Here is a 131,647-nt window from a genome sequence, read left to right as displayed (position 1 = left end):
CTCCGCGCGGAGTTATGTCGTTTTGGAACGTCATATCTCCGCGGGGAGTTATGTCGTTTTGGAACGTCATATCTCCGCGCGGAGCTATTACCCGAGATTATTACATTATCTTTAGCGTTCCTATTCAGAAATGTATACAGTTATTGCTTTTTGATTTTTTCTTTCCCCAGGCACAATTGGCGCCTTGTACACAGTTGTTGCCCGTAACATCGCCAGGAAACATCGCACAAGTCACGAGCTTCACATGGGGAAATTCCATTTAACCGCATATTCGGCTGTAGATAAAGATAACTTACGGTTAAATTGGGACAATTTGACTGCGCAGGCGCAGAGCGAGAGATAGAGAGAGAGAGAGAGAGAGCGAGGCATTGGTATTTCCTCTCATTTATTTTATGGCACTCGGAAAGCTTTTCAGCTCATCTAAGGCAATTGCTCATTTATATCAAAACATTTCGGGTTGCGTTTTGCAATGTTTTGAAGCTGCCTTTCCCCTGCATGCCTCCATCCTCCACTCTATCACCCGCCGTATTGCCAAGCAGCCACGTCACATTCAATGTTGTTATTTGTTGGCATTCGTAGATTTCCATATACACGAACACGCGCACAATTTGATTGAATTGTTATTGTTATTTGACTGAAGTCGTAGTTGGCATTTTTTTTCTGCCAATATACGTTATTTTTGCGGCTACTACGTTGGCCATTTTGCCAAATGCACATTTAGGCCAAATAGTAGCAAATTTCTCCATGTGCGAGTGTGTGTGTGTAAGCTTGGGCCTGTTTGTGGGGCTATGTCAGTGTTCCATTGACTTGAATAAATAACGAGCTCTACGTGAGTTGATTTTCGAGGCTTGGACTTGTTTGTCTTCCGCACGTGGCTGCCAAAAAGATTTGTAAGTGTAGCGCACTTTATAATATCTGTGCATGTGTTCGAATTTGTATTGTGTGTGCCTTTCTATAGGTCAGCATAGGGTTCGCGTGTGGTTAGGCTAAGTGGCTGCATTGCGAGTGAGAACTGTAGCCTGCTTTCAGGCGGCCCTGACCTACTATATTCTATTATGCGCGCACGTGTGTGTGTGTGTGTGTAAGCACGTGCGTGTGTGTGTTGGTGTGTGTGTCAAAAGTCAGAAACAAACATCAAAGCTGTATTCTAATTGAATGTATTTGCATTTGATGCACAAATACACACACATGATTTGTGTGAATCAATTTCTTTTGTCGCAGCTCGTCAAACATTTGCCTGCAGCGCTTCGTTTCATCATTAACCGGCAACGTGCAACATGCAACACTCTCCTTGGACTACTTGAGAATTGTTGTTGCATTTTTGCCGTTCTTTGACATGCACCGAACTATGCAAAGTGTATACACTCCCTGTCACGCCCACTGCCCTTCACGCCCTTCCGCATGCATCGCAGTGCGAAACTTAACATAAAGTGGCAATTGCTGGCAAGTGTCAGGGAGAGCTCTGCAATTGACATAATTAGCTGACTTGCCTGGGGTCCATGTGAATGTATGTGTGTGTGTGTGTTTGATTATATGAGTGCATTTGTCTGTTGATGTGTTGATGCCCATTGAAGCACCTCAAGTGCTTTGTTTTGCCCTAGTCGCATGGCAAATAGACATTGAGTAGTCGGCAAATGAAGCAGCTACATTTTGTCGAAAGAAAGCGAAATGCAGAGAAATGAATCTTAGCCTGGAAAACAGCTTTTGCGTGTTGTGTAACAGCGCGCTTCAATCAATGATAACTTTCGGACTTGGTAAATAAGTTCAATCGCTCACTAATAATCCATAATCCTTCCTTAGTGCTCACTTTCAACTCAATAACGTCTTTGACTGCACATTGGTCAGCGCCAGGAGAAGCTCCTTTATAATGAGGTATTGTTCTGATTTTATTCAAATTGTGACATGTGAACTTGCATGAGATCGCAAGGCAACTAGTCGAGTGCTAATATTATGTTTAATAGTTCCTCTACGATGCATTTGCAAGGGCTTATCGATTGGACTTCGCAGCTGAGCCAGTTGAATTGCAGCTGGGTTAGTTTGAGTATGGCTCAAGCTTGAGCTGGTCAAGGGTCAGAAGTCACCACAATTTCTAACTGAAGCTACACACAACAAACTGCGGTTTTGACAGCGGCATGACTCAACTGGCGGTTGGGGGTGAACTCATGTAGCACTTTGTGCGTATTCTGCATAAACAACCACACGCCCACCCACACACACACACACACACACACACACACACACGAACACTTGTGCAAGGGGGCAGCGTAATTTGCATATAGATTAAGGGAACCTAATGCCATTGAAGACAAACAACGGCGGCGATGTCAGTCGGCCAAGCAATCTTACAGTGGGAGGCCTCCCACAGACTAGGTTAGCGGATGTTTTCTTGCAGTTTGCCGACTACGTTTTTTACTTCCGTTTCATTTTTTTTTATTTTTTTCTCAACAATGCAGCGCAAAAGGGGCGTGGCTGTTGATTGCAACGCGACAAGCTGCTGTTGTTTGTGCTTATAAATATGTTGTTGCATAATTTGCATTGCTCGCAGTTCATTTGCATTGTTTCGAGCTGTTTAATTGCAGTTTGCATTCCATTTTTTTTTGTCCTTAGCTGAATATTTCTTAGTTAAACTGCGGATTACACTACGTAGCCGGGCTGGCCGGGAGCTGAACGACTTGGCGGGGATGAGTAACAGCTGCAATAGCAATTAAATTGCGAAAGTGATATTTATGATGTAAATAAAAGCATGCTGTAATATTTGTATTGAGCAAAAAAGTGAAATTGTTGGAATTTAAGTACCCACTACAACATCAGTATGCGAGACAACAGCAACAATCTGTCGGGTATATGGGTGTGTTAGTGCGCTTGGCAACACTTACAAGTGCGCCCAAAAAAATGTGGTCCGTGTCTTTTATATTGTTGTTGTTGTTGTTGCTGATGTTGCTGTCGCTTGGGTGCTGCTTTCGCATTCGTGTCTCGGACATGAATTACGTTTACCGACAATTAATTTCAAGTGAAAATGTGCTAAAACTTTTAATTGGGCAACCAAGTGGCTGGCAGCGTCTGCAGCAAGTAGAATTTCGTAGCGGCAGCCATAAAAATGTCGACAACATGCCAGCAAAATTTCGCAGCCATTTTGCAGGCATTCCGCAGCAGGTGCAACGGGCTACAGCTACTCTCCGAAAAGGATCACCCCTACCCCTAACGCCAAACCTGCCAAACTAACTTTCAGCTAAGCACTCTGCAGCCGATTAGCAGGCAGCATGAAAACTGGCTCCAAAAGTAGCCGTACAATAACACGTTCCGTATACGACGCGTTGCACGATTCGCATTTAATGAAAGTAAAACATGCGAATATCATTTTATCCAAAATAACCTTTTGACATCCCAATGCCGTCACACGCTCTACTCCTGCTCGTGCACTGGCTGTGTGTGTTGACGCTGGGTAAATGCAAATTGGCATTGCGATTGGCCCTGAGGTGTTTTACCTTCTGTTTGCACTGCGTCGCTTTGTTAAATGCTGAACCATTTTAAAATATTTGCTTATCAAATGATGCACTGACTGTAAAATCGCAGCAGCCACGCCCGCTTCAAAGCCATCAAAGTCAAACAAAACAAAGGCCATGCGAATTATGGAACCGTACAAATCGCTGCAACCCGCCAAACGAAACTCCTCACTTCAAATTCTCGCCTCGACGCACAGTGTAAAATTTATTTCCATTTCCATTTCCAGTATTTGTGCTTCTGGCCCCAGCTTTTTCTGTTACGGCTTCATTTTAATTAAAACCTGAGCTGGATCACAGCGTCGATGACTGGGTTCGAGACGGTGACCGCTTCCAGCTGCAACTTACGTATATAATCACCCGCTGGAGTTCTCTAAGTAAAAGTAAAAATAAAGATTTGCTTTATGCATGAAGTGAAATTAAATCAACTTGCGAGTCAAACAATTTAGTTACTTATTTAAAACTAGCTAATCTTCTCTAAGAATGTGGTTAATTGAATGAAGATCGATTGTAACTGAATTGAATGGAATGAAGTTATAATTGGACCAGCCAAAACTCCCTAATGGACTAGAACACGATATGTTTAAATATTATTGCAGTGGTTGCTGAACATACATACATAGGAGTGAAAGTTGTGCTCAAGCTTCTGAAGCGAAGAGACATGCGTCCGATCTCGTTGATGATACTATATGATTGATATTAAACTAAAAGAAGAAAGTGTGGGTTTGAGTGCTTCCACTTTTCAAACTTTTCATGGGTTTAATGAATTAAACTTAAATCAAAATTAATTACGACTAGTTAAGCCTATAGGTGAGCATGATTAAATAGTTAGAGCTTAGCTGGCTATCCGCGCCGTAAGTTCCAACCCTTTGCTACTATTACTCTTGATTGTTGCAACTATTGATATACTAAAAATAAAACTATAGCAATTAAAATTTCTACTACGAATCCACCACCTTTGGGTGCAGCTATAGTTTGCTGTGTGGTGCAGGCCGCAGCAAATGTTCAGATCCTGGCAACTGACGTCATAAATTACACAGTTGCCATTAGCTAACACAAAACGAAATTTTTTAATTAAACTAAAGGCCATTTCAGATAGTGCCAATGTCATTAGCAGGCCACTAAGCGCAAACCAGACACAGTTCGAGTCCAGCTCTGGTGTTCGAATCGGCGCCCCTTCTACTCTTTGTCTCTTGCAGCACAGGTACGTGGCGGTGGCACATAAATTAAAATCGAAGCTTGCCAATTTTATGTGCATTTAATGTAAGTCGATGAACTCTATGGCCATGAACCGGGCTAGGTTTAAATGCAGCCTGCAATTTATAGGATACTCCAGTGATTTTGCGTTCATGGTAGGAGCGGAGGGCCTCCGCTAATTGACAATTGAAAATGTTGTACATTTGCAATGCGCGGCACCCCAGAAGCGACAATTGGACAGCCAGCCATAAAGTTAATAAGCAATTTGCATAACAAATTTTCTAAAACGTTGACAACATGTCGCTGTCACCGGTACACGGGGCGCATGCTTAATGCGTGCTGCGCCAAATTGCGTATACGCCATGTGGCCAGACAGGCGGGCATGCATTTAATTGTTTTGCAGGACCAGAGCGCCCCCAAACCAGCAATGGCCCCGGCCTATTTTTGACTGACAGCCCTGGCTGTTGCATTTCTGAAAGGATTGTTCGTAATTCACTCTTGGGCTGTTAATTAGCATTCCAACAGCATTCGAGACGCAATAAAATGGACTTGTTTCAATTGAGATACATTTTTAGCTTTAAATGTTGTTAATACTTGTCCGATTCTCTGTTTCGTGCTCTGTGCTTTCCTACGCATTAAACTTCGCTGAAACCCTGAATGGTTCAATTTAGCGGATTTTCCAGTGCAATTAGCCAGTGTCAATTGTTCATAAGCATAGGTATGAATGCGTGAATGACTCTGTTGAACATTAGTGGCATGTTTTGTTTTTCATGTTGCAAAGCAAACGCATAGAAACACAAACACACACACAGCCACATACAGGAATATACACACACACACACATTGCTAACTGCCCTTTGCATCTGTTTCTACTTCCGTTGGTTGGCCGCAAAGCGGAGAGCCTCTGTCAAGCGCCTTCTCCTCCTCTTCGTAATGCCCCGCTCCCTCGGGCCAGCCATCATTTGTAATTTGATGCCATGTGCACACAGAGGCGAGGCTGCAGCTGCCGTTAGAGCCGGCGAGCAAATGTGCCTCAAAGTATGCAACACAATTGCGGCCAGGGCCATCATAATTGCACACACACACACACGCGCACACAGGAGGGCACACACAGTTAGAGACATTGATACTCACACACACACACAAGTGCGCATTTGCAATTGTATTGGACATTATGCTTTATTATAATTAAATGATAATCAATTTGGTAAATATTTGTTATCGGAGACCAAGGAATGTAAGCTAATCAGGCGTGAATTCGGACCAGTGCACGGACAGCCGTAGGGCCAAATGCAAATACTCCAAAATAGAGGCGAATATTTGCTCTAGGAAAATCGATAAGCGTGCGGACTGCACTAGAGCATAGCTAGTTGCATGTGCATGAAAAACGCCAATAAATAACATTTCTTAGCAATTTACTTGAGAAATGGGTTTTTAGCGAAGACGTCGCCAGCAACAGCAGCAGCAGCCACAGGAGGAGGCGCATCAGGAGGCAAGCAGCACCACCGCCACCAGAAAATCAATTCCCCAGCTATTTCACAGCATGTAATTTCTCAATTTTCGGTTCGCCGTCCAAGGCAGTCTTCATTGTTTTATTTTTTTTTATATTTTTTGTTGGCTCGTGCTGCAAAATCCACTTAATTTTCAGCTATGGCAACATTGAGAATTCCTTGACGGCCAGCGAGCTACAATATGCTGGAACTCAGCTATTTCAGTATTTTAAGCTGGGGGCATATAGATACTTTGCCTCTATCCTTCTTTTGTTATACTTAACGGCCAATAATAGTGGCAATAAATTTGCTTGTTTTGGATTAAGACTGATTACATAAACAGAACATGTGCTTAGATGTCGGCATGAGCCTATACTTAGAATGCGTTAGTTCTTACATTGGTTGAGTTAATAAGCGAAACTATTTCTGATTCTGGGTTATAAGCAATTAATTAAAGACCATCTTCAATTCTATTCTCAAAACTTGTTGGTACAGCGGTATAGCGATTAAATTATTTAATCAGAATACAGGGGTTATTGACATAGTTACCAGGCTTTGCAGAAAGGTATGAGGATCGAACTTTCTGCATCCTAATCCTATTGGACATCTTTCCAGTGCATAAACATTCATTCTTCATAAGCATTCAATTCAGATTAGATGTATTTTATTGATAATGCTGGCTTAAACGGTCTCCAATTCAAGGCCGAGTGAATTCACTTTCTCATCGATCCAACTGCGTAGGTATGGTACGTTTGCGTAGACGGCTGGTACGTCTTCCTGGGCGCAGCTAACGCCATACGAAACAATGCCCACTAGTCGATAGCGATCGGTCTGTCCGGGTAGTGTGCAGAACAACGGTGAGCCGCCGTCGCCATTGCACGTATCCTTCCCCTTGACGCCGCCAGCGCAGATAAAGCTTGGTCGCAGTCGAAAACGCTTACCCAATTGTGTGAGTCTCAGATTACCCTGGCACTCGGCTTTGCTCACAATGGGTAAATCTATACGCTTTAGCTGTCGCTCATTCTTGTTGGTGTCCGGTAGTCGACTACCCCAACCTGTGGCATAGCACAGAGCTGTCCGTAACTCCGCCAGCAACTTGGGCGTTTCTGACGGAGGTAGGCAAAGCGGTTGAATGTGGGGCTGAAGGTCAACGGGCTCATCCAGCACCAGCAGTGCAATGTCATTGTAATGGGCACCGGGATCGAATTCCTCGTGGGCGATTATTTGCTTTATGCGGCGCGCCTGAAACTCGTATGGTTCTGCGACGCTGCTGAGATCCCAGTCACCCACTCGTACCACCAGCGTGTCCACTGTTTGGTTTCTTATATTGTGGGCACTCGTCAGAACCAGTTGTGGGTGAATCAATGTACCGCCACATAGGTAGATATTGCGTCCGGTATGCACCGCCACCATCCAGGGAAATTCACCGAAGAACGCAACATCCTCTTGGTATTTAAAATCATCGATGAGGCCCTTGGCATTGCTACGCCCACAGCCTTGGTACTTAAAGTTATTCAGATTGACAACGTACGAGCTCTCATTGGCGGCCACCTGCATTCAGGGTGCATAATATAGCAAACAGTCACACTTGCAAGAATCGAAGGTTAAGACCTACCCGCTGGTCCACAGCACAGCAGCGATGCAAGGGTTTTGTGCACGGCTGATCGCCAATGCGGGGATGCACAAGATAGCGACCATCGTCGATAATAATGTTGTCCCGACACAGGTTTCGTGGCACACATTCCATGTCTTTGCCGCAGCTCTCGTAGAAGGATTCCTCGGTGATTGTGGTTATGGGTGTGGTAGTGGCTTTATGTGCATCCGTCCTATTCTGTTCGGCGTCCCAGCTGTCGAGCTGCTCCTGGTCGCAGCACACAAGCCCTTCACCGCAGACGCGCGCCATCCTTGGCCTAATTGCACCGCGTCCCGAATCGTCCGACTCGATGCAGCGCTGTTCGGTGACGCAACTTTCCGTTAAGCCGCATGGTGACATCGATCCCTCGGATTGCTGGCCATTCGTCAGCTGATTCTGAGCCACAACAACCCAGGCCAGCAGCAGTGCGTGCCAGTATCGAGCGGCGTCCATCAGCTGCAATACAGAGAAAAATTAAAAGGGGTTCATTTGTAGTTGAGAGTCCAGCTGATATGATTATGCATCACACTTATCAGAGCAAGCGCACTTGCTGTGCGTAGGTTATCAATTGGGTTTAAAGGTTTCCATTTATCAAAAGTGTCAGCTGTTGGGAATGCCCAATTGGGGAATACCCAGTACCCAGAGCCAAGCTGCGTTCGCAAACATTCTAGTTCTTTGCTATTTGTAAATGCCAGGGATGGGATATTAATTTTTTATAAACTTCGATTTTCTTTCGGAAATTAGCAAGGCTTCAATAAACTTGGGTCGACGGAACCGGATTTCTTGAATGAAAAATGCATTTATCACAAATAATGCACGTTAATATCATTTTTATATCGGATGAGGCACAGTTACGTGTAGGCGGAACTGCATTCCCGATTGGTAGAAAACTTTTTGAAATTTATTTATTTATTATTTATAAATGTAAATAACATTTGATATGTTTTCTATTTCTCGTTTGCATTTGTAGACTTTCTGTATTTCTGCGCACTTTAGCTCACTTTCATAATAGCTTGTCTTTGTTTAGTATATGTACATACAAATCTGTGTGCACTTGTGTATACTGAGATTAAGTCAGAGTTCCGTTCGCGCTCAATATCAACTGAGCTGCTTGAAATAGAACTTGTGCATTTTATAGAACCGGCTTGAAAACAATCGTATAGCCAGTTGCTCAGCTGCTAGAGTCGCAATAATTACTAAATATTTATAAGAGAGAGAGAGATAACAATTATTAAGCTAGCCGCGAATATATCAAACTAACTTAAATATTTACTGTATTGACACATACCTCGAGATTTCCGAGAGCGCTGTCTCTTTATGTTTTAGGCGGTCGATTCAGCTTATAAAACAGATGAATGAGAGATTGGAAAACTTAGTTGAACAAGTTACTTCTGATTGAGTATAACAAAAGCGATTCGCGCTTCTCGTTGTTTTGGTGCTGATTTCTAGTGTAAATATGTAATATATATTTGTCTGGAGAACTGATCACCTAACATACTCATACAGTGCCATTAAAATGGGTATTTAATAAAACTTCTTATTAAACATTTATTTACCGCTTCTACATCATTCCGAGCATTGGAAAGTATTTAAATCCTAGCTAAGTTTATTAAAGTAGTGTCTTTAAAAATTTTACACTTTTAGAGTTGAATTTAAAATATTCTTGAAACTATTTGCGATCAGTACTAATTATCGGGCTGTTATAAGTTATTTGCTCAGCAAAGGTGCAAATGCTCAGAAGAAAGAATTCCCGACCTCAATGTAAATATTCGTGAACAAGGTGACGAGCTGAGCCGATCGATATGATTGCGCAAATCCCAGAGGCCAAAAGAGAGAATTGCAATTTCAAATATATGAATATTCTCTTATATTCGATAAATACAGGAAATAATGCAAAACTTCTTAAATCATATCAAAAATGTGCAACATTTTACATTTTTGATACCTCTCCCCGTTGTCATTTTTAATGCTGTACATGAGCGAAGCCTCGGGCGATGCATAGGTTATCAATTGGGTTCAAAGGTTTCAATTGATTAAGTAGGAGGCTATTGTTGGGAGCAGACGATGTCACGCACATATTAATTCTCTTCTATGCTTGCTTGGATAAGCTATTCAATTTTAATTATTAACTTTGATGTTCATAGATCCTGAGGAAGTTCGCAGGGCTTGAATTCCAAATATCGAAGCGCAACAGTATAGCTCTAACAAGTAAGAGGTTCTAGTTGGGAGCTTCCGACTAGGGGATACCCTGAACCCAACATCTTCTTTCAACATCAAATGCATATATATATTCTATTTTAGAAGCGCTATATGTCAAGTTTGAGGACTCTAGCTCTTATTATGTACCAAAATTGCCCAAAAAACAGGATATCGATATCGATTTTTAGGATTTCTAGGAGCACCTACATCTAAAATTTCAAGTCTATAGCTCTTATATGTTCTGAGATCGTTGCGTTCATACATACGGTCGGACAGACAGACGGACATGGCTAGATCGACTCGGCTATTGGTGCTGATCAAGAATTTATATACTTTATGGGGTCGAAGATGCTTCCTACTGCCTGTTACATATATTTGGATTTTGCACAAATACCCTTTATACCCATTTATAATGGGTTCAGGGTATAAAAATGAATCTTTCATAAGCTTCGATATGTTATAAAACATATGATACAAACAAACCCTTTCTCAAGTTTTGATCAATTTCGAGAGATTATTATATTATATATAGTTTGTAAATAGCAGATGTTTCTCTATATCCCCTGTGGATCTTTTTTTCTGAGCGCAAATAAGCAGCTTACATATCTTCGTGCATTTGTGTATTCATTATTATTTATTAATTAATATAAGCATTCACGATATGCTTAAGTTCAAAGGCCATAAAAATCACGTTTAGAACTGGTACTGACTGGAAACTAGTTGGTAGTATTCGATTGGAAGAGAAGCCAATACCAGGATAGAAATCCAGATTTTCCAATATACGAGAGCTTGTATGCTAAGCACAAAGCAGGAAAAATGATGTGTGGTATTATTGTTAATGGGATAGAGATGGCAGGTTACATCAGTTTTATTTTTATATCGTATAGAGTATAAAACACATAAACTTGAATTCAATTCCCTTGTTGTAAGTCAACTTCTTGCGCATATGTACTTATTATTTCAATTAATTTTTCTTACATATGTATTATTTTAAAATCATAATGTAAATATTTCAGCGGTTTCATCCTACAGCATTTATTTGCAAAATGGGTCATATTTTAGAGATTCTCTCGCTGCTTATTCTCGTGGGCACCTCCTCAGTTTTTAGCACATGTCAGAGCGACCAGGTCTGTATTATGGAACAACGATGCAATGAAACGGATGACTCCGGACGTGGAATACTTATTCCACGGATTTTGGGTCGCAGTTGCGGCTTCGGACTTGTTTGCTGCGATAAAGAACAGCTGGAGAGCTATGAGGCCGCCATGACTGGACAAAGATTGAGCGTCGAGCCAGAGAAACAAGCTTCTTCGACAACTCAGCCACCGCCCTTTGAATTGGACCTCATGGAGGACTACAAGAGCTGTGAACTAGATAAGTTATGCGTGCCCAGGCACCTTTGTCGAACAGGGAGTGTTAACGAGGACGGGCGATATATTATTAAGCCGCGAATCGACAACTCCAGCAATTCTGGATGTTTAACTTTCGAAAGTTGCTGCCCCATCGGTGACCAGGTGAGCAGTAAAATGGGAATCCAAATTATGAATATACAACACAAATATTAATTGGCCCTTTGTTTTTGTTACAGTTGGATGAGAGCGAGAATCCAGTGCGCAGCTCTCTAAAAGACTTCAAGTACAAGGGATGCGGCTATAGTAATCCTGTGGGTCTTTATTATGATATGGAAGGCTACAACGACCATGAGGCGGGGTACGCCGAGTATCCTTGGATGGTGGCAGTGATGGACATGCATGCCAATTACTTGTGTGGAGGAACATTGATACATCCCCAGGTGGTGCTCACTAGCGCCCACAATGTGGCCAATCACAGCTTGACCTCTCTGCTGGCCCGTGCCGGCGAATATGACTTGACCAGTCAGCGGGAGCCCCTTCCCTATCAAACCCGCCGCCTACGCAACCTTTGGCTACACGAGCACTTCAATGACCTGAATTTTCGTAACGACATTGCGATGATGGTGCTGGAGCAGCCCTTCGAGATGGCACCACACGTGCAGCCGCTTTGTCTGCCGCCTGTGGAGAATCCACGGTTACAGGAGGATCTGCTCAAGGCTAAGTGCTTTGCTACCGGCTGGGGCCATCGCACCATTGGCGCTGATTCTATGGAGCATATCCTAAAGCGCATAGAACTGCCGATTGTTGAGCATCAGCATTGCCAGAGTCTGCTGCGTCTCACAATTCTCGGCAGGCGATACAATTTCCACGAAAGCTTCATATGTGCTGGCGGAATTGAGGGCAAGGACACGTGTAAGGGCGACGGTGGATCACCCTTGTTTTGCAGCATAGCTGGAGAAACCAGCCGCTTCCAACTTGCAGGCATTGTCTCTTGGGGCATTGAGTGCGCTAAGAAGGGTATTCCGGCCGCATATACGAATGTGCCATATTTTAGAAGCTGGATTGATGAAAAAATGTCAAGCATTAATTTGAAGTAAAAGTGCCTATGATAATACATAATATGTATGCTGTGTATAAGTTTTAATAATTTCGGTGAGGGCATTAAACATCATTTTTTCAAGATGGCGATGACAGTCTAATCTATGTGAATTCAGTTCACGATTTTGATTTATTATGTCATAAATTGTATCATTCAATATTGGGTCGTCGAAATTTAAGCGTTCTACTATGGATATTGAATTGCAACAGTTGCAAGTTGCAACAGAATCGGGCGCAACCAACGGTGCGTATACGCAATCAGTCAACCAGTCACTGACTAGGTTAGCTGCTACATATCTGCATTTATGCTTCGTGTACTGTAAATTCCAGCAGTTGTCTATGTGCACACATTTTCACAGTTTTTCAACGAATCTTTTAAGGCACTGGAAAAAGAAAATGTATTAAAAACGACAATGGCTTAATATGAAAAGTATCCACTTCTGGTCCCACAGTCTGTAATGATTATTTAAGAAATTTCTACAAACGAACTGAAAAAGACATCCCAGAGGAGAATTGCAAAACTGGTTAGATATTTTTGGTTGAGCCTTAACGTATTAAAACATGATTATGAGATGCGTAACGCAAGTTTAATATCAACATCATCAGCCGAGTAGATATAGCTATGTCCATCTGTCCGTTCTGCCGTCAGTCTATTTGTCTCAGTCTGTAAAATATCGTCTTAAATCGGATCGGATCACTATATCGTTTTTTTTATTACATTATGCTCCTCATTTACTTTCAAAATTTAAACTACTTCGTACAATGGTTTTATATGGTTGCCATAGGAATTATCTGTCAATATCGCACCTCTTTATTGTAGGGAACAATAGGAAGAAAAGGTCGAACAAATAGGGTTTAATTGGTAAAAAGGGTATGAGGTTATTGTGAAGCATTTTCAATCGCATAGTGTATATGTACTTTTCGACAAGTCCGTAAGCAAACGAAGCAAAAAGACTAGCACATATTAGGTTTTTGCTCTGTAAATAAACAGTCGTGAAAACTGTCGCAAACAGACAAAACAATGGGAGCCATGCAAATGAGAATAGGGTCAAGTTAAAAACGCCTGATTGTTTCTGTTGGTTTTTATAGAGGCAAACTATAATCAGCAATGCAATTGAACCTAAAGCTGAGGAGTACATTTTAAATAAATCATGATTTTAAATTTTAAAATGCTAACTAAATCCGATTCATCCATGAAACAGTTATACTGAGTGGCTTGAGCAGTGCAACTTCAATAAATTTTACCCAGTTGCCCTAACTGCAGCTCGTGCAATGACAGTGAGTGCCACTGGATTTGAACCCACGAATGGAGCACGTGACAAGGCAGGGAAAAGGCAGAACTTTCACCTGCGCCGCCATAAATTTTCATGGTATTCATGCGTCGAGGCGCAGTCAATTGTGCTTAAATGTTCGACATCGACGACGATTCATCGATGTAGGTGGCGCTCCTTGCTGGGGGGAGGCAACAAAACCTACTCTTTTCAATAGTCCTCCATTTGCCAAACGTGTCCATCTTGTTTTCACGACAATTAAAAGTGTACCATACATTTTACAATGCTCAGGATGAAGGATTAAAAGAGACAACTAAAGGGGTTTTATCTTAGAATTAATATGCAAGACGAGATAAAAATAAAAGTCCGGTATATTAAATCACCTCTCGTGAGTAGATGTGTGTAATAAATAAGCTTCATACAAGATAAATTATTTGAATATCAACGTTGTTCGAGATATTGATTATTCATTATATTTACATGCAACGGCTATTAAAATATGTAATTCCAATTATCGACATGTATTTTTTCTAGATGTTATGGTATATGTCAGGGTATACACCTTTGTACGATTATAGAGAATGAGGAATTTTACTCTGAAAATGTATAAAAAGTATGGGAAACCGCCCGAGCAGGGACTTGAACCCTGGACCCTTGGATTAAAAGTCCAATGCTCTACCGACTGAGCTACCCGGGCGTGCATGTGTGATGTAATTACATACACACATGTGAGAATTTGCGTTAATTACTCATATTTGTACATACATGTAAAAAGATTTGAATCAATTAGTTTTCATTTAAATTTAGATGATGTGTAGCTTTTTTTGATTATAAATTGCTCAACTTAAAAAGATTTTATACGCTTGCAGACATTTCCCTTTTGCTCGAAAATGCTGAGTCCATTAAAATATCTTTGAAAAAAGAATATTTCATCAGATAAGATCCGACTAATATTACTATGTAGGGGGGCATAGTAAAGCCAACAGTGTGTTTATTTTGTCTTTGATGGAACAAGGAAAAGCAATCAACGTCAAAATATTAATTTTCTTAGAATTCAGCATTAAGCCGACTGGTTCTAACTGTACAATAATCCATTAAATTCTTTTATGACATCCAGCCAGGCTCTCACCAATTAGTTCAGGGATTCATCCATGTAAAATAAACAAAAAAATCGCCCGAGCAGGGACTTGAACCCTGGACCCTTGGATTAAAAGTCCAATGCTCTACCGACTGAGCTACCCAGGCTTACAGTTATTTGATGTTAAAAATTATGAAACAAGAAAAATTAGTAGCATAGGACATTTCTCCGATCGCATAAAGTGTATAATTTATATTTCAGCATTGTTTGTCGAGTTTCTATAGCCACGTCCGGCTGCAGTTTCTATGCGAAATCTTTAAGATTTCAAGCAATCATATGGTTCGATGGGCTCATCGCTCTCATCGGCATGATAAAATATCCATTTTCTAAAAATGAAAGCTAAGTCGTGGACAGGTACGGAACTGGGTCAGCACTCGGTTGCCGAAACGAGTCTCTCGATATAGTCATGAGAATTGCTTGATTATTTAAAATATATTTCGATCATTTTGCTAATAAGTTTTGCAATTAAAGTCTCACGCACTATTTCTTGTATGGAAAACCTCGGCATTAATTCATTTCACTTTATATATATATGCTAAATATTTAAAACATCGGACCACTATTTTATATAATACGTATCCTTAGAATTCAATTTGATTCCGAAGCGGCACCCTTCATCTTTGACCCCCATGCTCATCAAGGTGGGATGGTTTTTCCTATCAAATCAATTTAAAGAAAAATATTTTCAAATGAGCTTAAGGCCAATCGATTGGCGACAATCTTCCATATTACATTTTAGTTCATCCATTGTTGACTTTAAGCAAAGATTTTAACAAATTATGGAACTCTAATACGAAAATGTACAGATCCAAATTGAATATATATACCAGTGTACAAAAAAAAAAAACTGATAAATTTTGTGATCAACAGGAATTTAAATGCAATAGCATATTATATTAGCATTTATTGCTAACCCCAGAGACCCCGGGTGATTTTTAATGGCAATTTTGCAGATGTAACAATTGCGCCTACAAAATATTTGCATTAGATGTCAAGTATTGTTTTGTGCTGCGATTCCACGCCGGCTTAGAATAGATCTAACGTCCTTTGTAAACCGAAGGGCATCTAAGAAGGGCAGCAAATTAAGCAGCTCCTGGTCATTGGGGTCATAGATATAGCTTTTGATTGGTATTGCATTCTCCGGAAAATCGCGGTACGCACTGGGCGAGTTATCAATGATGAATATGCTGGTCAAATCTTGGTTAACCGCGTACAGATTTTTGGTCACAACAGTCGTGGATATGCAGTGCTGGCGATATAATCGACGCTGTAGTATCCCACGACCAGCATCTAACCTATCTATTACGTTCGAGGCATAGGCCTCTAAGCTGGCCGTATAGATGACCAGGTCATACCATCTGCCTACAAAGTTTAGAAACTCGTCAACATATGGGCGCTTGAATACCTGAAACTCAATGGGATGGAAATTTGCTAAAATCGGAATGTGCATCACATAGTCTGGCACGGCTGTTTCGGGTACAAAATTGCAGCCAACAACATCGTTTGTGTCCGGGTCCAGGTAACACGAATGCACTAGCGTTTCATCTAGATCTAGTACAAGCGTTTTGCGCGGTACGATTTCCAACTGGTTCTTACTTTCCGGCGACAGGGGCGGCTCTTCGTATACGAAGTATCCTGCCGGATTGAAGAACTCGCGGAATTTGGCCGCCAGATAGGCGATAATCTGTTTCACGTATTGGCCCAGTTCGCCTGTCCGATCGACTATCCGCGACACAGAGTCGGCCCAACGCCGTGACGCGTTGACACTCGAGTCCGAGTTGGATGCAATAAAACAACTTGTCCCTTGATATGGGCCTGGTGTTTCTTCGCTTGCTTGAGCCTTGGAGACGTTTACTTGATTAACTAGCGGCAACGATGAAGTGGGCTGCTCCGATAGCTCCGCCACCATTTTTCCACATCGAACAAATCGAAAAATTGAGGTATTGTTAATTAATTTAAATAGAATGTTACATTACGCAGAAATTTTTTACATGTATGTTTAAGTGCCAATTTCTCAATTTGTTGTTAAATTGGGTTTAACTGTTTTCATTTTATTGTCTGACAGTAATTTCAATATATTTTGACTCCAATAATTGAAATTGGCTATTGATGCCAACCAATAATATAAATACCTTAAGCAGAGGAAAACCTGCCGTGCCTACCGGAATTACCCAATCCTATGGGGTCGGAAATGCTTCCCTCTGCATATTACATACATATTTTTTCCATGTGCACTAGGTTCATGGCATAAATGTGTAACTAAGTTGTATTAATAACAAACAAAACTGGATAGTATAAGTTGATCCATTGCTTTCAACAGTAGAGCCAAACACTTGATTTGGCGAAACTCAGTTTACCGCAAATAACTCACTAGATTTCCGAAATATATATATGTATATAATGTTGGCAATTGGATTGATGATCTTTTTAGCATATACATAGGCCTGCTATTATTGTTTAAAACTTAACACCCGTAATCCTACTTAGCCAGTAATCTTTTCACACCTCTTGGTGAGAGGGCACTGGGGGACACAGAGCAAATTCAAGTGAAGTCAAGTGTAGTCTGAGCTAATTGGAGCCAAGCCACAGACAGTGCCCGTGCCCCTAATGCACCAACTGCAGATTCATTAGCCAACTGACTCGCACAGACACACAGAACGCAGGACACAGATGCTCACCCGGGCAAATGATATGCAAATCAAAAGAGGAGAGGAGACAAGCGGCCAGGCGAGACAGTGCAGTAAAATGGAGAACAACAATACTTCCATTCCCGCGCTGCGCTCCCATTAATTAAGGGCTGCATAATTTACATGTAGCTGTTTTCTGTAAATGTAGCTGGGACCTGCTTTCGGTGGCCAAAGTGGCGTATGCACAAAGTGCTATCAGCTAATTGAGTTATAATGCTAAGCGCCTATTTATTTGCCAGGTACTGAAGCCTAACCTAGTCGCCCGTGGATCGCATGCCTTGCATACTTTCTTGTTAAATAGGTTATTGGCAACTGACGGCTTAACTACTTCATTTGCTTGTTTAATAGGATATCTTACTGCCCGACAACTACCAAAAAACAAAAACCTTTCAGGAGCACTCCAGTGGAACATCATTGCCGAGCTGCTGTTGCAAACATAAAAGAAGAGAAGCTCATCAACGTTGATCATCTTGGCTCTAAGACTTTCGAAATCTGCAGAAAATTAATTATAGAATTGTCTTTATTTACACTGGCAACATTGTCATTTGGGTCCCAGGGCACAGGACATCCGGTACAAAAAATCACACCTAGAGTGTAGCCTCAATAATTAAAAGAATGGGTATTTTAGTTGATTGTTACAAGCCATAAACTATGACCTCTTCAGATACAATACATTCGGGACAAACATCTTGGGTATCAATATACAATTTTAAGCAGCTTGTTGCTCCGATGGGTTTTTAAGAGTATAACCAAAGGGTCTCACATAACATGCGAATTCGCTGCACTTGGGTATTAAATATTTAATGACTTGCACACCAAGCGAATTTGCATCCAACATTCAATTTGGGAAAGTTGACAGAATTCTACAAGGACAATATGCAAAACGGAAAAAATGCGTAGAAAAAATATAAAACAATTTGATAACAAGTAAAATGCATCAAAACTCAAGGAACATGGCCAGCTATAGACTGAATTTCGCTTTCCTTTTTATACCCTATACACATAAAATGGAATACATTGAGTAGATTAAAATTCAGGCTCAATTTTATTTAATGACACTCTTACAGTACTCCTCCTGTCTAGTTTGCATACAACCTATGCAGAGTCTATATGCTTGTATCAAGTTAGATTGCATATTTAATGTGCATTTTTAGCAACTGTTTTAGTCGGGACTATTGCAAAGCGCAGGAATGGAATGTACCAAAAAGGAAACCTATTTGCTAAGTTTGATGTGATATAATATAGAGAGACAGGAATGCTTCGTTACTTTTCGGTATTTGCCGAAAATGAAGCAGATATTGATAATTTTTATAAACTTCTTCTGCGTATCATTCTACATAGATTATAATTTTCATTATATGGGTTTTGCTGTTTCGGCGAACGACTCGTTAAACACTTGGAGAATTTGCATAGTCGAAGTCAACATACGGTTTCTAATTTTCAATGGATGTAAATATGTGACACCTCTATAAGGAGAATATCCTGGTTGAGCAAACTCTATCGACGCTTAGTTATTCTTGGCTCTGTGCAGCTGAGTTAGGGCCAGACTTGCGACTAGAGCCGGAGTATAGACGACAGAAAAACCAAAACTGTTGCAAAAACATGTCACATTAAGTGCACAGACAGCAGCAGGAAGTCTATGGGACTTGAGTGCTTTTACTGCTGCCGGAATTCTGCGGGCGTTCGCTTTGAAGTTGAAGCTCGCATTTGGCTTCCTCTATTTTTTCGTTGTTCCGTTTGCGGGAGGGGTTGCACTTGTTTATGTTTATGCGATTGCACTTAAATGTAATGGTAATGTTTCAGATGGCTTCGCATTTCGCGCTAGTTAAATGCAAGCACTGCAGCATTTGCATTCAACAATTCAATGAAACCGATGCTACGTAGAAATTGGCTTGGCTTTGGCGTCTTCAAAAGCATTTTTCTCTACATAAAGCATTTGCCTCAGTGTTCAGTTGTCTCAACCTTCCGTCCACATTTTTGAAGAGTTAACCCAATTAAGTATCTTTATACTGCCAACAATCGAATATATGCATTAAGGTTTAACTCACAGCTGAATCACAGCCAGAAATGCTAATTAACGGCAAGCTTTTGCTATTTTCAAGAGTTTTCTTTTTATTTATTTATTCATGTTATTTTATTTAAATAGAGCCAAGATAGACAGGCAGACACAGCTGAAACGCTTCACTGGTTTTCAATGGCGGAACGCTGAGAATTCAGACTCCGTCCGCTAGGACGGATGTCGACATCTAAGCTGAAGATTTCACTCAATGTTGGTACTTGACAGAACATTAATTATGATACTTTATTAACGTTATTAGCCTTGTCGGCATTCATAAAATTCAAATATCTTCACTGGCCTTAATTATGACTCTATCAATCTCAAATGCACTTACAATGTGTCACACATAAAGTATATGTATATATTCTTGATCAGTATCAACAGCCGAGTCAATATAACCATGTCCGTTTGTCAGTCTATTAAGTTATTGATTGAACAATTTGTTTTGTTTATCAAGAAATATTGACCAAACTCGGCATTTAGGGAATTCACTATGCTCCCCTCGAAAATGAGTTTAAAACCGATGTGTTGGTAAGCAGAACATTTTGATTGGATACATTTTTACATCGAAATGTATATTTTATTTATACCTCTCTTGGAGTTAAAAATTGTTCTGATCTCGAATTAATTCTAGTTAAAATTGTTCTAAATACGCGCAATTTGATACCGTTCACAAAATCGTCTTATTTGGGTTCAAAACTTAAATCATCTGCAAACTCATGTATCCAACCCCACTCCACGAGCACCGCATACAATATAAATATCAAATACAATGTAAATGCAAAAACTGCCGCCGAACGTCGAGCAAAGAAATTAAAAGTTATAGTCCACATCAGAGTTGTAAAAATAGTTAGCAAAAAGAAATAATAACAGTTCGCACCATGCTCCCCAAAGAGCCAATGTGCAGTGCCGTGATGCCGCGCATGTTGGAAAAACATGGGAACGCCCATGCAGATCGTAATGCCTGAAATTGTAATCTTTTCTATTAACAATTGATATTCGTTAAAGGGATAACTTACAGAAAAATGGTCCAGCCAAGGTCGCAGCAAATGCCATTCGGTCATAGCCCTGCATGGCGAGCTCCAGATTCATAATCATATCAGTAACTGCCGCTGAAAATGATCGAATGCTACTGGCAACAAAACTTTCCGACATATGAAAGACAACTCCAATAATACAACAGAGTACTTCCAGCTCGGTGGCACAAATTGCTATCATAAGCATCGAGCTGCTAGCGGTAAGTATAACAAAAAGCTGCAAATATTGCCAGAGTTGAAATCAAATGAATTTGATCGTATATCAGATGTTAAGGGACTTACTATATGATATGGTGGCGGCATATCCGTGCGTGTATGAATAAAGGCGACAACGGCAAGTGGCACAGTCACACACAATGACCATGACGCATAATTGTAGTCTATAGACAAATGCCAGTGGTCGTACTCATTGGTAATCATTGCTGAAGTAGTATAGTAGGAGGCTTGGAGTTTCGTCTAGAGCAATAAAGCAAGTTAACAAACCTTGTGTCAGGATAATAAACATAAATGGATTGGTAATAATTTGTGTACAATTAAGCAGCTTGCTCCATCCATGCTTCTTTCGCGAGTAGTCGACAACAGGTATAAAAATGCAACAAGGCAGAGCAATAGGTGAGAGTAGTATATCAACACTACGCCTCAACCAGCCTCTTTCATTCCATTTGTCTAAATCCACGGGTACCAGATCTTTGAAAAATTCGATGAACAAAGATTTATTCTTACGGTTACGTGGATGATACATAGAATTTCGCGTTTGTAATAGATTAACTGCTGGTGGCAGTTCACTATTTTTCCTTGTTGAGAACCCATTTAGAGATCGTGTTCGACTAAAACTGTGAGAGGAAGGCATTAGGTTTGCTTCATTATGTCGGTGGCGTACAATCAATATTTGGTCTAGCTCCAGCTCGCGCAATTTGGTAATTTTTGTTCTCAGTAACGTATCTCGTTCTACTGAAACAGATTCGTTCAATAGTAAATCGATCTCGTTGTGAAGTTCTGAAGAGTAATGATATATTTTTGGAATTGGTATACCTTATACTTGTAGTATGCGTTCGTCACTTACTTATTATAGTTCGACCTACCAACTTTCTATCCATAAGAACGACAATCAAGTTCACAATATATAACGATATAAGCGCTATAGGGCAAGACGAAAATAATGAAATGGAAAGAACTGTTGTTATATATAACTTACCGATTCCCTCGCCTGCTGTCGAACTGGGATCGTGTAACATAACAAAGATGAGCAACTCGCAAGCAAGTAGTACGAATAGTAGATCGCGTAGGGCACAGTGCCCATTTATTTTAAAGGATCTCGTGTAGCACACCATTCCGCCACTTATTAGAATAAGAGCTAAAGAATTGCTTATAGTTATGGTGAAAAGGGGTGCGTGCTTTCGAACTGGCATTAAATTGGCCATAAGATCTGGCGAAGTATTGCCAAAGGCCAGTAATGTTACTCCTGCCAGGTACTCATTCATGTTCAGCTTGACTGCAATAATTTTCAATGTTGGAGCAAAGCTGAAGTGGGATTTAAGAAGTTAGTTAGATGCGTGTCTTTTGCTTGATAAATCGACTTACTATTTATCCACCAAATATGCTGTAGTTATCATTAGTATGATCGCAATTAAGACGAACGTGATTATAACAGCCAACTCGGTAACCTGATTTTGAATTTCAATACCACAGTACAAAATTTCGTAATACTTAAAAAAATTCATAATGTGGCCGCAATGCTTCACAGACATAGCTAAGCTACAACGGTCTTTGAAGTCCGCCCCCATCACACTGAAGCAGCTCATCTGTTAAAATGGATACGTTAGTCTCCGGGCCAAACGGACTATCTAAGAACTCACCTTGCGATACACTTCTTGTAATGAAAATGTTTCATTCATTTTGAGAAGAGTTTTTTCTGTTTGCCTAAGGTATTTCTGGGTAATTGATTTAATTTTGAGCGCAATGCTTACTATGATTCAAATTTAAAAATTCTAATCTATAAATCTTTCAGATGAGCAATGAGGGTTGCTTGATTTTGTACTTGATTTTTTTTTTTACCAAATGTACAATATAAATTAGGTAATATTGACAATGGTTTTTAGTCAATAACAACCAACGACATATTGACGACAGACTCCTTGGCGAAAGCCAATTGATAATAGGAATCCGTATGAATTCAAAAGAGGTATCAGACGATATTTAACATTATACCAAAATAATTGCGGTAATAAAAAAAATTAAGCTGCATTAACATTCAATTAGTTACTCTGTAAATAATTTGGCATGTACTCGGAAACCACCAGAATTCACAGGAAGGAAGCTAATGGTAGATTGGTGAGAGGTTCAGGGATTCTCCTACTCGGGCAGTCCCGACAAGGCCATTCGAACTGATTCATCTCAGACTTATATTTATGTTTATATATTTAAGCATATTATGTAATACACGTTTTTAAAGTATATTGTTTGAGATGGTATTATAATTTTGTCATGCAATGTGTTACGAGCAGCGCCTTTCACTTTCAAAGCTATCGTCTTGAAACTTTCCATCCATCCGTTGCAGCTGTTGCAGGCAGTGCGATTTCGGAGCCCCCCGGGTCGGACCATTATGTCATTGACAGCGTGCGTGAGTATTCGAGTTTTCAGTACAGGGTATATATCTCCTAGTCGGGCGATCGCAACTAAGGCATTGCTTCTTGTTTAGACTGTGCATATTTATTTATTGGGGTTCGAAAATCCTATCATATGATAAGTCATGGACAAAGTCCCACTCAGCAAGCGCGGCATATAAAATAAACAGAATAAACATTATGAATGAAAAGATGCCCGCAGAACGTCTAGCGGAGAAATTAAATGTCAATGTCCATAACATTGTTGTGAAAATCATAAGCATAAAGAAAATGTAAGAATTTGTACCATGCCGTCCATAAATCCAGTACGACGAGCCCTTGAGCTGGGCAAATTTATTGAAATAGCATGGAATACCAATGCAGACCGTTATGCCTGCAAAAATCTGGTGTCTATAAGCAAACACTTGTTTTATATTAGCTAGTGACCACTTACTGAAGAGTGGTCCGGCCAGCACAGCAGCAAACGCCATTCTTTCATAGCCCTGAATGGCCACTTCCGCGTTCATAATTAAATCAGCAATAGCCGCGGCAGAGGATCGCACGCTGCTAGCAACGAAATTCTCGGTCAAATTTAAGACCAATCCAATAATACAGCAAAGTACCTCAAGCTCGATGGCACACGTTGTTACAATGAGCAGAGAGGTCACGGCAGTAAGTGTGAGAAAGAGCTGCGCCGATTGTTGCAGTTGAGATGGAGGAGTTTTATTTGACGAAGTCCGGTTCACGACTCACCAGATGATACCGTGGTGGCTGATCCGTGCGTGTCTGGAACAACATGATGATGGCCACTGGTACAGTAAGAAACATGGACCACGATGCATTCTTAATGCATAATGTCACATGCCAATCTCGCATGTTCATGGTAAACAATGCTAAAAGGTTACCAGGTCATTTTATTTACAGCACACTAGCTTTAAGTATTTTCATAACGAACCTTTCTTATTATTTACATTTTGAAAAACAAAATTATATTTCTCTTAATGCTTGACCTATGCAAAAGCGAATGAAAGAAAAATTGTAAAAGATCTGATGCTTATAATTTGCCGAAAAAAACATTTCCTCTATGCAATTTTGCATTTATTCTTGGATTATTTATGAAACTGACTTTGAGATACACTGAAAAAAATAATACAAAATAAAAGTTTGCAAGCCGTAGAAAGTCATCTATGATCTGACACAAGCTCCTTACTTCTGTCTTAACTCAATTTGCATGTGTTCAGTGTTTAATTCAAAAGCAAGTCGATTACTGTACTTATTATAATAACTTATTTGATGTTTAAGAAAATTGTATACTACTTTAGAAAATATACAACATGCCAAATTTAGCGACTCCAACCATTAAAACCTACGAAATTTGCACAAAAAAGAGGCTTTCGATATCGATTGTTTTTTTCTAAGCGGAGAACCTATGTTATCTAGGTCTTATAGGATCTAAGATTGCTTCTGCATAAGTCAAGCTATTTGACATAATTTCGCAAACAAAAATGTTCATCGAGTAAATACTTGTGACCGTATGCGATATATAAGTACAAACCTTCTGTCAAGGTGATCAGCAGAATGGGAGTAATAATAATTTGGATGCAATTTAGAAGCTTACTCCAACCATGCTTGGGCTGTTGGTAGTCAATGATAGGTATGAAAATGGTGCAAAATAGTACAATGGGTGATGTGAGAATGAGATAGAGGCGTTTGCACCAGCCGGCGATCTTCCAATCCTGCAAATCGATCGGTACTAGCGTTTCCCAAAACTCAGTGCATAAGAATAGATTTCTTGGATTACTTGGATTATGTAAAATGTTTCGAGTTTCCTCAATGTTAAGCACATGAGTTGATGGCTTAATTCTTGATGTACTATACATTTCCTTGCTTTGATCTTTCATCTTGAAATTCGACGCAGCTCTGCGCTGCATGTTGTATAATTCGGCAGTTACCGTTTGGCTGTGTATAAGCAATATATTGTCCTTTTCCAGTTTGAGCAACTGAAGTTGCTTCTCGTGTATTAGTCGAGTTCGATAAGGTGTCGATGTATTTTTTTGAAGCTCATTAATCTGTTTCTTGAGCGCTAAGGAATTATGTTACATTTTAGCAAGTGTATGGCTCTTTGCGCTCGACACTTACATTTGATGGTTAGACGTGTCAGCTTTAGATCCACAATAATAACAACAAAGTAAAAGATATACAATAAAATAAGCACTAAAAAATAATCCCAAACAATTATCTGTTGTGTAATGTGACCATTGGTTCGCTTACCTATGGCCTCTATTTGAGTTGTCCGTTTGCCTGTGATAACTATATAGGTCAGGACCTCGCAGGCTAACATCAGAAATAGAAGATCACGCATGGCAAAATGCCCATTTATTTTGAAAGGTCTAAGGAAACACACCATGCCCCCACTGAGCAGAATAACAGCTAGAGCATTGCTTATAGATATTGTAAATAATGGTGCCTCTTCACGAACCGGCATTAAATTGACCGCCAGATCCGGAATGGCATTGCCGAAGGACAATAGAGTAGCGCCTGCTACATATTCATTCATATGAAGCTTGACCGACATAATTTTCAGCACGGCTCCAAAACTGAGGTGCAATCGGCATTAAGTTTAGTTTAGATGCATGTCAGCGGAACTTACTATTTACTCAATATATGCACGAGTGTCAACATCAGAACAATTGCAATCATTATGAATATGCACACAATACCTATTTCTTTAGTTTTGGTTTGAACATTCATATTGCAATACATCAACCGGAAATAATCGAAAAAGTGAGTAATATGTTTGCAGTTAATAATTTTCTTAGATAAACGACAACGTTGCTTAAAGTCCACCTGCATCAAACTGTAGCAGCTCATCTTTATTTAGCCGCTAATTAGTGAGTTTCCGTCCCAATTTGCATTAGGTACTTACCTCGCCGTACACACGATCTAAGGAAAACGTATTGTTCATCGCGTGAATCGCATATACCGTACAAATCAAGAAATTACTTGTGTGCTTGAAATATTACAAATTTTGTAAGCTGTCAGCGGATTTTTTTTGAAATCAAGGCCGACTAGGTTGTAAATCCTTCAATTCGCTCTTAGCTCTTGAAAGTGCCGATATTTTCTCATCCGTCTCTAGTATAGCAAAGACATTTGGATCTTCATTTTATTCTCTCCTTCCTAATTTCACGTGCCGAAAAGATCAATTCTCAAATTTCAGACCTTCTAGGTGGAAAATGGTAATCGAAGGTCTTAGGGTTAATGTTCTAAGTTTCATTTTATCGACTTCAAACGTAGTTGCTCGTAGTTCTTGTATATAAATGTTTGGTATGAAAATGGATATTAAATGTTTGCACTTTCTGGCTGGCCAATCATTTCAAAGGTAAGGCTGAGTAATGCCCGCTAATAGGTAACATAATTTTGATCCTCGTTGTATTCGCTTCTCAACATCTTTTGGTTATTCTCTGTGTTGTTGCAGTTGGATTTCACAAAGAAATCTCATATCATGGGATTCAAAGATACTAGTTGCTTCTTGAAGTGATAAGGAATTCACAACCACTTTGCTATCAATCTAATCTTATATACCTATGAACCGAGACAAAAGTTATCCCAATACAAGTTGTATACACAAAATATATATACATACACTAAGTCGATAAGGCGACAGACGGCTGCCAACGTAAATCAATGCAAGCCTAGCAAATGTACTTCCCACAAGAGAGTCATTACCATAAATAATATTCGTTATAAATTATTGAGAGCAGTTTTAAGATGACTAGTTCGTTTTGAAGAGCTCGATAAGCCAAACTTGGTAGCAGAAAATCTCATATAAAAGCACAGCTGCAGAAATCAATTATCAAATTGAAAAGAGCTACAATGGTATCTAAAGCAGTTGCCGCTCTAGTTTTTGCCGTTCTGGTTTGCAGCCAGCACGCAGTCCAAGGGGTCAATGTGGTTTCCAAGGCGGAGTGGGGTGGTCGTGCTCCAAACTACCGTGTTGCCCTGGGCAACTACCTGAACTATGCCATTATTCACCACACGGCCGGCAACTATTGCGAGACGCGTGCCGCTTGCGCACAACAGCTACGCAACATCCAGAGCTACCACATGGACAGCCTGGGCTGGCCCGATATTGGCTATAACTTCCTGATCGGCGGTGATGGCGCTGTGTACGAGGGTCGTGGCTGGAATTCGATGGGCGCCCATGCTGCCGAATGGAATTCGGTGAGCATTGGCATTTCGTTCTTGGGCAACTTCAATTGGGACACATTGGAGCCGAATATGATCGCATCTGCCCAGGGCCTGCTCAATGATGCCGTCAATCGTGGCCAGTTAAGCTCGGGCTATGTCTTATACGGCCATCGTCAAGTAAGTGCCACGGAATGCCCTGGCACTCACATCTGGAACGAGATCCGTGGATGGTCTCACTGGAAAGCTTGATTTCGACCGAAATATCAATAAATGATCAATTAAATATCGTTCAAATTGATTTTATTTCTTATCTCAACAAACAGACAATCTGTTCTTGTCAGCCATAGCTGTTTATGTACTCAGGCCACGCTCTGAACTGAAACAAGAAGACTTGCTGTCTTAATTGGTTGATAGGATTGGCCTCCCATATTTTAAACCATTTTTAAAGGCTATCAAGGCTTAAGCCGATATCAACAAAATATTAAATGGCGAACCATCGCATCCATACGATTAAGTACCTAAATATTTCTTATCATTTGATCCGTCAGCAGGTAAAATATTGTACATAAAAGAATTATAGTATATTAACACATCCTAAATTTTTTTATGATTCTGGCCCAAATGAAAATTAAAAGTTTTAATTATTAAACGTAAGAAGTGTCTTTCAGCCTTTTTCAATATCCTACGCATATAGCTGGCGCAGATCTGTAGCCTTATTGATAACCACGTCCAAGCAAAGTTTGCTCAGCCCGATATGAAATCTCCCGTCGTCGGGTCAGGAATTTCCCATCACCACTTCTAGATATTCTTGCCTCTTTATCACTCTCTATATAATCTGTAGTAATATTATCTTCCATTGCTTCGCTTACTCTAGTTATATTATTTCCTTGTTATTTTGTTTAAACATTTTTCTCTTTCCCCGCATTTATCCAGTATTTTACTAACATTGTTATATGTTCATTAGATATGTTAATATATTACCATAACCTCATTGACCTTCTTTTGGCTATATTCTTTACTAACGTCATTGACAAAAGACCAGTCAAAAAATTCCAAGCTATTCATTCTAAGAGAAAGAAGATCCTCTCTCAGAGTACAGAGTTAAAAGGTGTAAGGCAGACATAAGCTTAACAGCTTAACTTACAAGAATTGTTTATTTTTAAAAATCGATGAGTATTTTTAACAAATTAATTAAATGCCACTTGCCAATTGATTAAAAACTCATTCGACCAACGCTGGGAATGGCACACGAGTATCAGAATTGTCTTAGATAGTCTTCGTATCAGATCGAAATTCCCCCAACCCTCTTATAAATATATTTGTGCGCAACAAGTGTCGTGAGTTTCGCGCTTCATTCGGCAGAGATAAGGCACTGCCCCGGGCTATATAAGCAGCGCCGCATCAGTCGGCCATTACACAAGTCTAAAAACCAATTCAGAGTCATGGCAAGTAAAGCTCTAATCGTTCTGGCCGTGCTCCTATGCGCACAGGCCGTCTTTGGTGTAACCATCATTACCAAGTCGCAGTGGGGCGGTCGCTCGGCCACTAGCAAGTCCACGCTGGCCAGCTCCCTGAGCTATGCTGTAATCCATCATACCGCTGGTAACTACTGCACCACACGAAGCGCTTGCGAGACGCAGTTGCGCAACATCCAGAGCTACCATATGGACAGCTTGGGCTGGGCTGATATTGGCTACAACTTCCTGATCGGTGGTGATGGCAACGTATACGAGGGTCGCGGCTGGAACGTTATGGGAGCTCATGCTACCAACTGGAACTCCAAGTCCATTGGCATCTCCTTCCTGGGCAACTACAACAGCGACAAAATAACTTCCGCTCAGATCACAGCTGCCAAGGGTTTGCTGTCTGATGCTGTTGCCCGTGGCCAAATCATTTCCGGCTACACTCTGTACGGCCATCGTCAGGTGGGCTCCACTGAATGCCCTGGCACCAATATCTGGAACGAGATCCGCACCTGGTCCAACTGGAAGGCTTAAGTGCTTAATATAATCTAGGCTCTTCAGGCTTCAAAAATATATATAAACTGCTGCAAAATAAAAACTTTTTATAATACAATACACTGTCATAATTATATACATATGTTAATAGCATTCATCGGGTGTTTTTCTGAGGGCCTTCCCCACAAAACAGAGCTTATTTACACTTTTGTTCAGTTCTTATACTTTGTACTCATTAAAAATGATTAATAAGGCTATAACAGTTTTGTGCCAACCTTATTTAGTTTACATATTCCTGATCAGTTTGTCTGTATGAAAGGGAGTGTGGGAATCTAGAGCGAGAGAGTATAAATTGAAATAGATATTCCCATATATCCAAACCAACATATGAGGCGTTTATTGTATTTTTATGAATTTTCATTTTGCAGCATTTGTAAATTTATTAAATTGGAATCCATTTCAGGGATTTATTATGCCCTCCAGTTGGACCAGGTGCGGATCTCGTTCCACAGGGTTGTGCCGGGGCATTCAGTGGCGCTCACCTGACGATGGCCATAGAGAATGTAGCCGGACACGATTTGGCCACGGGATACAGCATCAGCCAAAATACCCTTGGCAGCATTGATCATTGCCGAGGTGGCAGTGTTGTGGTTATAGTTGCCCAGGAAGGAGATGCCAATGGACTTGGAGTTCCAGTTGGTTGCATGTGCACCGACAACGTTCCAGCCACGGCCCTCATATACGGCGCCATCGCCACCGATCAGGAAGTTATAGCCAATATCGGGCCAGCCCAGACTGTCCATATGGTCGCTCTGGATGTTGCGCAGCTCCTGTGCACAGGCAGCCCTGGTGCTGCAGTAATTTCCTGCGGTGTGATGAATAACGGCGTAGCTTAAGTTGTTGCCCAAAGTGGTCTTGCTCCTGGGCGCGCGGCCGCCCCATGCCGATTTGGAGACGACAGCAACTCCAAAGACGGCCTGGGCGCAAAGGAGCACAGCCAGAAGGATAATAGCCTTGTTAGCCATAGTTGAATATCGGATGTGACTCGTCTATGCCAATTGCTAAAATGCTGGTGCTTATATACCCCAGCGGCATAAGGAGTTTTGCGATTTGCACTATGGTCTGATAAAAGACTATCAACATATGGTCCTGATACTAGTATCAAATCCATGATATTTTTAGCGCTGTTTAGAAAAATAAGGAGCATGCAACCAATAAATTTACAATGAAGATTGCGATTTTGTTAATTTATGACTGCTGGTAAGTGCAAACATTCGAAAAAACTTTCCGTCGCATTGCAGGGGCATCTTAGGTATATATTGTTGCAGTCCGCAATCTGTCCCTTGGTAATGCGGACTTCTGATTTGGAAAAATACCTAGGAGTGAACAAAGTCGAGGACATTATAAATAAACAGGCTGAACTATATTGCGCGGCTGAGAACCAATCCAAATCGTCTGGGCGCCTTCTAAAGAGGCGTAGAATTAGAGGAGTTCGAACGCGGAGCATTGTGGAATTCTTATCCAAGATCGGTTTATATAACCACCCTATTCTTGTACATTTTTATTTTAGACTTAACAATAGATTAAGAAGTTTAAAAAAATGTCTCGAAAAAAAATCTTCTTCGTCTCAGCCTCCAATGGCACATAGGCAAGACGGATAGCAGGCCTTAAAATGGTTCGCAGATTGGGCAATAAGCAACTAGTTACAACGAACAGTTGTTTACCAACTTGCTACAACCTTCGACCTTAATTTTCGGAAAGGAATCGTTTTTCACCAGCTTAGCATGCTTTTCTAAGCTAGTTAGGCACTAAGACAAGGTTCTATACATAGTATATTTGAGGGTTGATCATAATATATATTAATAAGATCTTGCTAAAATGTAATGAGTATGGCAGAACTAGTAAATGCCAAGCTTGGAAAGCAAACTATGAAAAGTGATAAAGCGAAACAGAAGGACAGACAGACATTGTTGTATCGTCCTAGTATAGGGTCAGAGGTGTATCTCTCTTTGCGTTACACATTTGATGATAGCCTTACAGTACATTCTACTAAGTCATAAAGGCATGTATTTGTCAAATAATTCATCCCGATGTAAATATATACTGCTTATATGTCGTCAGGTTCTTGATTTTGAGAGAGCGGCCGCCCTCTGATGATTTTAGAAACGACAGCAACTGCAAAGACGCAAAAGGAGCCAGAAGGACAATAGCCTTGTAAGTCATAATTCTAAATCGAATGTAAAACATCTTAGGTAGCTGATAAAATGCTAAAGCTTATAGGATAAGCTCGACAACGAACCATGGCCAGATGGGTCAGCTATCAAAATATGGTTTCGATACTATTATCAGTCACTGCAGAATTGTGAACGCAATTTACTAAAATAAAGTAAATCCAGTTAAAAATTTACAATGAAGATAGCAATTTGATTAATTTATGGCTCCTGGTTCATACACAAGCTATGTATACAATGAGCTGGCAAATTATCTTGACTCGTTCGAGAAGCATGCCAAAGTCTGAATCAAATTATTTTCATTAGTATTGTTGAATACGTATTGTAAAACTGATACAACTTTTATAGGTGTGTTTTCTTGCAAATAAACAATCTACAAATACCAACACAACAACTTTTTATACGAATTTGGGATTGGAAATCATCTCACTTTTTGTAGGGGTACTGTATTGATAAACAGAGGAGTTGTTATTCATATATGCATAGTTCATAATTCATAGGGAAGCTTTGCAAAATATAAAAACATTTTAAGCCTGGCTAAATTCAATTCAATTCAATTTACTTAACACAATCAAACATCTTTGTATTGTCGATGCCGTGTTGAACCTTGCATAAGAAATTTATAATCTTGTTCAAAGTTAACTCATATTGATTTCTTCACAGCCCTTCTACTCTTTTATAGGGTATGAAAATACAAAATCGTACGATGGGTAATTATAATTTCCAACCCAATACGAGACACGTGATGTTTTGATTTACTTCAGACTTCAGAATTCTTATCAAATTATAAAGTGCTTTTATAAATCACTAATAAGTCCAATCGATTAAAATACTTTGCTTGTGATGTAGATGTCAGACTCAAAATAAATTATAATGGCACGCGAACGTGTGGTCAGATTTTTAACACTACCCAATTAGTTTTTGAATCATTCCCTTATTTTCTTCATCTTTTTTTTCAATAATATCGCAAAAGAATAGAAAATATCAGGGAGAAAAATGATTAGCTAGTGGACCTGACAAGAGATGTAATAGTGCTCTGGCCAAGGGTATCTTACTTTGGATGTTCTTTGAATATGTATGTATGAAAGGAAGATAGGCGGGAGTGGGAGTTATGACACAGCATAACACGAACACGAAACTTAACTTTTCGAACACGCACAAAAACTTACGGGAAATTATCTCAAGGCACGACCAACACGGTCGACAACAGGCATACATTATTCATTCCTCTACAAAATTAATTAACAGGAGTGCTTAAATCTGCTTCATTACGTAACTTTTTCTTCACTGAATATCTTTGGCACTTCAATTCGGTATTAAAGCTCTTACATTTGAATTTACTGTCTCAAGCTCTAATAAAAATTATTTTTTTTTAAAAATAATCTATAGTTCTATTTTTTTAAACTAATATTTATTCGAATATCTTTGCATATTTAGTATATAGTATACATATAGATGTTGTACATACATAAATAATATTTTTCGGATGTCTGTGAAGTGTGGTACACGAAATTCATGCACACATTTAAATTAAAAAACTGACATGCCAGTAAATATGCATAAAGTCTTACAAGTTAGCTTAAAACATAAGAAGAACATGCTTTCGCATAAATATACTTCCCTTTAGATTCTTATAACATCCGTTCGACTCTCTTTTTGGTAACAACTACTTGCGCTTAACTAGGTAAAATTCACAGGATAACGAAATGAAAACCAAATGCCAAACGAAATTGACGCGGCCAAGTATACAACTTTATGGGGCTTTAGACGAGCATTTTGCCATATATATACGTTAATTTTTAGAGCAAAATTCAGAGAATATTTATATTTGGTTAGGTTTGATGCCTTTTACGATTAATAACAATACGCGACTGCTAGCGGAATAAATATGACAGAATTCTTTTCATTCTGTTTCACAAACATTTTTCAATACGATAATACATACAATATTAATATACGACGAAGTACACATTTTTGTGCAAACTAAACTGCATTGACAGAAATAATGTAATCGTATGTGGAATATATATGGAATATATGTGGCAACCAAACGAGAAAAGTTGTGCTAATATGGGGGCAAGAGAGGAAGCGTGTGGGCGAATGTTTTGCTCACAACACGATAATTCTGTAAAAACTTTAATGAAATCACAACTTAGGCCTGACTTTCGTTGCGTCCAGGTACCTGACCGGGTATATTAACCTGACGATCATGCGGCGAATGCAGTCCCACTTGCACATGAGGATCAGTAACGTCGTTGTATGACGGTGGCGGCACTACGCCTTCGATTACATCGACGCCACCATCAATAACCTCTAGGTCCTCTTCGTCGTCATCACCGTTAGAATCGTCTGAGACACTGGCGCTACCAGTATTCGCCTGTTCGCTACGTCGCATTGGTGGTGTGTTGGCATTCACATGAACCGTATTGTTGTTGTTGGGCATATCGTTGTTATTGTCCAGGTTGTCATTCGAGTTAGGAGCAGCATTGGCAGCGACCGCATCGAGTGCCACAAACAGTGGCGTGCTGCCACCACCGTCAGCAGCCGGAGCTTCACCCGTGGCACCTTCATCCTCATTTTGATAGTTGGACATAGCCACCTGATAGGATGGTGGTGGTGCCTGTTTCAAGTATTGAGCAATGGCTTCATCATAATTGGGCAGCAGTGTCGAATACGCCCGCTCCTCAGCACCAAAGCCACCGCCGCCCATGCCGCGGACTGCCATTTCGGGCAGGACGCAGGGTAGCAAGCTGCGCAGATGCTGTTGTCGTAGAGTCAAGTACTTGTAGCAGCGCCAGACAATGCCAATGCAATAGGCTTTAAGGAACACGATGCACACAAAAACCACAAGCACAACAACCACCAGCTCTTCGGGAGGCAGTTCCAGCAGCTTCTCGCGCCACGGAAGCCGATGGGACTCGGCAATGATACGATGAATGGCCTGTAGATAGCACAAGTAACCAGCGGCGGTCAAGCTACAAATGCGAAGCATGCAACAAGTTATTAAAAGTTAAACTATATCACATCAAATTTAACATTTACGTTGTGATTGCAAAGTCGAACAGCTGCAAGCAGAAGAAGGGCAACAGATGAGATGGCTTCCCTTTGATTGTTCCATAAATCATCATCAGCGTAATGGCTATCATGCATGTGCACACGAGACCGCCCATGTCAAAGTTCTCTACAAACGGGAGCAGTTAAATTAACAATGATTTCTTAGCGCAGCTCAGACCCGACTGCTTACGGTAACGCTTACGGTAGTTGAGGGAATGATCGCGATAGGCGTAGGGCGGATCCACCTTGCTCAGTGGCGTGGGCAAAGCGGGTGCATTCAGATCGACGGTAAAATCATGATTACCGCTTTCCAATTCATCCATCATTTCCGGATTGCGCCAAATGACAGCCAGGACGCTCAGTGCCAGTATATTCAAGAACTGCGAAAAATAAGAAAAAAAATAATTATCAGTTCCTTCGTCTTAACACGAATAACTCCTTTATCAACTACAGTGTAAACTCTCATAGCCAGACAACTACCGGCGCGGCGTTGTGGGAGCTTTCACTAAGGATTAGTAAAATATGTGCCTGCCATGACCGTCTGTCTTATTTTAAGCCAAATACTCCCTCAGTTTAAAGCTATTTACATGGGTCTATTTTAGGCTATACAGAACTCCTCTATTTGTCAAAAGAGGATTTCATTTGATTCTCTGCAAGAGGGCAAAAATTTTCTTAAAATGGCAAAAATATATTTCCACAGCTGGAAGAAAAAGTCTGTATAATAAAAATCTTTAAATATGAAAGGTCTCCTTCATTTCTTTGGCAGCTGTTTGGCAACAGAGACACACTTCAGAAACGTCCACCGGCTCTAGCGATTGCCAATAATCTCTATGTTGCGTTTGGAGCCAACTGAGATAGCCTATGAAGGCCTCGTATGGGAGTTCATCGGAGATCTGGCAGTGCAGTCGATGGTGGTAGCTGCACTCTCGATCGTAGATCCAATTGCGCTGCTCCGGCGGCTGCATTCCAGTGCGCTCCAAATGCAGCATAAACGCGTCTCGATCGGAACCATAGCAAAGCCGTGTCGTAGTGTAGCCAATGCCATCGTGTAACTGCTGCAGCACCTCTGGTTGCGAGATAATACGCTTTAGTTCAATGGATGTGGAGTGTCGGTCGTGCAGACGAATGAGCAACCAGGGAGGCACTAGGGCAAAGCGCACACATGAAATTAGCTGGGCTATGATGAGCCGCCTTTTAGGCCATTGGAAATTGAGCCAGCGCACGGCGGCCATGAAGACTTCCAGTTCTGTGTTGACTCCTATGCCGTTTGAACTCAGCAGTAGCCAAAGCGCATGCATCGGCAGTTGGAGGAACTCCTGCGAGGCGACTAGAGTCAGAAAAAAGCGACCGACGCGCTGCAGCAAAGGACGATGCACTCGTTCCATGCGCAACAGTCGCGCCTCTAGATACAACAGCACTGACGACTCCTCTGTGATGCCATGTGCCAGGCAGTGCTCGCACTGCCTCTCCAGCTGCGGTATCCTAAGAAAACTGGCGGCTCGCAACACCTCCAATAAGCCGAGCCGAGACAACAGCGGCGCATCCGCAATCATCCAATCGTAAATAAGCCGAAACGCACGGGGCGTTACCCACTCGGATGGCAACTCCACGTTCACAGTATCGTTGCCCAAATCACAAAACAGACCCGAAAAGCACTGCAGCACGATAAGATGCACTTGGAGACTGCTCTGTGCAATGGTTATCACAGCATTAGTCTTTCGATCTTTCTGCACAATCTCCGACAGCAGCTCGTAAAGATGTGGCTTGGCGACTGGCGCTTGGCGCTTCAGCTCCGGCCATTCATCAGGTGCTTTATACCCCAGTGACATAAGCGTGTGATCTGCCAAATTATTGTGGGGCGTATCAGACTGGCAAAAGATGGGCGTATAAGCAGAGGAATTAACAGCCCGTGGCTCAAACTTCTCTTGCCATCGATGCCTTGCCCCAAACTCAGACTCTTCGCTCAGTGGGTTGGAGGAGGCAATGGACTCAATAGATGTCGAATTACCCTCTTCGTCCTCGCATGTATCTTCATTATATTGGTGCATCGCATTGGAGTAGCAATTGGTATCGGAAACGGCGTAATCACGGTTGACTCCGATGACATTGGCAGTGGTACATTGGCCGCCAAATAGAGTCCCAAATACATTATACATTAAAATTTATTTTCAGCTAATAATAGAGTTCTTTGTAAAAATTGTCAACAATGTGAAGTAATAGAAATTGTGTCCACTTGACGAAGACAAATAAGTCAATTCAATTTTTCACCGAACTTATAAATTTATTGGTGAACTTATATAGGTTAGTCTCTGAAGGTTGCAGGAGCAAAAGCTTGTTTTCTAAAAGTGATTTGACCTTAAAGCTAAAATACTAGTAATTTCCATTAGACCGAATATGGAGATTATATAAAATAAATAAATCGTGATATCAGGAACCTGATATTTTTAGTCACCAAATTAAACATCCGCTCGCATAAAGAGAGATGATAGCATGATTAATCAAGTGAACTCTTAAAAATTCGGAAATGTCTGACATAGATAAGCAAATTTTGATGCACAAATAAGGCTAAGATAAAAACAAACAAGAAAAGCCGTCTACATTTGGCACACCGAAGATAACATACACTTGCTACACAGACTACGGATTTGAAGATATGTGGAGCGAATTATGAAGCCTTAATTGCTGAGTTTGCTATAGAATATAAATGTCCGATATTTGCTTATATGTATGGAGAAAGTGGAAGAACTCTAAATATAATATTGTTACACAATCAATGACAAGCCCACTATCCCATTTTTAAGGGTATGCTCAACTGCCGTACATGGGTTAAAATAAGGCAATGTCTCGTCACGTGGAAAACTTTCGATCCATATTTACTTTTGTACATTCATGGTCATTTTTGAGGGCTTTACTTAAATATTTATGGTTGAAAACAGCTATTTTTACTTAAATTAGCTGAACCTTACGCATGACCTTTCATGTGATTAAAATTGTTACGAAATGGCGCTGAAACTTGTCAAAATCACAGCCGGAAAGCTTTGTTTACTTGGTAAGTCAATTGTTTTGATAAAACATTTTAATTTTTGCAAGACTTGCAGTTTAAATCAATCCTAAATCTGAGATGATGAGTAAAGTCTAACGATTCAATACTGCAAAATACCTATAAATCAACTAGCATATGTCACGTCGTAATATAAATGGTTTGTTTAAATATTGCAAAATCGTGCAAGGCGCCGGGCGACTCGAAGTGGGTTGGCCTGCGGTTAGATTCATGCAAATAAAACTTGAGTCGCAGCGCAGCTCATTTGACGTCACAATTGCGCGAAATACGAGAAGCGAAAGTTGACAACCTTCTCAACAGTTTTTGCAACTTTCAAAGTCGCTGCCTTGGCAACAGTTTGAGAGTCACAGTGCAGCGACAATTGATTTTTCCCTTCGTGACACTGAACAGGGTCAACTTGTGTGCGTGTATGTGTTAGCTGCGCGGAAATAGCTGCAGTAATGCGTAGGTGTTCAGATGTGCGTAGATACTCTAATCAAGGCTTTTGCGTCGCAAATAGCTTACCAGGTGCCATAGGCCAATCATCAATGTAGCGGTATGCACATGCAGGCCAAAGCAGCAGGTCCACTCCTTGTTGACCCGGCCATGGTTGCTGTTCCCATTGTTGTTGTTATTTCGTTGCGGGCCCATTTTGACACGGATCCTGAACATTGCACGTCGCTCTGAGGCGACAGGTGTTGCTGTGTAGTGTCGCAGTGCACTAGAGACGGGGAAATGCGAGAGATCAGGCATTAATTATGTTGATGTGCATCGAAATTAGATCTACTTAATGCAGTAATGTATATATGTACGTGTGTATGCATGTATACACACACACGCACCCACTCGCCAATCTATGAAATAATGTGCATACATATGTATGTGTGTGTAGTATGTATTTAATATTGTGCCACTTTTTCACTTCAGATTGTGTCTCATTCGTACTCGATTTGAAGCACTATATGCTAAGTTTGTTCGATTTATTATATACGCATTTCACAATTCTACCTTGCAGATGTTGTTTTTTGTAGGTTTGACTAGTTAAAAATATCAATGTGTCGCACTTTATATGTTTTTACGTACAGAGCTCCGATTTGCTGCTAGCAAAAATCCAAGTAATCAGACAGTGTGTCCGTTCTCTGTTAAATAATCGGCTGCATATCGATATTCTCAAATGGAATTATTTGGTTGCGATAGTAGGCATGTACGCTGTTCCCAAGCAACTCTGCTGTAACAAAATTTTGCTCTGCAGTATTTTTTTAGAGATACTAAGGGAATAGTGTAAAATAAAATGGAATATTAATTTAATAAATTTGATTATCACTAATGAATATTTAGCTTCAAATTTTTTATAATATATACTGAATATTTTCATAAACAAAATAAACGCCCTATTTTAGGTAATAAGCCAGGCAATCGATAACACAATACACAATCGATAGCCCCATCGAGTTGCAGTAGAATATATTTTGTTGTTGATTCAGTTGCGTCTCGTCTCGTGTGCCGTTCTTTGCGTAACGTCAGATCCGTTGTAATATTATTTTTATTTTTGAATATAACTTGGCAACATGGTATTGATAAAGGAATATCGCGTTTGCATGCCGCTAACTGTGGAGGAGGTGAGTACACTTCGTATTTGCCGGTGCAAGCCAACTGTTAACAATTCAACATTTCGCAGTATAAAATTGGACAGCTGTATATGATTGCGCGCCACAGTCTGGAGCAGTTTGACGAAGGGGAAGGTGTCGAGGTGATGGATAACAAGCCCTGCGAAGATCCCGTTCACGGCAAGGGACAGTACACAGAGAAACGCATACACCTGTCCAGGTAATAACTGGCACTATCCCGTCAGGATATGTTCTCTCATCTAAGCATTATATTTCTTTCCAGTCGGCTTCCATACTGGATACAGGCCATTTGTCCGCGCGTTTTCTACGTGACGGAAAAGTCATGGAACTATTATCCCTACACGCTAACAGGTGAGTTTGCGACCATCTGCCGCGTATCTATTTATAGCTCAATGCCCCACAAATACGGCCAGCCCAGCCTGCAACCATACCTCTCGCGATTAATCCACTCCAGCTTTCCAGCTGACTGGTCATAATTATTTGTATCCAATTATTCGTTTAGTTGACATCAAAGTCACTTTGCCATATGGTTGCCCCCTCGTGCCCTCTCATCGATTTGGCGCCTTGGCCTGGCATGTCTACGATAAGCGTACATATATATTTATGTATACTCCTATGGATATTTGTGACCATATCGCTTTTGTCATGCCACCAAGACGTCACGGTCACAGCCGTTACCTTTCTGATAACGCTTACAGCAACAGTGTGAGCGTGGCGGTAGGGTCGCGAGTGTGTAATCTGTTAACAGGTGCTCCAATTCACATCGATCCCGGCTATTGCTAGTGACTGATTTGTTTGGGATCCTCGATTGTTGGTATTTGAGCAAACAATCCCGATAAGCCTTGGCAACGTGGCAGCTGTAACCAGTCTGCTTAGTGGGCTCTACAAATAAACAGATTGATATGACTTATACGCTAGTTTTTGGTCGTTTTAGATATTATCAAGTGGTAACTGATAACAAGGGTAACTAAAATAAATACAATATAATCCCTCCACCCAAGCTATTTGTTGTACAAATTAAATTAATTATACGGCCAATGCATTTACAATATCAAATCCACCGACGAATGCAAATATAAAATGGTATTTGGTTTTCGCTTCCATTATAATTCTTCAAATGTAATTAAGCAGAGAAACAAACAAACACACACGCAGATATTTTGGAACCTAATTGGCTTTCGATGTTTCTATTTTTAGTTATTTTTCGGTAAAGTTAAAATTATGTCATGTATTGATTTTTTCCCTTTATATTTTTATGTTCATGTTGATTCAAATGACTGACCACATGGCAGAATACACGGTAATTATCTAAATTGATTGGGCATGTCGACTCGCATATATATATATAAACATATATACTTTGCATATTACAGTGCTCCTTCATACCCAAATTAAATGTTTTAATCAAGACCAAATATGAGAACAACAATGGCAGCACCGAGAACGTAATTAGTATTTAAAAGAAATCTTAACTTGGAACCAGCTAATTATTGTTATTCTATACAGTGCTTAGATCTCAGCGAGGAAGAGTTGAAGGCGCGTTCAGTAGACCATGTGGACATTGCATTTGACGAGTTCAGTGGCAAACATTATAAACGCGAAGAGGATCCAAAGTTCTTTAAGTCAGAGAAGACAAGTTAGTCTAACAATGAAAGATCTTGAAGCATTTGTAACTGTTTTCGTTTGCAGATCGTGGTCCACTTATCGAGGGCTGGCGTGAAACTGATACTCCTATTATGTGTTCCTACAAGGTGGTGCTGGCCAGCTTCGAGGTTTGGGGTCTGCAGACCAAGGTGGAAGACTTCATACAGCGTGGCATTCGGGATATTTTGCTTCTCGGCCATCGCCAGGCCTTCGCTTGGGTGGATGAGTGGCATGGCATGACCCTGGAGGATGTACGCGCCTATGAGCGACAAAAGCAAGCGGAAACTAATGAGAAGGTTCAGTACAATGCGAATCCACAAGTAGCCAAGGATAATGACGCTGCCGCCAATGGTAGTACAACGCCCACGGATGGGGGCGACTCTTAGAATATTGTTTAAATGACAGCTAGTTGAATTTTTGTGAATGTTATACCAAATTATTGCCAACAGGGCCGGCAGACAGTTTTAACCTATAGCTCAATAAGATAATGTTATGGGACATTGCGAGCTTACAAATTTCTCAAGTCGTAGCCATAGAAAGTACACATATATACTACATATATAAATGGTCCAAATAAGCTCAAGATACTAAATCTGACTTGCAGATAGACATAGAAACAAATATGAGTACTACTCGTAACCAAAAAAGAAAAACATTATATTTATGATTTGCATACTGATATATTTATGTGGGCAACTATTTTAGGTTTGGTTTTTGTTAACTATTCTCTTTAGTTATTTGATATGTATCCTCGTACATAATACGCAGAAGCTGTAGATTTAAATGCGCTGATGACTTAAATGTACAAATACAAAATTAAAAATAAACGAACGTAATTTGTGTAAGTAGTAAACCTTTTGTTGCAACTTTATTGCTTAGATAAGATCATACACATGCCTCTATAGGTTTCTTAGCCACATTTAAAGTTTGATGGCTGAGGTGGTTTTATATATTCGCTGGGTACACATAAATGTTTAAAGACTAGCGTCGTTTCAGTTTTTATAGTGCCTTAAAAGAGAAGCCAAGCATTTGTTTTGGCAATAGAAAATAAAGCAATTAGTATGCGCTTGTCGCAGCTTTTATATACGGCACTCACAATTGGTAGTCTAACATTTTCTGACGGGCTTATCAATCAGCTGTTGATGCTGCACACATGCATAGCTACATATACATAAATCAATTGGCACTATTAACACAGATACGCGAGCACCCATGGAAAAATGAAAACAACAAAATTTCATAACAAACTCACTCTCACAGCTAACACACACAGCAGCAACAATATATAGGCTCACACGTATGTCTCGAACAGCTGATTTGGTTGAAGAGATCTCCGATGCCGCCAAAATATGTCAGCGTTTAGCATTTGCGCCTCATTTGAACTTCAAACGCGAGAAAAGTAGCACAGACCGGGCGAGAGATACGGATGCGAAGCGATTAAAAACTAAAGCTCGGCAACAAAAACATGACATTAAAATATGTAGCAAACGCAGCCGCATACATCTATGTGTAAATAGTTGCCGGTTTGGAGCGATTCTGGCATTATAAAACTGCAAAACAAAAATCATGTGCGAATCCAAAAATGTGAAAGACATTCGGAAATTGACGTATCCAAACTTACACGTGTTTTCAAAGAGATCGCAATAAATACGCATATAGATTGCCGTGCCAGTGAATAAGAATGAGAATGAGCCACCGAAGCACCTTTACTGATGGAAACTCATTTGCGATTAGTTTTTGTCTGTTGCTGGCTATTTTCGGCAGGTGCGCAAACTATTAATCAGACAATGCTGAAAGTGTTTTCGATAAGTGCCGTTTATATTGAGAGCCTTAACTGGTTGCGCATACGTCAAGTAGGCCTATTCATATATAATTTCCAATTGGTCTCTGATCCTCGTATCTTACTGTTGTATTAAATCTAATAGCTTCGTACCGGTCTGTGTCAATGTTAATATTTGGCTCTCTTTCATAAATCAATCTGCTCACTTTTTTTTTTTTTTATCAGCAATGGGTAAACCAGCGTCAAATGGGCTTATCGTAAAAGCTATTTACATGCGCCTAACTGCACCATGTTTATGTACCTGTTGTATAAGCCAACCTGAAGAGCACTGAAGTGTGTCTAAGCTTTTCGACTGAACTGGTTGATTTATTTAACAGGCTCTGATATTTTTTTTTTCGTATTAATTCATCTTTTTATCTTGTTTTTATCACAATTTAAAGAACTGGAATAACAATCGATTTGTCTATTCAAATTTTTGTGTCGAAAAGAACACATGAATTAATTGTTATCTATTTCAATTTAATCGGTCTTGTGACAAATATCTAGATATAAATTAATTGATTGTCTGAGGGGCATAAACACAAGATGAGGCTCACCACTCGACACTGCGGAATGTGGTTCATACTTTTGGGGAAATCCATTAAAAGGGTGGATATTGTTGGTCAGGTGTTTAAAAAAAAAACAAGTTTCAAGTATCTTCCGATCGATTTACTTAATAATTTGGCAAAGCTGCCAGATATTGAATTTTCAGCTGGCGACAAATGGGCGGATGAGTGATGTCTAAACTTAAAGAAACGAAATATATGAAAGTGGGCTATCCATTTGTATGACATATGTATTTAATTATCTTAATTTTGTTCAAATGTTTTGAATGGTAGATCAATACTTTCTATACAGACAGCTTTTGGAATCCTAGAATTAAATGGTGGTTTCTAAACATTTCACCGCAATCTAATAAAAAGCCCTGCTGGTAGGTGATTATATGGCAAGGGTATCATCATATGACTAACTAAATACCTCTGCCCGTTTACTATTATTTAAAGCAACTTGCTTATAAGTGACGCAAAGGCTCTTAGATTTATTGTTAGAATTGGAGGCACAATTAATCATGGAGCGTTCGATTTATATAGCGCTTCTTATCGTGTCTTTACCTTTGGCAAAAACAAAAATTTCCCTTGTATGCCTCTCTTCTCCACATATAACTATTCTAGAAAATATATTCATATTTAGGTCGGTTTTCGTATAACTGTTTGGGATTTTCAGTAAGTAGATAAGCTATCTAGCTTCTTGCTTCTGTCTTAGCTGTCATATCAGGTAATACGCGATTACCTGATGAATGTACTGTGTGAACTGCCTAAAATAGCTCGGCGTCTGGTCTATATTTGTTTTGTTTATAAGAATTTCATACAAAATCTTAAACACATGACAGATAAATATCATCTGATAAACTTACTTTACTAATTCGGGGCACTTGTATTCTGTCCCATTCTTTCTAAAATTTTATTTTAAAATTTTATTATTTGTATACTCTACTACAAAGGTACAAATGAGTATATGGGCTTTAAGGACGCCCAAAGTTCGAAATAACTCTGCTACGAGCAGTACACAGAGCCGAGCCCTGATTCGAATTGAAACCTTTATTTAACATGAGGGGGACCCCGTCTAAATGCATAAATAAATGTGTCCGCAACAACTTGAGGCCAATTTGTTTAAAATTAAAAACTAACTTTAAGTCGAAGCGTGACAAGCTCTTGAGTGGATTTATTTTTATTACCGAATTGATAAACTAGTTTCAAGTGGCTGCACCAAATCGAGAAAGATAAAGGTGTAGAAACATAATGTCTTATAGCACTTTATGAGATCAATGCAAACGTTTCTTATCAACTTTTTTTTGGAAAATACGTAAATTGGACATTAAGAAAACAATTTCATTTTCATATAATCATATTTGTGTGAAAAAAAACCGGAAGCCTGAAATCGCTTACTCGTTGGTAGATGGACCTAATCCAAGCTACGGGATGTTGATAAAGAACATAACAGTTCGCCTTCTAGTAGAGAAGAGAGCATATATCTAGGGTGAAGATTTGCATTGCTCTGTCTTTCTGTTTGTAGGCAGTGCATGTACCTAATATGCGCCTTACATACGAGTTCAAGCTTCCCAAGATCGGTCTATTAAATCATTAACCTTTATAAAAAGGAATAGCTCGAGTTGTTATATGGAAACAATTTTTGTGTTAAAGTAACTCAGCGATTACGAGCTTTACTATCGTTTTTACACATTTACAAGCCCGTAGCCACAATTCTAGCTCTTCTTCTTTTTACTTACTAGTTTGAATAAATAGTTAATTAATTAAATTAAATTGAATTTACATAGGTTTTGCCGGCTTAGACCTTGGCCATGCTGTTAATAATAAATTACAATTATTCAATATTTACTTCAATTTGTTTTGATTGGCTTAATAAATCGCAAGCGAATTGTCACAACCAAATGTCAGACAGCATGAAATACTTTTCAATTAAAATTGATTGCCAATTGGTTTTAGTAGGTTGCGCACTTGTCTATTTTGTTTGCATTAAGCTGAACAGACTACGTAGATATATCTCCAAAATTTGTCGGTCCTATGGAAGAACAAAAATATGGAATTATTTTGAGACTAATTTTCGTCTTAAATAAGGCTGGTAATTAAATTTGGTTACTAACCGAATTATCGCTGCAAATTAGTACGATTCTTGACTTTCTGTTAGTCTTTCAAATAACACACATACGCCATGTGCGCAAATATTTGTTCTTCACGATTTTGCCCAACAGTCAGTCAAGCTAATAACGTACAGCTACCATTTTGGTAAATTTCAAAACAAATATTTTCGTCGACTTTAATTATAGCCTGAACCCATTAAAAATGTATAAAGAGGGTATAATGTGCTTATGTGGGTTTATGTAACATGCAGAAAAAGCAAGATGCCAAGAACTATTTATATTCTTGATTCAGGACGACAAGCAGCGTTTTCATAATATAATATAATAATATAATAGGTCCATAAACTGGACTTAGAGACTTTTTTAAAGTATAACTGAACATATGCAAGTTTCTTACGCAAAACGAGTTTATCATTTAGCGACTTGGGTTTTCGAACATTAAACAAAAACTCTAATAATAATTGGAAATTGAACACAGTTTGCTTATTACATTATCTTAAGTTAGATATATATATATGTATATATATTTATATATACATCATGGATATATTGGTATGTTATTCATATATACATTTTTATACCCTGAGCCCATTAAAAATGGGTATAAGGGTATATTGTATTTGTGCAAAATCAAAATGTATGTAACAGGCAGAAGGAAGCATCTACGACCCCATAAAGTATATAAATTCTTGATCAGCATCAATACCCCTCCGCTACCACCCCATAGCTATAAATCAAGTTAATAACCCAACTTTTATTGCCAACCAATTGAAGCCAAAATTTAAATGCAATTGACTTTTTCAGTATACACAAATATTCCATGATACAATAAGATATACTGTAGAAAATTTCATAAAGATCGGTTAAAAAAAACCAAAGGTTATATGCAACTGCGAAATTGAATAGAGCAGCATATCCGCGCGGAGATATGACGTTCCAAAACGACAGAACTCCCCGCGGAGATATGACGTTCCAAAACGACATAACTCCGCGGAGATATAACGTTCCAAAACGACATAACACCCCGCGGAGATATGACGTTCCAAAACGACAAAGCTCCCCGCGGATATATGACGTTCCAAAACGGCATAACTCCGCGCGGAGATATGACGTTCCAAAACGACAGAACTCCCCGTGGAGATATGACGTTTCAAAACGACATAACACCCCGCGGAGATATGACGTTCCAAAACGACATAACACCCCGCGGAGATATGACGTTCAAAAACGACAGAACTCCCCGTGGAGATATGATGTTTCAAAACGACATAACACCCCGCGGAGATATGACGTTCCAAAACGACATAACTCCGCGCGGAGATATGACGTTCCAAAACGACAGAGCTCCCCGTGGAGATATGACGTTCCAAAACGACAGAACTCCCCGTGGAGATATGACGTTTCAAAACGACATAACACCCCGCGGAGATATGACGTTCCAAAACGACATAACACCCCGCCGAGATATGACGTTCAAAAACGACAGAACTCCCCGTGGAGATATGATGTTTCAAAACGACATAACACCCCGCGGAGATATGACGTTCCAAAACGACATAACTCCGCGCGGAGATATGACGTTCCAAAACGACAGAACTCCGCGCGGAGATATGACGTTCCAAAACGACAGAACTCCCCGTGGAGATATGACGTTTCAAAACGACATAACACCCCGCGGAGATATGACGTTCCAAAACGACATAATTCCGCGCGGAGATATGACGTTCCAAAGCGACATAACTCCGCGCGCAGGTCGAGGTCGGTGCAAAAATCGAAACTTTTTCGATGATTTTTTGATAATATCTCGGGTAAATTATGTCTGATTTTAAAATGTTATACCTTTTTGAATGCGTACGGATCCCAACCATCAATTGGCATTCAAACAAATTAATCATCGATGGGTTAAAAAATGTTGTTGACAAAATCCGATTCGTTCGTAAATTCAACCTTTTTGATGATTTTTTGGAATATTTCCGTCAAATAATGTCCGATTTTGCAATTGCATACAATTTTTGAATCGTAAGGATCAGTTCTATCGATTGGCATCAAAACAAAAGAAATCCAAAATGACGTTCCAAAACGATATAACTCCTCGCGGAGGTCGCTCGGAGGTCGAGGTCGGTTCGAAAATCGAAACTTTTTCGATGATTATACCCTGAACCCATTAAAAATGGGTATAAGGGTATATTGTATTTGTGCAAAATCCAAATGTATGTAACAGGCAGAAGGAAGCATCTCCGTCCCCATAAAGTATATATATTCTTGATCAGCATCAATACCACTCCGCTACCACCCCATAGCTATAAATCAAGTTAATAACCCAACTTTTATTGCCAACCAATTTAAGCCAAAATTTAAATGCAATTGACTTTTTCAGTATACACAAAAATTCCATGATACAATACAACTGTAGAAAATTTCATAAAGATCAGTTAAAAAAAACCAAAGTTATATGCAACTGCGCAATTGAATAGAGCAGCATATCCGCGCGGAGATATGACGTTCCAAAACGACAGAAGTCCCCGCGGAGATATGACGTTCCAAAACGACATAACTCCGCGGAGATATAACGTTCCAAAACGACATAACTCCGCGCGGAGATATGACGTTCCAAAACGACATAGCTCCGCGCGGACATATGACGTTCCAAAACGACAAAGCTCCCCGCGGAAATATGACGTTTCAAAACGACAGAACTCCCCGCGGAGATATGACATTCCTAAACGACATAACTCCGCGCGGAGGTTTGACGTTCCAAAGCGACATAACTCCGCGCGGAGATATGACGTTCCAAAACGACATAGCTCCGCGCGGACATATGACTTTCCAAAACGACAAGACTCCCCGCGGATATATGACGTTCCAAAACGGCATAACTCCGCGCGGAGATATGACGTTCCAAAACGACATAACTCCCCGCGGAAATATGACGTTTCAAAACGACATAACTCCCCGCGGAAATATGACGTTTCAAAACGACATAACTCCCCGCGAAGATATGACGTTCCAAAACGACATAGCCCCGCGCGGAGATATGACGTTCCAAAACGACATAACTCCGCACGGAGATATGACGTTCCAAGACGACATAGCTCCGCGCGGAGAAATGACGTTCCAAAACGACAGAATTCCCCGCGGAGATATGACGTTCCAAAACGACATAACTCCGCGGAGATATAACGTTCCAAAACGGCATACCTCCGCGCGGAGATATGACGTTCCAAAACGACAGAAGTCCCCGCGGAGATATGACGTTCCAAAACGACATAACTCCGCGGAGATATAACGTTCCAAAACGGCATAACTCCGCGTGGAGATATGACGTTCCAAAACGACATAACTCCCCGCGGAAATATGACGTTTCAAAACGACATAACTCCCCCCCGCGGAAATATGACATTTCAAAACGACAGAACTCCCCGCGAAGATATGACGTTCCAAAACGACATAACCCCGCGCGGAGGTTTGACGTTCCAAAACGACATAACTCCGCGTGGAGATATGACGTTCCAAAACGACAGAACTCCCCGCGGATGTATGACGTTCCAAAACGGCATAACTCCCCGCGGAAATATGACGTTTCAAAACGACATAACTCCCCATGGAGATATGACGTTTCAAAACGACATAACACCCCGCGGAGATATGACGTGCCAAAACGACAGAACTCCCCGCGAAGATATGACGTTCCAAAACGACATAACTCCGCGGAGATATGACGTTCCAAAACGACAAAGCTCCCCGCGGAGATATGACGTTCCAAAACGACAGAGCTCCCCGCGGATATATGACGTTCCAAAACGGCATAACTCTGCGCGGAGATATGACGTTCCAAAACGAAATAACTTTGCGCGGAGATATGACGTTCCAAAACGACATAACTCCCCGCGGAAATATGACGTTTCAAAACGACAGAACTCCCCGCGAAGATATGACGTTCCAAAACGACATAACTCCGCGCGGAGATATGACGTTCCAAAACGACATAACTCCGCGCGGAGATATGACGTTCCAAAACGATAGAACTCCCCGCGGATATATGACGTTCCAAAACGACATAACTCCCCGCGGAAATATGACGTTTCAAAACGACATAACTCCCCGCGGAAATATGACGTTTCAAAACGACATAACTCCGCGCGGAGATATGACGTTCCAAAACGACAGAACTCCCCGCGGAGATATGACGTTCCAAAACGGCATAACTCCGCGCGGAGATATGACGTTCCAAAACGACATAACTCCCCATGGAGATATGACGTTTCAAAGCGACATAACACCCCGCGGAGATATGACGTTCAAAAACGACATAACTCCGCGCGGAGATATGACGTTTCAAAACGACATAACTCCCCGCGGAAATATGACGTTTCAAAACGACATAACTCCCCGCGGAAATATGACGTTTCAAAACGACATAACTCCGCGCGGAGATATGACGTTTCAAAACGACATAACTCCCCATGGAGATATGACGTTTCAAAGCGACATAACACCCCGCGGAGATATGACGTTCCAAAAAGACAGAACTCCCCCGAAGATATGACGTTCCAAAACGACATAACTCCGCGGAGATATGACGTTCCAAAACGACAGAACTCCGCGCGGAGATATGACGTTCCAAAACGGCATAACTCCGCGCGGAGATGTGACGTTTCAAAACGACAGAACTCCCCGCGGAGATATGACGTTCCAAAACGACATAACTCCGCGCGGAGATGTGACGTTTCAAAACGACAGAACTCCCCGCGGAGATATGACGTTCCAAAACGACATAACTCCGCGCGGAGGTTTGACGTTCCAAAACGATATAACTCCTCGCGGAGGTCGCTCTGAGGTCGAGGTCGGTTCGAAAATCGAAACTTTTTCGATGATTATACCCTGAACCCATTAAAAATGGGTATAAGGGTATATTGTATTTGTGCAAAATCCAAATGTATGTAACAGGCAGAAGGAAGCATCTCCGTCCCCATAAAGTATATATATTCTTGATCAGCATCAATATAGCTTCTAAAATAGAATATATATGTGTAATTGATGTTGGAAGAAGAGGGTTCAGGGTATCCCCTAGTCGGGAGCTCCCAACTAGAACCTCTTACTTGTTTAGTATGTGTATCATCATTTTCGAATTCATATTTTGGTATATTTCCTTTTATATAATATGTATATATTTAATATGATATAAGTACAAGAGATTTTGTAGTCGAGCACACTCGACTACGACTTTTTGTTTTTATTTTGTATATTGTTAATTTTAACACTTGCGCAAAAAACATTGATAAACAATGCTAATTGCAACTAATCAAACTTCTAAACGCCACCAGCAAAATATCATTGAAATCATAAATACAAAATAGATATGTTTTCATATTAATTATATGCAATATGTGAGGTTTTGATATAACTGAAGTCCTAATCTGTACTAAAAAACTAAGTGCTTGTGTAATAAGTATGTGGAGATCTCTTTACCTCAGGTTAATTTATGTATTGGAAAACGTAGAATATTTACTAAATAATTTGATTTCTTACGGCTCACAGCATTGGCAATAATTGCTCAAATTGAACGTTGTTCAACTGTCAGCATTGTTTCTCTAATTTTGTGAGATCCGAACATATAAGTATGTCACAAACAGATCTACCGATGTGCTAAGTGACACCACCTTCATGTCAGCCAGAAAAAGCGTCGCATCCCGCGTTATATACAGAGCTAATTAGGGCCTCACAATGTTGGCTCTCATATTTAGTACTTGATCAGAGTGCTACCGATTAACTTGGCGCGGAACTCATGTACATGCACTCGTATAAACATGTGTATCTCTTACTTATGTATATTAAATATAACTTTGTATGTATGTGCATGTATGTACACAAGTTAAATAACCATAAACAACATTTGGGTTTAATTGGAAGTGCCAAAATCGACACGATGGGCAATTATTTGCTGGATACGCGTTAGTTGTCAAAAACTAGTAGGAATGTTCTCATCAAGGGGTCCGGACTAGAAAATACCCTATAGGCAAGATTTTAAGATTACAAATCTGCTTGAAACTTTTTATAATAATTAATATATTATTCAATTCAAAACTCCAAGATATTATTTACAAAATATAAGACAATTATTTCCAACTGCCGCAGGGCTTCAAATTTGATTAATATTTATCGCGTTCATCGTGAATATATTAAATTAAGCGAAAAAGTATAAAATGAAAAAGCATTTAGCCTATCAATAAATTCATGAACACTAAAATAATGATGGAAAATGACGATAAGATAGGGAAGGCCACAGAGACTCGTCTAGATCACATATTATTTGGGTTATAAAGCGTACACAGATTAAATCAAACAGATAAAATATATATATTTGTAAATGAACAACTCTATAAGCAAATAAAAATTGAATTGTGCTATCGATCTCTATTTATCACGGAGCTAGAGTGAACACAACCATAAAAGTTGAATAGCTCTTCGAATTGGCGTACGTTGATATGGTTTGAAGTTTTGGCATGCCAATAATTATCACCTAGCCCAACCCCATTTCCAGAAATAGATTTGATTGTACCCGCAATCAAATACGACTTCAATTGCGTACTATATTGTTTTAGCTTATTTATTAATGAATGTGCACAGGTATTGCGGCGCCACGTATGCTCCAGATGATTCCCCGACCCTGACAACTACGTCCACAACGGTGGCAGCTGAGATGCCGGCTCTGAACCCCGGCCACAGCTGCGTTAATTGGACGGCAGCGCCGGAGGCTGCAGACGGAAACTGCACCCGCCTAACGCGCCATGGATTGATCAGGTGCTATGGCGGCATGAATAACCTGGCATCGTTAAAGTAGGAGATTTAATGGCGGATCGGATGGCTTACTAATTCGTGACATTCTTACAGTTCCAAGCTGGGAAAACTCTTTCCGGCACAACAGATGCTGTTGTGCGGCTGGCCCAAGGAAGCCTTTAACCCGCTGGGCGAATTGCAAAAGTTTCCCCATCTGCGCTCCTTGACCATCGAATACAGCGGCTTCACAGAGTTCATATTCGACTTTCCGGATATGTTCCATCTGCAGGTGCTTATGGACACCAATTGGGTTTTGAGGTTGCCAATTTGTATGTGTTGTGCACTCATTGCAGGCAATTAACATATCCTGGACGAATCTCTCGTACATCTCTGCGCGCACCTTTAAGCGTGTGCATGCGTTGCAAATTTTGGATTTGCGCTGGAACCAGCTGATCCAGCTGGATGGACCGCTGATATTGCCACGCACCTTCCAGCAGCTGTACCTGGCGGGCAATCCGTGGAACTGTACTCGCAACTTCAAGTGGCTCTTGTTGCAGCCGGAGAAGGGTCGGCTGGTAGCCGATCGCGAGGAGCTTATCTGCACCGACCGCAAGTACAAGGAGCGACAAATGCTGCTTGTCATGCACTACAAGGTGGTAAGTATCCCGAAAGTGAAAGTAACTCTGGTCCATTTACTGATCCGCTTATAATTCCAGGTGCTGAGAAGAGAGTGCCAATCGCATGCGGATCTCCTGAACTGCACATGCGTAATGCATCACATAATTCCCAAGGCATACATTCCACTTTACACGGTCAACTGCTCGCATCTCCAGTTTCAAAGCTTGCCCGCGTATTTGCCAGAAAATACAACTACATTGTATATAAATGATAATCAGGTAAGAACGTCTAGCGTCTAGTGATATATAGTATTGTTATTTACGTTTCCGCTCACTAATCCATTTTAGATCAGCGACATTTATCCACTGAAAGATAATCCACACTATCGTCATGTGGTGGATGTGCAGCTGGAAAACAATCGGATCTCTAACATTGACCTTCTAGAGGACACATACTGGCTGCAAAACTTTCGCTTGCTCAATCTGCAGGGAAATCTGTTGCGAAAACTTCAGGTCTATGCGCTGGACAATGCCCTTAACGATAACGAGAATGCGAATCTCCTGCTGCTTAGCAAGAATCCCTGGCACTGCACATGCAAGTTTGGAATGCGACTGCGCGAATTGCTAACCAAGTACAAGGACATTGTTCGTGATGCGTGGAACGTCACCTGCACCTATATGCAGGGTGACGAGCTACGCCTGGCCAAGGTGCTGTCGCTGACGCGTCACGACATGTGCAACATAAGCCCTGACGATGGCATGCGAATCCATCCCATCGACTGGCTGAACTGCGTCCTGGCCAGTCTCATCATACTGATACTTGGCAAGCTCGCCTATGACTACTATTTCTATAAATATCACGGCCGGGTTCCTTGGATAGTCTTGAAGATGCCGTAGGAAAGCTCAGTTTTTAAATAGTTGGTTCAAAGTATTACAAATGTAAATAGTTGAGGGTGTTCGACTAGAGATACCTTTTAGCAAATTTTATTACAGAGTATAATAAAATAAATGCTTTTTGAGTTGCGCTATCAAATAAGTTCACATAGGGCAATTTTATCTTATTAAAATAAGAATTATTTAATTTGTACTTTTATATTATACAAAATTTACGAAAAGTGTAAATATATTTGTAACTGGAGCTTTTACGGAAGTATTTCTTAAGCGAAATAGTAATTATTGTATATTCAAGTATTTGTAATAGCTTTCTGTATTTTTCTGTATTTTAATAGCAAATTACTAAGTAAATATTTGCCTATTTTATTTATTGTTAAAATTTATTATTATAAAAGCAAAGATATCAACAATAATAAATTTGATTGGTTTGTCAATTACAACGATCCCTTTTTGTGTTGGGTAGTGTAGCGGTATTTTCGTCACCGAGAAGAACATTTTTTGATTCAAATACTTTTTTTCAACAAAGTTTAAAGGACATGCCAGGAATAAATCAAATGAAGGGGGGGAGTGGGGGAGGAGATATACTTTCAATGAATATAGAGTAAAAGAATAGCACTGAGCCAACTTCCTTCTTTCAATATAGCCCACTTTGGAAGACTCTTTGGACTCTCATCCTCGGCAAGTGAGAAGGGAGGAAAATTATAAATTCAAGCCTAGAAGGTAAGAGGTTATGATGTACTCAGCCAAAGATTAGTAATGTTTAACTTATTTCCTGGCAAGGTAAATTTACGTAAGTTGGAAAAAAAGCTGATAAATCGGAACCAGTCTGCTGCATATGTTACCTTGGTTTAGCCAGTACCAATTGATAATGGTCCCTCGGGCTTGGAATACCAACCGAAACCGAAACATGCAACCAAAATGGCTTTTTTTGTTCACTGGCGTGATTATCGTATTCCCCGACGTGCTTTTAACTGGTCATTTGCAAGAGTTGCTGCAGTTGCTGCACCCGAAGCCGACTTAGTTATTGTCAGATTTTTGGCCACAATGGAAGGTTCGCTGATGCCAATTGCTATTGGAATAAGCCGTGCCATTGGCTTGTGCAATCTTCGCTATATGCCGGAACTGAAACGCTTTGAGCTGGATCATGGGGCCATGATGGTTTATTGGCTGTTCTTAGATGTAGTGTACCTGGTGCTCACGCCCACGACCTTTATCGTGATGGTTCATAGCTTCTTTAGCTGCCAGGATATGGACATGCTGGCTGTGGCTTTTAGCGCAGTGGCTCTGGCCAAAGGCTGCTCGATGCTGGTGATGCTGGCTAGCATTTGGCTGCGACGTCGACGAGTGCAGCGTCTCGGAAATGGTCTGCTAGCGTTGGTTGAGCGATATCCCCGATATCATGACTATAGCTTCTGGCGGCGACACTCTTGGAAACTCTTCTTGGGCACCGCACGTTTTGTAGTGCTGATACATCAGCTGTTTGGACCAGGCAGCGCGCTCATGTGTGGCGAAGACGATGAAATCGTGACAAAAGTACCGCCCACTTACATTGTCCTGGCCGTGGCTACTCTGCTGATGGAACTAGCGCTTAGTTGCTCTGACACCTTGATATACTTTCTGCTGGCCACCAGCAATCGTCTGCTTGAGTGCATGTCGCAGGAGCTGCTTGAGCTGGCACAGGATGTGCGCTGGTTACCCTCATCGCATGGCTGCCATCGAAGTGTTTACCAGCGCCAGCTTTTGGCCGCTTGGCGGCGTCTCTGGCGTAGTTGTTTGCGTCTTGATTGCTTGCTCCAGCAGCTGCTGCAGATCTTTCAGTTGCAAATGCTATTGAATCTGTTTACCAACTATCTGATCGACATAACTATTATATTCAATCTGGTTGTCTACTTTGCCGATGCGGAATACATCAGTAAATGGCGAATTATTTTCTATTTCGTGATTTGCATATCCTACCACTTTGATATTATGATGCACTTCTCCATATTTGGAACCAACCATCAGCAATGGATGCGCCTCTCTGCACGCCTACAAAGGTTGTGGTTTGCACTAAAGCCATTGAATATAGATTGGCAGGATACTCACGCGATGGCCATGTTGCGTCAGGTGAGTACACAGTTTAAACAAATAAGAACTTTCGACTTGAGCATTTCCGTCGGGATTTTTTTTTATAGGTCGAGTTCGCTGTGATTTTTCTCAACCGGAAGCAGCAGCGGCGTCCGGAACGCATGCGTCGTCTTCAAGTTGTCGGCTTATTCGAATTGAACAGATCATCATGGAATTCAATGAACTCTTCCATAGCGACTAATGTGCTCATACTATGCCAGATTGCATATAAGATTTATTATTAGAGCAAACCTTTTGTGACCTATTTCGAATGCAAATGTGCCGCAAACCTAAAAGCTTTATATTTGTGAGCAGCTTCAATATAATGGCACAAGCTTTCAAGAAAACCCAGTTTTAAAGCTTTTTAACATTAAATACAACTTTTCGAAGGCAACAATTTCCCAGTATTTATGTGAAATAAGAAGCTGCTAAGTTAATAATAAGTATGCTATAATTTTGGAAGACCTGTGAACTGAAATAAAATAAATTTGTTAAGAAAAATCTGAATACCTTTTACGTAAGTTTTAACAAAATTAAAGTGGGACACAAGGCTTAGTTTCTCAATCGGATCAAGTCTTATAATTACTTAAAAGAATGTGTCCGTTTGTCTGTCTGTCTGCTCATGAGTCTGTGTCTTTTAAACCAGTTAAGCCATCAAATCGACAAAATGGCAAGGGGTTACATTACGTTTTTTTTTTCAAAATCGAGGTCGGTGCGAAAATCGAACCTTTTTCGATGATTTTTTTTTTTAATATCTCGGGTAATAGCTCCGCGCCAAGATATGACGTTCCAAAACGACATAACTCCGCGTGGAGATATGACGTTCCAAAACGACATAACTCCCCGCGGAGATATGACGTTCCAAGACGACATAACTCCCCGCGGAGATATGACGTTCCCAAACGACATAACTCCACGCGGAGATATGACGTTCCAAAACGACATAACTCCGCGCGGAGATATGACGTTCCCAAACGACATAACTCCCCGCGGAGATATGACGTTCCCAAACGACATAACTCCACGCGGAGATATGACGTTCCAAAACGACATAACTCCCCGCGGAGATATGACGTTCCAAAACGACATAGCTCCCCGCGGAGATATGACGTTCAAAAACGACATAACTCCGCGCGGAGATATGACGTTCCAAAACGACAAAGCTCCGCGCGGAGATATGACGTTCCAAAACGACATAACTCCGCGCGGAGATATGACGTTCCAAAACGACATAACTCCGCGCGGAGATATGACGTTCCAAAACGACATAACTCCACGCGGAGATATGACGTTCCAAAACGACATAACTCCGCGCGGAGATATGACGTTCCAAAACGACATAGCTCCGCGCGGAGATATGACGTTCCAAAACGACATAGCTCCGCGCGGAGATATGACGTTCCAAAACGACATAACTCCGCGCGGAGATATGACGTTCCAAAACGACATAACTCCGCGCGGAGATATGACGTTCCAAAACGACATAACTCCACGCGGAGATATGACGTTCCAAAACGACATAACTCCGCGCGGAGATATGACGTTCCAAAACGAATGTTAAAGACTACAAAACCATTAGTTCGTAAATTCAACCTTTTTGATGATTTTTTGGAATGTTTTCTTCAAATAATGTCCGATTTTGCAATTTCATACCATTTTTGAACCGTAAGGGTCAGTTCTATCGATTGGCATAAAAAAAATGAAATCCAAATTTTGACCCAAGTCGACAAAATGGCAAGGGGTCACGTTTTTTTTCAAAATCAAAATCGGTGCGAAAATCGAAACTTTTTCGATGATTATACCCTGAACCCATTGAAAATGGGTATAAGGGTATTTTGTATTTGTGCAAAATTGAAATGTATGTAACAGGCAGAAGGAAGCATCTCCGACCCCATAAAGTATATATATTCTTTAACAGCATCGATATAGCTTCTAAAATAGAATATATATATGCATTTGATGTTGGAAGAAGAGGGTTCAGGGTATCGGGAGCTCCCGACTAGAACCTCTTACTTGTTAAAAATCAGACACGTTGTGAAACGGCACTAACTATAGCTACCAATAACTAACATCATTATCATTATCATTATCAATATCTATTGGACTTCGGCTAAGACAGTCTTTTAACAGATATATTAAAAATGTTCTATTTTGTCAAGCCGTTTTCATACCTACGCTTCAGATCAAATTGCATTAGAAAGATGACGTGGCACAGTACGGTCGCTAAGTACCCCAGACAGGCAGGCTTGTCGAGGACCACACAGCCACAAATTCGATAGACAAGACGATTGTTGCGTAGGCGAATCACAAATAGCTCCAACTGCAAGCAAAAGGGGTATATTTAAAAAAAGTGGTTTAAATTTTGAATATTGACACACCTCTTTCTCTGACTCCGGGCTCAGTGTGTATAGATCGTTAAACTGTTTAACGAGCTGAGCCGAATCATTGCATGAGTTTATAGCACTATCCACCATATTCATAATTAAGGCCGAATTCCAAAAGTTGAATACAATAAGTCCATCGCCAATGAGAAATCCCCAGTTATCGGACTCTATTGTCTGATTAGCAAATTGCACGGCATGGTAGAGAATATTCACATTAACGGCAAACATATTCAGAAAGATGCTGGCATTAGCCACGTCGTAAATGCTAAATGCGCGTCGAGCCAAAATGACCCACTCGGCGTGTATGGCAGCAATGCGTCTCAGATCCTCCTGCGTGCGCGATCTCACGCGCCGGCACAGGGCCTGCAGCGAGAGTTGAACAGCCCGAAACTGATGATTGAGCAGCAGAAGCAGCGTAAAAAAACCAACTCGAACCACTGAAACCATCAGCATTGCAGCAGCATGCATCAACAGCTGCAAACGATTACCCGAGCTGAGCAACCGATATTGCATTAGAATTGAACAGCAGAGCATCGCATAATTAATGCACAGCTTGCGGCGCAGTAGTCCCGCTAGAATCAATTGCATTCGTTCCAGTGACTCTTCGCCGGCAACACGGCACAGGATTTGCCAGTGGGCCCTCCAATGCACAAGAAAGTCTCTGTAAAGCTGTATTAGCCGTTGGCGTTGTAGCCAGACCAACCCATAGCAGCTCAAAATGGCAATAATGCGTACCAACAGTCCTACAATCAGAGCCCACTGCAGCACAATGTTGTTCCTCATATAACCGCTGAAGAGGCCGCCGGGCATCATACACGGTACCTCCAACAATAGCACCACGGTCAGGAAAACGCTATAGATCATATAGCCGGCGGATACCTTCGCTATGGCCAAGTTGCAGTTGCCAATTTTCAGCGTTGTTGGCATCAGCCCATAGATGAGCATGTGGTAGTAGCTTATGATGAGCAGCACGCGCAACTTACGATTCAACATGCTTCGGTTAGAGTCACTAACTAATAAAAAACAGAGTGTACGCGAAAAGCCTTTGGCTGTTGATTGTTGATGAGGAAAATTAATTAGTTAAAGGTGCGTTTGGTTGTTGATAATCTGATAGCTTGACAGTTCCCAAGGCTCATTCATTTTCCATGTAGCGTGGTTACTAATCAGGTTGATTTATTTGTTATACCTTGCTCTTCTATCAGCAACCAGCTCCGTTAACCTGACCAGGTATGTATAAATATATAATTTGAATTACATACACTTGTACAAAACCCACTTACTGTAGGTTACCCATAAATATTACCTAACAATATTGAAACGGCAGAGCCAAAAGTTCGAATCAACGTAATCCATTCATTTTTAACTAAGATCATTTTAAGATCATTTTAAAATTTATTAGAGATTCCTCCCGATTTACGATTTTGGGAAGTCAAAAAAAAATAAGTGGCTAGATGTCAAGAAAAATATTACTTTTCCCACCATCTCGAATGCCACAAAAACTTGGGATTCTATGGCACTTGGAATATGTTCATAAATATCATGGCCGATAGTGGACAAATAAATGTTTGTGAGATAAGTTGATTATTGATTTTTAATGCTGTTGACAGCAAGCGAGGGTCCTTATTAATAATTTGCATAAGTTTCTTTAAGTGAAAAGTGCTTCAGTGCTAAAGTGCAGACTGTTGTTTTTCATAAAATTGAGAGTGAGCGTGTGAGTAGCCCATTATTATGCTCTTGTTCAACATCGTCGGCCGTGCCTGTTGCCTAATAGCGTGCCGTTTCGCATCAAGTTATTAAATATTAAAGGCTATTTATCAAACGCGTTCCAATCGTTTGTGATTACAATGGGTTTGTCTACAAAGCGTACAAACAGCGATGCCAACAAGGAAAGTAATTGTTTGTCCGAGGCCGCGGGGAATGAAGAAAGAACTTATGAAGCATTCCCCATTTTGGACTTCAGACATGAAAATAAGTATTGAACGCTGACTGTTACAAAAAGTGGTATAAATAAATTTGTTTGCTCTTAAATTTGTTTTATTTAACAGATGTCAAGACAATCCAATGCTAGCCTGAGAGGGTTAATTTGTTTCCTGCTTTCTATAGTTTTGATTGAGTAGTCCAGGCGCAGTCTTATCAATTTTTCCACTTTTGTTTCAACTATTGTTTTTCTTCACATTTTTATACCCTTGAGCCGATCCGATGAAGCCATGATTTCTTTAGTATAAATGCGTCTATGTCCGAGACATTCAAAAATTAAAAAAAAAATCAACATTAAACAAAGTTTCAGGTTTGTTATGACTTAGGCATTTTCCAAAGTCCCGAATGCTATAAGTGAAAGCTTGCTTGCCGAAAATTCTGGAAAATTCACTCATCCGTGCAGCCCCTTATAAGCTCATCCACGCAAGCGCTCAAGCTATACAAAAGGATGTTTAATTTGTTTGCTGGCTAATTGAATGCAATTTCAGGAGCACAGCTTCTCTGGACATTGTCATTTTGCCCAAAGCATTCCAACAACTGGGGGCGGATGTTCGGGCTCCATGTGTCCAGCTATGGCATTAAATATGACTCAGTAGCTAACCCTATCATTTTCTTCTCCTGCCCAACAATATTTCTTAGCTGTGTTTTGTATTAATTCCAATTATCCGCACGACTGGGGAATTTTCATTTAGATTGATAGGATTTGGGGTCATTATGCGTTTCATCCGTCTGTGGACGCACAATCAACATCCGCCAACCATCTGGACACACACATTGTTGTCATATACTTTGTTGTTTCTGCTTTAATACCCTGTACTCAAGAAAGGGGTAAGGAATCTCAGGCATTAAACGGTGCGAATACATCTTATGTTCGAATGAATGCCTTTTCAACTTATTTGAAAGTTTCCTGAAACTTAAGACAGATTATTATTATTACAGATTATTATAACTATTACATTTTCTTGACCCCTCTTTTTAATTAAAATGATACCTTTGATCAAAATATTTATCCCTGTTTGTTTTATTATTATTTTTAAGCCTTAAAATTATCCAGCTGTATATGCAATTTGTCTTTTGTTTAGGGTAACTTCTACTCAATCACAGCCAAGTGGAGCACTCTGACTTATTGTTTTAGTGTTTGCTGTAGTTTTTGTTGTTGTTGATGATTTTCGTCTTGGGCAGATGTGTGGAAATCGATGGTTCGTTTGGGGCACATAACTGGCAGGGAGGACTTCTGTATTGATTGCAAAGTTTCGCTTATGACATGGCCGGAGCACAACACGAACAAATAAGATTTCTTCCAAAAACTAATTAGCAACGGGCATAGTTCATTTAACTTGCTGTGCTTGTTCATGCTCTGTCCCGAGCTGCTTTTGTTAATGAATCCATTTTGAGCTCCATTAACTGAATTAAAATTATAAAATTGCCGAAAATGCATCAGCAAAATGTGCACGTTCAGCAGCAGTTAATGGCAGTTGCCCTCTGTCGTAGCTCTTAACAGAACATCGATTTCCTAATGTTGCATTCGCTTTAATGCAGTCAATTTATTGTATCGGCTTTCCAGAAGCCGACATGTCTTTTAAATTGACAGGACGGAACTTTCGACTCAAGCCGCTATCAACAGAACCACAAGAATGTGGGTCAAGTAGTTTTCAACACTTAAATAAACTCAGCTGCATTGCCACGACTTCAACCGGCTCGTGGTTTCATCCTTTCGTCCTGAATGCGAGCCAACAAAATGCTGGACAGCATTTTCTTTGGCATTTTCGTTTTCTGGGTCAACGTGGACGTCGCATAAATATAAATTGTATTGTTTCAAAAAAGTTTTTCCAGTCGAGTTTCGCGGCTAACGGAAAAGTAGTTAAAGTTTTGTTTTCGCCGCTAGTTTATTGCGTGATTTCCTTTGCAATGACACAGCCCTGACAGAGGGGACGCTTGCGAGGGTTGCTTTTGGCCGGACTTTTCTCATCTCTTGGCAGCCGACTGAGCCCGTTTAAAGGTGCTAAAACATTTTCCCAAATAATTTACAGGCTGTTGTTGGTGTATTTGTGGTTATTTTCACAAGTTGCGGCAGAGTTTTTCGGTTTTCCCAGCAATTTGTTTGGACCATAATTTCGAATAAACTATCGACTAGAAAACTGTTACACTTGTTTTCGTTAGCATTCATTTTATCAGAGGCAACTTTAGGAGAGCAATGTATATTCCAATAAATGTTGTACTGCTCACTTCTTTAATGGAAGCCGACCCAAATAGTGGGCTGTTGTATTTAAGGCTTTTGGGGATAGTCAATGACTGTCTCCTGTATACTCCCTCGACAGGTCCTGAACTTGATGCACTCTTTTCGAACGGAAGACGGGGTCTTCTGTCAATACATGCTCGATTGGCTTTACGTATTGCCAATTAAGGTTACCATATAGCAGCTAGGAAATCCATTTGCTTATCACTGCTTTAAGGCCCGGAAAAAACGAGATGGCACTCTTTCTGACCAATGACAGTTCTTCCTGTAGATGTCGGACACTGTGGTCAGAAGCTAAGGCGTGGCTTCCATATTTTTCCTACCTGTGCTGTTAAAACTAATAAGACATATAACAAAAACATATAACAAAAAAAAATAAATTAAAATATATTTTTGTATTACCTATTTTATCATTATGAAATGTTTCTTCTCTCTACTTGGAACATGATTGGCTTCTGATTGGAATGGCGGGCGCAACTAATTTGTGTGGTTTTCCTTTCCCAATAGCAGTATATCACATAAATGTGAGCGTGTAATGAAACAATAGAATAGCATGCAGGATATTGCCAGATGAATCACCTATCGAACATTCTGCGAAGTCAAGATTCTAGCAAGATTAAATAGATATATTCAATAAGTTTTACTTTGGTTACGGTAAGGCAACATTCGTTTCAAAACTAAAGCATACTTTTCGGCTCCAGCAGCCTCATAGCTTTGTCTCATTTTATAAATGATTCACAATTCACAACTGGATTGCAAACATTATGCACGTCGAGTGCAACGTGACCAAGTCCGGAGCGGTCCCTCCGGTGGCAGACACTTTACATTTCCTGACTTTTGCCTGCCACTTCTAATTGCATTTTTACTTAGTGCAGGCGGTAAAGTTTGCGACGATTGCCACGCCCCTTTGGCCCAGTCCAGCAGCACGCGCAAAAGTTTAATTAAACGTGTTTGATTTATGACTTGTGAGGGGGCAGCACCCGCTGTGCCGCTTCTCCGGGCTGGGCTGAAGCGTAGCTCTGAGTGGGTGGCAACCGCAATTCCAATTCGAGAACCGAATGCGTTTATTTTGTTTGGAGTTTGATGCTTTCTGCTTCCTCCGTGCTGGCCATGAAAGCTAAGCACCTTTATGGCAGCTGCAGATGTGTGTTCGTGTGTGTGCTCGTCCCATATGATTTCCGTTCTCGTTTTGAAGCACCTCACAAACGTGTTGGGGCTGTGTGCGTGTGTGTGCTCAGGTGCCATAATGCGTTTATTGTTTTCATTGCCATTAAAGTTGCATTTTTTGGAGCTCGTCCCTCAACAAGTTAATCAATGTTATATCGGCCCCTAAATTGCTCAGAGAGCTACCCAATCTGGGTCGCAAATCCCTGTGGCTTATGCCTTAAATCAGGTACAGGCCACAGCACAAATCTCTTGCTCAAAATATTCCACGATAATCAACTTTGATAGGCCTCCAACTGTGGCATCGTGGCTAAAAAAAAGTGATTCAGAAAAGCGCAAGAAATCCGCAAAAACAAACTGAGTCCGCACAAAATGTATTCTCGGCTCTGCCCTGGCTGCAATAGCCAATTTCTTGGGCCGCCCTTCTTCCATATTTTTTATGGTCCTGCGTGCAAAATGAAAATGGAAAAAGTTTCGTGTTAAGGAAGTAATATTTTTCGATGAACTGGCGGATAATCGCTGCGTGCTACATTGCCCATTGGATGCTGGCTTAGGGGGCTTAGCTTTCGTGGTTGGCCCGACATCCCGACAAAAAAAAGCTTAATATAAAACCATGCCTCCTGATTAGCCTTCAATTAGGTGCGGCTCGCATGTGCTGGATTTCTATATCAAACAGATTTATTGTATGGCTTTTGCGCTACTCGCAATAGCTGACAATGAGCTGGGACACTATAAAAAATTAAGCTTGTCGGAAATCAGACAATTAAATGTGTACCGTCTTTTAGTTGATATCTTTTTAACAGTGGCTAATCAGTTGGCTTTAAAATACATTTTAAAAGGTCTTTGTCAAAATTCATCTAACAGGTACTTCATACTTTAAAGGGAAATCCACGCCGCCATGGTAAAGGTTTCGCTCTAAAAATGCATTTTCAAGGATCTATATGAAAAATCATTTGAGACGTGTTTCACAGAATCGAAGCTTCCTCGGTAGAAATGCGGTTCAATGATTTTTTGAGCGAAGTTTTAAGTTTTGTCCGATTGCAAAGTTCTACATGAGAGCTTAGTGAATACGTGTCTTGACAATTTGGAAATTTTCACCAGAACTGTACTGGAAAGCTAATATAAGAGCACAAACGTTTTACAATACTCGGTAGTTAACTAAATAAATAATTATAAAAAATATGTTAAATAAAAAAAAAATGTTTAGACACTTAAAATATATGTACAAATATATTGAATATTAGTAGATAGGAAAGATAAACCGATTCTGGTAGATCTGGATGGAGAAAAGAATTAAAGACCTTCTCACAGAAGAGAAGAATCTTTATCGCCAATAATCAATGATTGATGGAATTCCTTATCCAGTTTTTATATGATATACACACTACCATTTACTTTTAATTACATATAATACAATATTTTAATAGTATAAATAAACTGACACTGAATAACTTAGTTTTTTTTTTTATTCAACTGTTTCAGCAGAGCGCGGATTAACAAAAAAAAAGAACTAAAACCAATTCATGTTTAATCCGCATTCTGGGATTTTAGAGCAGAAATGGAATGCATGTTGCGCAAACTAAAAATGCAAATGTGAAAATGAAAACATTTATTGTGAATTCTTTTTGTACTAAATAAATTTCATATTTAACATGAGCAATTAATGTGTGGCAAAGCCGCAAATAAAACCGCTTAATTACGTGACTCTGACCAGAGCGGAGCGGCAGGACACGACAGCGACAATAAAAGCAGCGAGAATTTCAATTGGAAATTTGCATGACATGCAATGAAATGAAATAATAATATGGTTAATAAAGTCAGCCGCATCAGATTCGGATTCTGATTCGGACAGCAGACATCAGACAGCAGACACCATAGACCAGAGCCCGGTGCAGGGCTCGGAGCCAATTATCGCACTTATTTCGCTGCTAATTAAAATGCAATTATTTGCTTTAAACAACATAATCCCATTGACAGGCGTTTTATTTGCATATAGAACATGTATATAAATGAATCGATTGGTTTTCACGGACTTGCCCCCTCGACATCCATGCTGGCGTCCTCGTCGTCCTCGGCCGTAATGTGCAGCCGTGGCGCCACAAATCCGCCGCCGCCGACATTCCGTGAAGGGGCCGGTGAGCTAAGCTGCTGTCGATTTATAGTCGTCCCCGCTGGCGCCACATACTGACCCCCATTGGCGGCGACATTGCGCCCGGCCTCATCGACATACTCGCAAATGATCTGCCACAGGGACTGGCGATCTGTGGTGCCGCGCACGCGTGCCCGCAAATAGGCGGCCGTGGCAATCAGCGTGAAGTTAAGGATGCCCGCATTGAATATATGCAGCCAGCCATTCAGCTGCAGCTGACTGCTGGCCGCCTGCTGGAAGAGCTGCATGGGCAGCGGCACGGCGACGGGCATTGGGGCTATGGAGCGGGTCCTCTGCTGGCCATTGTGATCCCGCTTGGCGGGTAGCTTCAACGAGTGCACCACCAACGAGGGTGGCGATGCAGTCTCTGTGCCTGGCAGACAGAATGTGCTTCTAGCGTCAGTCGGAGTCGGTCGGCCAAAAGAAGCTTAGACTTACCCTCGCCCGCCTCGCGCGCCATGCGCTGATCGGCCCGCTTAACCCAGCCGCGCACTGTGGACTCCGGCACGCCCAGTTCCCGTGAGATGCCGGCCTTTGTTTCGCCATTGCGTATGCGCGCAATCGCACGCTCTTTGTCATCCATGGAGACCTGCACCCTGGGACGCTTGCCGCGGGGCACGGCAGTACGCTCCATGGCTGAAGACTACGGCAGAGAGGCAGGCAACAAGGATCTTCTTGTCTATGATTGAGTTTTATTTGGAGTTTCGTTTTATTTTATTCGCGTTTACAATTTTCAGAGAATTTGCTTTTTCACGCGCGCCGCTATCTGCGTCTGTTTTCCGAATCGGCAGTCGTAGATATTTGACAGGCGAGACCCTAGACAAGCGCTTTGGGCCAGCTGACATATAAATCGCTGTGGGTTCGTTTTCTTCGCGTTCGTTCGCATTTGCTTTCCTTTTGAGCTTTTTGTTTACTTCTCCTGCCTTGCGTCTTTGACAGTTGTCGCCCAGGGTCGCATCTGGTTGCGGTGCTGCCAACCTTTTCCGTGCCGCAAGCTCCATTTTCCTATTCCCATTCAAATTTACCGTCAGTTTTTCCATTGCGTTTATTTACGATATCCTCTGTGTTTCACTTTCAATTCTTACATTTAATTCTGACGTACATCTAAAATATGTGTTCTAATTTATTTTTCTCATTTCATTATTGTTGTGGGTAATCTCTCTTGTATCTTTTTTCTGGCACTGCAGCGGTATGCTTGGGAAAACGAACTACGAATCTAGCTTCTCAACTCTTAACCAAGTGCAGATAGAAGAAACTTTGGGTCTGCCTATAAATTTGTTTCTTATAGGGCTAGATTGTTGGGATACGGTTTATTAAGTTTCACCTTGTTAAGTTAATCTATTTAAAGATTATATGGCTTTTCATTATATTTTTCTGCAAGGGTAGAAGGTATTCGAGCATCGAGCGACAGGAAAATAATAAAATAAAATGATCAAGACTTTGGGTAATATCCTTAAGAGTATAGAGAATGCAAGGACAATGCTTATAACACAAGATTAGGAATTAATCACAACTTTATATTCGAATAAATCGGAAGATCAGTTAAATTTGCTTAAAAAATGTAGAAAAATTTGAATCGTGTGAAAAAATATGAAGCACATTTTTTATAGTTTAACTCTTCACGGACTGCACAAATGGAATAACTGAAATAATAAAATACATGGCCAATAGGGGAAACTCTTTGGATTTTGCATCTACTCGACCGCTACAATGCCTTTGCAACTCTGTCTTTGTAATACGACTTAAATATATGTAATACGACTTAGTTTCTAGAACCATTTCGGCTGAATTTTACAATTTCTTTTAGTATATTCGGAAATTTCAAAGGTTTTAATTATGGTATTTAATTGAATCCCTCAAAAGTTTGCCATTTCTTTCTGGACAATTTTGAACACCAATTAAAATGGATAGTTTTCTCCTTTTAAGTTTTTTTTTTTTGTTATGGTCTAGGTAAATCTATGTGCAAAAAATATATATGTATTGTATATCGTACATTATATACATATTTATTTAAGTATGCATTTACTTATGTACGCTTTGCTTTTCGATTGACAATTTGCCAATAATAATAATAATAAATTGTATTTTATTGATACATATGTATGTATGTATAATAACTAATAAAACCACCAACAATTTTTTATATGAATTTTCTTTTATCTGGTATTTCTTTGTTTTTGCATTTCATTTTTTTTTGTTTTTTGTTTTTTCTTTGTCATATTACTTGTCTACCTTAATTAATTTCTAGCTTCTCTTTAAACTATTCTCTCTTTATTTTTTTTTTTTAACAATTATCACGTGACAATTTTACGCTTAATTAATTTAATCAGGGCAGTTGATCATTTTTTCGTTTGTGTCATGTGTGTGTGTGTTTTGAAAACATTTATATGTTTTGAGCTTTTGTCGTATATAATTATTCAATTAATATTCAATAGCTGTCACGTAGAGTTCACGGTAGAATTTATAGATTTCAGCTTGTAAAACTACTTACATATACACATAAGTGTTCGCTATTAAGCATTGCGTTTATTCATAGAGGAATTAAGTGAAATCAAACTGAGAGAATAGTGCAAAGAACTGAGGCAGGCGAATACTGATGAATGGCAGTGTGAGCAAACATCATGCCGACAAGTATCAAACGAATATCTGGATCTTCAGCGAAGTTTGATTGGAATGCAAAATTAAATGCGTTCAGGTTCAGTATTATAAGCTATTTAATATTCTCTGAAATCAAAATCCATCTTTAACTCCCAGTTTCAAATGTATACCAAGTCCTTGAATAGAGCTTTGATACAAATTTCGACTGCACTTTGCAGAAAATTCAACCAAACCTGGCAGAGATGTGCATCTTAGTAATCCTCCTGCAAGTGTTGTAGTCCCTGCTGCTTCGGCGCCCCGCGGCACATGCGTCGCAAGATGGCAATCAGCAGAGCAAATACCGCACAGATGCCAAGCGTGATGAGTGCGAGCTTGCCATAGGGCAGCTCGCTGAGATCGCGTCGCAAGCAAATCTCTGGGGACTCATCGTGGAGGACGAGCTGGCGGTACTCGCCGGCGTGGTGTAGCAGGCCGAGCTGTTCCAGATTCCACTCAATGTGCCGCGTTAGTTGGGCCAACGTCGAGGTGTGCGTCACATTGGGACAGTTGGCGATGCCGTTGCAGAGCAGATGTCGTGGAATACAGACCTGGGTGTCGCCAGGACAGCGGAAGTCACAGCCGCCGTCCTGCAACAGAGACGCAGCCAGACTACCGTCGGGATTGCGGGGCAAGTGGAACAGCTCGGTCCAGACCAGTCGGAAGATGTTCTTGCCTGGCTGGCCGTCGCCCGTGTATTGAATGAGCACCGGCAGTGGCTCCTGATCTGCGCCCGTGGCGCCGAGCTCAGCTGTGGTCAGTATGGGCAGATCTCTGGCCAGCGAGATATTCTCTGGGCAAACCACGAAACGCGGCTCCAAGCGTCCGGCCAAATAAACCTCAATTTTGGCGCTTTCGCAGCTGCGCTCAGCAAACCGAGCCTTTTCCAGATTAAGCCACAAATCCCGCTGAGCAGCCACCTTCAGTTCCCAGATGCACTTCTCCCGGCGATAATGGTGCTCCGGTGGTGCCATAGGCCCGGCCACCATGGCCAGTGCCTTCTTGTAGGGAAAGACGAGTTCGCCATCAGGTGAGGGGCCCAAGGTGATGGGTCCACAAAGCGGACCATGCGCAAACTCATAGGTCGCTTCGAACAATGGATTGGGATTCTTAAAGTACGAGGTAATCGCATGCTGACCCTGCACAATCATCTCGAGATTCATTTGATCCGCCGAGGATATAACACGCACCGCCCTCGGTATGTTGTCGCAGAAGCAGGCCAAGTTGTTTTGGAACTTGTCGCGCTCCTCCCAGATAACCAGCTTGTCCACTCGCTCCTCGTGACAGCGCGTGCACGCGTTGCTGTTGTAAGGCAGCTCCTTGAAGGACACCGAGTTCACCTCGATAATTGCCCTGGCATAGAGTCGACGATCCGTCACAAACTTGTATTGGCAGCGCACATCGCTGCCGCCGGTTCGCTTGAAAATGAGCGAGTTGAGCGGAGAGCGCAGGCGTCCTCCGGGATGCTTCCACGCGTACATTATCTCGTCGCAGAGCGTGTTGGGCACCGGATCACCGAAGCGTGTGTTGTTGAAGAAGTCGTAGTGCGCCCAGTAATAGAGCGAGCTGCCGCTATAGCTGCCCGTCTTGGAGTCGAACTGAACGTACAGCGAGGGGCTGGTGCTCACAAAGTCCACCTTCTCCATGGGACGTGAGAAGGTGTCGCAGAAGGTTTTGATTATGCGCGCAGGATCCGCATGATCCGAATCGTATATAGTCAGCGACTCGCCGCAGTCTCCCTCGTACTTCAATATGGGCGATTCAATGCGATTGATGCGAAAACTGGAACGAAAAGAGCAGGGAGAACGCGTCAGAGTGGAGTGCAGGGAATATCTGACAGCCGACTCATAAAGTAAGCACCGCAAACAGCTGCAGCCCCAGACCAAAGGCCTTTGGCTCTTTGCCAACACAGCACCGAAATTCTGGGCAACATTTTCGACATATTCGAATCAGCCAGCCGCCCCACGCGCTGCTTCATGTGCCGCGTCCTTCTACAGTTTAATATAAATTCCGACTGGTAACAGGTAAAATCTCACTTTTTACTGCCACACGTAGCCGCCTCAGATTTGGCCGCTATGTGAGCTGCATTTCGTTGCACTGCAGTTTGGCAAAAATAAATGCAGATTGCTTTGCACAGGTATTTTTGGCTGGCACGTAGAAACTCACAAATTATTGAAGAAAATGCGAAATGCTACTCAGAAATAATAAATAGACTTGTGAAATTATTGAAGACGTCAACAATCAACGACCAACCACACACTCGTCCGAAAATCACAATACAAAATAAACCAAGTTCAATTCAAAATGTGTTTTATAACATTCTCAAATATATATTTTTGCTCTCCTGTTGGCCGTCTTGGCAGCAGTAGCTAACAGTAGCTGCTTAACAATTTTGAATATTTTTCGGCAAATTTTCAATGTTGCAAATTGCCTTTCAACCAAATTTGTTTTAATGCAAGGCTCAACCTGACCGAATCATATTTTGACAAGAAATCTCTGTCCTGAACTACTGACTGATTATTGATTGGCAGGAGCTGGATATCAAATGTCTTAACCTAATGTGAACGCTTAGACGGAGTTTTGGAAATGTGAAAACATGTCTTGCAATTCTTCTCTGAAAATTTCCGCTCAAGATCGTGTCGACCTACTTTTTAGCAAAATCTATCCTTTTTCCTTTGAATTGGATGAGCAGTGCAGGCGCTATTTTATTCGTTTAGTTTGGTTTTTAAATTTAAAGAATAAACTTGATATAAATAATTATCAGACCGGGCCATAGAGTTTTCCAAAACCAGGACTCTCGACCAGGAACATATTTGCAGTTAGCCTCGAATGTGTTGAGCTTTTTGTGTCTAGCTTTAGCTACAGCTATGGCCACCGCGAAAACTTTTCCAATTATCTGTTGGCAGCCGTCCAGCCGTCCAATGCACCTAGGATCCGGAGCACAAAAATAGTTTACGTAACCAACGCCAGAGCCATCCATCCCGCTAAGCAGATTTTGTACAATTACATTTGCGCTGGCCAGAAAATATGACATAATACAACATTTTATTAACCCGCACAAAGTTGGCAAATGTCAAAAGCGAGAAAAAAAAACAAATCACCATCATCAGCGGCGGGTCGGGTCCGGGACATGCGCCCCGTTTCGTACACAATTTCGTTTTCGTTTCGTATCGTTTTTTATTTGCCACATTAAGGTCTTTTTTTTATTTGCTCGTTCCTTTTGCTCTGCTACTTCTATTCATAATAGAGCAGAGTTACTATTTTGCCACCGTATTGCCCCCTTGCCCTTTCACTGACGCTGCAACAGTCGCTGTCCCTGCCCCACCCCCGGCCACTACACCCATCAGCCTCCTGCTCTAAACGTGCCCGTGCCGTTATTCACGTACGCGACGTCGAAAAGTAAGCCTGACGCCCTGCGGCATGTCCTCATAATCCGTTAGCAGCCTAGTTCTAGTTATGCTGACTCAGTAGGGAGTTTATTCAGCAGTACGACCAAAAAACAAAACGGCAAAAAAAAACGTGGTACGCCCCGCCCATAAAATATGCAATGCGGCAGCGGCAGCAGCAGTCGGACATTCTGACCGCCCACTCCTACTGCCCGCCCGCCCCCGCCCCCGCCCGGTTCGGTTGTCAACTGTTTGGGGAGCAACTGCTTAGTTATGTGCATATGGCAGTCAATTGGTGTCGTGACGTGTCGCGTCCTGTCGCGCGTCGTGTCCTGCTCAAGGCGCAGGACCTGTAAATTTGTATCCGCGATTGCAGCTTCTCTCTCGTGGAGCTCTATTCGATGCATGCGGACCATATGGAAACACAGCGTTAGACTTGAATTTGAATCGGTGTCAATTATAAATTGACTTTTTTAATTTAAACAAGCCAAAGTGCCATAACAAGGAGTCGACTTGGAGATACCCTAAACTTTCTTCTCCCAGTCGGATTAATAAAATTATAAAAAAAAAAACGTTGCTGAGTTTTATGAAATGAAAGACTTTAGATCTTCATAAAAAAACATTTAAATATTTATATGTTCATTGATTGGTGGTATTTCCCCCCCTTGCCCTATGCAAGATCTTTGCTTCAAATCTTAGACATCAGTTTTACAACCATTTCTTGCAGATGAATTGCAATTCAACCGTTTTAGCTGTACCTCACGCCTCAAGCGTTTTACATATGCGATGGATATCCCTGAAAAGTTTAAAGCCTTCCTTTAGTCCATTAGTCTTTCAGTAAGAAACAAAGTAAAGAAGTTAGTATGCAAAATCTGCAATGAGTGAAGATTCAAATGCAAGAGTTTAGAAACAGAGCTAAGCTTGTCGTCCTGTTCAAGAATATTCACACTCTCAGATAACAATCGCTTTTTGGTCAACTTCGCATTCGGTATAACTAATCCAAAAGTACACTTACAGGAATTAACAACAGCTGGCCACCAACGGGGGCAACTACTATCAAAACCCAAAACTTTGGGAAGGAACAAAAAAATCAGTAGATACTTCGTGTAGCAGAAAAAGGTGCAGGCATGACATGTTACTTAAATGAGCAAGTTTGTTGGAAACAATGTCGACAGTGTCTAGACTCCAGACATCAGGCAGCAGCGGAGGCAGCAGCAGAGCCAGAAGCAGAGACAGCAGCAGCAACAGTTAACGCAGCCAAGCAGAATCTGGTTCTGTAACTGAAGCTCTCAAGGGTTGCGAGCAGCGCTGCCAATTCAGCTATTTTCTAGCTAAGTTCTAGCTGTATTCAGATGCAATGTGCATGTGGCTGAAATTATGTATATTTTTATTTTAACTGGCTTAGCTATTTCTGGTATACGATCGAAACTACTTCACGGGTTGTACTTAAGCTCATATTAAGTGATCCTACGGCAAGTGTACTAAGGTAAATATTAAATGATTCGACTTGTCCCCAAAAAACACACAAATTAGCCAAATTAACTGTTCCGATTGCTTGCTTTATTTATTTTGTCAATTTAATTTAGCCATATTGAAGCTAGTTAATCTTTTGGGGCGGCAGTTGGCAACACTGATTGCGAGGCGAAATTGTTAGCTACAACAAGTGTAGGTAAAGGCAAACAGAGAATGGGATGAACTGTCAAGCGGGGCGTGCTGTGGCTCTGCGTGTTTCTGGAGTGGGGGGGAGGCGCGGTCTGTGTGGGCGTGCAATTGTTGTCATGGGCGTTGCAACAACTTGAGTGAAGTTGGCAGCGAGCAACAGCAACAAAAACAGCAAAGACTACCAAAGACAAAAACTTAACGGGCTAGTACGAAATTCTGCACAGCTCACGCAGTTCTCTATTGCTATTTTTTGTTTTTGTCTACTTTGAACTTTTTGGAGCGACTGCGAAGCTAGCTGATAACTAACGGTGCTTGCACGCACACACACACACACACAAAACACGGCTGCCACTTGTGAAACATATTCTGTACCAAGAATTCGTTGGACAAGTACCATCAAAGGTACAAAAATAAAGTTTACTCTTTGAATTTTTATGGGCATTTGTAATTAAAAATCAAAGCAAATAATTGGTACACACACCGAGGACAAACTACAATTTTGTAAAATAAAAGGTACACTGTACCATTACAAAAGTTTAGTTGGTACATTTCTATCACATGTGGCGTCCATACAAGCAAACATTAAGGAAACACAGACACACACACACACACATACAAATGCCTGTCTCTCTCTCTCGTGCCTCTCAGCTCGTCGCAGTCGCCAGTGTTGCGCTTTGTGCACTGTAATCACGCAATCATGTTGCCCACTTCTGAACTCTTAATGGCAATCGGTGTAAACGTGCGCACAAGTTCTCCGTTCGGTTGGGCTTTGGGTTTAGTTCTACTCGTTTTGTAGGTGGACATAAATATTTATCTTTTGGCAAAAACTTGTTTGATATTTTACTCCTCTATCCCCATCCATGTGCACAACTGCAAGCGCGGGTGTTTTATCTGTGTATGTGTGTGTATCTGTGTGTGTGTGTGTGTGTTTGTGCTTCTGAGTCTGATGTTGGCCATGCACATAGTTTTCTTTGCAGTTTTTAGCCAAAAACTTGGCAATGTTTTGCAACATTCTCTGCATAAATTATAAGGTTGCAACATGGTCAAATGTGCAGAAATCGTTGCCGTTACTCTGACAACTTCGGGACAATGTTGAGGTAATACTTTATGCTGCGGCAGATCACGACAAATAGCATTCCCGGATTTACAAGACTAGCATAAGCGAAACAATCTTTAAGGTACTTATGAACAAACATGAACAAACGTGAATTATAGTATTTATTTCTTGAAGAATATTTTTGGCAAAATGTTGAAAGGATATTGATAATTGTTTGTTTTTTTTTCCTGGAAAAAATATTTATGACTACAAAAAGTCTTCTCCGAGCCCATCAATTGATATAGCTATATGGACTTGTCTTTCTGTCTATTATAATGGAAGACAATGGGAGGTAGAGCCTTACCTTTTTATTCTTTGACGCTGGATTTTCCAAATAATAATAATCAATAATTTGTAATATACTATTTTAATCCAATTTTATCCAAAAACAAATCTATTTCCTATTGATTAGACACAAACTACTTGGGCAATGTCGTCCTCAATGCTTTCAACACATTTTAAAAAAACTGTTAAGTCAACTGCAAAATGTATCCTAAAATATCCGGTTTCAATAAGGTCAACAACCTATTCCAATTAAGTCCCTAAGATGGCAACGCTTTAGTAAATGAGAATTTGATAAGTTTTCAGAATCTATAGATATCCCGAGAATCATCTCGGGATAATCAACCCTTTTGCAATTTAAATGTTGTTTACTTCTGAGCACTTCTCGGTACACCCTTCGATGGCATCCAATTAAAGGAACCGAACCATCAGTGTCCTCAAAATGTCAGAGCTGGAAAACTTTGCCATCTTCTTGGCGACCGCCGCCCGATCCTACACGGAGGAGGAGGGCCAAAATGAAACTCGCAAAACCGCAGCACAATAAAATATTTCCCTACCCAAATGCATAGGCGCCTTGCATTCAGAATGGAGGGGGTTGGGGACTTTCAGTAAATGCAAACTCAAAATGCACGACCGAATGCGACACTTGGACAAAAGTTCAGAGAACGGATTCAGACACAAACAACGGCCCGGCGACGCCGACAAGGATAAGAAAGGCAGAGAGGGGGGTCGGGAAGCGACGGGGGCGCTGCACAAAGTAAAAAATATAAAGAACAACTTCAACTCGACACGTTAAATTAAAATGTCACATAAATCTTTGCGGCAAATTTCATTAAAATACGCTTACAGCATAGAACGCAGCGCCAAAATGAATTGAAGCTGGACTGGGACAAGGATTGTGAATGGGGCATGCCCCAAAAACCGCCAACAGGCGCCCACATAGCCGCAAAACTTTGCACTTTAAGTGAAATGTCGTCGACGTCTATGGATTTTAAACGGGAGCCTCTCGGACAACGCCTCTTCTCGGGGTATTCGCAATAAACTAAAGCTCGTTGGGGCATGTGGAGAACTAAACAAAGGGAACAGACAGTCCGACAAAGGGCGTAAACAGTGTTGGACAATACACTAATATGGCACTTGGAGGATGTTGACTTGCCTAAATCAGACCATGGATATGAATATTTTTTGTTAATTTTTCCTTTTTATCATGAAAAATAATTGTGATGTACGTATTGACGACTTATGATGGAAATATGGCAAATAATTCAAGTTCCTTAATTTTACAATTTTATGTATGCAATTAAATCAGAAAATATGCTTTTATGTCTACTGCACTCTACGATCATATTAGAGTAATGAAAGAAATGAGTTTCATATTTGAATTCTTACCTCGGGAAATACAGTCGCACAATTTCGCCGGGATGTCCTTTGATGTGATAGCTGCAGGAGGTGTTCGGTGGATACCAGTGTGCGATGCTGAGAAATATGCCCTCGCTGGCACTGCTGTCCTTCAGCGAATCGGAGCTGAGCAGCCAGTCGCAGACGCCGTGCTTTATACCCGCAGTCTCCACATGGCCTGGCCAGTTGCCAACATTGAAATGAAAGCCGGTATTGAGCAGCGGACCCGCCGGTGATGTTACAAACTCCACGTACATGTATTGTGAAGTGCCTGCGGACGGGAACGGGAACGGGAACGGGAACGCGGTTGAAAAGTGGACTCTGGCTATCGGGCAATCGCCATCGGCGTTGCCTTTGTACTTACCAATAATGCTGAATGGGAACTTGCCCAGACCGCAAAATTTGCCTATCAGCGGCGAATGCTCATCGCGTCCGTCATAAACGGCTAACCAATCGTAGGGGCAGTGCTCGTTACCAGACCCTATGGGCCTGATGGGGCAGGTCATCACGTTCTCGCATCTGTGAAGAGACCGCGAGTTGAATGAAACCAAAACTGATTAATGTGTCCGCTGATGAAGTGTTTGCACTATTCATTTAAAGAGTGTTCCCCAAACACCAAGAGTATAATCCTTTGATTCTTTGATGGATGCGCAAAAGGCCAAATTTAATTTTTCCCTTGACACAGACGTCAACTTAATGAAACCCAGCAATTAATGGATGCACCTCGCTAAATTCCAATTGCAGAGATGCGATGAAAAAATAAAAACAAGTAAGCATTTCGAAGTCGGGCGTATCCGACAGCGTAATCCAGCTCTAAGTAAATTTAGGTTTGCCACACCTCCATTTAAATTCCAAATTTCAAGTCTTTAGAGGGCCAAAATAAAAAATGAAGACGGACTTTGCAACCAACCAATATACCCTCTTCACTTTGTGAGCGAGTATAGAAAAGAGGACTGCAGAAAGCACAGCCTGAAACTGAATGAAAGACAGATTCCCGTGAAAGGCATAGAAAAGTTGGCGGAAAATGTGTATGTGAGACAGGGACGTGGCTTATGTTAGTTAAGCAAGTCTTGAGATCTTGCTAAGTGCCAATTAATTCACTTAGTTCCCGATTCACACACATTCACACACATACAGGTCAAACATTTTGATGGGTCAAACAACCCCTTGACCCCGATTAACTACGCCTCTGTCTATGACATTCATTTGCAGTTTGGCAGCGCACATAAAAAAAACGAGCGTAAAACATTCAAAGCGTCTGTTTTGAAGCATTTTCTAACTTTAAGTTCCGGACCACTGTTTGTTTTTTTTTTTGCGCTATCTTCTTGCTCAGGTAGAGCTCTGCGAAAGTGACCTTTGTGCAGCGATTCGCTCAGGTTTGGCCATTGACGAGGTCTGAAACCCGGATATTCCCCTTTCCAGCCATTTGTTGGAAATACAATTTGCCAGAAGGCGGAGAATTTCATGCCGATTCAAAAGGCAAACGAAATGCCTTTCACCTGAATGTGCGTGTGCACGTGTGTGTGTGTGTGTGTGTGTGTGTTTGTGTGAACTTTCTAATTGAAAGCTAACTTTGGCAATTACGCTCTGGACTTTAATCAAATGCGGGCCGAGAAATGGAAGCGGACCGTGCGACTCGAAATTGCAACAAAAATGCCAATTTAATTGACATTTTATTGAGCCTTTGACTGCTGGCCGAAAAGTTAAAGGGAAACTTTTTTCAAGAACTTTAGATCTATTCGTCGTATCTGTATCTATTAGCCAGGCAGTTGTTCGGTGCGCTATCGTTTCACTCAATTTAATCACTTTGTCAGCAAGTTTCCGATTCGTCTTTATGCTGTCTAGCTTTCGGGCAACCTAATCTAACTTATTGATAATAAATGCGTAGAGCAAAAAAGTTGATTATTTTTTCTTTTTCTATTTTTTTTTTATTTTTCGCAGCCAGCAGTCAACTTGGGGGCTGGCGAAAGTTTCGGCCAACAGACATATCAAAAATAACTGACTGGTAATAATTTCGGCATATTAAAAAACTTTTTTCTCGATGACTTTTGCATTTATTTCGCCTCGACTATGCCCAAAAAAAAAAAAAAAGAAAAACGAAATAAAGTTCAACTAAAGTTTGTTGTGTGTGTTTGTATGTTTGTAAGTTTGTGTCGGGCTTTGCCGAGAAAATGCTGCGCTAGCAAAATGTGTTCGGTGTTTGCTACGCAGAAATTAGAAAAATGTTTTGGAAAACTGGCAGCCAAACGAGCCTCGACATCGAAATAAACTGAACTGATTTATAAAGGAGGCAACGGCAAAGTTGCCGCTGACTTGGCACAACACATTCCCACACACGCACACACACACACACACTCGCACACACACGTGCATAATGTGAGTGGTCAGGTCAATGTTGCCCTGAGATTGAGCCTGGCATCGCAGGGCTGGGACTCGGAGTGTTTTATGAACTGGATTTGATGGAGCTTTGTGTAATGCTTAGATGGATTATGGTGATTGTTTGTAAATATTATCGCCCCGAGCGCATAATCAACCAAGTGCTGTTACTTAGACGTCTTGCCTAATCGGGTCAGGACACCATTTTTGATTGCCTTATTCTACAGAGTATATTTTCAGTTCTTGTTTCTGAGCAAGGTATATCGATAAAACTTTACTGCATGCAATAAATAACTTCTTGTATGACAAATTGTTGTTGTTTTGAATATATCTTCACCAACTTTACCACTCACTAATGCTTCTAATCTACGAGAAAAACTTATTTACCATCGGACTACTCAATAAGTGGCTACATGTCTGCAAAATCTTGGTATTAAAAGTGGGCATAAGAAGGGATTCTTCTTTTCATACCCTGTACACATTCAAAATGAGTCAAATGTGGTATATTGCTCTTGCGCATATTTATGTAACAGGCAGAGGACGGGCATGGCCGAACTCATAATCTATTTAAACTCTTGATAAGCACTGAATCGTTTTAGCCAAATCGAGGAAAGAATATATTCTTCTTTTTTAACATAACTCAAAAACTAAGAGGAATTTAAAAGAAAAAATTTATATTAAGCCTCATGGATTTCATCCTTCATGCTATATAAACATTAAAGTTATTTGAGTTGAATTCTTCCCCGAGGAATGCCTCTTGCCTAGTTATTCTCCCATATGCAAATATTCTATTCTATTTATATACAATGTGTAGAATGTTTGCCTAACTTGTGGTAATCAAAACTTGTCTCAGTCAGCAGTCTTTTTGTAATCTCTAATTAATACCCTTGGCAACAAACACAGCCTTTAACTTTTGGATTAGTTTACCAAGTTCTTTGACTAAATGTTTCAAGCAATCTCCCCGCACCCCCAATCCCAATCCAGGCAAATGCAAACAGCCCAAGCTAAACATCATTAATGGAATTTCACCATTGAAACCCTTTCCGAAAAACATTCGATTAACTTGCCTCTCCCATCACACTCGGCGATTAGCTCGATGGCAGCGTTTTTGTTTGACTAATCCTTTGCGGACCGATCCCCACTCGGCCCCGCTGCTGACCCCTTTCTCGAACCGTTTTATCGACCGGGAGTAACTTAGACTTGCAAATTAATACGCACTTAAAGCGGATTTCCAACTAGTCCAAAAGGGAACATTCGTCCTTCCGTCCTCCTGTTACCTGCCCGCAGCCCAATCCCAGCTGCCAGATCCACACAAGCGAGCGTTTCCGGCTCCTCGCGTTTTCGCTGTCAAAGTTGGCACTTTGACATGCCTCGTGTCTGGCAGGACTTTTCAGCGCTCAAAAGGTAAATATTCAAATTGAATCTATAAAAATAAATTGAATGTTGCTTATCTAATTTCGAACGGGAGGAACCAGTTGATGTGCACGTGCGAGTCCTGCAGGGCGAAAGACATTCGCCTGAAATATGCTGACTGGCATTTGCACTCCAAACAGCTTTAAGATACTTAGACACTTCTGCTGGCCATTTGCAAAGTGCCTCCGCCGAGAAGCGGGGCTAAAGTTGGCATTCGAATCCAACTTGGAGCTGCACCCCCGCAATGATAAGGCAGAAAACGGCGGCGGGATATTTAATGACTGGCCGCAGCGTTTGCGAAAGGTCAGTGAATGGCAAATGTAAATTGTATTTGCCAGCAGTCAGTCAGTCAGGTGAGTTGGGCAGAAGGGTAGGCTGGGCTTTGCACAACCCTTAGCCACATAAAATATTTAAGTTCTGATTTAAGCCCAAAACACAGCTGGCATTTTGCCTGTGTCCCCACAGAGCTGTTAATACTCGGGAGAGACTTCAGTTCCATGGAATGCTTGTTTTGCATAAGCAAACTTATCCAAAGGCATGAAACGATTAAATAAAAGCTCAAAACAGCAGCCCATTAAAACTGACTCAGACGGGTATATTAGATAGGTGCAAATCTATGTGGCGGAAGGAGGAGGGCATCTCTGACACATGTCAATCTGTATATCGGACCACCTGACCGCCCACCTGTCCGCACACCGGTAACTTGAAACGAAGCACAAATATGCTTCAGTTTCAAAAACAAGACAAGTTTGTCGCTATTTTTATCACATAATTTCATATCTCAGACAGCTTGGAATATAATAAAATAATAAAATTATATAGCTAGAATGTATGCATATCTTCGGATCTCCTTTGAATTAAGACCGTTTTGCAAATATGTGCGAGTTCTCTTGGACAAATTCTACCTATACAGCAATATAGTATTGTAGAGCAGCATAGTTAGTTGACTTAGTAAAAAGTTCTTTTAACAAGAACTTACTTTTTGACTGTATATCGTTTCTATATATGGCTACATTACTTCGCTTGTTGATGCTGATCAAAAATGCAAGTATAATAGTATAAAGGGTGGGCGATATCTTCTTCCATGCTTTACACATCTTATGACAAAATTATTATACCCCTTACAAGGGTAAGCATATAAGCTTTTTTTAAGGCAATCCCTTGCATTTTGGTATATACCCAAGGAAACTAAGGGCTTAGCGAATAAATGTTTTACTTTTAACGCTTTGAGTTTTACGAAGTCATTTAAAAAGGTACTTTAAATGGCAAAAGAATAGGTAAGCTCATTGAATTCCTTGCAACTATTATGTAAAAAAAAAACTAACAGAATTTGAATTTCTTTGATTTTTGCTTTGTTTTTTCTTGCCTTTTATTCTGGGCATATTTTATACATGCACACACACACACACACAATGCAGTAATAGATATGCTTGAAAAACTATTGCATTATTTATCACAAAAATAATTTAATTTGTTGGTCCTTAAAATTTCTGCAAAAATTCTATATTGCAATTTAACGTGTTTTCTCTGTTGCGAAAATCCATGCGGATTTCACGGCATTTTTATTGCTCGACCGATTTGAGATCCGCATCGCTGCTCCATCATTCGCCTTGATAGAGCATTAAAGTAAGTAACGAGTCAACCAATCCGACATTTTCATTATTTCAGCATTAATAATACAAAATCAGCAATGGCTGTTTTGAGCGCTGCATCGCACCCCAAAAATCACTCAAAACGTAATCCCTTAGCCAATTTCGAATGCAGACAGAAAAGGTGGCAGAGATGGCAGAAGATGGTGTTCGTGGCTGGGGATTGCGATTCGGCTTGGGACTGGGACTGGGACTGGGACTGGGTGTGTGACATGTCGCCAGCGTTTTCCACGAAATCGGTGCCAATTTTTGCAGAGCGCTCTGTCAAATTGTCATTGTCAGCATGCCAAATGCATTACAGCAACTGCAACAGCAGGCTACACGTAATGCTGACTGCTAGCCAATGGCAAAAAAAATAAAAAAAAAAAAAAAAATGGAAGGAAAAATGGTTAAAATTTGGAACGGCAGTCGATGTCGTTGTGCCAAAATGACAAATTACAGGGTGTTAACTTGGCGCTAATTTCTCTCGGCAATTGGCATTTGCATATATTCCAGACATATATGTATAGCTGTGTCTGTGTGCGTGTGTGTGTGTGTGTGTGGATCCTTGCGATTATCTGTCTGTGGCATATCTGAGCTGCTCGTTAGCTTACCTCTGGCCATCGACCGCAAACTGTTCGTTCTGCAGATATAATTTGATGTACGGCTGTCGCGTGTGCAATTTATAGCGACAGTTGAGGGCCCGGGGATAGAGGCCCGGATATGCCGGGGACTGCACGTAGCAGGTTTGCAGGCGACAATCCCGATATTCGCGTTCGCAGTAGGATCTGTGGATAGATAATTGTAATTAAATGCAATTAGTTTCATATATATTTAAGTAGTTTGTGTCTGCCCGCGCAGCCAATAAATGTCGCCAATTTTTGGGCCTGAAGTCTCGTGCACTCGCCAGCGTCTCACAATGCTCGAGAGCTTTTCCACTTGGGCACAAATCCAACAAATTAATCGCTGGAATTGCCTCGCAGGCAGCGAATAGAAACAACAAAAGCAGAAAATTGTGCTCACTGATTTGGAAATTCTTGTGCTTCTCCTTGGGAAAACCTTGTAAAATTGTTGTCGAATTACAAGAACAACTGTAAAGTGTAAGGAGAGCCGTGCGTATAATTTTCAATTTGTTCAAGTCAAACAAACGCATTGCCAGGGTTGTCAGCATTGTCAGGGCTGTCCCGGCTTGCCAAATCACACGGCTAGAAGCTGCATAAATATGATTACCATTTACCATTTTATTTGCACTCGAAATTTATATTTTTTTCTGTTCTTCGAAATTTGCCTTTCATTTCGGTTCCTTTGACTTTCGATGGATTTCTACACCCTGTGCCCATTAAAATGGCAAAAACGGGCATATCCCATAAAGACCTTATACCCTAGACCGTGCCTACAAATTGTTCTTTGATTGATTTGCCCCGAGGCTATGACAATGTAGGAGCAATGTTTATTTTTGTTCATTCTAGATTTTTCTACAGGGTATCTGCTGGATGAGCACTCTTGCATAAGATCATTTATACTTGTTCAGATTGGGTTCGTCTCGCTCGGTGTCGATGTCGATGCGCGTGACCCCAAATTAGCATAAAAATCATATTGGCCATGTGGGCGCTGGGTCTGTGGCTCGGGAATTGCAGAAATCTTATGGGTGGGTTTGAGTTTGAAATAAGGCGGTTTTCGATGAAATGAGACCTTAAAATGCGGCATTGTGATTGTGCGCAAAGAAGGGAGGAGGGGGGCTAGTTAAAACTGAATATATGGTTGAGAGGAAACAAGATATTTTTCTTCTTTTTTGAAAGCAACTGGAATTCCTTAAATGAAATTAGATAAAAGACACGAAATCTATTCAACATTTTTCAGTTTGTTATGGGTTATTTTCATGACTATTTTCTGTATAATCGTATTTTCTGTATAATCGTATTGCCAAATGTCCTTGTCATCTGTAAACAGCCCCGATTCCTAAATAGAAATGTGCATATCGTAAAAGTTTGAAATCATCTAGAAGTGACAGACAAGCTAGTATAAATCCTAAAGTGCCGATGATCCCAACCCAAACCCAAGCCCAATCCAACCCAGCCCGAATTGCGCAACCTTTAGACCGATGCGAAGCAATGCTTAAAACTTGCAACTTATTTTATTAAGATAAAAGTTAGAGGACTTAGTAAAAAGAGAGGGAAAATCAAATGAAATTTAATGTCTGCAAAGTTTTTGGGATAACTGAATGCTCGTTTTGGCCCATGGAAGCGCCTGCTGTCTCAATGTGTCTCTCGAACATTTTTCGCGAGTTTATGTTGCCGCAGTGCTCCGCCCGCTGCTCCGCCCATTTCTCCAACTGCTCTTCCCGCTCCATTCTCTAGCTGGCAAATTGTAATTCAATTTTATGCGACCTTCTGTTACCGCATTGCCAGCCATGCTCCACTCCCGATTACAGGCCCCGCCTGCCGCTCTCGTTCGCATATGATTATGAAATGTTCTCCTCGTGGGGCAGTTCCAGCAATTGTAAGAGACAACCGTCTGTGCGTCCGGGTCCCCTCAAAAACCACTCAAGTTGCGTGCAACATAATAAAATTAAATTAACGCATCGCTGGCTACAAAGTAGTAACTGTCAGTTGTCAGTTGCCACGCCTCCAGCCCCCTCCCTGAGCCAAGCCCCACAGGATGGCCCATAAAAGTGGCACAAAGGCGCTAAACATTATCGATAAGCTCGGGCACAGCGGCCAGTACATCCACGCTCACTCTCTCTCTCTCTCTCTCTCTCTCTCTCACTCTCTGTTAGTCCATCTTTTTGTAGATTACGTATACGCACCCTTGCACAACTTCGCCACGTCGATTTGGATATAATTCCGGATGCTGGCCATAGCGTAAATAGACTTCGGTTTGCTGTTCGGCGCGTGAATCGAATGTGAAGTAGGTCTGCAAAGAGAATAGAACACAAAAACGGCACTAAGTGAGTTGAAATTCATGTATTGTTAGCGGCTGCTGCTGCTGCTGTTTTTTGTTTTCTGTGTGGCTACGCAAATCACGTATACGCACTGTTGCCCTAGTCAGCTGCTAAGCTGCTTGCCATTAGTGGCCATAGTCCTCACTGATGAATTTTGTCAATTTACCGCACCCTGCCAGCATTTCACCACGCAAGTTAGCACACACAAGCATCTGCAGCATTATTTGATGTGCTCTGAGTTGTCCCGCTCAGGTGACATGCGAGCCTTGCTTTTAAGTGTTCGCCGTTGTCGTTGTCTATGCGGCTGTTTGCTTAACGCGATGCGTTTTACCGGTTGTCGCTCTGGTCTGTTTCCATTCTTGCCCTCGTCTAGCTGTGTTCTCATCAGCACTAATGACCTGGCGTAGGCCTTCCGCCTAAGCACAGACCCAGTGGGAAATCGCAGTCGAACAGCTGGGCAGAACAAATGCTAAGTCATCAATTTGAATTTATTGCGAACAGCTAGCTCTTCAAACCTTCTTCCAATGCAATCGGACGCAATTGATATTAAATCATTCACAGACTATAAAATGGCTTAGGCATGGTCTAAATCGTTAGAGCTAGGTAGCTGAGGTTGTCTTTTGGATCGACAAAGAGGTCTAATACATTTTCTAACTTTTTCATTATTCGATTATGACAAATTAATCAAACTATAACTCGAACCATCTTGATCTCACTTCTATTATAAAACCGATAATAGGTCGAATGTGCATAGACATATAAATCATGATTCATCTTTAAATTAATATAATATAGTCATGATTTTGACTCTTTGATGACTCATTGTTATTATCATAAAGAACGTCATTATTCCGAAACTATACCCCAAATATGTGGTACTTTACCAAGCGCTGGATTCACCAGCTGAAACTACTTGGAACACTGGGACGGATTTCCAGCGGGCTCTCCTCAGTGCAGAGCGTAATGCACATGTCAATATTAAATGCGTTACCGGCGTCAATGACGTTAGCGCCACTTAACGATGTGAACAATGGCAGGCAGGTGGACGGGAAGGGAGACAGGTGTGGAGCAGTCAGACAGACGGACGGACAGACAAGCGTCCTAGTCGGAGGTAGCAACAGGAGCTACGTGCACGGTCACGCCCCGCTGTGGCAAATGGGCGGAGCCCATTTCCCAACTCATATTTGCCGCATTATGCGACTTTAAATGCATTGAATATTTTTGAACGGCGGCGCAGCTGCAGTTGTGGATGTGGATGCGGATTGCGGATGCAATGTAGCGTGGCTAGAATTATCGCCATGGCAGCGCCGGATTGTCAACAATGCTGCGACCCGACCCAATGATCCCGACCCGTTTGCCCAGCTCTCCCTTTGATAACGTGGCAAATTCGTGCTCGAATAAATTAAAAATCAGTCAGAATTCGTTTGTGTTTTGGGCTTTGTTTCTCCTGTCGCGGATGTCGCTTGTGTTGCAATTTGCGAAAATTATTTTTGATTTATTCGCCACGCATTTATGTTAATGCAAAATTGTTTTGTTTTATTTTATTTTTTTTTTTTGCTTGCAACATGCAACGCAGCTCCTGGCTGCTTCTGCTCATTAAATTGTGTACGTGGCAATGTTATTACATGCCAGCGCTCTATTATTTTTATTTATTATAAAGGATGATACCCAAGCTGGCATTTTTTCATGCGTTCAACGCATTTTCCAGAGCGCTCGCGCAAAATAAGTGGCAAAAATTGAGGCGGCGACTAAGAAAAGTCGGAAAACTTGCCGTGGCAAAAACAAAGCGATCCCTCCTCTCTCCCTCCTTCCCATGCCGTTAAGGAAACTCCTGAACTGTCTAGCAGCAGCCAACTTCAGCCAGCGTGCGGGGCGAGTTTTCATAAATATTTATGACTCCATTAAGGTGTGCATAAGACACTCTGGAGGGCGAGCTGCAGCAGCAGCAGCCGCCGTAGCTCTGCACCTGAGAGTCTGTCTCCTACATAGAGCACTCGTTCATGGCGTTAGTTTTTGTTTTTTGTGTGTGCCATAAAGTACTGCGTGGGTTGTTGTGTTTGTGGCAAGCTGCGGCATGAAGTTAATCCGTGCAGGCAAAAACGATGCAATAACAGAGCTTACCATCGGCAACTGCCGCAGGACATTCAAGTCGGATTAAGCTGCTGATCTGCAGATCTCTTCTGATTAGGCCAATTATTGAATGATTAAATCGAATATGCAGTTGGGATATTTATAAAAACTCTCAATGAACTAGCTCATGAACTGGCTCTATGGCATCGATTGTCAAATACACAACAAACAGCAAATGTTAAAGTTCAAAATGAACTATTTTAAAATATTTTGCACAGATACTGGATGCTACTAGGATACAGTCAATTTAGTTGGTTAAGAATATAAATAATATAAAGCTTAAGTGAACTAGCTTATAAGACTATAATGAATGTCAAAGCTCAGTAATAAATTTAACTGCAAGAGTGCATGTTAAAAATGAACTAGTTCACACCTTTTGGTCTAGCTATCAATCTTGAAAGGAACCAGCTCATAAGGGAAGATTTTCGAACCAATAACTCAATAATCTTTCCTACAACCAAAGCTTAACTTCAAAATAAACATTCTTATGAATTTAGGGTAAATTGTTAACTCAAGGCTTAGTTCGTTTTTGAACTTAATATTTCATGTTTTTTATATTCTATATAATTTCTAATTATATGATCGTTTATGCTAACAGAAATTCTGCGAGATTATAGCACATCTCTTATTCTATTTAAACTCCTGCTGTCACATAACGATCTTATCTTTCATTTTATAAATGCAAATGCCGCATCAAGCACACAGAAGCGCATCTGACAAAAAATCAGAGAAAGAGCACAACAACAACAAGGTTCCTCCTTACGACGAGGTGGGGTGGGCGGCATCCATGCAGCTAAATAGAATTCAAGTTGTGAAAAGCTTTTGCCATATAAAACTGCAAGCGGCAACGAGTCGCCAGCCCACTGGCTGGAGGGATGCCAGAGGGATGCGGGGAGACAGAAGACAGAAGGCGCGCAGACGACAGCCAGGGGAGAACGCCCATGTCCACGCCCCCGCAGAGGTTCGACTGAATAATGCATGCAAAATTATATATGTGTAAGCATATAGCATATATATACAATATATATATATATATATATATATATATATATATGTGTGTGTGTGCTAGCGATATACCATATGAAAAAACAAGTGCCAAAGTGAGTTGCATAGACGCAGCCAAGCAGATAGAGCAACATGGGTCACAGCCAAAGCAAGCAAACAAAAACAAAGCAGGGGGCTGAGAAAAAAGAAATAAAAAAATGACAAAATAAAACCCGTTACAATCACATAAGCAGTCTGACTGACTGACTTGCAGACACCCTGTTCTCTGTCTTAAATCGTTTCTTAGCTTAACAAATACAAATAATAATATTTATTTGTGTTTGTCAATATGTGCACGCATTGTGCACCCCAAAAGATTAGGCTTAATTGTTGCAGTTTATTGATTAGCGGTTATTTTCCATGTACACAAATGGTTAACAATATGTAAATACAATCGAACAGATTGCGTGTTGATTAAGCTTTTATTCAAGCGGCTATTACCCGAATTGTTGACATAATTTTTCACGTCCTTGGCATAGTTCTGATAAAGCTGTACCCACGTCTAAAATTATATTTTCATTGGATTGTTTTGAAAATCTAGGATTAAAAAAAAAAGTTCCTAAGGTAATAAGATAAAAATTCCATAGGATTTTAACCATGTGACTATTTAGGAATGCAAAAGAAGAAGTAGAATAAGTCGTTACGATTGCCTACGGCTGGGTACTGGGTATCTCTTGGTCAGGCAGCATCATTGAGTTCACTCTTGTTTTAAAGCAGCAAATGAAGACGACGACAGCAAAAACTTGGCTGCTGTAATATTTTCTTTAAATTATGTGATAAATATAAATATACACGAGCAGAAAATAGGACGTCTGCGAGGACATGGATAGACACGAGGAGTCTACGTGACACATGTGACATGCCGACCGGGTGAAAGAGCATGGAGCTGTGGTTTATTAGTGTAAGTGCGTTGGCGTCTGCAAGTTGGAGTCGTCAGAAGCAAGAGAACAGAGACTTTTTACAGTAATTGGAAGTTCCCGGAGTTTGTTATAGATGAAGCTGAGCTTCAGTTGCCCAGGTGTTGAGTAACTCTACCTTTTAATGCCAAAACGTGTTGCAAGGTGTTGGGCTGTAAATGCAAATTCAAAATAGGAGGGGCTTATTTAAAGCAGTTTTTGCTTTTAAGAATACCAAAAGTTGCAAAAGCTAAGAATAAAAAGTAGCATAACATAATTATGTACAAGCCCTATAACATAATGTCAATGAGTTAACATGATCTGACTTAACATATGGAACAACGCCTGAAGCAATCATTCTTCACGTTCGTGTTAAGCTCCCATTAAATGGGGCAGTTCGTGTTATAGGCATTTTAGATATTTTAAAGGAACTATTGTTTAGAATGAACATATTATGGCTATTCAATATTATTCCTACAGTGACTCTCCTCAAGTTCAAGTTCTTTTCGATATATAGGGAATCTATAAAAAGCAGCTTTGTGAATATATAAAATATATATTTTGTAACCGTTTTATTCGATATTTCAGTATTGTAAAAATTTCGCAAAAATGTAAAAAAAGAGTTTCGAAAATAAGTTTATAATATTACTGACATATTACTGCTGATGGTTTTCCAATTTAGAAACCCATCATTGAAATAATTTTAGCCCCGAGTTAAAAGAATACGATTTCAAATTTCACCACGTAAATGGCAGGTCGCGATCCAACTCACCTGATCTGTAAAGTTGTCCGTGTGGAAGAGCACCTTTACATAACTCGTTTCGCTGATGAATGTCTGGGGCTGCTCGGCTTCGCCACAGAACATGCCTGGCTCCCGGCGATTGGATACGTCTGTTTTGGCATTGCCATCAACAATCTGCAACAACAACAACAACAACAGCAACAATAATGTCATACGAAGTCACATCAAATGATAAGCAAGGACAACGGGCGCCGCAAACTATGCGAGCCACATAAATTGCTAGCGCGAATTGGATTGGATGCGAGTCCTGGCCCATAAAGCTGTCAGCCGGCGCATACGCGGGAATTACGTGGACACATATGTCATCATTTAGGCGAGGCGATGTTATAAATTAGATTTGATTGCCACGGCGCCATAAATCAGAAACGCCAACTGTGGCCTCCGGCGAGCTTAATCGAGTACTCACCTGCAGGTAGCCACCTTCGCAGTGGGTGGCATTGAGCAGCTGGCCCACTTTGAACTTCTTAAAGCGCAGCCGGAGCACGAAGTCGCGCGGAGCGCCTTTTAGGGTGCGAAAACGATACCAGCAGGTGAGCGGTCGTCCCAGATTCTGATTGCTGACCTCCGGCGAGCTGATGTCCTCGAATATGTCCACCGTTTTATTGCAGTGATCCTTGGATATGTCCGAGGAGCTGCCACCGCCGCCGTTGCCACCGCCGCCGCCGCCGCTGCCACTGCCACCTGAAAGTTGGCGAGCAAAAAATAACCAAGTCAGCTTATTAAGAGCCAGCAGAGAACATGGCACTGCCGCAACCGTTGAAATTCATTGTGCCTAATTTATACAGCGAATGCATAAATGACAAAGGGACATTGTGCTGAATTTGTAATTCCAGTCTGGCTGCCGCCCCCAAATGCAAAAGACGCACTCCTCCTCAACGTCCCTGACTGTGACAAAGGCCATGGCGGGACCTGCGTCTCGCCCACATCCACATTCATCCTTGCCTCCTGCCTCCTGCCTCCTGCCTGCTGCCTCCTGCCCTATTCATGCCCCACAGCGCCACTTCAGCAGTCAACCCGCGTAAAATTTTGAGCACTGAGTCGACTCAAGTCGTGTCGGTCGTGTCGTGTCGGGGAGTTTGTGTTTGTTGTTTTGAATGGTTTCTTCAGAAATTGCTCAGCCAGGCGAATTGTAAGTTTGTTCCAGCTCAGGATGTTGACTGAATGGCAAGCAAAATTTCTATAGTTTATTGCTCAACTATGAAATACTGCTAGCAAGAAATTATTTAGATTCCTTATGGGCTCACAATTTAAGCAAATAACTGTTATTACATGGTTCAACTGATCTCAAAGTTCAGAAACCTTCTCGCTATGCGAAGTATTCGAAAACAATAAAATGATTTTTTCGAAACCATTCCAAGTACTTGCATAAGGGGATAAGAACTTTACTTTACTTTTAATATTGCAGATAGTATGGGAATATAAAATATACAAGATTTATAATCAAATATTCCAGTAAATTTTTTATATATATGCAGGATTCGGGAGAGTTTCAGAAGAGCAAGAAAAAGGCTATCAGAATATCAGTCGATGCCGAAATCTCTCAGGCTACGCACGCATAGGTTTCTTATCAATGTTTTACATTTAATTTAAATTACAGATAAACTTCACCTAGTATTATTAACTACATCTAAAATATATTTGTATCTGTATTCGAAATCTCGCATAATTTTCTGTCGGCATCTGTTTGAGGGCAAGCTAGTTTTATAACTTTACCTGATAAAAAGACGATTTCCGAATTCCAATTTAAAAATCTATTAATTATCGCAAAGCTATCACAAAATCATGAATGTCTGCGGTGCGTAACCCCAGGGTATGTCTTTATTTTGTCGTCATTGAATTTGTTAATCATGAGGTTCTTGTCGCCGGAATTTCTGTTTTGTCTTTAGACACAAACAAAGTTGCTACGTGACCAACATTTTTGTCCTCTCAGGCAATTCCTTTGATTGCTCGGCTTTGCATCGCAATGTCTTTCTTTTGCGGCATCGCTGATTTTGGGCCAGGCTTGAAATTAGTGCTGATTTGTGGTCGCCGCCAACTGGCAGCTTCTAGTTAAATTATGAATGCCAATCGTGTTCTTACTGCTTTGCTGGAGTGCGAAATTCTTGGACTCTCTGCCCAGACTAAGTACCGGAGTTGAACGCTGAGATGAAAACTCCGGTAAGCGCTTAATATGGCTTCACATAATTATAAAAATTTCCAAAATGTTACAAATTTTAAACATACTCCCTTAAGCTGGCATTTACACGTGTGAATATATAATATATATATATATAATAAAAAGTTGTCCCCCTCGATTGTTCCCGCACAACTCTTCCAAAACCTTAATGCCTTTAAGCACTTTTGTCCCAATCAAATCGGAGTTCTATAATGTCTTCTAACTTTTGAAATCATAATTGCTAGGAAGTATAGTTTTTATACTTTTAAGGGATTCTTCTTATCTTCGAGCTGTGTTTTAATAGGGTAGAGTTAGTGAAAATACTTGTAAAGGCCATTGCGTTCTATCAGTTAATCTGTTTCAAAGTTATCCTTTGTTTGTATCCCTTATATCCTTTTGAGCGAGCCTTTCACAACTGACACTTAACTTGAACTAACGTAAACACATTATCTCATTATAACTCATCCAGATTTAATACTGTTTACCAGCTTTGGCTTCAAAGCAACGTCTTAAACTTAATTTTAGGAATTACAACCCCTTCAATAAAATCTACAACTTAATCAGCGAAGGCAACACGAGCGCTGGCTTTTTAGAAACCACTCAGACATCAAAGGATTAATGAAATGTAATATATGCTTTAATTTAGCTTAAGGACACGCTAAGCCAGCCACAGAGAGATAGATTTCAAAGAGCTGGGCGAATCGATACACGCGCGAGCTCGTCAAAATTTGACAAACGCAATGCGCTTAGCTGCAGGCGCTTGCCCCCGCCCCACAGAACCGCCCAACCGCCAAACCACAAGCCCCTCGCTCAACGTCCACCCACGTAAACCACGAACACAGCACGCGCTGAAACAGAGCAGGGACCCAGCTCCCCCAGCCCAATCTTGCACGTCTTCCACTTTCTGGCAGTGGATTCCGCATCTCCTGAAAATGGCTGGCACTTTAAGGGTGCGGGTGCCCGAGTCGACAATGAGGGCAGCGTACAATAAATCTGTTTAATGTATCAGCGTTTTTTTTTTTTTCTCTGAAAGCAGCCAAGTAACGTCCTTGCGTCCATTTGGCTTGCTGTCAAAAGATATACAATACAAGGCCTGCTTTAGTTAGGTAATTAGTGGGCCACGAGAAATCTTCAAATTTGCTACTTGCATTGAGAAATACTGGAAATGAATGGCAGTGACAGCTGCGAAGGAATTTCATAAATGTGCTCGACATTAAAGATTCCATAGAACTTACTCTAGTCGAGAGTATGCGACTAGCAAATGCCCTGCAGCCAACTGTGCTAATGATGTGCTTAAGGATTTAACTCATTGACACTTTCTTCACCAATATGTCCTTTTTTACGTCCACATATATATGTTACATATATATTCACTGTCCAGCCAATGGCATCAATCACTCGACCAAAGCCTCTGCTCATCCATAGCCAAAGATCGTGATTTACACACTACTTCAAGGGCCAGACGGCAATCAACTGGTACGAGTCACATGTAAAGCCTTCGCTTTCTGTGTCTGTTGCATATTTTTTGCCTGAGAGTTCACGATACTGTCGTCACATGCGATACGCCCACCAAACGGGTTGGAAGTTACAAGCATAGGACTCGAGGAGAGCTCTACTAACGAGTGCCCGACTAGGAGACATCCTAACTAGGAGGAGACAGCCTGCCGTTACAAGCATTCAAGTCACTTTTATAAACACACAATCACAAACGTTCACATACTTGCAAAAAAAACCAGTATACCCTTTCTACAGTTTCGAATGCGTGAGCGCATAAAGGCACTACTCGAAGCCCAGAACCAATTCTAGCCCTCCTTTCGTCTGACTGTCTCGCCCTGCTCATCGATTAGATGCGCTACGTTAGCTTCAAATGGCAAACAATTGGAGCGACAACTATCGTAGAACCAGCAGCAGACCAGGCAGCCCAGACACGTCATACTTTAAAGATTACTTGACCTGGCGGCGCACGGAAAACAACAGGAGAACTGGAGAAGCGGAGGTGGTCGGGATGGGGCTGGGACTAGGGGGTAAATGTCAAAGTCAAGTAGAAAAATTGTAAAGTCGGCTTGCCTTTTGCACATTTTTCACAGAGTCTGAAAACAGCCAAGGACAGTTACGGGTAGATGGCTCCGGTCCGCCCGCCCGTATTCCACATGTTGATATATTGTCAACAGAAGCATGTCGCATTTGTCTCGGCTTTGCTCGGCTGTCTGGCCTCCCAAACCACCACCAATCCCCTCCCCACTCACATGGATGCCTCTTATATGTATATCCCCTTTTTGATAAAGGTTGACAAGAGCGCCCGCCCACGCTCACAGCCGCAAATCTAGCACCCAATCTGCTGCTGCTCTTGTCAACAGTCATTGAGGAGGCCGTGAAAATCGATTATGAAAATCGTTTGGTGAAATTTTTCACGCACGCAGCCGAAGAGCTGCCAATGGCCCGCTCAGATGCTCAGACCCTTTCGAGGCTGGCTTAAATTGTCGTTTCGCAGCTTTTTACATAAATATTTTAATAGAAATTCGTGCCTAAGCGGCTTCAACTATTTGCAGCTGGGCACCGAGAACGTGAGACCTCCACAAGATTGATGAATGATGGATGCTTTTTATGGGTCCCGGCTCGGCGCCGGCGGAGGAGCTCCTGACTTTTCGATTCACTCAGCAGCTGTGCGTGAGTGTATTGACTTATTCAAATAACTGATTCGAAATTTGATGGGCACCCTTCCAAGTAATAAAATACAAAATTTGCATATTACGCTACAAAATGGGATATTTCCATTTGCCATCATATAAAATGGGTAACTTTTCAATCCATGCAAGGCACAAGATTTCCCAAAATATTATTGAAAAGCGAATTTATGCCGAAGTAAATTCTATACAAATCTCGGACTACCAAATGGTTTGTGTCAAATATGAGGACACACACAATATTACAGAGCTATTGACAAAGACATCCATTCAGAAGATTTTCCTCGGCATTCGCGACATCTTTAAAGCCAAATCGCAGACAGCCAAAACAGCTTTGTTGTTTTCTTATTTACAATTTAAAAGCTGCATAAGTTGCTTACATTTGAAAACTTCAAGCTCATTATATGCATCTTAACAGTTGGAATTAGAAATTCCCTGTCTTGAGTCTCAGCCAAATAATTTAAGTTTTCTTCGACTAATTATTCTCTGAATAACTTATTGAATGAGCTTCAAGAATGAATCTTGAAAGTAGCTACTAATTCATGCCCCGACTGGTCCCATTGAATCGCTAATGATTTATCGGTTGAATGTCCTTTCTCCGGCTGTCCACTCTGGAGATAAACCATCAGTACTTGACAATTAGGCGTTCGCTTCGTTGGGACAGCCGCAAATGGTGAACCACAGGCGAATCGACGGGCTGAACAGATATCCAAATGAATATAAATGACTTAACGCCTTAAATGCTAATGGCTAGCAAATTTTCTTATCACACGCACGCATACAAGAGCCAACAATTTTCCAGTCACTTTTTATCTTGTTTTCGCTGCTCGTTTTGCGGCCGGCAAGAAAAGAAGAAAACTTTTAACAAGACAATTTGTTAAAAAAGAAATCAGTATGTTTGTGTGTGTGTGTTTGAGTATTTATCTACAGTAGCGGACAAGAAATTGGGACTGACAAAAAATTATATTTTGTTGTTAATTTTGTTCAAAAAAAGTATAAACAACTCTCATATTCGATTCCTTTTGCACCTGGTCCGAATGTTGTCAGCTCTTGGGAATATGTTATTCCTTCTCAGTGAACTACTCGCTCCATCCGGATTCTACTTTATTAAGCAAAACTCAGACGGAAGACTTAAGTCTAGTTGTTATAATTGACCACAAAATATAATAAATGCTTTAATATGACAAGTCAATTATACTCTGTCCTGAATGGTGACAAATGGTTGTCCACATATTTTGGCCGCCATTGTATGTTCGCAAAATTGTAAAGAATTTACGCAGAGGACTTCATAGCCGTTCCCTCGTCTGCCGCTGATAGATTAACTGTAACTGTGATGGATCATTTACTTAAATTATTAAAATTGCCAACTCAAATTTCACACACAAATGGTCGACAAGAAGCACTCGACCCAATCCAGAGCCGTTGCCCGAAAGGTGGACGCCTGCTGCCCAGATAGAATGCCCTGGCTGATGAGGGCAGGCTTGACAAGTCAAAGCTGCAAATCTGTCAGTCAACTAGGAGCATAACGAAATAATTTAACAAGCAGGGACCAAGTATTTCCCTACATAGTCAAAGGTCACACAGGTTATATCCGCTCTTTAAGCTTGCAGCTCCAAAGGTTATGTCACGAATTCGTAAGACAAAGCACGCTCAAAATATTAAAGGAAATGTCTTCTTCCTTAAAACTATTGAATTAAGTTAAGTTAGCTTAAGTGAATTAAGTTTTGAACCTATTGTACGGCAAGATATCAGCTTTTGGCCAAAAACGTATTCACAATCAAATTGCTTGCTCGTTTTGTTTTTCAACTTAATTTAAGTGGGCCGTAGTTAAGATTTCAGGTTCCAAGGTTCAAGGGTCACTTTGTGCCGCGGTGCGAAAAAGTTTTTTGTTTCTCTCAGGTACCGATTCCATGGCCATGCTTTTGCGGCTCGACCTTACTTTTTGAATAATGAGTTTTTGTATTTTTTTAACAGCAAATAAAACCGTGAAAAAAATGTTTTGACATTGTCACATTTTGCGGGCGACAAATTGAAAAATGTGCATCGCATGGCAGAGAAAAACTGAAAAAGATACTAGGTAAATGAAGCCTTTTTGGCTGGCAAACAGGACGCTTTCTTGCAGCCTGCGGGCTTCGGCCTGGCAAGTGAAGGGTTTGAAGTGAAGTCGCAAATTGATTTGGTGGCAAACGGAAAAAACCGCCGGAAACTCATCAACTTGGGGCACAACAATTTACCTGCGGCTCACCCGAATTTTCTCCGGGTTTTGTATATCAAAAGCAGAAGTCTTAAAATATTTTTGCTGGCTGCCGATTTTAACATTTACATAAATTTATTTCTTATTATTTTTTTAATATATTCGCTATACTTTAAAAATTTGAACTCAACAATTCTGCTGGGCTGGCATTCAAAATAAAAGTCTAGAAACTGTTTCTACAAGCCGCAATGTATAGATAGATTAAACTTGGAAAAAGTTCAGGAAAACTCCGACTAGTATAAAATATGCATGCGATATATTTTAAATAAACTGTAAAAGAGCAAGGTTTTGATTGATTCGCACAGATCAAAATTGTAGTCAAATCGAAAAAAGCCTAATGCAAATTACATTAATAATAAATTCAACGATATCTTAACAGCTTAGCAGAAAAAAATGTATGAAGTTAATCAATTCATGATTTGTTCGAACATTTTCGAGCTTAAACTCAAGCCATTTTCCCATACAGCCGAAAAGCTAAGCTGTTTACTTTCAATTTATGTAAGCCCAATGAAATGAGGACATCAAAAAGCCCTTTAAAGTACATAAATACGCAAACACACAATCTGGCAGCCAATTTGCTTTATAAATATTAGAAGGACAGCTCCAAGGAACTGTGAGGAGCTGTGAGGAGTTGCCGCCTTTGCTTAAATGATTAATTACAAGGATTCGGTAGAATTTTGTCATGCCATCAATTGAAGAAAAATAAGGCAAATAAACAATTTCAGCCGAACACACTTTGAGGTCTTTCACTTCCAACGAACGGACGCCCTAATCCTCAATCAATCTGTTGACCTTCAGGCTCAGGCATTGGGGTACACACAGGCCGAAGCGGGGCGTGGGGAGCTGACATTACAAGGTTCCTGCCATTAAGCTGCAATTAAAGAGCTCCAAATGAATTTATATACACATCCATAAATTAAATGAGCCCCACACACACACACACACACGCACAGGCACTCATTGCCACGGGGCTTGACCAAGTTTTACGAGTTCAGCAGACGCATTTGTAGTCTTCATTCATTTCATTTAAGTTAATTAGATTCAATAATTTTGAGGCCTAAAGCGAGCCTAACCCAAATGGCAGCAGCGTGCCCAAAATGCCTAAATAGGCAACATAAATTGAGATTTATATGGGCGCTTAGTTGGGCAGGTCTTCCAGGCCAGGTCTTCCCTTCTGCCAGCCGCATCCGAGCCAAGAAGCAATTGAAATTTGGCAATTCCTAGATTTTATGTGTGCACTAAAAATGAAATTTTAACGCGCCATAAAGGGACAAATTCATGTACTCGTAATGCTGTCTGTCTGTTTCGCTCTCACATTTTGATTTTCAATTTCCTTTTTTGTTTTATTTTTTTTTTTTATAGATTTTCAGAACGGAAATCCAGGAAGAGGCTGGTCAGAAAAAAAATTGCCCATATTAAACGCTGCGGAAATTGTTTCATCAATTTGTTAATAAAACGGCACAGCACACACGCACACTCACACACACGCACACACACACAAACCCACACATGGGGAGACAAATGTTTGACTTAATAAAATAAATTGTATAAATTGAAGTCTGTCATTTTGAGATTCCCAGGCGTAACATTCGAGCTGCCAGCGCCCCCGTCAGAGTTGAAGCTGCCGCCAGACGAGGCACATAAAACATAACAAATTGCATGAAATTTACGTGAAGCGTGTGTTTGCTCTGCAACCCCGCCACCCCCTCCCCTTAGCTTACCACCTCAACCCCAACGAATAATTGTCATGCATGGCATTCACTTGCGCATAAGAGAAAAGAGTACATCAAATTTTCTGGCTCGACTCGCTTGCCTCTGAGTAAAAGACAATCAAGCAGGCGGGCGGGCGGGCGGTCGGAAGGCAATGGGGGTTGGGGAGTATGGGCTGCGGTTGTCGAGCTGCCTGCCGCATGACAAACGTCTCGGCGACATCCTGTCAGCGAACTAACTGTAAAAGCCTAAAGCGGCATTTTAGCTGCAACACATGATTCTCGGCATGTAGAAACTCTCTCTTAATGCTGAGTTGAAGAGCGGGTGATTTGCGGTCACATAGAAATGTCTGCTTAGCTGGAGGAGTGAGTGTTAATCAACAACAATATACTAAACTTGTGAACCAATTAGCTCACACATTTTTATTCAAATAATCTATAGCTTAAATTAATTACAATTGCAAACTTTACTCTCTTCATGATGTTCTCTCCTTCTGCCTCCAACACATTAATCTCTACATGCTGTTCTCCAAGCCAATTTGGCAAGGGTCGCACGTAAAATTGTCAAGGTTCAGATACATAGTAAATAAAGACCTATTTTAAGTCCAGCATTGATTGGAATGATGAAAATTGTTCTTAACAAGCTCTTAGAGTATTGGATTCTTGGTTTTTGCCATACTTACTTAAAGGAACAAGAACAGGAAGCAGAAGAAAGAGCAACAAAAACAATGAGGGCAAAGACAAGCGGAAAGAGCAGCTGAGACGGAGGCTAAAGCAAAATGGACGCGCAGCGCTCACGTGCAGATAAAAATAACGGCAGAAAAATGAGTACAGAAACCAAAAGCAACAAAACAGTTACAACAACAATAACACAAACACAACAATAGTCGAGGCCTCCGTTTTCAGCACACACGAGCTCGCAATTTAATACCCAGATAAATATAAACACACGAAGGTGGAGAACAAAATGAGAGATGGGAAAAATAGAAGATGGCGAGTTCATCACGCACGCACATCGCTAAATTTGCTCACGCTCGCCCCTCCTCCATATATTTATATGCATGTGTGTGTGTGTGTGTGTGTATTTGTGCAGATCGAGGCGATATATTGAATGACAAGCGCGTGCTCCGACCGTGTCTCAACATCGACGCGCTTGTTGTCGTTGTTGTTGTTCTTGTCATCGTTGTTGATTACGTTGATGATGCATGTTGTAATGTTTAGGGTTATGTACATTCGTAAGTTCCCCGTACTGTCTGCCCGTCTGTCTGTCTGTCTGTCTGTCTGTCTGTCCGACCCGCTGTCTGCCTGTCGTGTCGAAACAAAGCCTAGACACTAACACGAACAGCATACAACCCATTCAACGAGCTGAGCAAATGCAATTTGTCCCAATTGTAAAACACCCCCAACTCCAAAATGCCTCTCTTGGGCCCATCAGCTTTGAGAAGTTTGACAGGTTCCTGGAGCCCGCCTGCCTGGCTGCCTGCCTGCTGGGGTTGGGGCATGACTAGAGCAGCGCGGCATGCCCCTGACAACAACGTGGCAGGCCATTTGAAACGTTATTAATATTTATACAGCTCTTCACATTTACTAGAACTGCCATCCGATTAATGGATTCGTTTAATTTAACGCGCCAGCGCGGGAAATGGAGGGGGGGGATTGCAGATAGATGGAGAGACTGACAGTTACAAATGCGCTTAAAGAGAGCTTAGATAGAATAGAAAAAGTTAAAATGCAGCTAAAGTAGGATTTCCTGATTTTCATAACATTAAGTCAGTTAACTATTTATAAGTATATTTTATAAAATCCATGTCTTTTAAATTTTCATTTATCTTAACTCTTAACAACTTTTCGGGTGCTGCCCAGATCTTTTTCAATTTACCGTCTGAATCTTCATATATATATATATTTATATACAAAGGTAATGCGGTGATCCGGCATGCATAGCTCCCTGGAATGTGCAGTTGCCCAACTTCTAAATGAAATTCAACAAAATAAGCCCTGCATATGAGAAAATTAAAAGGTAAATTGTGTATTTTAATAAAATTTTAGGCGGGCAGCTCAAGGCAGCTCATGTTGGTTAAAAAGATTAAGCTGCATTTGGAGAGCAGAGCATAGTTTTGCGACAAATAAACAATTGTTGTTTGTTTTTGGGTCTCAAAGGTATTACCATACTAAGTATTAAGAAAAAGTTTCAGAATGTGGCGTGTGAAAGAAATAATCATAAATTTTCATTAAAATTAAATTAAAAAACTTATTTTTAGACTGGCGAAGCAGCGCGTAATAAACAAGTTAAAAGTCTAACCATAATTTGGTTTTGGCCAACATGAAAGTAAACAAAGTGCTGGATAGAAGCCGAACCGAACCGAGCAGCCCGAGGACTTTATAAATTTATGCCACAACATATGTTGCTCTTGAACTTTATGAGCAGCGCCTGGCTCCGACTCGAACTGGGAAACCGCTTTTCCCGTTTACTTGTTGTTGTTTACAGTTTGTGTGCAAGTTCTTTTTCTGAGTAGCTTCCTCACTGGCTCACTGGCAAAAATGGCTAAGAAGCAGCCGCCAAGTTCTTAACTTGGCCTATGCAGCTACAGGAGCGGGAGCGGGAGCGGGAGCGGGAGCGGGAGCGGTAGCGGGAATAAGCCCAGAACAAAAAAATATATAGAGACGGCATAGTCAAAGTTTTGCTTTTACGCTCAATTACAATGCAAAAGTTTGACAGGAAAATAACCGCATGGCAAACTTGTGAGTGTTTTATAATACTTTCCAGGCTCTATAGCTCACATGCAACCCGATAATAAGTAAAATAAGTATACGCACATAAGACTGCCAACATCTGAAATTATTTCCAGCAACTGCAACTAATTATAAGTTCTCGACGGGCTAACCATAAATTTAACAACCGATATGTGCATACAGTGGTGATCGTAAGTATACGGACAGCTACGATTGACTATGATGCACACAGTAATAGGCATTGGGATAATGTCAACTTTCCAGTGGAAGTAAACAGAGTAAAAACTTTGAAAAATATGAAAATTATTCGAAAATCAAATAGTTTCTAATAGGTAACACATAATAAATCCCTGCAGCAAAATGAAAATTACTCCCTCGACCTGTCCATATATTATTGTACGCTACTGTACAATCTTCCGCCATCTTCCAATAATGCACGGCAACCCTCAAAGTATGCAGTGTTAATTTTCAACCGAACATATAACAGCAAAGCACACACACACTGACACACACACGCACAATATTTAGATGGAGTAATTTGCTAAAATTTCATAGCCAACGATTGTGCATGTTAAATAATAGCAAACAGACGGATAAATCTGGCTGTATAAATAAATCAAATTAAAGCTCAACGCCGCATAATCAGAAACGCAAATAAATATGCAAATAGAAGCAGCTGCAGAGCTGCATATGGCAACGGGCAAACATATATATTTCGATATTTGCTTTAACAAATTACTTAAAATCACGACGAATACGAAACAGAAAAAACTCTGCTTCAAATGCTTGCTTGAAACCAAACAACAATTTATTGCATTTGAATTTGTCGCCATTTTGTAGCCGGGCAAAAAAGGACGTCGGGTAAAGTCGACAAACCGTTCCATAAACAAAACGTTTCGAGCGTGATGAGCGTGCATAAAACAATTACTATAAAAATGTTTTTTATTTTTATACATATATATATACATATATAGGTATGTATGCTTTTTCGTTTTGTTTTTGTTGCGGTCGTAATAAATGAAATGAAAACAAATATCACGCCAATGCATACAAAATTCAACATACATGCAACCCAGTAAAAAAGCCGAACAAAAAACCCATGAGGAAATTTCCTGCTACGTTTTTTTCACAGGATATTTCAACTTTAAATCTGATAAATGCGCATTTCGTGCGTGGAAGTGCATTCGAGTGCTTAAGGTGTGCTCTCGTCCATACAAACATAAATACGTGCATAAATAAGTATATTGCTCTCTACATAAACGGTTATTGAGTAGTATAAATGCTTGCATACACACATACATGCATGTGTGTACACATACATGCAGACACATTGTCAAGGCCAATTGGTCAGCAGTTCTCTCTGATCCCAAGTTCGCTCAATTCTGCTATTTCTCTCTTACTTTAATTACTTCTTGTCTCGCTCACAAACATATACACTCTTTCTTTAGTCTGGCAGCATATGACAAGCGCAACTACAGGGTGTTTACAGGGTATTTTTAGGCGTATTCCAGCCAATTTATATTTCGTTTTGCTGCCAACCTTATTAAATATTTATACTAATTCTCAGCGCTTAGCAGCCTTAAAACGTAATCATAAGCTTAAACCTAATCTTTGCACCTGCTGTGTTGCCCACAAAAAAAAAAAAAGGTTCAGCCTTCAAAATGTGCACTTCGTCAAATCAAACTGTTTTTTATATTGGATATTAAACCAAAATTTTGATAAATTCAACGGGGCACAAAAAATTCAATTGTTTAAAGATTGAAAGCCAAGTCAATATAATGCCAAAATTATGCATAATAAGCGTGCACACACACACAGACAGACAGACAACGGAAAGGAGAGAGGGGGCGAACAATATGATAGAGCGAGAGGAGGCGAGTAGAAGGCTGTCTGGCAATTACCGCGTCGATTCATTATGAAATTTATCGTATTACGTTGATGAAATCATTTGAAGGTTGCCGCTGGCTGCGGTTCTGGTAATTTCCCCATTGGCTGAGCTATCGCCAGGGCCGTAACTGTGTGTGCGCCCATGTCGATGTGTGTGTGTGTGTATCTTTTGTGGCTTGGCAGCGAGAAGCATTTGCTGCTAGGCTTGTTTCATGTGGCGCACGCAACAATTGCAAGGAGCGGGAGACTTTTGGCTCCTGCTGTTCGGTCCTTTTGTAGTACGGTATATATAATTACACATGAATTTCAATATCCTGCGGCTGCCTGCTATCCCCTGCTACCGTTGTTATATTTGCTTTAGGCCGGGAACTTTGCTTTTCAGCTTTGTGGCGCCATTTTCGACATATTCGACGCGAATTTAAAACTCGAACGAAGAGAGTCTCTGCGGAACTCGTGCTCTTCCATTTTATATTTGCTATTTGCTATTTTCTATTTTCTATTTGTACTTGTATTTGTTTTCCGTTTCAGCTCAAGCCTTTCGAACAGCTCCACCGCAAAATCCAGCCCGAAAAGCATCTTCAGTTGAGAGTCTGCGAGTAATTTGGCAAAAGTTTTAATGTACTCGCAGTTCTGTGGCTGTATTTGTTTTGTCTTCGCCATCGTGCGGTGGGTGTGGCAGATGCTGCCTTTGCCTTGTAATTGAGTGTAAGCGCTAATTGGAATTTTGATGAAGTTCGGCGTGAATTTCGCAACAGCTCGCCCAGCACTAAGAGGGGCACTGAGAGGGGGGCCAGTGTGCAATTATGTAACTAGCAGTTCAAAATGTTTCGAATTTCATGTGGTCGCTGAACGTGTGTGCTTGTGTGTGTGTGTGTGTGTGTGTGTGTGTGTGCACGGCTAAGTGGGTGTGATAAAGCATCTTCTATGCACTTGAGCTGGTTAACAAGTATACGCCAAGTTGCACATCAACTATTTTAATGCTTTTGGCGGGCTCAACCGAATGGGGAATAAACTTTAGCATCGAGAAACTTAGTTGTAAAATGTAAAAAGCCAAAAAAAAACACTAAGAAGCGACGTGCTATCATGATATACTTCTTGTTACAAAACAACACAATTTCACAATTTTAAGTTTAACATTTGTTAAAGTACATAAACTTCTAGAATAAATTGAAAATATATAGAAACCAAATGTGCATTTCTCCAGTGATCGCCAATTTGTATGCTCTTGCAGACAGTTTTATAACTATGCGATGAAATGTTTTTTTAGAAGGAGACACCGCTGACTCATAAAGCTTATTGATTAGAATTAACAGACAAGCGGGCAATAAGCCAATCCGTCTAAGACTAGACTCCAAGCCTTTAAGCCACCGCGACAAATGAGGCATACTCAAGAAAACACGGTCCTTACAAATGTATATATTATAACGAAGCGAGCTTCAAGTTTTTTTGTATATATATTTTATATATATGCAAAGCATAAGTGATTTATCTTTTTATACGGCTCAATATAAAGGCTTAGCTCTCTTAGAAATGCTTGGTTCTAGAACTCATTTGATCAGCGGGACTCTAATCAAATTACGGAAAAAATCATTACAAAAGCAAAAAGTAAACTTTTTCTAGTCATGCCGGCCCCTGCGGCAATTTGTCTTATTTCCTGCAGCAATATACAAACAAATATTCATAAACAACAGCAAGAACAACAACAAAAACATGAACATCAAAAACGTCAGGGAACTTTCAGACATCCAGCCGAATGGACATATGCATATTGCAATGGCAAAAACTTTTAGTAAACCAATTTTTTGTTTTTTTTTTTTTTTTGTGGCCCAACTTTGCCGAGCTCTGTGTTGATGGACTGCCGAGAGTCGAGAGTTGTGCACAAATGCAAATGCAGTGCACAGAGCCTGGGCCTGGGTGGGGCACAGGCTGGAGAGGCTTTAAAATGCAGTTCCCTTTCTTACAAATGGGGGCTCTTCTTCTTCTAGTCGTTGCCCAGCCTTGCCTTAGAAAATGAAAACATTTGCGGGCTTCCACTTGATGATGTTGTTGCTGGCGTTGACAAAGCATAAAGTGCGCCAGTTGCTTTGGCGAGAGCAGGTGGGTCCACTGTTTACAGAGCCCAGTCATTCAAAGGCAGCTCCATGCTCAGCTCCAGGACGAGTAGTTCGTGCATAAAAGGCTGCCAGCCGGCCAGAGTTTTTATTATGTCACACAAGTGCTTCCTATGATACACACAACTTCCTAGTTGAGCTTGGGTAAAAATAATATAACAAAAAAAAACAGGTAAGCGTGCTCTAGCTGGGAGTGCGCAGCTTGAAGATACCCTGCAACCAGCTGCGCTTTGTTCTAATATCGGCTTGACAAAAAAACTGATCTTACAATATTTGTCAGCCCCGAAGCGCGTCCAAGAGATGGACGATGATTGAAAATGTATTATTTTTGAATTTTTAAATTTAGTTTATGATAGATTAAATTAGTCAGCGCACAATCGCAAGCATAAGATCTTTCTTAAAAGGGAGAAAAATGTCTGCTTAATCGAAATTAGTTTAAGCTTTGCTGCTGATTATTATAATACATGTGCATAATCTACCTATATTCTTCTGTTAAATCTTTATTAAATATTACAGGGTATAACAACTGAACATCCCATTACAAGCGTCTCTATATGTGTGTGTGTTGGGTATGTGTGTGTTTGTGTCCAAGTCGCTGCACTTGTGCAAGCCAAGCAACTGGGGTCCATTATGAATGTCACGCCCACTGTTTGTGGGGTCTCAATTTATGTTTACTGTTGGCTAGATGCAATTCCATTGTTTAAATAGTTTTTTTTTTTTAAAGCTGCGGGCAAATCCTCAGGAAATGTACCCTGCGCTCATAGCAAAGGTCTTGAGGATGTTGCATAGTCTTATGTGGTTATGTAAATATGGCCGGAAAGGCCTACATGGCCCAAATTTAACATGTAAGAGCGCCTCGGTAGGGACTGCTAGACTATCAGATACCCTCAGATACAAAGCCTCATAAACACAAACGCGCTGAAATACAGCGAAATTTGGAACCATAGAAATCTATAAAATATTTTATTGGTTTTTTATCTTATATGCGAAAATATATACTTTTTATCTCAAGTCTCTAGTCGCCCAAAACTGTGACAACTTTTTAACAATATAAATAATGTAAATGAATAATTAAAATCTCATATCTGCCTTATTACAGAAATAAGAACTATTTGCAAGCAAGAATAATCTGCCTAACCCATGACTAACAAGAATAATTTAAATATATAAACTAAGTATATTCGGCTTATATAGGGTGAATTATATATATTATATATAGTTGATGAATCCATTATGGAGAAGTTACCTTTTGTTTTAAGACGTTCTCTTCTATTCTTCGTTGATTCAAATATGGCTCAGAAATCGGCACAGTTTTATATACCCCTTTGCTCATTTATGAAATATGCACTGCCGAATTTTCAATCAACGCAAACTCTTTGTTCTCATGGTTATCCATTACCCTCAGGCCAACAACTATGTTTGCCGTTTATCTGCGAATTTGAAAACTGCACATGCTGGCAAAAAGTGGAAAACTTTGAGGGTGCATTTTCATTATACATATTTCATCAATGTTGCAGTTTGCGTCCCCCGCCGCTAATTGAAATTTTTTGATTGCGAGGGCGAATATGAATTGCTGCACAAGGAACTCTGGCAATTATTATGAAAAAGAATTTTCCGAACAGCGGCTGAAATACTCCTCTGCTGCCAGCCTACTTTGTGCTCTATCGTTGGCTCTTTCTGCCTTCAGCTCATATCTCTTTCCGATTTTATCTCACTTCTCAATCGGCGTGTTGCCGCCAAAAATCTTTCCATTCGCATCCACAGTTTTCCCACTGCTCCATTTTCCAGGCCCCCATCTCACTCGCAGTCGCAGTCGCACTCGCAGTGATCCTTTCAACTTCGTTGGCGTTTTTCATTTGGCAATTTGCATAGTTCAAGGGCTCCTCGATGGGGGCCTCTAACTCAGTTTAGCAAGCTTTGCCATTGGCACTTGGCACCGGCCCATGACCCGCACCCCGTGGCCCCAAACGTTGTTGACCCCAAAACAAAAAAAAAAAAAAAAACAGATGGCAACACTTTCGACTTGTTCGCGGGCAACGAAATAAAATTGTTGCCGTTGCCTACTAAAAAATATTCAGGCTACAAAATTTGATTATCCTCTATGTGAGAGCTCTGTCGGAGATGAAGTGGGGCTGCGGGTGATGATAGAAAGTCATCGCAATGGCCAAATTGTGCGGCTGTTGCCTGTTTGCTAGCTCAGTTTTATTTTGAATTCCTGTTTGCAAATATATTCACGATATGCAATATTTACAGCTCTGTCTTCGCAACTTAAAGTTTGAGTTTTATGTCTTATGCTTAAAACGTGGCACTTTCTCCATCTGAAAAAATATGAAGCATGTTCGGCGATTTGGTTCAAGGCTTGATACGTAAACCAAGCCTTGTTTTTCACATTAATGTTTATTTTAATTGGTATTTAATTTGGTGTAATAATATTATATAGACTAACATTATTTCTATATTTGCTAATCTGAGCTTGAATGTTTTTCCTACAGCCCCAGTCCATTGAAGTTAAACTTTTTTCTGACTTGCCATGCATTTAGAAGCTCGTGGCTTTATACTCATTTCATCATAATTTTCTGCAACTCTTGGCTATAAGCTGCTTGTCCATAAAGCTCCCCTGTCCTGTTTGCAGCCACAAAACAAACGCAAAGCAGCGCCCCGCTCGCCGTGTGGTCTGGTCTTGCCACAAAGTAAGCGCAGGCTGTCGGCGAAGCCAAAAATGCAAGAGCCACGAGCCGGCAGACCTTCAGCGAGAGCCTGGCGCAGTTGCATGTAAATCTTTTTAATGATTAATGTAATTTCACGCGCCACTTAACGTTATCCTTGCAAGGACATTCTACTTAATTGCAGCGTCAGTTTGAATTTAACTGAGACTCGCCTCGCCTCGCCTCGCCTCGCCTCGCCTCACGTCGCCTTACCTTGTCCTGGCACGCTTTTGGTTTTTTTTTTTTGTGAACTGCTTCGCGCAGGAGTCGAGCGCGGGGGCGCCAGGCAGGATTTTTGCCAGGATGCTTGCGGTCGGTCGTGCGCCATGTCGAGTCTTCGTGTGAATTTATGAAAAAGATTTGCATGCTTGCGGGCATTTAAAGTTAAAAAGCGCACGATTTTTGTGCACACACATCATTTGCCGCCGCCAGGACACACAGGAGCTGCAGGATACTTGCATCCAGCTCAGCCCGGCCCGGCCTTTGCTGCCATTGTTGTTGTTTTGATGGCTGTTCTCGTGCAGCTGAAACCGGAGCTGCCAGTTACCTATATGTTGCCATTTGGCGTCGGTGTTGCCATCGTGAAAATGGGTTAATTGCATAATTTGCGAGCTTCATATGCAATCTACGGCCTCTTCTCAGTATACTGCTTCCACCCTGTTCGTGCGAGGGGGGAAGGGGTTCTACGCGTTTCATAAAGTTCACTTAAAGCTGACTTTAACGAAAATTCGATGAACCCCACAAGATACATCCTAATAATAACACGAAGCCACAAAATAACCTTTACTCCTTTGTACATTCCCGCGCCCAAATGAAGAAAATAATATTAATATACGTTTTCCGTAGATGGTTTGTACATTGATTTTCGATTTATTTTGTATACTATTCCAATATAGATAGAAAGCAGGACCCAGGGAAAGGGGGCAGACTGGTTTGCATAGACAGACGTTACACAGTGCAAGGCAAAATAATAGCACTCTATAAAAGGGCATAAAATAATTGATTTTTATTAAATAAATACTTAATTTACACTTCAACTAATTTGCAGCCGTAACCAAGTGACGCAGCGTGTTGTAGGCACAAAATCGCCTTTAACAATTTACCTGTAGGTTCACCTGATGCTGAAAGTGTCTGACAAATACTTGTGGATTCTATCGCAAATAAAAGTAAAAAGCAATTGTCTCAATCTTTCTAGCAAATGGAAAATACCAAAATATTTGCGAAAATATTTGCTTCAAGCAAATGGAGGAGTGCAATATATAAATGAACTTTTACAATGCAAAACAAGAAAAATAAGCTTAAAACCAAAAGTGTTCAATATCCAAAACAAACACTCATCAGATGGATGGAGTCTGTACAAAAATGTAAAATTCAAGGATTTGTATTCGTGATGATCTTTGCGTTTGCTGCTAGAAATCCTAGAGGATAAATTTGATAGCTGCGAGTGCTCGCAAATGAATGCCGCTCATGAATGCGCTTCAAAGGGAATTAAATAAAATTCCAGCTTGTTGCAACAAATCGAATGACAAACTGCAACTCACTTTCCATCTTGAAGCTGCTGGACTCAAAGAGCGAAACACACGGATGCACCTACCTCTGCACTGCATTTGGCTTAGGTCAGTGAGGAGCCTGGGCTGGGCCGATTCCAGTTCAGTTCGCTTTCGATTATTGCGCAAATACCCTGTCATTATAGCCTAACAAGGCATACAAGACGGCGATTCAATTGAACTATATCCATTTATCCCAGTCTGTATGGACTTACTTATGTAAATCATTGTAAATATGTCGATATGCCTCGATTTCTAACCCTTTTTTTGTCATTGAAGCGAGATGTTCTCCAAATAGTTGTATCATAAAATTAAATGGTTTAAAAATAAATACAATTTTTTGTAATTTTTGAATACAAAACTTATTTATTATAAAACAGTCAAGCAATTTATTGCTCAACTTTGAGGGTGTTGTGGAATTCTTAGATAACGGCGGGTCGACTACTTTTGGAATCTGCGCGTTAACCTTTTTGTGGACTGTCATTTTATGTACTCAAGGCAAGGACACGCTCACTAATACACGAAATCACACACATACACACACACACACTTTATTGCTGGTAAGGCCACCCTTTGGCGAGTCTTTGGTCAGAAATGACTTTTGCCTTTTTGCGGTGAGCTCTTGGTCAAAGCCAACAACAACAGCAATAACAACAACAAGAACAACAACAGTAATAACAACAACATGAACATGAACACGAACAAGTTTATCTAAATTGCTAGAAAGAGCTGCCACAGCTGGCCAAAAGAGTAGCCAGGAGTACTTTAAGCTGCGGTTGAGTTCCTGCTGTCCCCCATCCCGGTCCCGGATGGAATCTTTTGGCCTGGCGATAGCTCGTGTTTACTCTTTGAATGTTTTCCTTATTTTGTATCTGTAACTTGCAGCTGAAAGTTGATTTGGGTCAATGCTGTTTGTTTTTATAGCACAGTCTCAGTCCAAGTTGATTTTTGTTGTCTGCCTTTTGCAATACGCTCATCGAAATAACGCAAAACTAATTGGTTTGTTAATTAAAAAATTGTATTCTATGCGCAGTGTTTTGTTGGGAATTCGTTTCGGTTTGTTTTCTTCTTTTTTTTTCTTGTAGTGAGTCTTTATCTGACCTTTTGTTGATTTTTCGTCTTGGTCGCAAAAGCAAAGAAATCCTTTCAAATATCCTGCTGCATCGTTTGCTAACAAAAACGAGCTACGGATGGCAGCTGTACAGGTCGGATGTCTACGCCGTAAGCCACAAAGCATTCTATTCTCAGCTTAGTTATTTTGGTTCTAAATGGACTCAGATTAAGTTTTGCGGTGCCTCGTTTTCGATGTTTTTCAATAAACATGCTAAGCAGATCAAGAAATTACATTTTGTCACCGATTGCATGAGAAAGTTGAAATGAAAAAATCAAGGCTAGAAGAAGCCAAGTGAAAAGCTACACAACATAAGAAACTTCGAATGGAAATACTAGTATTTTAATGATTAGACTAAAGTAAGATTCGATTCATTTCTGGCCTTATAGCCTTTATTAAACGTATAGGATAGTATCTTCGGCTAAGACAATACAATAGCATCGCATTCAAACCCTAATCCCCGTTCTGCTGCCTACAAGAGTAGCTCACTTAGGTAATTAATTTACCTAATAAAAATATGTTTAGAACTGATCTTAAAGAATATGTCAGCTGTGCTCCTTAGAAGTCAAGGCAAATTTTCGTCACATTACCCCAAAGCGAATCGCTTTGCAGCTTTTCGCATCTCACCTGCAACATCATTTTCTGCCTTCATGTGCCAGCTGCACACAATACAAGCATCAGCTGAAGAACTCTTGCAGGTGACAAGGGACACAGTTCCAACCCACTTCGAGCTGCCCAATTTGAATAGATGAGATTAGCAGCAAGCCCCAGCCAAGGTGGAGCTAAGCCCAAACCAGATTCTGCCTAACTCCCCGGCATTGTCGAGTGTTCAGAAATGTTTTGTTAGTCAGGTGTGCGGCGCGGGGCGTGGGGCGGACAATGACGGCGCCAAAAATAACTGTTAATTCAAATGCAAAGCAAAGGTAACGTGCCAATGGACCAACGGACTCAACGACCAAATGTCAATGCAAACAATCCCAGAACGAGTTGGACTCGCAGGCAAAGGCAACTGCTGCCTGCCGTCGGCTTGGCATAGCATTCAGCTTGTGACTTGATTAGATATTGTTGCCAATGGCCAAAACCCTCTGCCATAACATTCTTCGTATACGACTCAAGCTTCGAACACGATTCCAGATGCGGCTGTGGCTCTGGATAAGGGTCTGGGTATGGTTGTGGGTCTGTTTGGGTTTTTGCCTGTTTGTTGCCTTAGCTCGGCTCGGCTTGGAACGTGCTGCCATTAGCCCGCCACTACAATATGCCATTTGCCATTGAATTTTCATCGACAGCAGCTTCAAACTATTCCAGTTGCTTGCCAGCCATTTGCATATTTGTTTTTAGCTTCATGTCAGAATGCATTACACAAACGGACGAAGGGAGGTTGACTTCAAGGGTTACTCAGCCCTAAAACAATGCAAATTGACATGTGAACACGACTTCCATTAGGAGATATTTTAACAAGAAGTTAAAGTAAACATCAACTTTAAAATAACATGAATCACAAGCATGATGCAATGAATGAATGTTCGAAGGTGGCATAAGTTAAGGCAATATAGGGTATAGATAGAATTTAGTTTCTAGGCGGAATATATGACTTATAGGCATAACTTTTAAGGCAGCCCTCGCATGCTAGCAATACGGTAAATAATAAATTGACAACTGCAAATTGTGCTCGTAACTGTGAAACGGTTTCAACATCAAATGTCTATATAAATTGCACTTGATTGGCCTGATTCAGTTTGCCAGCCAATGGCATAAATTAAAATTGAGCTCAATCTGAATTCCAATTCGAGAACCAGTTAAAGCTCCAGTTCCAGCTGGCATCCCTCATACGCACCGTATGTCGCAGCTCGTGTGTGTTTACCCATCTCTCCCTCTCTCTCGTTATCCCTCTCTCTCTCACTCTCTCTCTCTCTCTGTCTGTCTGATTGTTTGTACGGCTGCTGCCACTTTAGCATTATTATTTATACTTTTACTTGTTATTTATTTAAAGTGTATCCGTATTTTTGTCTGCTGTTCGGGTCGTTCGGATCGTTGTGCAAAATTGTCGCAGCAAATTATTTTATTTGTGAAACCATAAAATTTACATTCACATTTATTAGTTTTCCATTTTCATTACAAGAAACATGCCCGCTTGCAGCCCAACCGGAAGCTGTAGACATGTCTAAGCGGCTTTTCATGTCTTAAGTTGAGGCAAGCAGGCAGCCGGGCAAGTTTTCCTGTTTGCTTTAAGTTGTCCGGGCTCTAAGTTTGGCTACTTTGTGGCTCCTAACGACCTGAAGCTTATATGCGAGCGTGTATTTTGGCAGCAAGGACATTAAATGTGAATCAAATTGTGTCGTAAATGAAAATATAGTTCCGATGGAAACTCTGCGTATGTAAAATGTTATCGAATGGCTTGCTGAAAATGTTAAGCACTAAGATGTCAAGCAACTTCAATCGAATCAAAACAGGGCGGAGCCCTCAATAGCTTCAGCTTTAATAGTTTAACGAGAATTCAATTTGAAGTAGCTGGCATTAAAGGTAGCAAGTAAGAACGACTATCTGCGGCACGTCGACAATTAAATATCCTTCTCGACATGTGTTTTAGAAATTTTCTAAAAGTAAAAGCTTTTATCACGACCGATTATTTCCATGGGAGCCATCTGAACTTTATGATGGTAGAGAGATTAGTTGGAAAATATTATAAGATTTTATTTATTTGGATCGGGCATATTTAGAAAGGAAGTAAAGGAAGGCCAATGGCCGATAAATTAATTGTTAGATCAGTTTGTGATAGTTCGTTCATTTAGATCGTAGATACTTAACAAAAAGATACACAAGTAGCAGTTAACCAGTTGGGGTGTCTATGCAATGCAAATAAATTTGGCAATTAGTTCAATAAACAGCCAATTGCCATTAAGCCCACCCGCTTTGGGCCCTGCCCGCCGTTGCCGCCAGCTTCTAATAAAAGTTAATCAAAATGCATGGACAACGGCGGGGCTCAAAGCGGAGTTAAAAGCTCGTCGCATGGCGGCTTATACTAAACTGACCGATGCCGAGAACAGACTCAACGGACGGCGCATAACTAACTAATTAATATTAATGCGCAGCGAATGCTAATTACCAGCACTCGCACACACACACACACACATACATACACACGCGCGTGAAAAACAAAAACAAAATTAAGGCAGCAAAGTATTTTGCACACAATCATATGAAACGTGCGCACAAGAAATGCTCAGCGCATGCATAAAATAACAACAACAAGGACGGAGCCAGGACGGAGCCAGGACGATGCCGAAATGGAAAAAGTTTGAGCGCCGTCTGCATTGAAATGCACGCAAATTGAAATGAGCGGCCTCTGCCTCTCACTTGGCTGTGAAAGGGGGCATGGCCAGCCACGGAGCACGGAACACGTCGACACGTGTTGGCCATTTCAAAATGTAAACGTTAGTGTGAGAGAGTCCATCACGGTATCCAGATTCTCGATTCCGCTTTCATATCCGCCGTTTGGCATCTCTGTAGGCGCTTATTTGCTTATTCATAAGCAAACATTAACTTAATTTCCATGCGAGAGTGTGTGTGTGTGTGTGTGTGTGTGCATCTGTGTGTGCGTGTCAGTGTGTGAATATATCTGTGTCAGTTTGTATTGCAAAAAGCATTCGCGAAATGTGATTATCAGCGGGAGGGAGGCACTGTCCAACGAGGATGCACAACGGCCAACAGCTGCTTAATAAAGCGACTTGCCTGCTATATATATTTATGTGTGTGTGTGTGTGTGTGTGTGTGTGTGTATTTCCATTTAAAATACATAAAACAAATACAGGCAGCGCACAAACAGCTTCATAAAAATATGTTTTGGTTAGCTGACGAAGTTGAATTTTGTGCTTTAAGTAATGTACCAATAAAAATGACACAAATCTCATTGAAAGGATTCTGGTTCAATAAATATTTGCATAGAAAGTTGCGAAAATAAAAAAGTTGACATAAATACAGGATTTACCAGATTTGCCTGGGCAAAATTTGTTTGTATTTTTGTATGTCAGACATAGGAATATTTAATAAAACCGCTCCCAACTCAGGCAGTCGGTCAGGACAATTGTAAATATATTATATATATTCTATTCACTTGACTCCAACGGAGGGAGAGCGGCAAAGTGGCCCCTGAAAGAACTGTCGATTTCAGGACCCATGAAGTCTTACAAAAGAGTCTAGCATAGCAGCCATCCAATATTATGTCCGCTAAACACCAAATATATTTAAGTTCTGTAGTCATGGAGATATATTTGTAGACTGATGAAGCTATGTAAAGTAAAGTAACACCTGGCCGTCAATTCTTTCATTACCAGCAATGGAGGTGGCACAGGCAAAGTAAAAGCTGCTATAAAACATAGACAAGACTTCGGAAATGCGCAGCTTTTTGAATACCCTGTAATCAGAAGCTCAAGTACATACGATCCCAATGAGAGCAATTTAGACCGTAGATCGTTGGCATATCTTTCTTAATAATGTCCGATCTTGATCTTGTTGCCCATTTTCATTTAAAGAGTTACACCTTTCAGGGGCTTGTTATACCCTGTTAAAGTCGTTTTTTGGGAAGTAGGGTATAACAAGTTACACAACATCGCGTGCAGCAGCTACAATAATGAAAACAACAGCAACAAATAGAAAGGCAACAGCAGCAATGCGTCAACGGGGCAAATAAACAACAACAACATCAACGGGAAATGGGGGGAAGCAGAATTTGCTGAGCAAACAGCGACGTCAGACGTAACTTTGTTTCTATATAAATTTATAAACGAAACACATGTGTGCCTCATATATGCATCTGTATGTGTCTGTGTGTGCAAGTATGTTTAAGGATAAAGCGCAAAGTTTACACTCACTCACACGCCGCGCTGCACATTGAGGCCATTTTGTTAATATTTAATATCAAATAAAGGCCGATGCGGCGCAAAATGGTGGTGAAAAAAGCGCCGCCGGTCAACGGAATTGAAACTGAAACTGAAAATGTAAAATGGCAAATGGCAAATGGAAAATGTGAAATGTAAAATGGATAAACAACTGGGCACGAGCTGAGTTTGCGTTGCGTTGCGTTGCGTTGAGTGAGTGAGTTTTGAATAAGAGCTGTCCGAGCTGACTCCAGGCCATAAACGAATCCATCAAAACTGACCGCAGACAGCAGACACACAGACGGTGCCCGGAAGCCAGAAGAGCAGAAGAGAGCAGCCTGCTCGGCTTCAGCTGGATGCTCACGTGCTGCATGAAAAATGGGCGGCACTTTCGAAAGGATAGTCTCTGAGTTGCGTGCGGGTGGAAACGTGCCTTAAACTCTGTCCATTTATTTGGCTTGTTCTGCTAGGTTAATACCCAATTACTGTGCAAATTACTTCAAGTTTTTCAAAAACTTTTCCCATGGACAACGCCATTTTTGGGGGCATGGCATGTGTGTGTGCCATTAAAGTTTTGCATGTGCCTCAATCTGAGACGTGTCCACCCACACACACACACACACACACAGTCAGACAGACAACATTTAAGGCTTTTTAATAAACGTCATAATTTGCTTAAAGTTTTCACATAGCCAGGTGCAGAAAATTGCTGTCAGTTGAGTTTCAAACTAGATGTCCATGTGTGTGTTTGTTATAAAAGCTAAACAATTTTCCAATTATTCTAATAGTTCTTCGCATTTACCTACATTAATACTACACAAAATTTGTATTTTCTGTGAGAAATATACCTAATGTATCTCAAAATTATGATGCATTCAATAGTTCTTAGCAAGTTTTGAACTCAGAATGAAATCGGCCACAATTATGTTGCATCTACATATTTAAAGAATGTGAATGTCTTTCTTTTTTTGTTCAGGCTGTCGCATCTATATGATTTTATTTTTAATGAATATCACAAAGGACGCTTGAAATAATATTTTGCTTGCCCAAAAATAATAACATGTCAAAACTGTCTGAGCCAATGTCTTACTATTGTTAGTAAATATATTGACAGTTATTAAAAAAAGCTAATTCAATTATAAAGGATATTTATGGCACGCCGAAAATATAATATGTGAGAGTAAAGCAGCTCGAAAATGATGAAAACAGAATACTTTTCAATGTATTCCGATGTTGATAAAATGTTTCATATATAATACCCTCCGCAAGGGTATAACAATTCATTTGATAAAATGGCATATTAAAAAAAAAAAGTAAAAAAGTTATTTATGAGCAACATTCACATGCAGTCCAAACCACGACAAGCAACTGGTTAAAGTGACCGCAAATAACGAGTGCCTAAAAAGTCTTGCTTTATGCGCATTTATCTCATAGATTCGCCTCAGTATGCTCGGGAGACTCAGTGAAAAAGTATCTTTTGCATTGCACGTTTTAATTTGTTGTTAAACAAAAAATAGTGGCGCACATTCGGGACTGCCGAGCACAATATGGGATAGACGGGGGAGCGTGGCGGCAAGCAGACTGCAAACCGGGCCCTGGGGCAGCAGCTGAAACTAAAAATCAGAAGCGACTGCGCTGACATTCAATGGCAGCAAGCGGCAGGCGAAATGCAAAACAGCGGGACGAGATTACAGCCAGTGCCCAAAGGAGCGCAGAAAACTTTTACTTTGACATGTCACACATACGCCCGCCAATACACACAAGCACACACCCACTCACACACACAACAAATAAAAAAATAGTTGAGAGCAAAAGCCAAAGCCAGAGCTTCAGCTTGCCGCTTTTACTTTGACCGCCGCCGGGCACTCGAAATGCATGGAAAGGGGAATCCCAAAAGTCGCCCCTTTAGTCTATATTCACTTTATATGTGTGTGTATGTCAGTGTGTGTGTGTGTGTTCGAGTGTTGTTATTCGTTCGCTTTTTAGCTACAAAAAATAGCTGCATACGCGCAACTAAACACACTCAACACACACACACACACACACACACTTAGCATTATGTGCGAGAAAAGGAAACAGAGACACAAACAGACATAGAGGGAGAGAGAGAGAAACGTGGCGGTATTCTACACGCTGCTCGCTGGTGGCCCCCTCGCTTTTTTCTAAGCTGCATAGTATTTTCCTTTAAAAGCAAAATTCCCTTCTAAAAATCAACATCAGTGCACACAACAAGGCTCCCGAGTAAAAGCTGTAAAAGCGCAATTTCCTTTTGGCTGCTGCGTCGATTTTCGTTTCTGCGAAATGCAGCCAAGCTGAGAATTCTCGAACTTTGAGCTGTCGCAGAACAATAAAAGCAAACCATTAAATCGAATAGTTGAACACACTCATTGCTAAGAGTCGATTAAGCTTGAGTCTTGAAAGTTAACTAAGGCTGGGATATCAAAGTTTTTGCAATACTTTCCACGTATTACAAATTGTGTTTCGATTCGTATCTGGGAATATCACGTATTATGAACCAAGTTTTAGGTGGATTAAACAACTTTTGATTAAGTTCTGCAAACAGAATCCTTGAATGGCAACATTGAATTAATATTTCCGCATAACTCTATCTCCTGTCAAAGCATTTCAATAGGCAGCAGCCATAAATAGATGCTGATAAAATTCGATCTGGGGAGTCAGATGCATCAGATATGGTATGCCAAGCGCCTTGTCTAAACAGTCTCTGTCAACAGTTCATGACCCCCAAAGCTGCTGAAAGAACTTCATGATGGGCCATTATATCAGGCCAGTTGGCTTCTAACCGGCTCAGTTCAGTTAGCAAGCAAGCTATTTCTACATCCGCACTCGCACAACACACACACGCGCACACAAACGGGTAGGATCATATATTTGCACAATTTCCATTTTATTATTGCACATAACCCGAAATGCCATTTATTTTTTCAAGTGCTTGTTGAAGTTTTCCACGCTTGCTTCTGCCTGGGAGAAATATGTAAAAATAAGGCAAAAATAACAACAACAACAACAACAACAACAACAACAATGGCAAACACTAAAATTTATGGTCATTTGGGGAATTTTACGCTTTTTCAGCTTTGGGGCGCCGCATTAAATGCTTACATGTTGATTTAACAGCAAGCCTTGCAAACGAAACGAGCAACAAGGATTCGTTTCTCTTACTCCCTGTTTCCGCAACCTCCTTGGCCCGATCCTTCTTGGCTGATTCTGTGTTGTTGCTCCTCCTCCGTTTTGTTCTCAACTTAAAATGCTACTTTGCATGCACTTTGGCCAGGCAGCTGTTTTGTTTTAGCGCCCTGTTTCGTAGGGTGCTGCAAATCTTTGTTTATTTGCAGCTAAAATGCAAGGATTTATTGTAATTTTATACACCCCGGCAAATGAAGGCGAAGGCACACTATTCTCGCCGGCTGCAGCCAAACAAATTGTTGGAAATTATGGGCCTCCGTCCGGCCAATTGCCAGGCGTTCATAAACATATGGCAAGCGATGGTTTGCTTAAGGCTTGCGGCCATAAAGTAAACATCTTGAATGGCAACTGTTTCGCAATTGTTGTTTGAGACTCGCAAAAAAAGCACATGTATATATTTTACTGGTTTTAAGTTTTCATTTAAATGGAACATTACTTTTTATTTTTTGAAACGCCAGGGGCGAAAATCCAATTTATTAAAACGAACTATGGCCTCAATAATTCAATGAGAATCGCTGAGAAGAGCACTTCCCAGCCGGAGCTGACTCAGGCGTGACTGTACCTGCTGCTTCCAGCTGTTTTTGGCAGTTTGCTGTCAGTGCAAACTGGCAACATATTTGACACGACGCTGATTTCATCCATGACCCCTTGGCATATACCCTGCTGCGGTAGGGTTGTCAACTTGCCATATGCAAATGACTTGCTTATCAAATAAAGTAAAACCAAAGTGTGTGCTCTGCACTGTGCAAGGGTAAAAAGTGTTGGGCGTGAAGTGGGACAACAGTGCGTATGCGCAATTTTCACATTGTTTCAATATTACATATACATTAAACACTTTATCCAGGGTTGGGGGTAAAAGTGGTTTGAGAACTCACAAACACACGCACACACACAGACACACTCGGCAGGCTGTCTTCTGCCTGCCGGGGCAGGAGGGGGCTGTGTCAGGCTTGGGTATGAGCTTGGGTTAGTTGCCTGAGGCCTTTGCAAGTATGCACAAGTAATGTGAGAAAATTAAATTTTTCGTGGCTCACGCAAATGTCGGTGGTGTGCTGTATGCGTGTGCGTATGTGTGTGTGTGAGAGTTCCTGTAGATTACTCAGACGCTTACAATTCTGTGCTACGTGTGACCAGCTTTTCCACTCGCCCACAGTTGAGCCGAGAAGAGACGTCGAAAATAAAACTTAATTTCAACTGTGGAGCCCAAGCTGCTTAAATTTGTTCGCCTCTCTACGCTTAAAATTAAATTTTCTGATTTCTTGAGCTGCTGCCTCTTGTTGTTGGCAAGCACATTTTGTTAATTGAATTTGCATGCAAAGTGATTATCATTGAATTTGCCATTTGATTTATTTGCGCCTGATTTCCATGAGACTGACAAATGCACCAGCGTGAAATTGCGAAACATTCTCGGCACAGAGCTGTGGCGAAAATGCCTCGTGATAAGCATCGACTGACTAAATGAGCCCAAGGATGAGGCAGTTGTGTCACAGGTGGAAGCTAATTACAGATAATGTAACTGTTTCACAGTCATTGTAGCTACATTCTGAACTCAAATTTAAATGCACAGTAAAACAATTGATTTATTTAATTTTACTCTACACTTCTCTAAATTGAGCTTATTAACAATTAACCTGGCTTCAAGATAAACAGCACAAGCTAAAATGGCTATAAGATATATAAGTTAATAGATAAATAATTTCAAATACCTTTGTGGCAAAACTGGCATCACAGAAATTCATACATTTAAGTTTTGCGTCTTTGATAAATTAGCTTACAATAATTTTAAAGTTCACAACATCAATAAAAGCATGTACAACACATTCCAGCTTGAGCTCTCTGTCCATCAGCATCCACTCGCTTAAATAATTTATTATTTGTATATTCAATAAAACAACTATTGTTTGAATAAAATAATTAGCTTGTGTTAATGGATGTGGAGGGGTAGCCTATAACTATCCCACAGCTTAGCCAAACATTTAAAAAAAAAATTAATAATTATATATCATCAATGATATTTTATGTAATAGTAATTTGATTGATTTTCTTAATTATTTTATATATATATATACGATTTATAAATATATTATATATTACTTGATAAAGTTTAGAAGTCGTAGTTTACAATTAAAGCCTTAAATGTTTATTCGGTAGCTCATTAAAATGTTATAAAAAAAAACTATCTAGCAGAAATTCCATATGCACACAATCGAAACACAACACGCATCATATTTGACATTTCAAAGACATACAGGTGTGCATTACCTAGGTTATTGATAGGCCCACCGCCCATTTAGCGGCTCATTAGGCACTTTATGCATCATTTAAATTCAGTCAATAGTCGCATGCTGAAAAAACTTGCAAATTTAAAATTTAAGCTCAGTGTGGGCTTGTGTGTGTGAGCTGGAAAGCCGCAAACGCTAGAACTTCCGTCTAATTGTGCCGCAAGGCCAGCCAAAGGAAGCCAGCAACTGTTCAGGAAAACTGCCAATTAAAGAGCCTTGCCAAATGAGCGGGGTATATGTGGAGAGGGGAAGGCAGATGGGGAGAGAGGTCGCGAAAATATGGCCCATATTGACGTGAACTAGGAAAAGCAGGCAACAAGCGGGCAAAATTGAATTTGGCAACATTCGTAAATTTTCTTAGACTCGTGTAGCGCACGGAAAGTGCGCAAATAAGTGAAATTGTAGCAGGAAAGAGCACGGAAATTCTAATGTGAATTTTATGGCAACACATAACGAAATTTGCAGCAGGACAGCAAAATGTTTTACATTGGCTGCCTTAGGAGCATAACTTAAATGCTGCACAATGTCAGGCCACTTGATATGCTTCTCTCAGACAACACCGTCCGTCTGCCTCTCGGCTGGTTCTATCTATTCATGTACCGGAAATGTCTGGCATGCCTCATTGAAGCTCGTTAGCTGACTTATGCGGTGCTTGGAGCGAACTCATGTTGACAGCTCATGGCGGGCACTTTCAATTGAAATAAATCTTTACACAAAATTTGCCAATTTGTTGTCAGGCAGACACACACACACACACACACACACACACACACACACACACACACACACACACACACACACACACACAGACACTCACACGCATGTACACACATGTCGCCCTCACATGCCGCCACGCCCATTAGCCCATTACACACATCATGCACGACACGCCCATTGCCTCGGCGATATCCTTGTTGCCATTGTCAATACTTGAGCCTTTTTACAGCTCATTCTCAGCGTTTGTTTGCCTCAATTCTCGATTTGCTTTCATTTCGCCGTGCCCTCTCTCTCTCTCTCTCTCTCTGCTTTCTTCGCCAATGCACAAGTGCTTTTCTCAAGTGCAGATTAGCAAGACTTTACAGCTAATGTTGGTCCTTGCCTCTCACACTGCCCTGGGCTGTAAAAGAGTTTAAGTGTCGTCCCTAAAAGGCCCAAAAAAGCAACTTGACGCCAAAGAATTTATGGAATAGTGCTCAAATGATGTGGAGTTTTGTGCGAGAACATGCGATTGTCTCAGAATATAATATTGTAAACTTTCTACTTAGGCAGGCTACATTTAAATTTAATCATTTTTTCAGCTTGCAAATATAAATTTAAATGGCGCCCAAATAAGTAGGCAACACAATTTTTATTTGCCACATTTTGTTGCTGTGTGACGCACAAACTTTTTCATTTATGGTAATTTCTTAATTTTCATACAGCTACAGCCAGCTCGTCCCTCTCCCCCTCCATTTAGACCAACCTTCCCCCCACCCCCCCACCCCCCCCCCCCCCCCCCTCCCCACCTTACCGCTAGGGTGTTCATGGCGTCACGTGCGACAATGTAAAAATTAGGCTAATGCGAGTCTTTGTCGGCAGTCAAAAGGCTGACAAAAAGTTGCCGTGCAAAGTAAAACGAAATCATTTGCACCTTTAAAAAGGCATTAAAATGCGACTAGGACTGCAGAGAAGCAATCAACGCTATATCCACACAGAAACTTTTGTGGGACCTGTGAGCCAAACAAATTAGAGCACGCACGAATGCATTGGCCACAAAAATGATTTGATGAAGCCTAGAACCAGAACCACAGAACCCATACAGAACACAAGAGTATGAAGGGAACGAAAGGCCAGGTAACTGCCACGCACGTCGTCAAGAGAAACTTTGCACGGGGGGGCCCGACTCCGGGGCGTGTCCAAGGCGGAATAATAATAATTGAGTAGCTAGCAAAAGGAAAGTACCCAGAAAGTTTCTGGTCATGTGAATGCCTACTAGAAATGCAAAATAGGAGCCTACAGTGAGCACTGACAGCTATTACTCCCAGATGGAGACACTACGGGGCGTATACGCAATTTAAGTCGCTTAAAGCCACCCGCCAGGAGCAGCTGCAGCAAAAGTAGCAGAAATATGAACCGAAACGAAACGAAACGAAACGAAATCTGTCGCTCGAGTTGAGTTTTGGGACTTGGCAACTCCAGCCGCTAAGCTGTACGCACATGAAATATCCAACGGATGTAAAGAGACGACAACGCAAAAAGTCCTTAAGCACGCAAAAAACATTTCACACACCCATCTCGTCTCGTCCCGACATCGACCTCGGTTTCAGCTTCAGCTTCAGCTTCGGCCTGAACCAGCACTTAAGAGCGTCGATGTCATGATGATGATAATGATGATGCCGGGGCGACCAAGGAGTCAAGTGTCGGCTGAGCAGCACGCGTGGCTCAAAGTAACTGAAGTAGTGCAAATACCGCGACCGAAGCGAACTCCGGCGGCAAAAAGTGTTGAAGAGCCGCCCGGCCCCCTCCACATAGACATGAAGTTAAGTGGCGTAAAGCGTGTACTTAATCGCTTAAAGCATTACAATTTGAAATTGAATATCATAAAGGATATTCAAAGAGCGCGAAATAAAAACAAACTAACTACAAAAAAAAAAAAAACTAACCAGCAAATAGTTGTAAAATGTTTAGCAAAGCGGAAGGCAAGAAGACGCCATTTACCATCGCCATATTGAGTCAAAAGCGGGCAGGCTACACGTCATTTCCGGCACTCTCTGCTTTTGTTTGAAATAGTTGAGCGTCTATCGAGTTGAAGCAGTCTCTCGCAAAATGTAAACGCTTCAAGTGGAATGCAACTTATTTAAGATATGCAAATTCAACATGGCTCAGACGGAATAACATCGAGAAATTCTGTAGTTCCAGTTCTAGTAAATGGCACTTAATTGGGTCGACGATGGTAAGAGTTAAGGCCATAAAGTTTGATTGGTGCCACAAAAAGTTGCCATCAAGTTTGACCAGTAATTATGTTCGGTTTTTGTTTTTATAGATTTGCGCCCTTAAAACGGAGATTTTAGCCGAACCTGTTTAAGCCTTAATTCGTGTTTATCATTGACCCTGAAGCGAACCCCTAAATAGATACAAGAAGAAAGAAGACCGTTCGCATCTTGAATTGAACCAATCCCTAAATATGGGCGTACGAGAAAAATATGAAACAAACTAATTTCAATCAATATAACTTAATTTAAGTATAAAAAGTGCAAGAAATGCATCGAAACCCAGGCTTGTGCATTCATTACAGGCTTATCGTAGAGTTATGGATGGGGCCTCATCTAACAGAGATCCTCTATAAAAGCTTGGACTCATAATTCATATAAATAACATCAAAACAAAATAATTTCTAAAGCATCGTTACCGCCCAAATAAAATGTGATGTTATTTTAAGCACACAAATTATTTGTAAATTTAATTAACTAAAAAAAGAAGTTGCGCAAGCAAAATACGTAAAAAAAATAACTATTTCACACTTACATTTAATTGAATTAAGAGCCGGGCATTAAAACTTGAACCAACAAAATATTTTAATATTATATTTTTGAGGTTTTTATACCAAAACTAAAACAATTCGAATTTATTTGCCACATTTATTGTATCTGTTTTTTGTTTTATTTTTCTTTTTCATAAAGTTATAAATTGCAATTTGTTTGCCATTTGTTTTGCAATTAAAATTCAGCCCAGTTTGCTTTTTCGCTGCGGGGGAAGTAAGGAATTAAAATCGGTCGCTTTTTAGAGAGCACTTCAAAATGTTGCCCCAATGCCATTAAAAATGGATGACATTTTGACAATTGATGGCCGCGCCCCGGCCAAGGAATCGATAACATAAAATATGCATTACCCAATACACAGCAGAGGAAGCAGATTGAAAGAATGGATGTGCAAAGGGACGGCGGCGGTGATAGGGGGGGGATGCCATGAGATCTGATGTGGGAAATGCGTTGCAGGGACAGCTGCCAATTTGCAATTTGCTTTTATCATCTTAATTTGATTTGAATCGTATTTGCTTGGCCAGCTGTGGGGGTGGGCGAAATTGCACAGCCCGTCAAAAGTTCACATTTGAAGCTTGCGTAAATTAGCAGAGATATCAATTATTTATTTTGTAATTATTTGATGTACCTAATTGAAGTCCAACAACAAAATGTTCTCCTCAGCAAAACAACCAAACATAAATGTGCATGATTCAATTCCCAAATAAATGAGATGAAAAGCATCGAATGTGCCCAAAAACCCCCTCGAACTTCCGAGTGCCCAGTAAATGAGTCCAGGCTCGTCGGCTTATTAAATTGCCATTGTGCTGCAATTTCAGGCAGTTATCGATGGCAAAATAATATCAACCCTACATCGAATGCGAGTTTGAACGGCGGTATGTATGCAAATAAGGGTCTGATTAACTATTTGTTCTGTTTGGTATAAGGATATGTTCAGAACAACAGGGATCCCGGCGCGCATCCCAGGCAAGTGTATGGATGCGATATTGTCTTGGCCAAATAACAGAAAATATTTGAAGATATCTCTAGAATAATGTGATATAGTATCTGCCTGAAGTAAGCGAGAATGTCATATCATAAAAAATTATTCGGCAACTTCGGCAGAGAAATGTATTTTGTAGGCAAGCACTCGTTGAGAATCCATTTAATCCGATCAGCTTTGAACAATATTGTCATTCTGATAATCAAACAATAAAAATTCAAAACCTTTTTCAAAATGTTGCCAACTTTAATGTGTCTTTTATTGCTCTTTGAAGCGGCTCGCGGTTTCATGATCACGGTCGATGCCCATGAGACGGTCTGTTTCTTTGACCGCGCACACGAGAAGGACAAGATCACAGTCAACTTTGAGGTAATGGAGGGCGGTTTCAAGGATATTGCCGTGGAGATTTTAGCACCCAACAATGACAGGCTTTACCATGCGGAAGCGGAAACCAATGGCAGATATACCTTTGCGGCCATCAAGGATGGCCAGTATACGCTCTGCTTCGACAACACACAGTCCTCTCTGACACCCAAGATCCTGATGTTTCACTTCATAGTCGTCAAGGACCTCAACTACTACTTTGATCCCCACAAGCGCGCCGACGACGTAGTCGAGCAGTCGGTCCTGCAGGAAAACGTCAACGCACTCTCCAGCCAGCTGCTGGCCATCAAACATGAGCAGGAGTACATGCATGTGCGCTATAAAGGACATTTGGAGATCAGTGACAATGTTCATTTTCGCATTATAGCCTGGTCCATTTTTGGACCCTCGCTGCTGCTGGCCATGACCATCTTAGAGATTTACTATCTGAAGCGTTTCTTTGAGGTTAAGCGTGTTGTTTAATTGTGCGTGAATAAATAAGTGTCCTTTGACTCAGACAAAGCACATAACTCGATTTATTCCAATTGATAACAAGACTCGCTTCTATATTCATTTGCTTAACACCAGCATAAATTTATTTCAGTCTCATTAAGTCTCAAATGTGGCCCAAGCTTGATTTCAGCTTAATTTAACTGGACTGTAGAGCCGGAAATTGTTTAAGATTATTCGATATTTTATATTAATTTCTTGATTTGCCACCATTTTATTGGCAAAAACTTTCTGACAAGTCAATTGACTTGGCCCATATTAAACCCATCATTGAACCATATATTCTTTCCTCACCTCTCTCATCACTCGCTCTCCTTCCCCTCTGTGTTAATCTTTGAGCCACAATTTGTTGCACATTTCATGCTTCACAGGCCATAAAACTTTCAAGCGACACCACACACACACACACACATATTTCACACAGGCTTGGAGACATTCATGCATATGAGGAACAGGATAAAGTATCTACAACTTGGCGCTCAAGTATCCATTCGCTTCACCTATAAACTGTGCCCACATTGGATTAGCACAAATTTATGGCCCCTCCCCAGGACAATAACAACACGAGTAGCAGCAACAAACTTATCATATTCATACACAAGTTTCTTTCGTTTTTTTTTTTGGTATTGTGGTGGTATTGTCTCTAAGACCAGAGAATAAACAGGGATATAGACAGCGAGTGGGAGGGAAATGCAGGAAAATAGATGGAAACAAAAGTTTTTGCCTCTTATTTACGACAATGTCGCGTCGAGTTTTTTGTTTCGCCATATAAGGCAGTAAGTTTTTCGGAGTTTTTTTCTTACTTTTGTTGCATAATAAAATGAAGCATGCTGCCGAATTGACAGCACTCGAGTCGCGGCCATAGAGTCAGCTCCTTGTGTTCAGTGCAAAGATGAGCAGCTAAGCAGCTGCAAGTTTACCAGGCGCACCAAAAAGGCCACGAGCCAGGACACAATATTGCTCCCCAGCGTCGAATGAAAGCAAAAGTTCACGAATCCAGTTGCGGCCTGGCTAACAAGTGGCAATCCACGGCAAGCTAGGCGACTATCTGCAGGCGCCAGCTCAGCGCATAAAGTCCACTAGACAAAAGACGGGCACAGGACCTCACGCAGCTGGGCAGGACACTCGCGGCGTCTGCAGCTACAGCGACGAGGTGTCACTTCAATCACGAACTTGCATAGCACTCTAGATTCTGACGACTTAAGCAATTTAATGCCGCTGCATTCGCATATTCCTAAACACAAATCTTTGAAGAATGTTGCGAAAATAGTCGTGGAAAAAAACTGTCGAGCAAAGAAATGACATTCCGAGCCAGTTAACTAGAGACTTGATAACTTACTAACAGTCAAAATATTAGCTGCGCTCGCACTTTGAATAAAATCTCTTGATCTTTAGAAATAGAAGAGAAAAACTGCAATCCAACTCTAAGCCTTTCCAGGCAATAACCTATACTTGCATATTATAGAAACTTTAGTTTTTTGTTTTACTTGACTTGACCTGTCTTCCTCTCTGCCTGATTCCCTTGATGATGCCACTTTCGACAACGTCATCGTTGCGATTATCTAATGCTATGCAATTTGCTTGGCCTGGCCTTAATTATGTTCTGCATCCTTCAACGCTGTTCGCCTAATTGCATCGCTTGCTGTGCTCGTGCCGGTGCCCGATGCCACGGGCTCCCTTCCAATGCGAAGCCATTCAGTTTTCTATTATGTCAGCAAGTTGGAAGCAATGCAATGTTAATAAAATGCTGAACCCGCTCACCCTCCGCATACACACACACACACACACACAGTTAATATCAAAGGCAAACTCAAGATGTCAGCGGCAGTTCGGAGCTGCCCTGGCAACGACAAACAGCGACAAGCGGCAACAGCGCGTATACGCAACGTGGTGCGCTTTTGTGCTGGCATCTTTTTGCCTATTTACCCGCTACACACACACACACAGCACACAACAATGGCCAATATAGCCAAACATGTGTGCGTTGCGAGTGGGAGCCACTGTTATTTGACATTTATTTGCCATTTCCCCCAACCACAATGGAGCAAGGCACGAGGCCAACGCTGCGACATTGCGATGCTTCCCGCCGGCAACAGGAATAAAATAACAAGAAAAAGAATAAGTGCTTACCTCTCTTCTGCGGCGTCTGCATGGACGAGGGCGACGGCGTCGACTGCGTCTCGGCCAGCAGCTGCAACAGCAGCAACAACAGCAGCAGCGACGGCGCCCACAATCCAAATCCGCAGCTGTAAGCTGCTCCGGCTCCGGCTCCGGCTCCGGCTCTATTGTTCTGCCTCATCGGCCTGGTGACTGTTGATCCTGTGGCTCGTCTGTGAATCAGACGCGAACTGTGATTCGCTTGTTGATTCGGTTTCTGTTGCTGCTTTTGATTCCACGCGCGTTTGCTGTGGCTCATTTCGCACTTTCTCACGACACTTTTTACACTTCTCTCTTCTTTTTTTTTTTTATTCCAACTATGATAAATTATTTATTTATTTTTTCTTCGCTTTATCTCTCACTCTTTCTCACGCTCATTTATTGTTTCATTGTTAATATTTATTCGAATTTATTTGCGTAATAAAATGCCATGGATATTGCTAAATATATATAGTATGTGCAGAAAAAGAGAATGCATTGTAATAAATATGAAATATGCAAATAGTTTATTCAATAATCCCCCGCGTTATTTGTTATGCAACATTTGTTATTAATTTAACAGCAATTAATAATGTAACTGTAACCATGCCAAAGTTCAACTATATTGTGCCTTGTCCACCAACTCGCAAATAAGATATGCTACAATTAAAGCTGACGTTCGATTGAGTTAAATTTAATCTCTAAATGGAGTGCCCACGTTTAAGAATTTTTTTTTTTCGGTTGCAAAAAATGTGATTCATGCCAGAAATTTGTCTTTAAAAAAACATTTAGACCTTGTCACAACGAACAAAAAAGCCACAAAAAATGGGTGTCACATATTTCTTGGACATTGGTTTAGCTGGATTCGTTGGTCTGTCCGTCTGTTCGTCTGTTCGTCTGCCTGGCTGTTCGTTTGGCTGGTTGGTTGGTTGACCTCCAGGCACACTAATTGCTGCAATTTTTCAGGCTCTGAGGCGCAACGTTTCGTTGCCCGGTGTTACACATTTTTGGGCTCACTTTTGGAGTTGCATTTCTTTTTTTTTTTTTGCTGCTTTCGTATGTATTTTTGTTTATTTTTTTTTTTATGGAAATGCAGCTCGGAAAATATCTAGAAACGGCCAAAAGTCCTTGACATGTCGGCGCTCTAATGAACAACGATGCGGCGGGCTCAAGTTCCGGCCGTAGGCAGCTGAGAAATGGCTGTCATTTTTTTATGCCGCTGCTGCGACTCAAAGGGCCACTCAAGAAAGTCGACAGATGGTCCGCAATGAAATGGTTTATTTTACATCACACACAAGTGGATTTATTTACAGCATCTACCAAAAATGAGAACAGACACTTATTCAAAGAATATTCCAAGGCCATGTTAATTAATTGTAAACAACCGCTAGGTATCTAATTTGAGAATCGTCCTATTTCTGCAAATCTGCAAATATCGTTGGAAGTACTTATAAAACAATATATATGCCTAAAATATATGCCTAAAAAATAATAAGTTAGAGCGCTGCTCGACTATGAAATCCTCTGTACTTCTCAGTCAATATAATATTTAGATATTTAGCACAAGGTCTTGAATTCAGTACATAAAATATGATTCCAATGTTGAGGGCATAAACATGGCATTCAAATCACAAGTCTCTAGCTCTAAAGTTTGTTTTTTCATTTTTGTGCAGATTTAGGCAGGTATCTAAAAAGAGATATATTTTTAACCTACATACCAAACGTATTATATCTAGCCAAGCCAAGGCAAGAAATCGAATCGAATCGAAAGTGATAAAAGCATATTGCGGCTGGCTAAGATGTATGCTTAATATTCAAAGTTCGTAGCTCTTGTTTCTCATATTTCCCAGATCGACAAGTTCATGCAGACGGGCAGACAGACGGAATGAATGGAATATGCTCGTCCTGATCAAGAACAGATATACTTAATGGCGTGGAACATGCCGCCTTTTGCCTTGTACATACATATGCCCAAAACCAATATACCCATTTCGACACATTTGCATGGTGTTAATATTTCGTCGAAGAGCATTTCTAAATATATATATATTGGCATAATTATGGTTTATATTTTTATGCCTTAAATTTAAATTTAACTTTATCCATTTCAATCACAAATAATTTTAGGCTTTTTAATAGTTTCAATAAAGTTCCAACACTTTGCACTGTATATTATTGTCGTCTAACAAAGGGAATTTAGTTTCAGTTTTTTTCCGAATTTGTTTACTTTTTCGTGACATTCCAATCCTTTTCATTTAAGCCCCAACTGGACTGTTAACAACCTTAACTACTGATCAAATAGTCCATCTAAATGTAAGTTCTATTAATCTTGCTGCCAGATTTACACAAACAGGTTAGCCTGTGCCTGGTCGAAAGTAGAGCAAGAAAAAGGATTCAAAGCCGGCTGCTTAATATTTCAAAAGAGCCAGACTCTTGTTGGGGCCCAAGTCAAAGAGACCCTCGGCACGCGGCGACAGAAAAGGGACCCGAAAGCGCCACGTGGAACGTGAAGGCGACAGTGAAAATCAAGGCGGGTGTGCATATGGCAAAGGCAACAACATAAAACAAATCCAGTCGAGTGAAACCCAAATCGGGAGTGCGGGCGGATTTCCTGTTGGCGATTGATGGACGAGGCACGTACGCACTCGTTTATTTTTAGTTGGCAGGGACCAGCACGAGTCCCGATAAGAGCACTTCAGTTCCGGCTTGCTGCCTTATACCATATTATTATTATTAAATTTAATATTTAAGATGATTGCGAGCCAAATTATTACACAATGCGACGACAATGGCGTCTTACACGACGGCAGCCGGGTGCGGAGTAGAGGACAATGTTGTCCAGCCGCCGTTTGCACAAGAACTGAGCGCGCGTCGCGACCTGCACGAAGCTCCAACAATTGCGAGGGCCACTCAGCTGGCTGTGTGAGAAGCGTATATGGCAAACACGACGACCTTAAGCTTTGGCTTGCCACGGCAAACTGACATCAACAGCGACGTCGACATCGAAAGCTATCACAGCCATAGCCATAGCCGTAGCTGTAGCCATAGCTGTAGCTGTAACTGTAAATGAAAGTGAAGTTATGCACTGCGCTGAGCGAAACGGTTCAGGTTATCTGAGAGCGTGAAAGCTCTGCCAGAGCGCGAGAGAAAACTTGCCGCTCTTCGACTGTGCCCCAATCATATGGCGTTTGTTTACGTGCCAACAGCTGTTCTCCATTGCTGGCAGCACGTGCTCCGCGCAGTTGGCTTCGCATAGATTAGACAGGTCAAAACAATCCTTTTTTGTTGTCTCAATATAAAAGATTGCACTCACTGGCAACGAGGCTGGGACGGGGAACAAGTGTACACATGCTCATGCTAATAACAAAAGCTCGCGAGGGCGAATGTGTCACATGAACGATACGA

General features: G+C 40.9%; 17 protein-coding genes, 1 long non-coding RNA gene and 2 other non-coding genes across 34 annotated transcripts; 7 read left to right on the top strand and 13 right to left on the bottom strand.

Annotated features, from left to right (window-relative positions):
• Positions 1–6,834: 6,834 nt before the first annotated feature.
• On the bottom strand, positions 6,835–9,003 carry LOC6625768 (phenoloxidase-activating factor 2). Of its 2 annotated transcripts, none has more exons than XM_015173864.3 (3): positions 8,861–9,003; positions 7,803–8,276; positions 6,835–7,738 (listed from the first exon to the last, which is right to left on the bottom strand). In XM_015173864.3, the coding sequence occupies exons 2-3, from the start codon at positions 8,271–8,273 to the stop codon at positions 6,869–6,871; spliced, it is 1,341 nt and encodes a 446-aa protein (XP_015029350.1). In that variant the 5' UTR covers positions 8,274–8,276; positions 8,861–9,003; the 3' UTR covers positions 6,835–6,868. The 2 variants fall into 2 exon arrangements, with proteins under 2 accessions (XP_015029350.1, XP_002049875.1); XM_002049839.4 differs by lacking the exon at positions 8,861–9,003 and adding an exon at positions 8,822–8,842.
• Positions 9,004–9,168: 165 nt separating this feature from the next.
• Positions 9,169–12,490, top strand: LOC6626196 (phenoloxidase-activating factor 2). 3 transcript variants are annotated; one of them, XM_015174365.3, is made up of 3 exons: positions 9,169–9,270; positions 11,036–11,533; positions 11,608–12,490. In XM_015174365.3, the coding sequence occupies exons 2-3, from the start codon at positions 11,066–11,068 to the stop codon at positions 12,466–12,468; spliced, it is 1,329 nt and encodes a 442-aa protein (XP_015029851.1). In that variant the 5' UTR covers positions 9,169–9,270; positions 11,036–11,065; the 3' UTR covers positions 12,469–12,490. The 3 variants fall into 3 exon arrangements, with proteins under 3 accessions (XP_015029851.1, XP_015029850.1, XP_015029849.1); XM_015174364.3 differs by having other exon boundaries at positions 9,202–9,340; XM_015174363.3 differs by having other exon boundaries at positions 9,210–9,278.
• A 1,874-nt stretch (positions 12,491–14,364) lies between these two features.
• On the bottom strand, positions 14,365–14,437 carry TRNAK-UUU (transfer RNA lysine (anticodon UUU)). The gene has a single exon. It is a non-coding gene; the product is annotated as a tRNA-Lys (tRNA).
• A 475-nt stretch (positions 14,438–14,912) lies between these two features.
• Positions 14,913–14,985, bottom strand: TRNAK-UUU (transfer RNA lysine (anticodon UUU)). The gene has a single exon. It is a non-coding gene; the product is annotated as a tRNA-Lys (tRNA).
• A 766-nt stretch (positions 14,986–15,751) lies between these two features.
• LOC6626199 (CTD nuclear envelope phosphatase 1) lies at positions 15,752–16,993 on the bottom strand. Its single transcript, XM_002049841.4, has one exon. It carries the CDS (start codon positions 16,785–16,787, stop codon positions 15,870–15,872), a length of 918 nt encoding a protein of 305 aa, XP_002049877.1. The 5' UTR covers positions 16,788–16,993; the 3' UTR covers positions 15,752–15,869.
• Positions 16,994–20,178: 3,185 nt separating this feature from the next.
• LOC26530619 (mitochondrial sodium/calcium exchanger protein) lies at positions 20,179–22,662 on the bottom strand. The gene is made up of 8 exons (XM_015174742.3): positions 22,518–22,662; positions 22,243–22,463; positions 21,857–22,182; positions 21,725–21,799; positions 21,145–21,657; positions 20,944–21,083; positions 20,644–20,878; positions 20,179–20,588 (listed from the first exon to the last, which is right to left on the bottom strand). Exons 1-8 carry the CDS (start codon positions 22,554–22,556, stop codon positions 20,308–20,310), a joined length of 1,830 nt encoding a protein of 609 aa, XP_015030228.1. The 5' UTR covers positions 22,557–22,662; the 3' UTR covers positions 20,179–20,307.
• Positions 22,663–23,083: 421 nt separating this feature from the next.
• LOC6626200 (mitochondrial sodium/calcium exchanger protein) lies at positions 23,084–26,319 on the bottom strand. Of its 6 annotated transcripts, none has more exons than XM_032436983.2 (9): positions 26,191–26,319; positions 25,915–26,135; positions 25,536–25,861; positions 25,404–25,478; positions 24,820–25,347; positions 24,018–24,157; positions 23,719–23,953; positions 23,572–23,658; positions 23,386–23,492 (listed from the first exon to the last, which is right to left on the bottom strand). In XM_032436983.2, exons 1-9 carry the CDS (start codon positions 26,227–26,229, stop codon positions 23,464–23,466), a joined length of 1,680 nt encoding a protein of 559 aa, XP_032292874.1. In that variant the 5' UTR covers positions 26,230–26,319; the 3' UTR covers positions 23,386–23,463. The 6 variants fall into 6 exon arrangements, with proteins under 6 accessions (XP_015029349.1, XP_002049878.2, XP_032292874.1 ...); XM_032436986.2 differs by having other exon boundaries at positions 23,432–23,492; positions 23,572–23,668; XM_015173863.3 differs by having other exon boundaries at positions 23,084–23,658.
• On the top strand, positions 25,925–27,746 carry LOC6626201 (peptidoglycan-recognition protein SC1a/b). The gene is made up of 2 exons (XM_002049843.4): positions 25,925–26,048; positions 26,740–27,746. The coding sequence occupies exon 2, from the start codon at positions 27,138–27,140 to the stop codon at positions 27,699–27,701; it is 564 nt and encodes a 187-aa protein (XP_002049879.1). The 5' UTR covers positions 25,925–26,048; positions 26,740–27,137; the 3' UTR covers positions 27,702–27,746.
• Positions 27,747–28,863: 1,117 nt separating this feature from the next.
• On the top strand, positions 28,864–29,528 carry PGRP-SC2 (Peptidoglycan recognition protein SC2). The gene has a single exon (XM_002049844.4). It carries the CDS (start codon positions 28,895–28,897, stop codon positions 29,447–29,449), a length of 555 nt encoding a protein of 184 aa, XP_002049880.1. The 5' UTR covers positions 28,864–28,894; the 3' UTR covers positions 29,450–29,528.
• Positions 29,529–29,762: 234 nt separating this feature from the next.
• Positions 29,763–30,469, bottom strand: LOC6626203 (peptidoglycan-recognition protein SC2). The gene has a single exon (XM_002049845.4). The coding sequence runs from the start codon at positions 30,433–30,435 to the stop codon at positions 29,881–29,883; it is 555 nt and encodes a 184-aa protein (XP_002049881.1). The 5' UTR covers positions 30,436–30,469; the 3' UTR covers positions 29,763–29,880.
• A 2,561-nt stretch (positions 30,470–33,030) lies between these two features.
• On the bottom strand, positions 33,031–38,902 carry LOC6626652 (uncharacterized). 4 transcript variants are annotated; one of them, XM_015173860.3, is made up of 5 exons: positions 38,819–38,902; positions 38,261–38,456; positions 34,886–35,075; positions 34,684–34,822; positions 33,031–34,616 (listed from the first exon to the last, which is right to left on the bottom strand). In XM_015173860.3, exons 2-5 carry the CDS (start codon positions 38,405–38,407, stop codon positions 33,794–33,796), a joined length of 1,299 nt encoding a protein of 432 aa, XP_015029346.1. In that variant the 5' UTR covers positions 38,408–38,456; positions 38,819–38,902; the 3' UTR covers positions 33,031–33,793. The 4 variants fall into 4 exon arrangements, with proteins under 4 accessions (XP_015029346.1, XP_015029347.1, XP_002049882.1 ...); XM_015173861.3 differs by having other exon boundaries at positions 34,898–35,075; XM_002049846.4 differs by having other exon boundaries at positions 38,744–38,871.
• On the bottom strand, positions 35,138–38,250 carry LOC116651089 (kelch-like protein 40b). The gene has a single exon (XM_032436842.2). The coding sequence runs from the start codon at positions 36,849–36,851 to the stop codon at positions 35,427–35,429; it is 1,425 nt and encodes a 474-aa protein (XP_032292733.1). The 5' UTR covers positions 36,852–38,250; the 3' UTR covers positions 35,138–35,426.
• Positions 38,903–39,189: 287 nt separating the features above from the next.
• Positions 39,190–41,838, top strand: rdgBbeta (cytoplasmic phosphatidylinositol transfer protein 1). The gene is made up of 7 exons (XM_002049847.4): positions 39,190–39,354; positions 39,414–39,562; positions 39,626–39,714; positions 40,656–40,663; positions 40,737–40,808; positions 40,870–40,999; positions 41,053–41,838. Exons 1-7 carry the CDS (start codon positions 39,304–39,306, stop codon positions 41,391–41,393), a joined length of 840 nt encoding a protein of 279 aa, XP_002049883.1. The 5' UTR covers positions 39,190–39,303; the 3' UTR covers positions 41,394–41,838.
• A 564-nt stretch (positions 41,839–42,402) lies between these two features.
• On the top strand, positions 42,403–54,052 carry swi2 (Protein singed wings 2). Its single transcript, XM_015174366.3, has 6 exons — positions 42,403–42,771; positions 52,113–52,322; positions 52,377–52,551; positions 52,616–52,918; positions 52,979–53,158; positions 53,228–54,052. Exons 1-6 carry the CDS (start codon positions 42,689–42,691, stop codon positions 53,774–53,776), a joined length of 1,500 nt encoding a protein of 499 aa, XP_015029852.1. The 5' UTR covers positions 42,403–42,688; the 3' UTR covers positions 53,777–54,052.
• Positions 54,053–54,817: 765 nt separating this feature from the next.
• Gr58c (Gustatory receptor 58c) lies at positions 54,818–56,124 on the top strand. Its single transcript, XM_002049849.1, has 2 exons — positions 54,818–55,879; positions 55,948–56,124. Exons 1-2 carry the CDS (start codon positions 54,818–54,820, stop codon positions 56,122–56,124), a joined length of 1,239 nt encoding a protein of 412 aa, XP_002049885.1.
• A 1,901-nt stretch (positions 56,125–58,025) lies between these two features.
• Positions 58,026–59,256, bottom strand: LOC6626656 (putative gustatory receptor 58b). The gene is made up of 2 exons (XM_002049850.1): positions 58,258–59,256; positions 58,026–58,199 (listed from the first exon to the last, which is right to left on the bottom strand). Exons 1-2 carry the CDS (start codon positions 59,254–59,256, stop codon positions 58,026–58,028), a joined length of 1,173 nt encoding a protein of 390 aa, XP_002049886.1.
• Positions 59,257–65,580: 6,324 nt separating this feature from the next.
• On the bottom strand, positions 65,581–66,423 carry dany (distal antenna-young). The gene is made up of 2 exons (XM_002049851.4): positions 66,228–66,423; positions 65,581–66,162 (listed from the first exon to the last, which is right to left on the bottom strand). The coding sequence occupies exons 1-2, from the start codon at positions 66,421–66,423 to the stop codon at positions 65,666–65,668; spliced, it is 693 nt and encodes a 230-aa protein (XP_002049887.2). The 3' UTR covers positions 65,581–65,665.
• A 1,532-nt stretch (positions 66,424–67,955) lies between these two features.
• On the bottom strand, positions 67,956–131,225 carry LOC6626564 (uncharacterized). 3 transcript variants are annotated; one of them, XM_002049853.4, is made up of 9 exons: positions 131,017–131,225; positions 128,237–128,703; positions 89,884–90,158; positions 89,448–89,591; positions 84,471–84,577; positions 82,279–82,452; positions 76,612–76,766; positions 76,239–76,518; positions 67,956–70,205 (listed from the first exon to the last, which is right to left on the bottom strand). In XM_002049853.4, exons 2-9 carry the CDS (start codon positions 128,520–128,522, stop codon positions 68,639–68,641), a joined length of 2,988 nt encoding a protein of 995 aa, XP_002049889.3. In that variant the 5' UTR covers positions 128,523–128,703; positions 131,017–131,225; the 3' UTR covers positions 67,956–68,638. The 3 variants fall into 3 exon arrangements, with proteins under 3 accessions (XP_002049889.3, XP_070066017.1, XP_070066018.1); XM_070209916.1 differs by having other exon boundaries at positions 131,043–131,225; XM_070209917.1 differs by lacking the exons at positions 84,471–84,577; positions 89,448–89,591; positions 89,884–90,158; positions 128,237–128,703; positions 131,017–131,225 and adding an exon at positions 82,688–82,844.
• On the bottom strand, positions 97,133–98,253 carry LOC116651115 (uncharacterized). 2 transcript variants are annotated; one of them, XR_004304132.2, is made up of 2 exons: positions 98,046–98,253; positions 97,133–97,992 (listed from the first exon to the last, which is right to left on the bottom strand). It is a non-coding gene; the product is annotated as an uncharacterized lncRNA (long non-coding RNA). The 2 variants fall into 2 exon arrangements; XR_004304133.2 differs by having other exon boundaries at positions 98,052–98,253.
• LOC6626566 (transmembrane emp24 domain-containing protein 2) lies at positions 125,398–126,118 on the top strand. Its single transcript, XM_002049855.4, has one exon. The coding sequence runs from the start codon at positions 125,468–125,470 to the stop codon at positions 126,077–126,079; it is 612 nt and encodes a 203-aa protein (XP_002049891.1). The 5' UTR covers positions 125,398–125,467; the 3' UTR covers positions 126,080–126,118.
• Positions 131,226–131,647: the final 422 nt, after the last annotated feature.

The sequence above is a fragment of the Drosophila virilis genome, chromosome 5 (genome assembly GCF_030788295.1).
Source record: "Drosophila virilis strain 15010-1051.87 chromosome 5, Dvir_AGI_RSII-ME, whole genome shotgun sequence".
Taxonomy (NCBI): Eukaryota; Metazoa; Arthropoda; class Insecta; order Diptera; family Drosophilidae; genus Drosophila; species Drosophila virilis.
The sequence above is the reverse complement of the archived record's forward strand: the minus strand, read 5'-3'. Positions and strand labels throughout refer to the sequence as shown.

Coding starts and splice junctions, on each gene's coding strand:
- LOC6625768 (XM_002049839.4), bottom strand. Junction 7,739..7,802: donor GCTGTGCTGTGGACCAGCGG/GTAGGTCTTAAC, acceptor CCCTGAATGCAG/GTGGCCGCCAATGAGAGCTC.
- LOC6626196 (XM_015174365.3), top strand. CDS start 11,066: ATGGGTCATATTTTAGAGATTCTCTCGCTGCTTATTCTCGTGGGCACC. Junction 11,534..11,607: donor GCTGCCCCATCGGTGACCAG/GTGAGCAGTAAA, acceptor TTTTTGTTACAG/TTGGATGAGAGCGAGAATCC.
- LOC6626199 (XM_002049841.4), bottom strand. CDS start 16,787: ATGGTGGCGGAGCTATCGGAGCAGCCCACTTCATCGTTGCCGCTAGTT.
- LOC26530619 (XM_015174742.3), bottom strand. CDS start 22,556: ATGAATGAAACATTTTCATTACAAGAAGTGTATCGCAAG. Junction 20,879..20,943: donor TGCCGCCACCATATCATATA/GTAAGTCCCTTA, acceptor CAATATTTGCAG/CTTTTTGTTATACTTACCGC. Junction 20,589..20,643: donor CTTGGCTGGACCATTTTTCT/GTAAGTTATCCC, acceptor TTACAATTTCAG/GCATTACGATCTGCATGGGC.
- LOC6626200 (XM_015173863.3), bottom strand. CDS start 26,229: ATGAACAATACGTTTTCCTTAGATCGTGTGTACGGCGAG. Junction 25,348..25,403: donor GACACGTCTAACCATCAAAT/GTAAGTGTCGAG, acceptor ATAATTCCTTAG/CGCTCAAGAAACAGATTAAT. Junction 24,158..24,819: donor GCTGATCACCTTGACAGAAG/GTTTGTACTTAT, acceptor GTAACCTTTTAG/CATTGTTTACCATGAACATG.
- LOC6626201 (XM_002049843.4), top strand. CDS start 27,138: ATGGTATCTAAAGCAGTTGCCGCTCTAGTTTTTGCCGTTCTGGTTTGC.
- PGRP-SC2 (XM_002049844.4), top strand. CDS start 28,895: ATGGCAAGTAAAGCTCTAATCGTTCTGGCCGTGCTCCTATGCGCACAG.
- LOC6626203 (XM_002049845.4), bottom strand. CDS start 30,435: ATGGCTAACAAGGCTATTATCCTTCTGGCTGTGCTCCTTTGCGCCCAG.
- LOC116651089 (XM_032436842.2), bottom strand. CDS start 36,851: ATGTATAATGTATTTGGGACTCTATTTGGCGGCCAATGTACCACTGCC.
- LOC6626652 (XM_015173860.3), bottom strand. CDS start 38,407: ATGTTCAGGATCCGTGTCAAAATGGGCCCGCAACGAAATAACAACAAC. Junction 35,076..38,260: donor TGATTGGCCTATGGCACCTG/GTAAGCTATTTG, acceptor TATTTTTCGCAG/TTCTTGAATATACTGGCACT. Junction 34,823..34,885: donor CAACTACCGTAAGCGTTACC/GTAAGCAGTCGG, acceptor TCCCGTTTGTAG/AGAACTTTGACATGGGCGGT.
- rdgBbeta (XM_002049847.4), top strand. CDS start 39,304: ATGGTATTGATAAAGGAATATCGCGTTTGCATGCCGCTAACTGTGGAG. Junction 39,563..39,625: donor AAACGCATACACCTGTCCAG/GTAATAACTGGC, acceptor ATTTCTTTCCAG/TCGGCTTCCATACTGGATAC. Junction 41,000..41,052: donor CTTTAAGTCAGAGAAGACAA/GTTAGTCTAACA, acceptor TTTCGTTTGCAG/ATCGTGGTCCACTTATCGAG.
- swi2 (XM_015174366.3), top strand. CDS start 42,689: ATGAGAATGAGCCACCGAAGCACCTTTACTGATGGAAACTCATTTGCG. Junction 42,772..52,112: donor TTGCTGGCTATTTTCGGCAG/GTGCGCAAACTA, acceptor GAATGTGCACAG/GTATTGCGGCGCCACGTATG. Junction 53,159..53,227: donor TGTATATAAATGATAATCAG/GTAAGAACGTCT, acceptor AATCCATTTTAG/ATCAGCGACATTTATCCACT.
- Gr58c (XM_002049849.1), top strand. CDS start 54,818: ATGGAAGGTTCGCTGATGCCAATTGCTATTGGAATAAGCCGTGCCATT. Junction 55,880..55,947: donor CGATGGCCATGTTGCGTCAG/GTGAGTACACAG, acceptor TTTTTTTTATAG/GTCGAGTTCGCTGTGATTTT.
- LOC6626656 (XM_002049850.1), bottom strand. CDS start 59,256: ATGTTGAATCGTAAGTTGCGCGTGCTGCTCATCATAAGCTACTACCAC. Junction 58,200..58,257: donor GCCCGGAGTCAGAGAAAGAG/GTGTGTCAATAT, acceptor TTTTGCTTGCAG/TTGGAGCTATTTGTGATTCG.
- dany (XM_002049851.4), bottom strand. CDS start 66,423: ATGGAGCGTACTGCCGTGCCCCGCGGCAAGCGTCCCAGGGTGCAGGTC. Junction 66,163..66,227: donor GGCGCGCGAGGCGGGCGAGG/GTAAGTCTAAGC, acceptor TCTGTCTGCCAG/GCACAGAGACTGCATCGCCA.
- LOC6626566 (XM_002049855.4), top strand. CDS start 125,468: ATGTTGCCAACTTTAATGTGTCTTTTATTGCTCTTTGAAGCGGCTCGC.
- LOC6626564 (XM_002049853.4), bottom strand. CDS start 128,522: ATGAGCCACAGCAAACGCGCGTGGAATCAAAAGCAGCAACAGAAACCG. Junction 90,159..128,236: donor GCAGACGCCGCAGAAGAGAG/GTAAGCACTTAT, acceptor GCCAACTTTCAG/GTGGCAGTGGCAGCGGCGGC. Junction 84,578..89,447: donor CGGACAACTTTACAGATCAG/GTGAGTTGGATC, acceptor TTCTCTTTGCAG/ACCTACTTCACATTCGATTC.